Here is a 144,179-nt window from a genome sequence, read left to right on the forward strand (position 1 = left end):
TGCTCCATGGCTAACAGATCAGCATGAGAGCACGCTATGGGCACGAGGAGCTAATCCTCCATGGCTAGCAGATCAGCATGAGACATTGCTACAAGCACGAGGCGTGAATCCTCCATGGCTAGCAGATCAGCATGAGAGCTTGCTACAAGTATGATGAGGGAATCCTCCATGGCTAGCAGATCAGCATGGGAACTCGCTACAAGCACGAGGAGGCAATCCGCCATGGCTAGCAGATCAGCATGGGAGCTCACTACGAGCACGAGGAGGGAATCCTCCATGGCTAGCAGATCAGCATGAGAGATTGCTACAAGCACGAGGACCGAATCCTCCATGGCTAGCAGATCAGCATGAGAGCTTGCTACGAGTATGAGGAGGGAATTCCTCCATGGCTAGCAGATCAGCATGATAGCTCACTACGAGATTGAGGAGGGAATCCTCCATGGCTAGCAGATCAGCATGGGAACTCGCTACAAGCACGAGGAGGCAATCCTCCATGGCTAGCAGATCAGCATGGGAGCTCACTACGAGCGCAAGGAGGGAATCCTCCATGGCTAGCAGATCAGCATGAGAGCTCACTACGAGCCCGAGGAGGTAATCCACCATGACTTGCAGATAAGCATGAGAGCTCCACTACATAATAGATGTTAAACATAGCAACTTATTTGAATGAAATGGCTAGCAGATCAACATTAGAGCTTGCTGCGAGCATGAGGAGGGAATCCTCCATGGCTAGCAGATCAGCATGAGAGCTTGCTACAAGCACAAGGAGGGAATCCTTTGTGGTTAATAGATCATCATGGGAGCTTGCTACAAGAACGAGGACGGAATACTCCAGGGATAGCCGATCAGCATAAGAGCTCGCTACGAGCAGAAAGAGGGAATCCTCCATGGCTATCAGATCAGCATGAGAGGTTGCTACGAGGAAGGAATCCTCCATAGTTTGCAGATCAGCATGAGGGCTCCCTATGAGCACGAGGAGGGAATAATTTGAGGCTAGCAGATCAGAATGGGATCTCGCTACGAGCACGAGGGGGGAATACTCCATGGCTAGCAGATCAGCATGAGCGCTCACTACGAGCACGAGGAGGGAATACTCCATGGCTAGCAGATCAGCATGAGAGCTCGCTACAAGCACAAGGTGGGAATCCTCCATGACTAGCAGATCAGCATGAGAGCTTGCTACAAGCATGAGGTGGGAATCCTCCATGGCTAGCAGATCAGCATGATAGCTCGCTATGAGCACGAGGAGGGAATCTTCCATGGTTAGCAGATCATAATGGGATCTCACTACGAGCACAAGGAGAGAATACTCCATGGCTAGCAGATCAGCATGAGCGCTCACTACGAGCACGAGGAGGGAATACTCCATGGCTAGCAGATCAGCAGGAGAGCTTGCTACAAGCATGAGGTGGGAATCCTCCATGGCTAGCAGATCAGCATGATAGCTCGCTATGAGCACGAGGAGGGAATCTTCCATGGTTAGCAGATCAGCATGAGAGCTCGCTACAAGCATGACGGAATTCCCTATAGCTAGCAGATCAGCATGAGAGCTTGCTACAAGCACTAAGAGGGAATCCTCCATGGCTTGGAGATCAGCAAGGGAACTCGCTACGAGCATGAGGAGGGAATCCGCCATGGCTAACAGATCAGCATGGGAGCTCACTATGAGCATGAGGTGGGAATCCTCCATGGCTAGCAGATCAGTATGAGATCTCGCTAAGAGCATGAGGAGGGAATGCTCCACGGCTTCCAGATCAGCATGAGAGCTTGCTACAAGCAGGAAGGAATTTCCCTTGACTAGCAGATCAGCATGAGAGCTGCTACAAGCACAAGGAGGGAATCCTCCATGGCTTGCAGATCAGCATGAGAGCTCGCTACGAGCACCAGGAGGGAATCCTCCACGGCTAGCAGATCAGCATGGGAGCTCGCTACGAGCACGAGGAGGGAATCCATCATGACTAGCAGATCAGTATTGGTGCTCACTACGAGCAAGAGGAGGGAATCCCCCATGGCTAGCAGATCAGTATTGGTGCTCACTATGAGCAAGAGGAGGGAATCCCCCATGGCTAGCAGATCAGTGTTAGGGAGAATTCTCTGTTTAGGCTGAATTTCCCTACCTAGTGAGTCCCCCAGCAGCTTTGCTGGATTTCTGGGTTTATTTTTTCTCCCCTGCCAAGAGTGAGACTCTTTTACCCTCACTCTTGGGCATGTTGAAGTGTGTTTTCTTGGTTAACCCTTGTGTTGAATGGGCTATGGGGTCTTTTACTCCATAGGGCCTCATATATTTTTGTGATGTGGGTTACACAGCACCCTCTGTGCCGTAACCCAGGGGTGTCCTAGGGACTCCCCAACATAGACTCCATACCCTGGGACTGACTACTGTCTCCCAGGACATGTAAAGTCACCAAAGACTTTACTAGTCTTAAATCCTGAACAGAACCAGTACAAACCATCATATTGTGGACGTACTGGCTGGGGCAATTCGATTGCCCCAGGGTCTGTTAGTCGAGGGGGCACGTCTCCGTCCCCCCTGATCGAGTTTTGGCTGGTGGCAGTGGAAACTACGTTTTATATTCGACCGCGAATATTTTCCTATGGGATTTCCCATTGTTTTAGGCTAACACATTTAATTATTTATTTACGGTAGCCTTAAACATACCGCCGGTTTATATATTTATTATTATAACTCCGGTGGGGATTTTTTGCCAAAACTTGATGCTAAAATGGCGTTGGCATTCGCCTCTGTAACTCTGACCCAAAGTGGAGCCCTTTGTCCCACTTTTGGCTGGCTTCTCCACAGAAGCCCTCCAAAGTGGTGCCACTCTGTCTGGGGTACTTAGGAGGGGTGGAGGGGGATTTAGGCACCCTGGACTGCGTTACCTAGGTAACTCAAGTCGCACTCCGTCCTGATTGGCCCAAGTGGTGAGCCGGCCGGCTCACCACTTAGCATGTTTGAGTGACAGCTAGGCTGGGTGAATGGGGGTTTGCTGCATAAAAGCAGGGCTTTGGGGACTGGAACTTCAGAAGTCGCCACAGGACCTAAGAATCCAACGAGGGACGAGCTGAGCTGATCTGCTACGACGACACCGCCGGTGGAGCCCTGCTGGACCATCTCACCACTCTTCCCGACGACCGAGGAGAACTCTTAACGGAGTGGCTCCTTCCCTTGACTGGTGGGGACAACCAGTTTCACCTTCTTTCCGCTCTTCGAGGTATCTCGTGGCCGCCTTGCCAGTGCCAAGCACCCCGGCAACCGGAACCCCACCACTTTTACCCCAACCGCGAAAGTCGGTACAACCCTTTAACCGGAGGACTCCGCGGCTGGTTTCTTCCCGGGCAGTGCATCGACCCTCTTCTTCTGCTCTTCAGCGAGATCTTCTTCTCCCCTGACCGACGCCGAGCCTTGCTGCCACTGCCTGGAACAACTGCCCCCGCTGGAGGATCCTTTCCGTTAAGGTATCGTGTTCCGCCTGGCTTCCCTTGCCACCGACTGTACGGGGTAGTTTTAGCCCCCGGCTTTCGATCCTGGGATTGCCTGGGACACTTTGGCTAAACTTTCTAAGCCTCTCTAACTCTTTTCCGAACTCTTTTGCAAGACTCTGAATCTCTACCAACTGTGTGATCTTGGGCACGTTTTCGCTCTGTCTGCTCTAAGAGTGGGCCCTGCTTAGTGACTTTTGCTCACCTGTGACTTTGTGCTTCTTTGAGCTTACAAAAAGTGTTCTTAACCTTAGAGTGGAGTGTTTATCCTAATTCTGCTCCTTCTCCCTACTTTTTACTTACTAGAGTGTCATCTAACGTTAAGCGCTCACCTCTGTTTGAATTATGTGGTGTTAACTTAGAGTTGTCTAGATAGGAATAAGGATTAGGACTGCTTTCCTTATAACTGTGTTTAGAGTGTTTTACTATATTTTGCTAGAGTGTTTTCAACTTATGTGTTCTTGAAAATAAATAACTATATACTTTTGAAACCAAGCTCTGGTCAGTGTTTGCTTGTGCTATTGTGTATTGGGTACATATTGTGTATACTTTGCATACTGCCTAACTCTTCTTGAGGGAAGTCTGACTGCTCAGCCACAGCTACCAGGTAAATCTGGGTGGTGCAGACTGCTACCAAGTGGGTTTACTGCTATACCTGTAGTCTTAAATCTTTTGCAGTGTTCCCCAAGGGAACTGCACAGGTTTCTGCCTAACACTGGTGTACAGCGGTGGGATTTGTATTGAGTATACATTTTATTGTGCTTTGAATACCTTAGTGCAACTAACCACAAAGCTTAGCACTGTAGAAGTAATCCTCTAACATGTCAGTTATAGAAAGCTATAGTCGAGAGTCCCTTGCAGCCAAAACTGCTGATTGTTTAAGAGTGCTCTGTAAACATAAGGATCTCCTGACTAAGGGCAAGAAAATGGAGCTGATTGAAAGATTGTTAGCTAACCAAAGTCTGGGTGATGGTTCAGAGGAACCTACCACTCCAGCAACTGTAGATGACAGTATTGAAGTTAACATGGAGCAAAATGTTGATGATTCTGAGGAAGAGTCAGAAGAGGAGGGTGAGGCTGTTGTGACTGTCCCCCCTAGGCCTCTGCCTGCTCTACCTGCTGTACCTACTGGACCTTTACCAGGTCCCACATTTAGTCCTCAGTACTTTGAACTGGAAAAAATGAAACTAGAATTGGAGTATAAGAAACTTAATGCTCAAACTGACAAAGAACTAAGGCTAAGGGAAATGGAGCTCAAGTATGACTTAGAAATGAAGAAATTATCTGTTGAGAATGTTTCTCTCTCTGGCTCCTCTAGAAGTTCCAGTCCTAAAAGACCCCGGATGCCTAAAGAATTGGTTGGTATGTATGAGCCTAAGTTGGATGTGTTGGATTGGTTGTCTCTGTTTGAATATAATCATGGGCTCCAGAACATCACAGGAAATGACTTACTCCCCTGGTTGTTCTCTAGGCTTCCCCCTGTTGCAACTGATGTGGTAATGGAGATGGGGGAGGAGGATAAGAAGGACTATGAATGTGTGAAGCTAGCTTTAATAGCTAGATTTGGGAAGACCCCTTCCCAGTACCTTAAGAGGTTTAGGAGCCTCAAAAAGCATGATGGTACCCCTTGGGCTACCTGGGTGAGTGAAGGGTTGAAAAACTTAGAGGGATGGATTAAGGGTTACAAGGTGAACACTTATGAAGGTATGAAGAATTTGTTTATGTTGGAGACTATTTATGATGCCTGCTCTCCTGAGCTCAGACAACACTTGGCTGATTCCAGGGAATTAGATTCCCGGAAACTAGCTAAGGCTGCTGACTTGTGGGTTGCCAATAGGGCCACTCACAAGGATTCTGGGGTAACTCAGAAGAAGGATGGGGAGAAACAGCCTAAAAAGGACTCCAAAGAGAATTCTAATACTACAAATTCCAAAGAGGGCCCCAAACAAAACTATAAGGGTAAGCCACAAGGGAAACCAAATCAGGCTAGTGTACCTTCTGGTCCCAGACCAGAAGGAGGTCAGAACAAGCCTCCATTCCAGCGAGCCTTTGGCTCATGCTTTGTTTGTAAGGCTACTGACCATGGGAAAGGAGATCCCAGATGGAAGGGTAAACCTTCAGGGGTCCAGCTTGCCTCCTTAGCCTTCGCTCCAGAAGAGGAAGTACATATGGCAAGTGGAAACTTTCTATTACTAGCTGATGAACCCACTGGAGTCTCAGCTAGTGTTTCTTTAGTCTCTCTGGGGTTGTGGGAACAACAGAATTTAGATGTCTATAACTCTATCCCAGATAATACTAAAGAGTATTATAAGGACAGTGTCCAGGTGAATGGTCAGGAGACTCCTGCCATTAGGGACACTGGAGCCAGCATAACTGTGGTGGATGAATCATTTTTCAAGGCAGAGGATGTTGCTAAGGCACCCAAATGCCTCACCAAGTTAGCTGGTGGGCCTGTGCAGATGTGTCCCCAGTTACCAGTTCTCATCCAATGTAATGATATGGCTGTAAAAATACCTGTCAGTGTACAATGTGAAGTGCCAGGTAGGGTTCTGTTGGGTAATGACCTCAAAGCTCTTGGAGTTGTGTCACATACCCCCAGACCACCTAGCAAAAGGTTACAGGAGCTCACAAAACCTGCAAGAGAGAAAACCCTGCGAGGGTTATCTCAGGAGATGATGACAGAAATCACTCCTCTCCCACTGGAGCAACTTACTGCAGTAACTACCAGATCAGGAGCAAAGGGGCAACCCAAGACTCCTAGGAAAAAGCCAGCAGCAAGCACTCCAGTGCTTCCAACAAGGACTTCCCCTAGGTTGTCCAAAGTTACACCTGTAACTCCACCTCCAGCTGAGGCTGAGAGGGAGGTACAACCCTGTGTGGTTGAGCTAGACTCTGAGGAAGAGCTAGAAGGAGGCCCCAACCTTATTGAAAATTTGGACCCTGAGGACCATCCTGAGCTGCAGTCTTTACTGGCAGAAGGTGGGCCTAGCAGGGCAGCTTTTCGTAAGGGGCAAAGAGAATGTCCAACTCTGGAAGGTCTCTGCCACCAGGCAGCTTCTCAGGCTGATGGGCAAGAGCCTGGGAAGTATAGGTTACACTGGGAAGATGGCCTCTTCTACAGTGAACCGACTGAGTCTGAACCTGGAGACTACAAACGCCTTGTAGTCCCACAAGAGAACAGACAACAGTTCTTACAACTAGCCCATGAGATACCTTTGGCTGGTCACTTGAGTTTCAAGAAGACCAAGGAAAGGCTCTCTCTCTACTTTTATTGGCCAAAGATGGGGGCTGAAGTAGATAGATATTGTAAGAGCTGCCACACCTGCCAGACTTCTGGTAAGGTTGGTTCCAAGAATGTGGCACCTTTAGTGCCTCTCCCAGTTGTGGGAGTCCCATTTGAGAGGGTAGGGATTGACATTGTTGGTCCCCTTGATCCCCCAACCTCCTCAGGCAACAGGTTTATCCTTGTTGTAGTAGACCATGCTACTAGGTACCCTGAGGCAATTCCTATGAGGACTGTTACAGCTCCGGCTGTGGCTAAGGCCCTCCTTGGTATCTTTACCATGGTTGGGTTTCCTAAGGAGGTAATCTCTGACAGGGGGTCAAACTTTATGTCCCACTACATGAAAGCCATGTGGAAAACCTGTGGAGTTACCTACAAGTTCTCAACCGCATACCACCCTCAGACAAACGGGTTGGTTGAAAGGTTTAACAGAACCATGAAGAGCATGATAGGTGCTTTAGAAGAACCCCTTAAGAAAAAGTGGGACCTTCTACTGCCATGCCTTCTCTTTGCTTATAGAGAAGTCCCTCAGGAGGGAGTAGGCTATTCTCCCTTTGAGCTTCTCTATGGCCATCCAGTCAGAGGTCCATTGGCCCTGATTAAGGAGGGATTGGAAGGTGCTCCTCCCCTCAAGCCAGTCAGACTGACTGACTATGTGATAGGTCTCCGGAGGAGAATGTCACACATGATGGCAGAAGCAAGTGACAGCTTGAAAGCTGGTCAAGCCCTGGTCAAACATTGGCACGACCAGAAGGCTAACATGGTTGAGTTTACTCAAGACCAGCTAGTTCTAGTTATGCTCCCAACAAGGCAGAGGGCCTTGCAAGACAAATGGATGGGACCCTTCAAGATTGTGGGAAAACTTGGAGAGGTCAACTATCTGGTGGATCTGGGCAGACCCAGGGAAGCTCCTAGAGTCTTCCACACCAACCGACTAAAAGCATACATCTCCAGGCCTGATGTAGGAGTCTTGCTTCTAGCTTCAGCTGCAGGGGAAGAAGAGAGTGAATCTCTCCCTGATCTCCTCAGAGGTGTGCCTTTAGATGAAAAAGTTGAAGGAGTCAATCTCTCTTCAGACCTGACACCTGAGCAACAAGAGGAGTGCAAATCTATGTTAAATCAGTTTGCCTCCCTGTTCTCACTGTCACCAGGCTTGACCCCTTGGGGCCAGCATGAGATACTCACTGGTGACTGTCTGCCAGTCAAAAGCAGAGGATACAGAATGTCAGAACATATCAGAACCCACATCAAAGGGGAGGTCAAGAAGATGCTTGATCTCGGGGTAATAGAGCCCTCTACCAGTCCATGGTCTAGCCCAGTTGTGTTAGTACCAAAGGCAGGATCCAAAGACTTGAGATTCTGTGTGGACTATAGAGCTCTAAATGCAGTCACCAAGACTGATGCCCACCCTTTGCCCAGGACAGATGAGTTGGTGGATAAACTTGGTGCAGCCAAGTACCTCAGCACATTTGACCTGACGTCAGGCTATTGGCAAATAGCCCTGACAGACCATGCCAAGGAGAAAACTGCATTTTCAACCCCAGTTGGCTTGTACCAGTTTAAGGTCATGCCTTTTGGACTAAAAAATGCACCTGCCACATTCCAAAGGATGGTGAACCAAGTTCTAGCTGGGATGGAAGACTTCTGCATGGCATACTTGGATGACATTGCAGTCTTCAGCCACTCCTGGGAGGAGCATATGAACCACCTAGGACATGTGTTGCAGGCCCTTGAACAGGCCCATTTGACAATCAAAGCCAGTAAGTGCCAGATCGGTCAAAGTAAGGTGGTCTACCTTGGACATGAGGTAGGAGGTGGAGAAATAAGGCCTTTGCCCAGCAAGATTGAAGCTGTGCAAAATTGGACAACACCAACTACTCAAACCCAAGTGAGAGCTTTTCTAGGCCTCACTGGATATTACAGGAATTTCATTGAGAACTATGGGACCATAGCTTCTCCACTGAATGTAATCTCCTCTCCCAAATTCCCTAAAAAGGTAAAATGGAATGAGGAGTGCAATCAGGCCTTTGAAAAACTGAAGAGAGCTCTTTGCCAAGCTCCAGTGTTAAGAGCCCCTGACTACCACCAACCTTTCATTGTACAAACTGATGCTTCCAATGTAGGTATAGGTGCAGTTCTAAGCCAACTGGATGAGAAGGGTAGGGAGCACCCCATTTGCTTCATCAGTAGGAAACTGAAGGATCCTGAGACAAGGTGGGCAACTATCGAAAGAGAATGCTTTGCTATTGTGTGGGCACTGAAGAAGTTTAGGCCATACTTGTATGGTTCTACTTTTGTTATTCAGACTGACCACCAACCCTTGAGATGGTTAATGCAAATGAAAGGGGAAAATCCAAAACTATTGAGATGGTCAATCTGCCTGCAAGGGTTTGATTTCACCATTGAGCACAGGTCAGGGTGTCACCATCAAAATGCTGATGGACTCTCTAGGATGTATATCATCGACTAGAGGTATGAGGTTCATCCAGGAGTGGATTAAATCCTCCTGTCCCTTAGTCTGGGGGGGGCGAGTGTTAGGGAGAATTCTCTGTTTAGGCTGAATTTCCCTACCTAGTGAGTCCCCCAGCAGCTTTGCTGGATTTCTGGGTTTATTTTTTCTCCCCTGCCAAGAGTGAGACTCTTTTACCCTCACTCTTGGGCATGTTGAAGTGTGTTTTCTTGGTTAACCCTTGTGTTGAATGGGCTATGGGGTCTTTTACTCCATAGGGCCTCATATATTTTTGTGATGTGGGTTACACAGCACCCTCTGTGCCGTAACCCAGGGGTGTCCTAGGGACTCCCCAACATAGACTCCATACCCTGGGACTGACTACTGTCTCCCAGGACATGTAAAGTCACCAAAGACTTTACTAGTCTTAAATCCTGAACAGAACCAGTACAAACCATCATATTGTGGACGTACTGGCTGGGGCAATTCGATTGCCCCAGGGTCTGTTAGTCGAGGGGGCACGTCTCCGTCCCCCCTGATCGAGTTTTGGCTGGTGGCAGTGGAAACTACGTTATATATTCGACCGCGAATATTTTCCTATGGGATTTCCCATTGTTTTAGGCTAACACATTTAATTATTTATTTACGGTAGCCTTAAACATACCGCCGGTTTATATATTTATTATTATAACTCCGGTGGGGATTTTTTGCCAAAACTTGATGCTAAAATGGCGTTGGCATTCGCCTCTGTAACTCTGACCCAAAGTGGAGCCCTTTGTCCCACTTTTGGCGGGCTTCTCCACAGAAGCCCTCCAAAGTGGTGCCACTCTGTCTGGGGTACTTAGGAGGGGTGGAGGGGGATTTAGGCACCCTGGACTGCGTTACCTAGGTAACTCAAGTCGCACTCCGTCCTGATTGGCCCAAGTGGTGAGCCGGCCGGCTCACCACTTAGCATGTTTGAGTGACAGCTAGGCTGGGTGAATGGGGGTTTGCTGCATAAAAGCAGGGCTTTGGGGACTGGAACTTCAGAAGTCGCCACAGGACCTAAGAATCCAACGAGGGACGAGCTGAGCTGATCTGCTACGACGACACCGCCGGTGGAGCCCTGCTGGACCATCTCACCACTCTTCCCGACGACCGAGGAGAACTCTTAACGGAGTGGCTCCTTCCCTTGACTGGTGGGGACAACCAGTTTCACCTTCTTTCCGCTCTTCGAGGTATCTCGTGGCCGCCTTGCCAGTGCCAAGCACCCCGGCAACCGGAACCCCACCACTTTTACCCCAACCGCGAAAGTCGGTACAACCCTTTAACCGGAGGACTCCGCGGCTGGTTTCTTCCCGGGCAGTGCATCAACCCTCTTCTTCTGCTCTTCAGCGAGATCTTCTTCTCCCCTGACCGACGCCGAGCCTTGCTGCCACTGCCTGGAACAACTGCCCCCGCTGGAGGATCCTTTCCGTTAAGGTACCGTGTTCCGCCTGGCTTCCCTTGCCACCGACTGTACGGGGTAGTTTTAGCCCCCGGCTTTCGATCCTGGGATTGCCTGGGACACTTTGGCTAAACTTTCTAAGCCTCTCTAACTCTTTTCCGAACTCTTTTGCAAGACTCTGAATCTCTACCAACTGTGTGATCTTGGGCACTTTTTCGCTCTGTCTGCTCTAAGAGTGGGCCCTGCTTAGTGACTTTTGCTCACCTGTGACTTTGTGCTTCTTTGAGCTTACAAAAAGTGTTCTTAACCTTAGAGTGGAGTGTTTATCCTAATTCTGCTCCTTCTCCCTACTTTTTACTTACTAGAGTGTCATCTAACGTTAAGCGCTCACCTCTGTTTGAATTATGTGGTGTTAACTTAGAGTTGTCTAGATAGGAATAAGGATTAGGACTGCTTTCCTTATAACTGTGTTTAGAGTGTTTTACTATATTTTGCTAGAGTGTTTTCAACTTATGTGTTCTTGAAAATAAATAACTATATACTTTTGAAACCAAGCTCTGGTCAGTGTTTGCTTGTGCTATTGTGTATTGGGTACATATTGTGTATACTTTGCATACTGCCTAACTCTTCTTGAGGGAAGTCTGACTGCTCAGCCACAGCTACCAGGTAAATCTGGGTGGTGCAGACTGCTACCAAGTGGGTTTACTGCTATACCTGTAGTCTTAAACCTTTTGCAGTGTTCCCCAAGGGAACTGCACAGGTTTCTGCCTAACAATCAGCATGAGAGCTCACTACGAGCACCAGGAGGGAATCCTCCATGGCTAGCAGATCAGCATGAGAGCTCACTATGAGCACCAGGAGGGAATCCTCCGTGGCTAGCAGATCAGCATGGGAGCTCACTACGAGCACGAGCAGGGAATCCGTCATGACTAGCAGATCAGTATTGGTGCTCACTACGAGCAAGAGGAGGGAATCCTCCATGGCTAGCAGATCAGCATGAGAGCTAACTACGAGCACCAGGTGGGAATCCCCCATGGCTAGCAGATCAGCATGAGAGCTCACTACGAGCACAAGGAGAGAATACTCCATGGCTAGCAGATCAGCATGAGAGCTTGCTATGAGCATGAGGAGGGAATACTCCATGGCTAGCAGATCAGCATGAGAGCTGCTACGAGTATGATGAGGGAATCCTCCATGGCTCACAGATCAGCATGGGAGCTCGCTACGAGCACAAGGAGGGAATCCGTCATGACTAGCAGATCAGTATTGGTGCTCACTACGAGCAAGAGGAGGGAATCCTCCATGGATAGCAGATCAGCATGAGAGCTAACTACGAGCACCAGGAGGGAATCCTCCATGGCTAGCAGATCAGCATTAGAGCTAACTACGAGCACCAGGAGGGAATCCTCCATGGCTAGCAGATCAGCATGAGAGCTAACTACGAGCACCAGGAGGGAATCCCCCATGGCTAGCAGATCAGCATGAGAGCTCACTACGAGCACAAGGAGAGAATACTCCATGGCTAGCAGATCAGCATGAGAGCTTGCTATGAGCACGAGGTGGGAATACTCCATGGCTAGCAGATCAGCATGAGAGCTTGCTATGAGCATGAGGTGGGAATACTCCATGGCTAGCAGATCAGCATGAGAGCTTGCTATGAGCATGAGGAGGGAATCTTTCAATTTGCAAGGAGGTTGCTTAGTTTGCAGCAGAGGAGAAATAGCAGCAGAGATTAATTGAAAACTAAAAACAAATAGGGGTGTCCAAGTGGAATGATTCACATGGCACCCCAAGTTCAATCATGCTCAAAAGAAAGGAAGTGATGGCCAGTCAGATGGATTGAACGATTTGAAATAGTTTCAGGTTTATTTTTAGGGTGTTCAATCTTGGTCTACAGAAAAGAATATATGGCAGTAAAGATCACTATTTGGTAGATTTTTTGAGATGACGTTTGAAGTGTATTAAAGAAAAGACTGCAAGATAAATGCCCATCATTATTAAGACAAACCGTTCTAAAACTGCAGACAAGTGTCTCTTCCAGCTTCTGTTCTCTCCCTCTCGGTGAACTAAACTGCCTAGTAGAGCATGTGAATTAATATTAAACATTCTAATAAAATGATTGGTCCAAGACACTAGATATATATAGGGTCATTACAACTTTGCTGGTAAACGGTAAAGGTGAGGGTAATACCATTTACCAGCACTCTTACCGGAGCGGCAAAGTATGAGGCACCCAATTGCCAAAGGAACAGGACTAAAGGGCCATATCTCCCCCAAGAACACTTTCCAACACAAGCATGCTGCCACTCATTGCTGCTACCATGGACGTGGCGGTGCCACATGCTGATGTACGCTCCTACCCTTCTGGAATATTCCACTTGCTAGCAGCACGCAAGGTGGTACCCCAGGTGCCAGGAGGGGTCGGCCTGGTCAAGCCTCCCCAACCAATTGGCCCTCAGCCATCATCACTCCTGCCGTCTAACTTCAGTTAAGGCATTGAACTTGGCCTTGAAGAGGCTCACCGTGCCTGAGAATAAAAGGGATTGTGCCATGGTTTTATCTTCTGGTTTCGGTGTAGCTCGACCCAAATTCTATTTTTATCGGACCATGTGACTTAAGACCATGTTTTAGCTCCTGTGTTGCTTTTGAAACTATTAAATGATGAACTCTTGGAACGTTCAGTGTTTTTCTATTACACCTCAAACATGAACTTGCTTCTTTCTCATGTTCAAGTAGCTTCTTGAATAGACAACCAGGCTCACGGCGGCACGAATCTTGCCACTGGGCTTTTCTCGATTTTTTCTTCACCATCAGCTGTTTTATTCAACTGTGCCACTCTTCAAGCCCTTTGTAGTCACAGGGTTTCAAGTTTGCTAAAGTGCATTGTGGAACATCCAGATTCTATATATTCCTATGAATATAAATTGGCACATCACCTGCAGTCTATTTCACTACGTAGCCAGCCTTATAATTACTTCGTCTACTTGCATTACAGCATCTGCACAGTTATAAAATGACTTTATATTTTCTTCAGTGCTTCTTCGCACGAGCAATCTTTATTTCGATCTCAAAGTGTTGCATTACCTTGATACTTCATTATCAGATTCTCCATAATGTCTATATTCTTTCTTGATTGACATCTCTTCTGGGTGCGTCAGTTCTACTTTGCATGACATCTCCAGGCTTCTTTCTCGTTCATATACACACTTCTTCCGGGATCTTTCCAGAAGACCATTATTTCTATGTGCATGCATAGAGGGTTTTCTCAAGGATCCTTTGCGGTATTGTCAACCTCACTGGTACTGAGCATTTCCAAATTTCTGGTTCCCAACATATAGGCAACATAGGGGCAGGACTTCTGGTAGAGGTACTTGGCTCCTCCTCTACACTCTCTCCTCTGGCGATTCATCGACCACTCTCTCGTCAGTCTTCACATCCAGACATCCTCTTTTGAAGTAGTGTTTCTTTGGAGTCCATATCTTTATGACTCCCTTCAAGCATCCTGCTGATTTCATGTGCTCATCAATGCTACAGGTCATGTGACTGCAGTGTCAATTCAGACTGCAGTAGATCCATCTTCCCAGATACTTATTGTGGTTCTTTGGGTATCGGAACCTAGTTCCTTCAGGTGCATGATTACTGGCCTTCAATAAGTCTATGAATCCTTCATCTGTCAGCTCTTTGGGTTTGAAACCAGATTCGACATCGATCAGTATCTTCATTCCTGTTGTTTTCTTTGCAGTCTTCTTGCATTGTGTGATTACTATCCTTATCACACAGAATCCAAACATGATCATCACCAGCAGGGCTCCAAGAAACTTAATATTCGCCATCCATTGTTGAAACCGTGAGAAGATCGATGCAAACCAGCTGTCATCTGCAACGTCTTCTACTTCATCTTCCATCTTGATGGGCAAGTTTGTCAGCATCGTTATGGCCTCTGTCAATGTGCCATTCTCGTCGTCGTGAGAAGGTATGAATGTGCAACATGATTCTCTGATTTTTGTACAAACACCTCCATCCTTTGCTGTGATCATATCCAAAACATATCTGTTCTGGAGAGTCATCCGTCATATGGCTCTCAGTTCTCCTTTGATCGCATTGAATCCCTTAATGGTAGTGTTAATCATTTGAAAAAGCTCCCAGCAAGTGATTTGCAACCACTTCACATTCACAATCGTCTGGATACCTGGCATAAAAATTGTTGTGAACACTGCTGAAGTCTGACTGAACAACCTGTGTTCATATGGAATAGAGTTGAAAGCTTCTATTGATTTTGCTGAGAAATAATTCTCCCTCTTTGTTCCATTGAGAGATTCAAATGATCTCCTCTTCCTCAGATGTGCATCTGGTTTTGTTTTGGAAATCCTCCAATGTTCAGGTCACTTTTTGGAATTACTAATGCTGGAACATGGACAATCACTATAGAACACAGTCCTCCACAATCTCTGGGCAGCTTCATGTAACCTCTGGATCATCAGGCCCAGTAATGATCCATCATCACCACTGTCCCATCCTTCATTCCTGGTACATCGTAGATTCGACAACACTGCTGATTTTCTCCAACTTACCTTGTGCCATTATTTGTGAAGCATAGCTCTGCACTAGCCAAAGGCACTGCAACGGGCCTCCTTTGTCTTAGACCCATGTCAGTAATTTTGTAAGCCTCGGCCAGAGAGGTTTGCATCATTTTCCACTTGTTCGATAACTGGTATGTGATGACCGGTTACTGCCACAGCTCTGCATATGACTATGCCTTCCTCCCAGCCATCTTGAGAAAGTACTTTTCCTCTCTCTTTGCAGCTTCGTATTTCTTCATCAGTCTTTTCCTTGTATCTTATCACATGACACCTGGTGTGTGCTCTTGCTCTTGTCATTAAATCCTGAACATAATCATCTTCTTCTGGCACTGACCATTCCGTCACCCATACCAAGGATGTTGTTCGACCCTAGAATTGGACTCTTGTATGGCAGTGTGCAGGGTGAGTCAGGCAATGGGCTGCCTGAACATCTATCTCTATAGCCATGAATACCTTGAACTTCCCCATAGCATAAGGTAGGAGGGCACATACATAGCAATCCTCCTCAGAAGTCCTCTTTCCCACCTCTTTCATGTGCTGATACCATATGTTGATTCCCAAATATGCAGTACTGTCTAGATAATCATTTAACTCAATCATTTTCCCTTGCACTTCTCTTAGGTCTCTTTCTTGCCTGATGAGCTCATATAAGAAACTCACTAAATACATCAGTATACATCCTTCCTACAGGGGAAATCATAGGAAGACTTGTCAGAGAAATCGTTAACCTTTCATGTGGCACATGCATATAGTATGCACCAATACATTTGACCCCACCATATGTCTTAGGAGCATGAGGTGGTGGTCTGACCTGGGCTGATTCCTTAATGCATATTATGCAAGGGAAAGGCAGTGCTACCACCCCTTCTTCAGTGTCAATGTGTCAATTTAAGCTTGTCTATCCTCTCCTTGAGAAGACTGTTGAGTCCCTCACATATCCTATTTGCTTGTGGTTGATATGCAGAAGAAAGCGTATGTTTAATACTGAGTAAAAGGCTGATCTATTCAAATACTTAATTTACAAAATGGGGACCCTTGTCGAACCTTAGCAGCTCACATACTCCCCACCTAGGGAATACTTCTCGAACTTAAAGCTTTGCAGCATGAGTGGCATCCGGATGTGTGCATGGACCAGCTTTAATCCATCTCAAAAAGGGGCACACTACCACTATCATATACCTATATCCATCACATACTTGCAGCATATCAACATAGTCAATATGTAAATGCTGAAAAGGACTGTTTGGTCAAGGAATTACTCCTCTGATTGTTCGCAGTGCGTGCCGAGCAGTAAACTTTTGACATACGATGCAATTTACTACATAAAGAGCAACGTGTTCTTACAGTTTCGGTACGAACCAGTCCTCTGCAATAGATGCTGCAAGGATCTCCCTGGTTACATGCGCAGGGTAGTGTAGCTGTTCTAATGCCACCCTTAATAAGGCTACAGGCATCACCAGCATTCCAGTGCTGTCCTGCCACCACACTGCCTCAGAGGGCGATAAAGATCACCCCCTCTGCATCCACAGTTATTTCTCTTCTTGTGGAGCACAGCCTTGAACTTCCATCAATTGTGTTCTGGACAAATGGTTAAACCCTTCATTTACAACCATAATCGTGACCATTTTCTCTTTCACATCTGGAGTATCAAAACTCATAATATCAGGTGAATATGCAACCCGTTTGTCCTCTTCGTCTGCTGCTTGGTTACCGCATGAAATAAAGTCAGTTCTCTTATATGTGCTGCACATTTAACTATCGCTATGGCTACTGGGAGTTGTAGTGCCTTAATGAGTCTGTCCAATAATGCAGCGTGTTGCACTGGAGTGCCATCCGCTCTGAGGTAGCCCCTCCTCTTCCAACGTGCTAACCCTGCATGCACGGTCGATGTCACATAGGCGGACTCACTATACACCCTCACTTCCTGCTCTGCATGGTTTTCAAGTGCAACAATAAACCCTACCAATTCTGCAGCCTCTGCCGAAAAGTGAGACGGTAGTCTTACACTTGCCATTGCACCGAATTCCCCATTAACTCTGTACCTTACCACGGCAGCATCTGAATGCCTTTCCCCATCAGTTTGACATTTTTTTGAAGACCTGTCAATAAAGAGAGCCTCCCCCTGCTAGAGCATTCTCCTTCACTTTTGGAATCCCATCATAGAATTCCTCATAGTTTGAGCAATCATGCACTTGCTCATCCGCTGCCAGTGTTTCGGCTACAAGCGTGGCAGGATTCACTATTTTACACCTGACTATTTTGATTGCTGAGTTTGATATGACCACTTCATTTGCGGAAGCCCTCTGAGATGTCAACGTACCTTTATCCAAAACAGCAAACAATGCATGTTCAACAAATAAAGTTATGGAACACCCCATCACTATGCTTGTAGACTTCTCACTAGCGAACACGGCTGCTGCCAGCAATTTTTTGCAAGGAAAGTGGCCTCTCATGACTGGATCTAGAATCCCACTATAGTATGATAGAGGTGTATACCCAAGTGTGGTTCTTTGCATCAGCAACGCTGTCCTAACTGTTCCATTTGTGTGCGAAAATAGGAAGAACTCATCAGAATAATTGGGAATTCCTAAAACTGGAGCTGTACCAATTGCTCTTTTCAGTTCCTCAAATCCCTCCTCGATTTCCTCAGTCCATTGAATTATTTCCTTATTCACCTGTGCTTTCTTAAGAGTCTGCAAAAGGGGTCTTGTATATGAACTATAATCAAATACCCATTCTCTAACATAATTGCACAGTCCCAGAAACTGCTGCATTTGCTTTATTGTGTGCATTTTTGGCGTTTTCATAATTGCCTCAGCACTTTCAGGTGTAGCTTTCTTTCCCTCATGCAAAATTAACTGGCCTATGTATAACATTTCTTCCTGACAATATTGCAGTTTATCCTTGTCCACTTTATATTGTTTGTCTGCAAGGAAAGTCATCAGTTGAATCGAGTCTCGTCTACACTCTTCTTCTGTTGTGCTACAAACTAAAATGTCATCTACCTACTATAATACAACACTTGGCAAATCAATATTGCTCAGGTCCATCTGCAGGACCAGATTAAAGATCAATGGATACTCACAATACCCCTGGGCCAAACGTGTGCTTTTCAGTTTTGTCCGATGAAACGTAAATGACGTGAGATCTTGGGAATCTTTATGCAAAGGGATTGAGAAAAACGCATCAATCACCATGAAATATCATGAAATATCATGCTTCTGCGGGAACACTGCACAGAATCTTCGCAGGATCCAGAACTAGAAGAAACGCTGCTTCTACAATCTGGTTACTTGGCCTCATGTCCTGGATTAAGCGTCATAACACTCCTTTCGATTTCTTCACAGGATACACTGCAGTATTACACAGTGACTCTGACGTTACCAAAATATCTTGTTCCATCATAGCTGATATAGGGCCTCATTACAGGTAGGGCGGTCCGGAATTAACAGTGGCGGTTTGCGATGGGTTTCTAAGATCAGGTGGACAACTAAGCCCATCCCAAGTGCAAGTCATCTTCCGTGTCATACTAATACATGGCATACTATTGGCTTCTTAACATAAGGGGCTCTGCACTTCGTGGCCCTCTACAATTGGTGTGCACGCTGGTACCCTTCTGGAATATTCCACTTGCTAGCATGATGCAAGCCACGCTTCAAGCCCTTTCCATTAACAGGGTTTCAAGTTTGCTAATGTGCGTTGTGGAACATCCAGATTCTACCCATTCCTATGAATATACATTGGCACATCGCCTGCAGTCTATTTCACTACATATCCAGCCTTATGTTGCTTCGTCTACTTGCATTACAGAATCTGTACAGTTATAAAATAGCTTTATATTTTCTTCAGTGCTTCTTCGCACGAGCAATCTTCATTTCGATCCTGAAATGTTGCTACTGCAGTATCAGATTCTCCATAATGTCTATATTCTTTCTTCATTCACACCTCTTCTGGGTGCGTCAGTTCCACTATGCATGATGTCACCCGGCTTCTTTCTCATTCATTTTCACACTTCTTCTGGGTCTTCTTCCAGAAGACCGTTATTTCTTCATGCATGCATAGAGGGTTTTCTCAATGGATATCTTGTCTCAAGGATTCTTTGCAGTATTGGCACTCTCTTTGGTACTGCACATGGATATCTTGTCTCAAGGATTCTTTGCAGTATTGGCACTCTCTTTGGTACTGCACATGTCGCAATTTTCAGTTCCCAACATATAGGCAACCTAGAGGCAGGACTTCTGGTAGAGGTACTTGGCTCCTCCTCTACACCAACTCCTCCGTCACGACCAGCTCCCTACAGGCTCACATATTTCCCACCCCTCCACTGAACCTACTACCACATCATTAACTTTACCCCACCTCATGTCACTACCACTCACTTCAGGTACACCTCTTTCCCACCCCTCCACTAAACCCATTACCACCTCTTCCTGTTTATTCCACCTCCACTGTCACTACCTGCTCCCTCAATTTTCAGCTCTTTCTCTCTCACCAATCCACAAAACCAATTACCACCTCCTCTTTACCCCTTCTCCTGTCAATACCATCTCCCTCCATGTTCAACACTTTCCCATCTCTCCACTGAACCTTTCACCACTGCCATCTGTACCCCCCCTCCTCTCTCTGTCACAGTTTGTTTAATAAACACTCTGACCTGCAGATGTCTTCGGGTTTGTGTGGATGTAGGAGAATCCCTGATTCTGTCTGTCCCCTGATTGGAGACAAGGGGGTTTGCAGAATTGGGGAAAAACCCTTGAAGAGGGAAGAAAAAATAGTAGTTAGTCTGTGCTTTTGTCTGGGGAATGGTGTTGGTTTCAAGGCAAGACGAGAGGAGTAGAGTAATCCGAAGGGTATCCTGATGGAGGCAGGATTTCCAGAGATGTTTATTTGCAGGAAGCTCAAGGGGGGAAGCAGAGTTTCAAGAAAGAAAGAGCAAAAACAGGTGGTTGCTGACAGAATGCGAGGAGCGCAAGTGTCAAAGGCTGTTGTCAAGATAATTCTCCCTGGCATTGGGCAGAAAAAACAAGGTTCAATGCAGAGAGAGAGAGGAGTACCATGCAGGAGAAGTCGCAAGGAGGACCAGAGCAGGTTGGGCGAGGGAAGGAGAATGAGAAAACATCCGGAGCGCGAGAGACAGTGAGCCGAGGAAAGTCAACCCAAGACTAGGAGGCACACCGGGAAAAGCAAAGTGTTACCAGGGTCGGGACCGTAGCTGTAGGTGGTCTCAGGTTTCAGAGGAAAGCTGGACCACAAGCCTGGCTGCTTGCAATGAAGATCACAAGAAAGTAGCAATGCTGCATGCAACTGGTTTCTCCTCGATTAAGTAGGGAAGAGTCTTGATGACCTAGACTGAATACTCCAGGACTGGGTCCAATGCTGGTGGCCATCTTAGGTGTGCTCTTTTGGCAAAGATGTATGGTTTTTGGCCTTCATTTGTTCCATGATTTCCAGGAATTAGGAAGATTCTTGACAGTATGCCCCCTCCGTGCCGGATAAGAACCAGGTTTCCAGGGGTGAGTCTGGTGGTTTTGTTTGAGCAGGAGAAGTGCATGAACTGAGGATGCCGGCTCCCAAGTCCGGTCAGCTGGACCATAGCCCTTCCAATCTAGGAGGTATTGCAGTCTTTCTTGATAGTATCTGGAATCATAGATCCCTGATACTTCATACCCTGGTACATATTTGGTATCGATGGGTAGTGGTTTATTCTGTGGTTGTCTGAGAAATCTATCATGGATGTGCGATCTCAACTGCGATACATGGAATACAGGATGTATCCTGGACCATGAAGGTGGTATGGATAGTTGATAGGCTACAGGTCCTACTTGGGCCTGGATGGAAAAAGGACAAAAGAAGCAAGGGGAACGTTTTGATGTTACTAGCCTTCGAGGTAGGTATCTGGAGAGCAGCCTGACTTCTTCTCCTATGTTGTATGGGGGTTCCTTTCTTCTCTTGAGATCTGCATAATGTTTGACTTTTGCTTGAGAGGCCTTCAGGTCAGACAATGCCTGGGCATGTTCGGATTCTATGTCAGAACAATAGTCTGTTAGTGATAGAAAGGTTCTGGTTGTACTAACTGGGATGGGTATACATGAAGGATGATATCCGTAAGAACAGTGAAACGGACTCATCCAGATGGCATTATGGAAAGAGTTATTCTAAGCATATTCTGCGAAGGGTAACAGGAGAGTCCAATTATCCTGTGTAGAGGAGACACAACATCTTAGGTACTGTTCTAGAGTTTGGTTGAGGTGCTTTGTTTGACTGTTAGTCTGGGGATGAAAGGGTGCAACAGATTCCTAGGATCTGGCAGAGTTCTTTCCAGAAGTGAGAGGTGAACTGGGATTCTCTATCAGATAATATGGTATCTGGTAATCCATGAAATCTGAATATGTCTTTCTGGAAGAGATATGCCATGTGGGTGGCAGAAGGGACTTGGTATAAAGCTAAGAAATGGGCCATTTTCGTCATGGTGTCTATGGCTACCATTATGGCGGTGTTTCTGGTGGAGTTTGGTAGATCTACAATGAAGTCTGTAGATATGTTTTGCCAGCGACGAGAAGGTAATGAGGGTTGAGTTAGATAGCCTGTAAGTACACAGTGCATGCTGCAATGTAGTCACAAATGTCTTGGTTCATTGAAGGCAACCAGAAATGTCTTCCAAAGTCACGCATATGCCTCGATGTTCTGCCACGAACGACTCGTGACACATGCGTAGAATCTCTTTACGTAGTGATGAAGAAGGTACAAAAACCTGGTCACTGTGGAAAAGTAGGTTCTTTTCTTGCAATAGTTGGAAGGTTTGAATATTCTCATGAAGGTTTGGATATAGCTTGGGTGTTTTTTTGAGAGAGTGATTGTATGGAATCCACAACACAGAAGAGAAATATCAAATTGGGTATTACGGATTTGGGTTGAAACTAGTCCTTATTGTCCTTTTGGGCACGGGAAAGAACATCTGCAATGACATTTGCTTTTCTAGGTAAAAAGGTAAAGAGCAGTCTGAAAGATGAAAAGAAGAAGGCTGATCAAGCGTGTCAGCTGTTCTGTGTCTCTGCCGCCTGCAATACTTGAAGGTTGCATTGATCCGTGCGTATAGTGATTGGAAACGGCAAGTCTGATAGAAGATGTCTCCATTCCTTACAGGCTCTTTTTATGGCTAGAAGCTCTTTTCCCTCTTTTTCCAATACTGTATAATTTAGCTCATAGGTAGTCAGAGTTTTAGATAAATAGGGTATCCTCTTTGTTTGTTTGTTTGTTTGTTTGTTAATTCATTTGGTAATGCGCACCAAACCCTTAGGTAGCTGGGCGCAACAGTACAAGCAGACTTAAACATTAGCTACAGTGCATAGCACATGCATATGCATAAATATACATACATACAGGGAATATATAATACTGACACCACCGGTTACAGTAGAGTGGTGGCAAGTGCTTAAATATTAAGTGATGCATAGGCAGATACAATAGGTGCGGTCAAGCGTGTCCGGTAGAAAAGGAAGGTAGCAGTCTGGGAGTAGGTAAGGCAGGTTATGAGTCATTAGTACGAAGCCATTTGAGAACATTGTGTCTAAATTTAGGGTAAGGTTGTTCCAGTGTGAGGTCAGGTGGGAGTGTGTTCCAAGATTGCACTGCTTTAACTGGGAAATTGGTTCCACCAGCCATAGTACGTTTGAATCGGGGGAGCTCAAGCATGAAGGCATTGGCAGATCTCATGGGGCGGGCAGCTGTTCTCCTGTTGATTCTTTACGACAAGTATGGGGGTGCTAGATTATTCAGACACTTAGAAGTGAGAGAAACTGTTTTGAGGAAGATCCTGTCATTTATTTTTAACCAGTGAGCATCTCTTCTAAATTTAGAAATGTGCTCTCTGTTAGGGATATTCAACGCTGCTCTAAGGGCATTGTTTTGCAATCTTTGGATTTTGTCCGTAACATATTTATTGGCTCCTGAGTACAGGGTTTTGCAGTAATCTAATCTGGACATTATGAGAGCATTGGCCAGGGTAATGCAGATGGTGCTAGAGAGAAATAGTCTGCAGGAATGGATGAGTTTGCACGCATAGGCTGTTGTAGAGGCAAGTGAGTTGACTTGCTTCTTAAGGGTGAGAGAGGAGTCCAGGTAGAATCCTAAAGTTTTAACCACGGCATGGCTTCAGAGCCTAGGATCAGTATCTCAGTTTTATCATCATTCAGGCAGAGGCCATGTGATGCCATCCATGCCTGAATGAGGATTTATATCCTGTTTACCAAGGCCGAGTCCTCTACAAGTTGCCCGAAAGGGGTATGAGGATCTGGGTGTCATCTGCATAATTTGTGTAGGTGACACCCAGTCTGTCCAACTTGTCAAACAAGGGCTTAGTAAAAATATTATACATAGTGGGTGAGACACATGATCCTTGTGGTACTAAGCAAGATATTTGAATGGTGTCAGCGGAGGCTGATGGTGAGAAGACTCTCATTGTGCGGTTAGCTAGAAAGGATTGGACCCAGGCTACGGCCTCCCCTGAGAAGTGGGCAGCCCACTTGAGGTGGTTACATAAGACTGCATGATCCACCAGGTCGAAGGCTGCCGATAAGTCCAGGAGAAGTAGCATAGCTCTTTTTCTGTTATCCTTCAGCTCCTCAATTTGTGTCTTAAGGTCTAGCAAGGCTGTTTCTGTGCCATGAAGGGGGCGGAAGCCAGATTACCGTGAACCTAGCAGGTGATTAACTTCCAAATATTCCTGAATTTGTAGGTAGGAAACTCTATCAATGATTTTGAGTAAAAAAGGCACAGTGGTGATAGGTCTATAGTTGGTTGGGATGGTAGGGTCTAAAGTTTGTTTTTTAAGCAGGGGAAGGACCCAAGATTCTTTAAGATTGATGGTACTATATTCGTTTTGAAGGAGGCATTTATGAGCTTTGAGATAAAGGGGGCTAGATCCATAGCTGCATCCTTTATTATTTGTGCTGGGCAACTGGCTCCCTTGCAGTTTGAGGGTTTGAGGGAGAGTATGACTTTCTCTGTTTCAAGGATAGAGATTTTCTTGAAACTGAAGGGTGGGGTTCTGATCCCAGTGTGTTGAGGTAGTTGCTGCTCAGAGGGGAGCAGTGTGGCCTTTTTGTTAACTATTTTGAGTTGGAGAGATGACATTTTATTTGAGAGAGCATGTTGTATGTTGGTGCACCATAGTTTGTCCTTTGAGACATTGGGCCTCATTACGACCCAGGCGGTCCGGAAATAACGGTGGCGGTAAACCCGCCGCCACCGTTGTTTCCGGACCGCCTGATCCCGACCCCTGCAGGCGGGAGGTGATGTTCCCGCCAGGTCTGACCTGGCGGGTTTAACACCTCCCGCATGCAGGCGGACGAGGAAACACCGGCAGCATTACGAGATGCTGCCGGTGTTTCCATGATCCCGATTCCCATTGAGTCCCATAGGACTCAATGGGAATGGGGATTTACACCATTCCGCCTCCGTGATTCCCGGAAAACCGGGCTTGTAATGCCCCGGTAATTCCGGGATACACAGAGGCGGAATGGTAATAGGAGTCCGGCGGTAACCAGGCGGTTTTACCGCCGTGGTTACCGCCGGACTCGTAATGAGGCCCATTGTCTGTCAGTGGGATTGGGGGTTCCATTTCACAAAGGATGGTAAAGAGTTCCTTGGTGTTAGATTTAGCCTTTGCAATTCTGTCATTGAATGTGTTCTTTTTAGTATTAATTATTTCATTTTTGTAGAGTTTGGATAGGTCGGTTAATTTGTCTTTGTTGACGTCAGTAGGGGAGCAACGCCAAATGAATTGGAGCTTTCTTTTTTGTAGTCTTAGATCTTTAAGTTGGGGCATGAACCAGGCAATCAGATGCGATTTCTGTCTACCTTTGCACAGTTTAACAGGTGCAATAGTGTCCAGGGCCTTAGTCATGGTGTTGTTAAAGGCATTCACTAGTATATTAGGGTCGGTATTGCTGTCCAGGTCGTTAATGGAAGGAAGGAGATAGGGGATTAGTTTTTCCGCTGTGATATCCTTGTTACTTCTGGTTGGGAGTGATGGTTTTTGGGCTGAGGAGATCTAGTGTAGCGGAGAAGGTAATTAAGTAGTGGTCAGTCCAGGGTTGCGGGACAATATCAGTAATGGCAATATTGGAATTTAGATCGGCCACCCAATCAAGAGTCCTTCCTTTAATGTGGGTGGCGGAGAAGACTTTTTGTGAGAGTTCATGGTCTTTTAGTAGGGCTGCTATTGATTGGGAGTGTTTGTTGTCAATATCATTAAAGCCAAGATTAAAGTCCCCCATCAAGAAGGATTGTGAGTGGGCTCTTGTATTATTGGCTATGTTGTTAGTTAGGTCATCTTCGAAGGTTCCCAGGGGTCCTGGGGGCCTGTATACCGTGCGGTTATTGGATAACAGAGGTTTAGCTGTGAGTATTGCACAAGATGAGCAGGATGGTGAGGTGGCAAGTCTAATAGGAAGATTGGGTTTAGAAATTATGGCTAGGCCACCGCCTCTAGCGTTAGGCCTGTTTGCTCTAAGTATCTGATGGCTATCAGGTACCGCTATCATAAGGGTTGGTCCTGCTGCCTCATGAAGCCAGGTCTCAGTTATGGCAAGCAGGTCCAAATAGTCATTATTTAAAATGTCCGCTATTTTAGTGGGGTGGGCTACCAGTGATCTGGCATTGATGAGCGAACCGGATAGCGTCAAGGTGCTATTAGGTTTAGGGATGGAGGGAGATTTGGTTGTTGAGGTATTCTGGCTCATGGGATTCTTAGTGGTAGTACAAGCATGAGCAGAGTTTAGGGTGTCCAGTTTGGTTGCCTGTGCTCGCTTAGTCGGGAGATCATTAGGTTGGAAGTAATGTGTCTGGTAGAGCAATATATGTTATTTCTTGTTGGTTCATAGAGACGGGCAGTCTTGACCTGAGTCTCATGTTTCTGTCCTTAGGTGAGCATATTAAAGTAGTAGGAAGGGCCATTATAGTGATGAGACCAAGTGTAAGTAGTAAGGGCTGGGTCTCCTGGTTTTTACTCATATTCAAAGAGTTGGTTAGGTCAGGGTGGACAGCTCAATTTGTCGTAGGATAGGCTAGCTTCACTGTTCAAAGTAAGGGCGGCAGAGTACCCTTTCCACAGTATGGGTAAGTTTTAATTTTCTCAGTATGGGCAAAATTCACTTTCATGGTGTAGGCTAGTTTAAATTTTCACAGTATAGGCAAAAATTACTTTCGTGCTATAGGCTAGTTTCAATTTTCACAGTATAGGGAAAAATTACTTATCATGCTGTGTGATAGTTTCAATTTTCACAGTATAGGTGTAAAGACTGGAGGGGGGTCTGTACTTCTGCTCTCTATTTGGTAGAGGAAAGGCACACAGGACGCCAGCCTAGATTCTCTATTTGGTAGCTATGGTTGAGCAATCAAGGCCTAGCTTCTCAGGAGGTGATGCAGGCTGGTTCTTAAGTACAGTGTAGTCCCCAAGCCCCCCCACAAAGGAATGCCCACACACTGTATTAGTTAAAACACAGTCTTTATATAATTAATATTCAAGGTTATGTACACTATCACAATAACTCACTTTGTGCTCCGAAAATCAGTGGTAAATATATACAGTTCTAAGTAGTACCACAGTTATTAGCAGATCTCATTAAAGTGCATCAACTGAGGAGGAAAGCAGTTGGTTGGAACAATTGGCAGAATACTGGCCCCGACACCTAGACACAGTTCTGTGTGGAGAACCCCCCACCTGGGCAACCTGTAAAGCAAAGATTTATTACAAGCCCAGCCCATATATTGTTCTGCAAGTCTTATTTACTTCTACAATAGTTCTGCAACCCCAATGTACCTGGAATGTAGCGTTTGTCGGGGAATCGACGGCCCTTCTTGCCTGCCCTCTCTTTAAGGCAGGAGTCACGGGCCGTCGAACGTTCGACGGAGAACAGGGTGAACTACGGCGGTGAAGAGGCAGCTTCTTTCCTAGCGGTGCTCGTCGACGATGGAGCGTTTCCGTCCTGCAAGGAAGATGCGTGTGGGGCACCTTGTGACGATAGTTCTGGACTGCAAAGATATGATGAAGAACTGTGGCCCAGTAAGGGCGTCGAGTTGTCGGCGTCTTTGTGGTCTTTAGGTGGCGGGAAACCCAACGGCGGATGCTCCTCGGCGCGTCTACTCTCGGGCCTTCTCCAGTGGGATAAAGTGGGCGGCGATGCAGACGAGAGCGTCCTTGGATCTAATTAAGTTCTTAGGCAAATGGGAGCACAGCGGCTTCAGTCGGCGACGGCGGTCATGGACAGTGCCGGACAACAGTCCGGGCGCTTCTCCTTGGGATTCCGCGGCAGTCCCCGTCTCCGGTCGGCAGCCTGTCGTAGGTCTGTCTACCAGGGAGCTTTGGCAAAGATCAGCTGGTTCACAATGGTCCATCGTAGCTCGGGAAGAGGGCACCTTACCAGGTCCTCTCTGGGTCAGTCCTTGGAGACACAGTAGCTTTCAGATTGTGAAGGAGAGCCACAGCAATTCTTCTCGTCCAGCAGGGCTTCAAGGTTAAGCTTCGGTTTTACTCCAGTTACTCTTCGTAGTGGACTTCAGCTTCTGAACACAAATTCTAGCAGTGAGAGGGCCCCAGATATACTAGTTGATCTCCCATTCATTCTGCTGGGTCACACTCAAGCAACCAATTGGTCAGAAGGGCATTCATGCAGGCAGGCATCCAATCAGGTGCATAGTGCATTCAGGCCATTCACTCCTCACCAGACACTCACAACAAGTTATGTGTATTGGGACAGGTACCCAGCCATTCAACACTCCACACTGCATTCATCCCAGTTTCGGGCAGGGCTGTCTCAGTCATTGTGTCAAACACCAGATACTAGACATCCACAACACAGAATGCGTATTCGTCACACACTTCATTCACCCAGGTCCCACCCACAGGGTGTACCCACAACAAACAGTCACTGGGCTGGCCTGGACTTCACAACAACACCATGGGCCTCATTACACGTTATGCGGTAAGGGATTACCGGCACCGGTAAGGGCGCCGGTGCCGGTAATCCCTTACCGCCCTACTACGAGGTCCCTCAGCGGGTCCCGTCCTTAACGTGTGGTCAGGCCACACGTTAAGGACGGGACCCGCTGAGGGACTTCAGAGCAAAGAACGGTACCGCTAATAGCGGTACCGTTATTTGCTCCTTCCCCATGGGGAATGGTAATTGGCATGGGGATTTACCGGATCCTCCAGGGTCGGAATGACCCAGTAAGTCCCCATACCGCCTACCCGGACCCAGAAGGTGGTAGAGGGTAGCCATGGTGCTAATAGCGCCATAGTTACCTCCTACCGTGTAATGAGGCCCCATATATGGAACTTCCACCCAACAGCCAGTCAGGGGGAAGGGACATAGTCAGTGCTTCCCAGGACTTTTGGAAACAAGGTAACAGGCAATAGAAAGCAAGAGGCCACAGGGGCCATCATGTCTCCTATCAGGAATCCCAAAATGGAGGATACTCAGAGCACCTGTCAAATTCAGCACGGAGCTGCCACCAGCCCATACCCTGCTCTCTGGGCCACACACAGGTGCCCAAAAACATACACTGGGGACACAGGGTTGTACCCCCACCCATGGGTGCCATAAGGGTATCCCATGGGTCTGTTCACCAAATCAAAAGAGAGAGCTGCACCGGCAGGAGTCCCACATGAACTTCTGCGTCGAAAACACGACAGAACAGACGATAAAAAGCAGTAAAGGACAAGGATAAGGAGGCCCTGTCCCTCCGATGAATTTCCAGCATCACAATAGGCAAAAATTACTTTCGTGCTATAGGCGAGTTTCAATTTTCACAGTAAAGGCAACAATTACTTATCGTGCTGTGGGCTAGTTTCAATTTTCACAGTATAGTACTTTCGTGCTATAGGCTACTTTCAATTTTCACAGTATAGGCAGTTTTCAAATAATAGTATAGGCAATGGGGAGGGCATAGCAGTTGCAGTGTGAATACTATACTGTTGCACAGAGGTGAGGGGCCAACCTATGTAGGTACACTCTGTTAGCAGTGGTAGGGGAACCTGCTTAACAGACGTTAACATTGCAAGTGTAATAGCATAGGACATATTGCAATATCAAATAAGCATTCTCACTTCATAGCACGTTGTGAGAGCAACCTGGACATATCATCCAGCAGGTATGGGCCAACAAAGTGTAGTGTAAGTCTAGGCGCATCAAGGAACGCAGTCAAATATATACATATTAGTGTGGAATTGTATATTTTTAGGCAGGCACCGTGGAATGCATATAATAGTGGCAGACGATGTGGGAGTAGCAGGGCTCCAAGCACAACATGACAATAGTCATAAGACAATGCGAGCAATTATGCATATTGGGCGTATGGAACCAGAGGGGCTGGAGCATGTGCCGGATAGGCAAGCTAGTCGCGCATTGTTAGGAGAGCGTAGCAGGGTGGCGGAGTGGTGTATGCCGACTATAGATACATGGGTTAGCTAGGCAGTAAACTGGCAGGACTGGGACGGAGATCCTATCTGTCAGAGGAACGGTATTCGTATTAAACTAGCATCAGGATCATAGGCACAAGTATTGTAGACACGTCACTGGGGCAGTTGCAAGCCTCGAGGAGCTAAGAGGTGCGTAGTGAGTGACATGACATGAGATTGGATGCAATTGAGGGGTATGAGCCGCCGGCCGGCATAGCAGTTGGGAAGTCGAGGAAGCATGACGTCAAGTGAGCTTGCATAGTAATGGTGGCATGAGTAGGGTGACAAACTGGATGCACCAGCGACCGGCAGCAATTAACAGTATAAGCGCCAGAATTGGCGGGCACTATTTAGGCGCACGGCCTTAGTGGCTTGCCTGTATAGGGGATTAAGAGTACCTTTTGTAGTGTTCTCGTGGAGCGTCCGCCTTGCAGAGTTTCTGGCTGACGGCTGGGAAGGCCTGGACAGGCTGGGACAGGAGATTGGCCTTAGTGCAGGCCTTTGTGCTGGAGGCCGGCTTACGCCTGCCAGCTTGTGGTTGGGCAAGAAGAATGCTCAGGCAGCCAATAGTGTGAGCTAGCAGCCTGGGTGGACCCAAACAAAGAAACAGGAAATCTAAAAGTGCCGGGCGGCCATCTTGGAGGGGCGCCAACGGATCCATGCATAAGGGATTGGCGTGTAGAAAAGTAAATGAAGCTATATAGCTTTAATCGAAGGCAGATGATAGTAATTTGTCTGCCAGGAGAGGCAATGCGCATTCAGCAGCGCTTTTGGCAAAGTTCGGTGGATTTCCGGAAAATGAGGGGTGAGCCCACGGGCCTACCTCAGTAAAGGGGGAGAAGCTCCAGCTTCTCTCCCAAGCATTGCACTGCCCCTGCAGTGTTGGAGGGGCTCCTGCTCCTCCGGCGCGGTGAAGGGAATTGTATAAGGACCATGCCTATTGCTGCATGGGCGGCGTCAGTCTCTAAAATAAAAGGTCTAATTTGATCCGTGTGTCTCAAGATGGGTGCAGGGGTGAAGGTTTCCTTAAGTTCCTGAAATGCAGTTTGGGAATTCCCGTCCCAGAAGAATGTCTTCCCTTTCTTCAATAGGGAGGTAATGGGTAGGATGTGATAGGAAAAGTTAGAGATACCTTTCCAATAAAAGTTTCCGAAAATGAGGAATCATTGTACTCCGTTCACGGTGTTAGGAGGGTGCCAATCAATGACAGCTTGAATTTTGGCTGGATCCATCATGGTTCCCTTTGAGGAGATGATATAACCCAAATAAGGGATTTGGGTTTTATGGAAGGCGCATTTGCTCACTTTCGCTTATAGATGATTTTGTCAAGAGTCGAAGAAGGACTTCTTGGACATGCTTTATGTGTTCCTTCAGGGTTTTACAAAATACCAGTATTTCATCTAGATAGAAGATTACTGTATGGATTACTGTATGTAACCGTAAATCAGAAACAAACTTGGTCCTTAAAATGTCGGAAGACCACTGTTTTGTTTAATAGGCCAAAGGACATTACCCGGTATTCAAAGTGGCCAAAGGGGGTACAGAAAGCAGTCTTCCATTCGTCATCCTTCTGTACTCTGATGAGGTTGTAAGCCCCTCTAAAGTTGAGTTTGGTGAAATAAACGGATCCCTGAACTGCTACCAGAATGTCTGCTATTAAAGGCATAGGATATTTGTCAGGAATGGTCATCCGATTCAACCCTCTATAATCAATGCATGGTCAGAATTCTGTTGTATCCTTCTTTGGTATAAAGAATAGCAACGCTCCGGCTGGTGATTTTGATTCTGTAATGAGGCTGTGGTGGAGATTTGTCTGTAGATGTTCGTGGAGGGCCTCTTTTTCTGGAATAGAGAGGGTATACATCCTCCCAAAGGGGAGAGGCTTGTCCGTTTGTATGTCTATACCACAATCGTCCCACCTATGGGGTGGCAACAGGTTATACTCTTTGTCATCAAACACATCATGGTATAATAAGTATGGTTCGAGAAGAACCAATTTAACAGATAAGGTCTGTGTCAAACAAGAATTATTTTTTGGAGAGGAATGCAAACCTACTGAACCTGGAATGAGACAGAGAGAGGTGCAATACCCTGCTCCCAAAAAGATAGTACCTGTCGTACAATTTATATAAGAATTGTGCATTCCTTACCAGGGTAATCCCAGAATGATGGGCCAATGGGCTGCTCGGATCAAATCTAAATGCAGCCTTTCCCGATGGGAAGCTACGGTCATCCGTAAGTCCAGAGTATGCTCTTTGATGGGCCCAGAAGTTAAAGGAGTCCCATCAATGCCTCCAACTGGGGTTGGCACCATTTTCGGTTCTTGGGGGGATGAGATGGGTATCAGTCCATTGATGTCAATGAAATCTCTTGCTGCGCCACAGTCTATCAAAACAGGTATGTTCTCCAGAAGTAGGTTGGGGAGATGTAATGCCATTCAAATCACCACCATGGAGGTATCCTGTGCAGGGCCTGTATCCGCTTGGGAACTGTTCTCTTTCCCTGGTCAATGTTCCCTCTATGAGCTGGAGGTGTGTTTACCTGACGCCTTGGGGGGCCAGTGGGCACTCACGAACCATGTGTTCCTTGGATCCACAGTACATACATAGCCCTAATGTCCTGTGTCAGTTATGCTCTGAAGTGGTAAGAGGACCACACGCTGCCCTGATCTGCATGGGCCATGGGTGGAGAGGACCACATGTTGCCCTGATCTGCATGGGCCGTGGTTGGTTTCGGGCTGAGCATTGGGGTTTCCAAAAAGGCTCTAGGGTTTCTGTTCTTTCTTCTTTCGGCTAATCTTTCCTGGAGGCGATAGTTGACTTGCATCACTAGCATGATCATATCTGCTAGATTGGCTGGTCGTGCTACCCTGGCGATCTCATCCTTGAGGTGTTTGTTATAATGTGCTTGTAACAGTGCAGGTATTTAATGAATACACTGTGGGGAATGCTGCTATGAGCAGAATGTTGGGTTATGAATCCAGCCCCAGGATTCCAGCATTGTCAGTCGAGCCTACGTGATGGGACCCAGTGGTCCACTTAGTTAACTTCTTAATATAACCTTTAATAAAGTTCCTGTATATAAGTTCAGGGTACCCAGAGGTACTCAGCGCAAGGGAAGGAAAGACTAAGTAAAGACTAGTGTACCCTGCGCGAAGATAAGGGGTTCAGAAGTAGAAGAAGTGGTAATTGGGGGAAGCTGTGAAGCCCCATAAACGAAGTGTAACCCCTCAGATGAAGCATGAAGTGGGACTGAATAAGTAGTAGTTGGGGAAAGCTGTGAAGCCCCAGTTCGTAAGTGTAACCCCTCAGATGAAGCATGAAGTAGCAGTTGGGGAAGGCCGTGAAGCTCCAGTGTGGAAGCGTAGCTCCAAAGAAGAAGCATGAAGTAGGATCGAAGTACTGGCTATTGACGTCCATGTGTGCAGTGTGAAGAAGAGCTCAAAAAGGGAGAAGCTGGCTGTTAAGCGCTGCAGGGACAGTGAGCTGAGGGGGGCCCCAGTAAGTCCCAGCACTGTAAGTGAAGTGGTCCCAAGTAGCTAGAAGTAGGTGCCAGAGCAGGCACCAGAGCCCATTTACAAATTGACAAAAAGGGACTCCAGGTCTCCAACGCAAGCATGGACATATGCTTATATGCTTGTTAATTGTCCCAGAAGGAGCTGCATGTGAGTTGGGGTGACCAGTGTGTAATTCAGCCTGGACTTTGAGTGTACGGCATGGTGGTCGGTCAAAAAACCGAAAATAAATTATCGAATTACCAAAATCTCGAATTTAAAATCTCGAAAAAAAAATATCGAATTATTTATTTATTCATTTATATGTATTTGTGGGTTCAGGTAAGTATAAAAAAAAAGGGTAAAATAAAAAAAAAATGAAAAAAGGGGGGTTGGGGGGAACCCCCCCATTTCGAAATAAAAACGTATTAAAAAAAAAAATGTGAGATTTTTTTTTTCGAGATTTTAAATTCGATATTTATTTTTCGAGATTTTTTAATTCGGTTTTTTGACTATAAACGAACGGCGTTTCGTCGATACAGAGATGACCATTGGACCGGAAGAGCTCTATACAGCTCTGATGTTTGGGTGCATCTGATGACGTCACAAGCCCATGGGGGTGAGTCGGTGAAGTGTTTGAATGGAGACACTCACCGTTCCAGGTTATAGCTGGCAGCCGAAGGATTCCTGAGTAGTTTGTTACAAGTTAACCAACATCTGAGCAAAGGACCCTGCGACGTGCATCGGCATGCCCTGGAAGAGGGAAGCGTTAGGTAGTCGCATAGAAAGGAAGTGTTGATGCTCTGACAGTGTGAAGAAGAGTGTCAGGAGGCAAGTTGGACCCTGTAACAGCGTTCAACAGAAGTAGTTCGGATGAATAGTTGAGGATTGGAGCGTTGTAAGTACTCCAATGTAATGGTCACCAGGCGCGGAAGTACTGAGGTGGGAAGAGCGTCCCATTGGAGTAATTGTGGTGACCAGTGACATTAGGAATACACCGAAGTGAAGGGAATGCAGCAATCTTTTCAGGTATCAAGGAGCCGTAACAGCAGAGGACTATTCGAAGTTCTTAGGATTATTTGAAGCCATGGCAGTAATGTCACTTCAATTCAGGTACCACAAACGTTGGACATAGGAGAAGTTCTAGTTCCGAGCAGCGCCGGAAGTTCGAGGTGGCAAAGACATGGTCTAATCAGAGCCACGGTTGTTTGTCTAAGCAGAGTCACGGTCGTTTGGCTCATAGGAGAAGTTAAAGTTTCGAGCAGCGCTGTGTATCCTTTACTATTCCATGATGTAGCTTGCAGTTTTATGCGTGTATTGTAACAGTTTAAGGGTGAATGTGTGCATGGGAATTGCACGAGAAGTTGTGCGTGGGAAGAAGTTGGCAGGAAGTGTGGTTGAGGAATTAAAGTGTATCAGATATAACCCATTTGAGGCTTTTTAGGTTAAAATTGACTCTATGGACTCCCTAGAAAAGAACTCGTAAAGTATTTGTAAGTGTGCGAGTCAGAAGCAAGGAGTGAGAGTCGGTTAGAGTAACCCTTTTGAGGCATTTCAGGGTGCCTTGCAGTTTGCAACATGGACTTATAGGAATTGAAGTGCCTGTGTTCCAATTACTGCAAAAAGGTTGTGCGCAAGTGTCACTGTGAAGTTGTGAAGTTAAACAGTGTACATTCTAAAAGTGTGAGTGTGTGGGAGGTGAAGAGTGGGTAGTGGAAGGGACCCACCTCTTGGCATGTATAAGCCTTTAGGATGAAGTATTAAGAGTGATCCTGAAGAAGTTCACTTCTGCTATTTTCAGCCTTAAAATGGGATGATTTGTATTTTTGTTCTACCTGCTTTGCACATTTTGTTTGGTCACTCTTTCCAGCAGTGCTAATGAGAGTTGGGGCGGTTTAGTTTAGTTTGATGTTTACATTAGCAGCTTTCTACATCCAGTCTGCCAATCAGATTGCAGAGAACAATGGGTAAATCTGCAACAAGTAGCCACTGAACCCTGCTCTGGTATGTTCCAGCATGTGTCCATTTCTCTCACCAGTCACTTCCACCTCACTTATTACGCTTTCTGTCATTCCTTCAGGAGTGCTGTAATTTTACAGGTGGGCAGAAGGTGCCCAGACACCTGGGAGTTGTCAGAGTGTCGGCCACTGTTCATACGTGCCGGAATCATCACAAATCATACTCTAACCATGGTACAGCCTGCACTTTTTTGAGATTGATATGGACTGATATGTTGTATGAAACAAGTTGACTGAATTCAATAAAATAGGATCCTACGCATATAGCATTACTCCTGTTGTGGTCATAATTGTGTACCTTCAAGGAAAATTCAAAGAAATACAAAGATTTTGACAAGACAGTTTAAAAAGTGTATAACAACATTCATTCCAGAATAACACTGGAATAGAGGTGTTCACCCCACTAATTAAAACAAAATAATCTTCTCAGTTTCAGGAAGGAGTTTACACACAAGTGAAGCCAGATAAAAGAAATGTAACACACAAATGGAGTTACTACTAACAATGTATTTTTTTATGTTGACACAGTGACATATTGGCTGAAGCTCAATATTCATTTAATCAGCCTTTATTTCAATGTATGAACACAGGTGGGGGACTTTTACATTAGACATGTCAGTTTATCCAAGATCAACTTTATTTTGTAAACATTTATTCCACTATTCCTTCTTGGAATTTAGAGAACAGCTGTGATATTACACCCACAGCTCTTCCATGTCAGGCAGAAAGGCACCATTTCATTTCCAAATTTGCAAACATTTCTATTCCATTTGCCCTTTTCACTCTATTCACAAAATGTCACTTTTCTGGAATACATGTCCACATAATTTAATGGAACACTTGACATCTTCTCCGGGCCCTTTGCACCAAACCAATTTCAAATAGTGGGCATGCTCCCTCCCTTGTGTAATTGCACCTCCATATGTTGATCCCATGCTAGGAAACTATCTAATATTAAAGGCTCCAATAGAGATAGGCAATAGTGTAATACAGTACAGGGGATCCCGAGGAGAAAAGGAAACTGTAGTGCTGTAGAACTTGCTACACAGAGTGGAATCTGTGCAGCATTCAGCATCACTGACACTCCAGGGGAGGCATGGATTTCTTGCAAACTGACTTCTGGAGCAATATTGCAGATTCAAGTTTTATGGATTCCATTCTCCATGTTTTCCCTTTGAAAAACTGTTTTTTCACATGTGTTGTGCCAAGTTTAGTTTAATCAGCCATGTGAGACTACAGCTTTCTTCAATTGTATTATTAAGGAGGGCTTCAGATAATTTAAATATGGGTTATTGTAATCTCCATGTGTTGATGTTGAAAGTAGAATTACTTTATGAGGGTGTAAATATGTAATTTCTAGTAGAGGCATTTCTAATGGATTCCTTCCTGCCACGGATTCCTCATCTATGAAATCCATATCCCAGCGTAGCTGTTCTCCAGAAACATTTCTGCCGCCAGGGGGCACAACACGCCTCTGTCGGGTGCGTCCAATGCCTCTATGCACCTTGCACTAGAAATGACATTGAGGACAGTATAAGTAGCCGTGCCACACCCAATGACCTCTGTTCCTTTTTTCCACGCACTGTGCTTGCTTATCAGGAATGCCCTCATTGAGCTTTTCTAAATGTGATTCGCCATGTAGACAACGTCAAAGGCCATGTGCAGACTGCGGTAGGCAGCTGTCTGTCTCCGATCCGCACCGCGTTTGCTTGTACTGTCTGGCCAAAGACCACGGCACCCAAGATTGTGGGTCGTGTAAGTCGATGCACCCAACGGCCTTTAGGGAGTGGGAAGCCTAATCGTTCACCTTCAAGACGGTTCTGCAGTCCCGGTCGAGGGCGCATGGCACGGATCGTTGTTCCGAAAGATCGAACAGCTCTGCAAATGAAGAAGAAACACTGTAAGAGGTTGTGCTCTCTGAGTGACCTCAACGGCACTCTTATTCTTCCTCGATGAAAAAGAGCCACCTTTCTAAGGGTTCTCTGGAGCAGTTGGCCCAGGTACCCTTCACAAAGCAATCCTCCATGAAGGAGGAATGGGAAAGGTTTTCACCTGCAGATGCTTGACATCCTTGCCAAGTAACTGGCGGCTTCAGCCCCGGCACCTGTGGCACAGGCAGGGGTGCCATTGGCTTCGGACATGGCAGCAATGGATTCTACCACGTCTTTTGTGACCGGCAGGGTACTCTAGGACAACCACTCTCGCACGCCGACAGGCCCAAGCCTGTTTCAAACAGTGCAAGCACGCTAGGCGCCGGCAGGCTGTGGGCGCGACATCTTCGATGACATCGTGCCATGGACTACCTGGCTCTTTGGGAAGATGGTTTAAGTTAGTTAACTGTAACTATTGTTCTCCAGCATGGATTCACATAGTCATGAATATTCCCTGTAGTTAGGTTGGGAATACTCGGTAAAAGAAGAAAATGTTTCACTTTCACTTAAAACTATATTTCTCCTTTAAACAAATCACTGTCTCCTGGGTCATACTGCCCCCATCCAATGACAGTCTGTTCCCTAAGCCCCTCCTCTGGCAGCAATCTTCAGATTTGGTCATACTGCCACTTTCAGGACAGAAAGTGGCAGTATGACCAAGAAGAGCCACAGAGGGGACAGAGGAAGGGTTTGCATGTGAATCCAAGCCAGATCCATGCTGGAGACCAATAGTTACAGGTAAGTAACTTAAACCTTCTCCAGCATGGGGTCTGGCATGGATTCACATGCTCATGGATAATGAATACATAGCAGTACAACATTACACAACTACGGAAGGTGGCACGGCTCAACAGACGCAATTAACTCTTATCTCTGGAATAAGCTCACCTCAAGCAAATAGGTTGCACAACACTGTTTGGCCCACTGTGGACTCATCCCTGGAATCCCTGTGGATGCAGAAGAACTTTGTGAAGGTGTGCCTGGACCTTCACGTAGTAGCCCTGCAGATGTCCAGCAGGGGCACACCAGACTCGAACGCCCTCGTTACAGTGATCGCTCTGGTGGAGTAGGCTCTCAGACAGCTGGGCAACAGTCAGTTCATCAACCGATGACAGTGCGTGATGCAGCCGGAGTGCCACCTTGAAATGGTTCACAGGACAAAATTTCACGAACAGTTGTGAAGTCTTCCAAAAATCCTTTGTGTCTGCTATGTAGAACTTCAGGGCACGAGTAACATCCAGTGAGTGCCGGAGAGGAAGGTTTCAGGAAAAAAGCAGGTAACACCAAAGGCTTGATGAGGTGGATTTCCGATGGAACCTTTGGCATGAAAGAGGGGTGCGTACGCAGCACCACCCTCGATTCATGGAAAGTCAGGTACGGTCGCTTGCTTGCAGGATAGGGCATGGATCTCACCTACCCTCCTGACAGAGGTGATGGCCATAAAGAAAGCCGTTTTAGACGAAAGGAACTTCAGTGGGGCCTGATGCAAAGGCTTCAAGGGGTCCACCATGAGCCTCGTCAAAACCATGTTGATTTCCCACACTGAGGCAGGAGTCTTCGCCGGCGAGAAATATCTGAAATGTCGTTTGAGAAACTCCTTGACGAGTCAGTGAGACCTGACTGGTGACCTAGTGTAGCGGGAGATAGCTGCCAAAAGTACCTTGATGGCACAATCCCTGCCTTGGCCAAGGATAGCAAGTACGTAAGGATCTGTTGGGGCCGTGACCCTCAGAGGAGTAATCTTCTGTGACCGGAACCACGTAGCAAAATGCTTCCACTTGTGACCGCACCACTTCAAGGTCGATGATGCCCTGGTCTTGGCAAGGACCTCCCAGCAGTCTGCTGGCAATGCATACCCACCAAACACTAGGGCTGCAGGAGCCAAGCCCTCAGGTTCAGCAATCCTGGGTCGTGATGAAGGATCGCACCTCCTTCCGGAAACACTGGCAGCTTGACCAGAGGTGATGCTGACATGCTAAGAAGGTCCGGGTAGCAAACCTGGCTCGGCCACGCCAGGGTGATGAGTATCATCCTGCATTGACACTGAGTGTGTTGATGACTCGTAGCAGGAGAGAGAACGGAGGAAACACGTACAGAAACAGCCCTACCCATGGGTGGTGGAATCTACTGGCAAAATTCTGGCACTTGGAGTTTGCTGCTGTCTCAAACAGATCGATCTGGGGCCTGCCCTACTTGACGAATAGGCGGTCCACTTGATCCTGACGAAGCTCCCACTTATGGCAGGAGCACAGTTCCATGCTGAGGTAGTCTGCAATGGTGTTCTTGACTTCCGCCAGCTGGAGAGGGATGAGGAACATCCCCTGTCCGATGGTCCAGCTCCACAAGTCCTGCGCTTCCTTGGAGAGGGCTGGGGATCGAGTGCCCCCCCGCTTCCTGATGTAAAACATGGCGGTGGTGTTGTCAGTGAAGATCCTCACCACCTTGCCTTTCAGAGATGGGAGGAAAGACTTGAGGGCCCAGAACACTGCCCGTAGCTCCAGGATGTTGATATGAAGATCCTTCACCTCCAGCAGCCACAGGCCTATGGCGTGCAGTCGTCCGGTGTGCACTCCCCATCCCTCTATGGAGGCGTCCGTGGTGACCGTCTCCCGGTACGGCAGGCTTTGAAATCCGGTGCCTTCGGCAATGTTGGCACGAACACCCCACCATACTACTGCCGACAGAACTCGTCATTGAGCGATATCTTGCCCGTGAAACTTCAGACACCTGTATCCAACGGGCATCCAGTAATTCCTGAAGGGGTCGCATTTGCAACCTGCAGAGATGGACGAGGCAGATGCAGGATGACATCATGACCAGTAACGACTTGATGCCCCGCACCGTGGCCGTCTTCGTAGACGACAGCTGTTGCACCTTCCCTACAATGGCTGGTATCCTCTTCTGTGAGGGTGACATCAGGCAAGACACCATATTGAGTTTGGCGCCCAGGAACATTGCGTTCTCTGATGGCGTCAAGCATGGCTTTGGATAGTTAAGAGAGAATCCCAGATCCGTTAGAAGCCGGACGGTCACCAATGTGTGTCCATCAGCTAGCTCCCGTGAGTGGCCGTGGATCAGTGAGTCGTCCAGGTACAGGTATATGTGTATGCCCTTTAGATGTATATGGGCTGCCACTGAGCCAGACATTTCGTGAACACTCTGAGGGCCGACTTCAAGCAGAAAGATAGTGCCTTGAACTGGTAGTGCTGTCCCTGACCATGAATCCTAGAAAATGTCGATGCTGCCTGTGAATGGCAACGTGGAAGTAGGTGTCTTCCAGTCCAATGACGTTAAGAAGTCTCCTCTTTCGAGTTGGCCGAGCACGTGTTGCAACGTGACAATCTGAATTTTTGATACTTTAGGAATTTGTTCAGATGTCGTAGGTCTAGAATGGGCCTCCAGCCCCCTGTCTTCTTTCTGACTATAAAGTATCTGGATTAGACTCTGGAGCCTAGGAGCCATTGGAGAACTAGCTCTATCACCCCTTTTCGCGTCATGACCCGTACCTCCTCCAGGAGCTGAGAGATGTGCTGTGCTGCTCCTGATGGGTAACCGGCTGGATCAGCGGACACCTGCATTGAAACTCCAGTGTGTGTTCTTGGGCGAGAGTGTCCAGCACCCATCTGTCGGTGGTGATCTTTCCTCACTCGCTGATGAACTTCATCAGCCAGCCTCCAAACGAGGTGCACGAGTGGCGGCCCGATGTCCCGGCCAGTTAAGGCTTGCTACGGCACCTGCGTCCTGCCCTGTGGGCGAAGGCGAAGCTGTCCTCTGCTACTATAGGCCTGGGATCGGCCTCTGTAGGCTTCTTGGGTTGTGCATCTGGAATGCTGTCGGTATGAAGTTGAGAAAGCGTTGGAGGACCTGCTCGACTTTCCCCTGGAGGAGGGAAAAGAAGAGCAGTGGTGCAGGGAACGGGCAATCTCTATCCACTTTGATGGCCTGGAGGGACTTGTCAATGACTTTTCCAAGCAGGTTCTCACGATCGAAAAGGGCATGTCCAGCACTTTTGTCTAGACCTCCTGACCGAAATTCATGACTTTCATCCAACCTTGGCAACAAAGGCAGACACTGTTCCTCATTTGCCAGAATCCTGTGTCTGCGATGTCCAATGCCACTGTGATGGCATGATCAGGTGCCACTTCTCCTTCCTGGAAGAGAGCGATTGCCTCCATCTTATCATCGGGGAGGAACTCCATAATCGGCTGCAGCTTGTACCGCAACTCCCTATAGTACCTGGCCTGGATAACCAGTGCATTGGCTGTTGGATAGTAGACGCTCCAATGTAAATCACCTTCTTTCCCATGACGTCCATCCTTTTCCCTCTCGCTGTCCGAAGGGACCAAAGATGGCCAAGAGGGTTTGGCTGACCGTTTCCTCATTGCCGCTGATACCACCGAATCAGGTAACAGCTGCGATTTCAGGCACTTGGGTGCGGAGTCTGGCACCCTATATTTCTTTTCCAGCCTGTCATGTTTGGCTGGAGCCATGCAAGTGTTCTTCATGAGGTCCGTACCTTCATCCCAAATAGGGGGACGCCATGATCGTCTTCCTCTTTGCCTTGCACCTCTGGTACAAGAAGCCTTCCTTCTTGGTTTCCTCAGGCACCAGCTGCAATAGCTTGGTGTCTCGGGACATCATAGAGTGGAACGATCCCACCTCACCCGGTGGTGACACCCTATGTAGAGCATCCAAATGTGGGGATTCACTGTCTGCTGAAATTATATCCTTGTCATCATCCGTCCCGTACCCGTGTCTGGGTCGGCTGGTGGAGAAGGGACCCAATGTGGTGGCAGAGGTTGAAATGGGGCATCAGGTGATGCTTTCTCTTGGCCCCCACTTTTTCCCCCCTGAGGGTCTTGAACCGGGGCCTGAGCTGGTTTCCCCCCTTCTGGCGTGCCCATAGACTTTACCAAAGTCACTGCCTCAGTGTCGCGTCTTGGAGGTAGGGTCACCTTCTGAGCTGTGGGGGCCTCCCTCGCAGGATCAGCACCTTTAGTTGTCGTGGTAGTAGCAGTCATCGGCGCAGTCACTGACGAGGTCTTCGCCTGTACCAGTTGAGCCTGCTTGGGCTGTTTGCCCTTTTTCTCCGCCATCCGAGGCTTCTCAGATTTCTCTCGCAGTTTAGCCAGGCTACATGCCTTCCTGTTCAAAGAGGAGCATGATTGCCTTCTGGCAATGGAGGCAGAAGGGGATGACATGCCATGACATGATAGGTTATATATAACATGATTAATGTCCAGCGGTTTCTTAGCGCAGACCCGGGGATCGAACATGTGTTGCTCTATGTCGTCTTGCTTCCAAGGCAAGCACGTTGCCCCTAAACTATCCTCCCGCGACCTTAAGATAGCCTCCTGCGACAATGTTGATCGCGCCCTATCAACCTTGGGACTCGGTTCTGCAGAGAACCCAGTGGACTCAGACTTGAGGCTCTTGGCACCCCACAGATTAGGTGCCCTCAAAGGACTTAGAAGACCGCTCCTTAGACCGACCAGTCCCAAGTGAGGCATGATACTGCTTGGAGCACGGGTCAAAGGCCTTGACATTGAGCCACGCCGCCAATCTACTATGCCTGTCCTTCGTCATCTTCTTGGGGAAACCAAGGCATATATCGCACTCGACCTGCCTGTGGTCTGGGTGCAGTCCGTAGAGGCATTGCAGGTGCTTGTCCTCCACAAACATATTCCGTAGCCCACATTTGGTGCAGGGCATGAAGAGGGACCTTCCCTCCTTCTCCCCCATCATGGTCGGAGGGGATGAAGTAGGCCCAAACCCTTCTCAAATCTTTGCCGATCATTTTCCTTAAAGGGAGTGGAACTTCACCGACAATGGGTCCCAGCTGTCAGCAGATGATGCAAAGAGGATGCAGGCTTCGTTGAAACAAAGATCGAACTTTTTCTGTCAAAAACACAAAAAAATATACAAATAGATCAGACAGCAAACTCGAGGACTCCCAACACTTAATCGTGTGGTGAAAATCTGAAGATGGCTGCCAGAGGAGATGCTTAGGGAGAGGACTGGCATTGAATGGGGGCAGTATGACCCAGAGCACAGTGATTGGTTTAGAGGCGAAGAGAAAGTGAAACTGTTTTTTTCTTTTACCGAGGATTCCCAGCCTGGCGACGGGGAATATTCATGAGTATGTGAATCCATGCCAGACCCCATGCTTCCCATCAATGCTTTTACGTTAAAAAGGTATGAAATTTACGACAAGGAAGGTGAGCAGATCCCATTTGGGCTGGAGCCTGTGGGTTTTAGGGAGGAGATGGACTTTACTGAGGAGTTCTGTGGGAGTGGCGACAAGCTGGACCTGGCAGCTAACACGTCAGGGGCCAGCTGTCTGGACACTTCCCCAGAGTTGGACATTCTGCCAGCATCAACACCAGGTAAACCATATGCCGCTTTTTAGTGCCTGATGGCAAAGTTGCCCAATAGCCTGGGTTTCTCAGAGCTGCACAGGTCAATAGTGCAATACAAACTCTGCGATATTCTGGACGATACACCAAAGAAAGAGTCGCTTCTGCCCTTCAAAGTGATGATAGAGGCCCCATTGTTGGAAGCATGGAAGAACCCTGCCTCTGTTGCCCCAGTGGACAGGGATCTGTTATGGAAGCACTGCCCTGAACCTTCGGACCCAGCTTTCCTCACCAACCAAGCATCACCCGAAAGCCTGGTGGTATAGCTGGCTATGGCGAGCCTGAAAACCTCTACCTTTCCGTCCCTTCCACCAGACAGGTAAAGCAAAAGGCTGGATGCATGGGGCAAGAAAGTGTTTGCACGGCGCAGTCTAGCTCTGCGAGGTGTGAATGCATCTTGTTCCATGGCAAAGTTCTCCTTTGCCCTCTATTCGGCTCTAGTCAGTGCGGCAGAGCATATTCCAGAGGGTGAGGTGAGGGATGGGTTTCTGTTCCCGGTCTCAGATGACAAGGAGGCAGCGTGGCAGATGCTGCAATCAGGCCTAGCTGCAGCAAACTGCATGGGCAGGTCCATGACCACTAGCACAGCGGTCAGGCACCATGCATGGCGAAGGATGTCCGGGTTTGCGGCGACATCCGGTCAAGGCTGCTAGATATGCCTTTTAATCGACAGCACTTATTTGGAGTCAAGGATGACAACGCCCTCTAGAAAGTCCAATCATCTAAGTGACCACCAAGACCTTTGGAATCGCAGTCCAGCAGCCCACCATGCTATTCTCATCACGGAGCAGGGGTTTTCACCCTTTTCCTGTGTTTGCCCAGAGGGGCCATGGACAGCCTACCCTGAAAATGAGCCGAGGCAGTCACTTCCAAAAAAGGGAGAGGAAGAGGTTTGCAGCAATGAGGTATTGCAGCAGCCTCTGGCCCCTCAGCTCCCTAAGGCACCACATCTCATTGATGGGCTCCAGCACCAGTCACTGGTGGAGTGGAAGGCTGTCCCTGATCAACAGGGAGAGGTTGGAGCCCATGTCTAATGCTTGGGCACTACACATCATCAATCAGGGATATTGCCTTCCTTTTCTCTAATGCCCACCGGACCACAGTCCATGGGCCATCCCTTGCTCTCTGGTCTGCATCCTTCTGGAGGAGGTCCATCAGCTTCTGGCAAATAACGCTATTGAACTAGTTCCACCTTCAGAACAAGGGGGCTGGTACTCCACCTATTTTCTGGTGTAAAAGTAGGACAAAGGCTTGCTCATCATTATGGATTTGTGGCTAATGAACTTGTTTGTTCGCAAGGACAAGTTGAAGATGGTCATTCTAGCCTAGATCCTGCAAGCCCTGCAGGACTGGTTGGTTTCTTTGGATCTTCAGGATACCTACTTCCATTTGAAGATTCATCTCAAGCACAGAAAGTACCTGAGGTTTGTCAACAACATTACCAATTCAAGGTCCTGTCAGTAGGTCTTTCGTCAGCACCCACGGTTTTCACCAAGCTGCTGGCAGTGGCTCGACTCAGGAGGGATGGCATCCATGTCTTTCGCTACCTGGGCAGCTGGCTCATCTGAGCTCACTCACCAGCGCTAGTGTCGTAACATATACTCTGTACATGGACGCTCTTGCACAGTTTGAGCTTTTCCCTGAACTTCCAAATGTCTCAGGTTCTGCCATTCCAGTCTCCGATTTATGGGGGCTGTCTTGGACACTCACCTAGGCAGGGCTTTCCTGCCCAAGGATTAAGTGGCAATCATTTTCCGGATGGACAATGTTTTTCTATTACAGACATAAGTCTGAGCCTCGGCCTTCCTGAAACTTCTGGGCCTCATGGACTGCTGCATCCTATCCTAGTTTTGCTGGAGTCAAGACTGAGCATGAGATCGCTTCAGTGGCTTCTTTATTGCCAATGGTCACAGTTCCAGAGCCACACATCGTACATGGAGCTTTAGAGTCAATGGCTCAGGACCAAGCAAGGTGGGCCAGGCGAGACAGTGTGCTGAAAAGCGCATTCTTTTGGGAAACTTGCCCCAGGTGACAGTGGTCATGGACGCATCTCTGACTGGTTTGGGTGCTCACTTGTCAGATCTTACAGTGAGCAGACTTTGGTCTCCCGCGTAGTCTCCACTTTCTGCCCCTCTATAAAAAGCAAGGCTGTGTTGATCCTGATGGACAACACAGTGGCCATGCACTACCTGAACGAGGTGGCTTCAGCAGCGCTTGGTAATCCCGACCCCATGCCAGTGCTGATCTGAACACCATCAGCGTCAGGAGAGCCTTCAGGCTTAGTGCCGAAGAAGGCAGCCCAGTCTTAAAAACCAAGACCTTCCTGTGATCCACAGGCCTAGAGCCTTCGCAACGTGCCCTCAGCGCTCACGGGTCAGCCGGCCATGACAGCCACTCCTTCGACGTCAAAGGATAAGCCACCTGTTGTGATTGACTTTCCTCTTGTTCCTGCTTGCATGAGGTGTATGAAAGGTGTGATGTCATGTGTGGAATGTTAGTAGAATGATTGGAATGTTTGTGTGTGAATGTAGTTCCACCCAAGGCAGTTGAAAGATGTAGCCTGGGTGGTGGGAGCCAGTGGGTTCTTGTCTGTACTTCCTTATCTCCTAATGTACCTGATGAGATCTGATGAATTAAGCTACCTGAATAAAGTAACCTGAAGAATACCGACAGCCTGACAGCGTATCCTTTATGTGTAATCCTGTGAGATCCTGTCGTAATGTTTTGTTGATGAGGCCTGGTCTTGGCGAGGACCTTGGAGAAGGATGCTGGAGAGGACAGGTACCTGTGTTTGAGATCCAGGGAGAGGAGAGAGGAGACTGCTGCGGTGGGAACAGAGCAGGAGGAAGTTGAGAGACCAAAGTAAAGGAGCGCGAACACACTGCCCCCATGATGAGTCCCACCACCCAGGGAGAAGAGACTAAAGGAAGCTGCTCTGGTAGGCACCCAGGGAGAAGCATGAAAGAATGTCTGGCAGGCACCCAGGGAGGCACCCAGGGGAGTAGAGTGCCATAGCTTGACGAAGTAGTGCCAGCGACCGTTCTGGTTGGCACCCTGGGGAAGCACACACCAAAGTTTGTTGGCCTTTCAGCAGCTCAGCAAAACTCCAGCGAGACTCACGCTGAATTCTTGATTCCTCAGGGACAGAGTCATGTCTCCTGTTCTCAGAGTGACCAGTACTGGAGTGAATATCAATGGACGTTTTAAAATGTGTCTTTCAAAGTCACCAGTGAAGACACGTTTCATCCACTGTGAGTTGCGTTAAGATGCCTTTTACGGTGGCGTGATGACATGGGAATCGTGTGAAGTTTCCCTTTCTGCTGCAAAGTGAGCAAATGTACCGGTATTGAAAGAGGACAGCCCGGCTGATGCCTGTAACAGTAGTCATCCTTGTGTGGTTTGTTTGGGGCGCTGTCTGGCTCAAATGAGCCAGTGCTCTAGGTTTGAAACTATGTTTGTTTTGGGACCACCCGCTGCAGTGGTTGGTGCTGCGGAGTCCTGCGCAACTCCACTTTCAGGATGCAAATGGTGATGTAGGCGGGTCAACTGTGGGAGTTGGTGACAGTGTTGGAACATGGACACGTCACCTGGTGAGCGTTGTGGCCGTTGGTATTACACAAGGCACCAACGATACATAGAGTAAAGCACCCACCAGCGTGCTACACTGTCACCAGGAAGCAAGTTTTTTCTTCATCCAGTCTGACGACAGCCCCGCACGAGATAATGTTTCCAGCTGCAAGGTGCTTCGGGTGCCGAGTGAGACGGCACTGTGTTCTTTTTGGAGTGAGGACTGCCGTGTGGATTAACCATGAATCCAAGTGTCAGGGAAAGAAAAGGGTCGACAGTCGTGCTGGAGGTGTGCAATATAGGTGGCCTGAGGATTGAAGCACAGAGGTCAGCTAACTTTGTTTGACCCTGCCATGGGAAGGAATGGGATCTATGTGATCACTGCGACGGCCAAAAATGGTGACTTTTTTTTAACCCTTTACACCTCATATATATGCAGGGGAGACCCACGCAGACCCCCTCATATTAATATTATAGTCTAAACTCCCTCACATATATATATATATATATATATATATGTTACATCGTCCAGGGGGGGCAAAGTTATAGGGGGGGTGCCAAAACTTTTTTTTTCCCATAGACATAATGTGAAAAAACTTTGCGCACGGCTACAGCCCGAACCGCTGGCCGTATTTACATCAAATTTGCGGCAGGAGCGGCGGCCTGGTCCCAAAAGCGTGCTTTTGTAAATTTGGTGTAAATCCGTCCAGTAGTTTTTTTAAAAATGACCAAAATGTAAGGCAAAAAAATTAGTGATATCTGCGTCCGCTTCGTGGACGGACTTCCCTGTTCGCTCCGCGGACAGCACCCCGATTGGCCCGTGGGCTTGCGTCATGTCCGCGGACATGCGACGTGTTCGCTGATTGGACGGCGAGGGGCGTGGAGCGCGTCAGATTTTCTGTGGCGCCCACCATCTTGTATTCGCAGTCGACCGCGTACAGCGCAGTGAAACGTGGATAAAAAATTGTATTTAGTGCCGTGTGTTGGTGTGTAAGAGTGTTTGGGGAGGGTGGGGGAGTACGAGATAGGTTCAATGCTTTGTTTTTTTATGTGCTAGACCTTTTTGTTGCATTCGATTTGTCCGCGGAGAACACGGCTGTTCTGACATTTTGTAAATAAACTAAATGGTGGGGGGTTTAGAGGACGGAGTATGTGTCATTTTTGTTCACAAGGAAGGTAAAAATGAGCTATGAACACTCGCGGTGCACTTAATTGTTCGTAAATACACAAACTGGGGGTGTCCTCCGGACGCTGTCCGTATTGTAATCTGTCTAGTTGAATGTGTTCTAAGAACACTCGCAGTGTCCCGAAATGGTTGCAATTACACAAAATGGGGGTGTTCTGAGAACGTTTTTTGTATTGTTCGTTGTCAGGGTGAAAGTGTTTTAAGAGCACTCCTTTTGTCCGCTAATAGTACAATTTCCTAGGGGTGTCAAGCGACTTTTTGTCCACTAAAGAAACGATAAATCCGGCTGGTGTGCGTCGACAAACGTATGACTGGCGCTATTGACCTGGCTGACTTGCTTTTGCGACACTAAATCATATCTCCCGCCACTAAGCCTGATATTATCAAAGCATTCATATTCCCTGCCTCTCTCCGTGACGTTACAGGGTGCGTCATGAAACGCGCCCAGTCGTCTGCAGTAGTACGCGACTTTACACAGAACCCGGAAGACAACACACATTATGTCACAACACAGCGCGCTGCAATTCAGAATATGAAACTGTGATTTAAAAGCAAAGAGCAAGATTGTAAATGTTGTAAAGTACATTTATTTGACATCAAATGTTTAGAGAATATTGAGCAATTTGCATTTGTCTTTGTTGTCGATCCGCAAAAGTTCATGTTGAGACACGCGATGTTCCTTTGCGGTACAGAGAGTGTTAGATCAGGTTACAACTCAGTGCGTCACAATTCGGAATATGAAACTGTGGTTTAAAAGTAAACAGCAGGATTGTACACTTGGAAAAGTACATTTATTTCACATGAAATGTTTATTGAATATTCAGCGATTTGCTATTGTCTGTGCTGTCGATCAGCAAAAGTTTATTTGGAGCCGCGTGTTGTTCCTTTGCGGTAGACAGGCTGTTGGTTTATGATAAAAGCAGTAAATGGTCTCTCTGATAATCGGAAGGTTGCTCCAACAACGAGCCATTAGACCACCATATTGGTTGGAATGTTGTTTGTAGCCGCTAGTACTGCGTAAGGGCATATTGGTCCTTGGCGATTGTCCCATAAAATGGTGAGGGTCATGAAGTTGCATATTTGGACTTGTACCTGGCAGTTGAAGACCCCATCCACTGGAGTCTGTAAATCGTGACACAGACAAAACGGGTCCACATACCTGTTTTAAAAAACATAAATTAGTCTCACCAGCCGATCTTCATTAAAAATCATCATTTCATTTATTAGGGCGTGAAACTATTTGCTATCGAGGATAGTGCAACAGAGGTATGTTAATAATAAAAAAATAATATGTTCCCATTCATATAGCGCTAAGAAATGTGAGGTATCTAGGCGGTGCTTATTATTAACCACGGTGTGTGGTCCTCATTTATCGACCACGGAAGGATGAAAGGCTGAGTTTGGGCTTGCCTGGATTCGAACTTGCGTTAGAAAGCTGTGCACGGATGTCAAAGCGAGCGCTGTACTCGCTGTGCCACTTGACAGGCTACAGTAAAGTGGCACAGCGAGTAGAGCATTTGACCGCCTATAGACCGGTTAAATTATTTCTATTAACCCACCCTGTGTCGTCTGCCTTTTTCAGAGCTCTCTAAACGACAGGGGATCAATTCGGCGGTGATAGTACGCAGTAGAAAACATTATACCACTTTCAACTAACAAGTTCAACTTCAGCAGTCTTTAATGCTGCGCTATTGTAATTATATTTGGTATAAAGTAATGTAAAGGGTTACTTACAGTACAATTGCAATTTCCATTGTCTACGAGTGGTGCAGTCCGAAAATACGACTCCGCGTGTGCCAACGATCTTTCGCATAGTGATATAATATGTAAAAGTGGTTTCGTTTCAGAAATGTCATCTTTATCTTCTCTTACGTTTTAGCCACACTCCTTCAAGAGAAGTCTTTCATCACAATCTCTGTCTGTCAAGGTCAAAACACAATACAACCTTATAGTCCGCTTCGTGAGCCTCTCCGGGGCCCGAGCAAAAAATGAAGCAGCTGACCTTCACTGTGAACGAGCATAAATTCTTACTTTGCAACATTCTGTGTAAAGCCATCTGTAGAAGTTGGTTGTTGCAAGCCATGTTTGTGTATTGTTTGTGTGATATTAAAAAAAGTTTGTTTAAAGGATGTTATGGTTCTAAGTACAGCCGAAAACCCCCTGAAAATAAGAAGTTATGCTAAGGTATGTAAAATAACTTGCGCCAACACCATGCACTGCTAAGACTAACACCCAGGACATCGAAGATGACATCGTAAATGTCATTGATGACATAACTGATGACATCACATGTGTATGTACTTTTCATGGAATTAGTGTACTAGGGATTTTCATTATAATGTTCCGAAAAAAGTGTCAAGGATATTGCAATAAATATCATACCGTTATTAGTGCTTTGCACGATGCATTTATATCAATAAATAGCATTGTATTCTGGAATTCTATGTAGTATACTGAGCTGCTAATGGAGAAAGATAGCATTTTGTGCAGAGTACAAGATAAAAGTATAATATTTGTAATGTTAATATGTAGAATAATGAAATGATAATTGTCCTGAAATGTTGGAAAATTCACAAAATGGGGGTGTTTTGAGGACGTTATTCGTATTGTGTGATTGCTTAGCTGTATGCAATGAGGGAATGGTACAGAGAGTAAAGTGGACGCCGTCCGCGGACACCGCGGCTGTTCGTGGACAGGGCGTGGTAAATCCGGGTTTTTCCAGGAAATCCAACATGGCAAGAAGACTGTACGGATCAGTCAATCAGATGTCGAGGTTTTGGATTTGTGTTGAAAGAGACTGTGTGTGGTGAAGATGGCAGAAGTGGAGAAAGTCAGGGTGTTGGTGCTCGGAGATATGTTTGTGTATGGTTTACAGCAGTACGCTGAATGCAGGCATGTTGCAAAGAACTTTGATGTCAAAGGAGTGGAGGTGGTGTGGAGCACTGTGCCTGATTGCAATGTACAGGGAATTGTACAAGTTTGTGCGGATATGGCCACGATGAACAGTCCACATGTGGTAGTTTTGAACTATGGTGCTTTCCATTTGGGCAACGTCAGTGCCCCTACTTTGTTGGCTGATTTGGAATGCTTGGTTCAAGCCGTAGTGAAGATCCTTCCAAATGCGAAAGTAATTTTTTCCAGATTACTACCTAGGGCAATATGGGACAATAGTTCAGTTTTTTGTCCTCAGCAAAACATTGCTAGGAGTGTCATCAACCGAGGCATGTGTGCTTTCATGCTTAGAGCTGGTATGTTCTTCTGTAACAATGAGAATATTGATGCCAGTAATGCTGTTAATTTTAAGGAAGATGGCATTTCTTTATCTTTTACCAGAAATGCCTTTTTATTTTGGAATGTAAGGGTTGCTTTGGAGAAGGTTATGTGAAGATTTTAGGAGTAAAGTAAGAAAAAAAAAACAAGAACAAAATATAAAAAAAACAGGTGTTTGTCAAGCATCTGAAAAAAAAAAGCAGCTCTTTTCAGAGCCAACTTTAAAGGGGAAATGGGGCACACTATTTAAATTTACAATCATCACGCTCAGATTTTCGATGTGTCTGCAGACATGGCGGTAGTCCGCGGACATGAAAATCACTACGAGGGGGTTAGTATGTTCTATGTTACATGTCAGGGATATTATGGTTAAGTTGTGTTAATAAAAACCTATGAAATTCAGTGAAAAAACTTTGTTAAAGGGACGTTATGGTTAAGTTGTGCTACTAAAAACCTATGAAATTCAATGAAAAAAACTTTGTTAAAGGGACGTTATGGTTAAGTTGCGCTACTAAAAACCTATGAAATTCAATGAAAAAAACTTTGTTAAAGGGACGTTATGGTTCCAAATAAAACCGAAAAACCCTTGAAATTCGGCAGTTATGGTAAGCTAAGCAACCATAACTCACGCCACCACCGTGCACTGCTAAGTCTAACACCCAGGACATCAAAGATGACATCACAAATGTCATTGATGACATCACTGATGACATCACATGTCTGCCTACTATTTTTTCTTTTGCTGACATATCTAGGCCACATGGTTGTCTTCAGTAACAGTCAGAAACTAAGAATTATATTTTATTTGTAGACGTGTCCTTCTAATAGGTTCTTACAGTATTTCTCTTAGAGTACAGTCACATCATATAAAACATATACATATGGGAAAACACAAGCTTAAAAGACAGCAATCCTTTTTGTGCATAAAGATAATCACTAGACTTATGAGCACTTTCTGACAGTTCTGTTGTTTTTTTATGGCTGTACTTTCCCTGTATATGGTCATATTTGTATACATTGTACTCACACTAATTTCCTTAGCGTCCAATCACATCAAGTGATACATATACATAGGGTAAATAGCAGCTGTCAAACAGAGCAATCATTTATTTGCATGAAACTAATCAGTTAAGTTATGAATTGTTTCTGCTACTAATTGTGCTTTTTTGCTAACTTCACTTTCCCTGTATATACCCATATTGGTATGTGTTCTTGTGTCTTTGTGTTTTGTCTATAGTAATGCAATTATGTAATACATGGGCTTTATTAGCTACTTATTACATATTTCACAGTACACAAAAATCTATTAAGAAAACAATTATCATTTCATTATTCAACATATTAACATTACGAATATCATACCTTCAGCTTGTACGCTGCACACAATGTTATGTTTCTGTATGAGTAGCTTAGTATACTAGATAGAACCCCATAATAGGATGCTATTTATATCAATGCATCGTTCAATGTACTTATTAGGGTATATTTCTTGCAATGATTCTTGACACTTTTTTTGCAACATAATAAGAATCCCTTCTACACATATTCCATGAGAAGTACATACACATGTGATGTCATCAGTGATGTCATCAATGACATTTGTGATGTCATCTTTGATGTCCTGGGTGTTAGTCATAGCAGTGCACGATGGTGGCGCGAGTTATGGTTGCTTAGCTTACCATAACTGACGAATTCAAGGGTTTTTCCGTTTTACTTGGAACCATAACGTCCCTTTAACAAAGTTTTTTTCACTGAATATATATATATATATATATATATATATATATATATATATATATATATATATATAGTGTAAGGGAGGGGTTAAAAAGAAAAATAAAGTTGGTATTTTCGGCCGTTGCAGTTCCCAGGTCGAGATTTTTGTACGATTCCGAAGGAATGTTGTCCGAGGGAAAAGTCCAAGTCCATTGATACAGGGCATGATGGTGTTTACTTTTCCAGATGGGTCTACCATTCTTAAAGGTGGTGTTGGATATGGTGAAGGGATTTCAAGTTTAACACTGTGTTTCATTATAAGTAAAGTGGCGTTTAATTGTTGGTTACATACTAAGGTAGTGTTGGGCCAAGTGCTGTTGGGATAATGTTTTAGAACTAGCTATTTTGAGGCATTTCAGGTGCAACCAATATATGCAACAAGATATCAGTGCTTTCAATAGAGTGTGCGGTGCGCGTGTTTAGATGAGGTGTGGTGTTTAGTTTAATCAGCATGTATATTCACAAGGATAATCAGCGTGTGCATTGCAAGGAGGCAGAAGTGTGACTAATGATGGGAAGAGCTGGATGTTGAGTTGATGATGGGAAGTGCTGGTTGTTGAGTTGATCATCCCACATAATGTTAAGTGGTCGGTTAGAGCTAACCTTTCTTGAGGATTTGCAGGATGTTCAGGCTACAAGCAAGCAACATGGACTCTTAGATTTGATGTTACAATCTTACCAAGCTGAGTTCATCCTGTTTGAGGTTTTGCAGCAAGGTTTAGGTGGGGACAATTCCCGCATGGACTTTTAGAACAGTATCTGTTATTACTGTGTATTACGCTTTGGTAATGGGGAGTTGAATTTGCCATACTTTATGATGATATTAATTTTACTGTGCAAGTATGGATGAGGTGTGGGTAGGGCCATGCCCACACCACGTGGTTCTATATGACTATGTGTTATGTTGTTGCACTGTGTGAGTGTTCAAGTATCCAGTTTAAGTAACTGCAGCCCTTGAATGGATGGTGAGAGACTCTGGTGCAGAGTCTGTGGTGATGCATGGTATGTATGCAGCCACGGTAGTTGTGGTGTGTAGTGACCAGTGGTGGGCTGGTCAAGAGACCATGTTGCAGGGTTTTGTGGTGATGCACGGTGTGTATGCAGCCACGGGAGCTCATGTGTGTAGTGGCCAGTGGTGGGCTGTGTTAGGGAGAATTCTCCAAATGTGCTAATTCCTCTTAACTTTTGAGACCCCCAGCAACTTTGCTGGATTTCTAGGATTTAATTTGTTACCTGGGAAGAGTGTGAGCCTTTATTTCCCACTCTTCCATGTATTTTGTGTGTGTTTTACTTTTGTGTTCTTTGGTTATGGAGTTTTAAAACAACTCCAATGGCATCATCTTTTTCTGTGTGTCACACAGCACCTTCAGTGCAGTTGCACAGGGGTGTCTTTCAGACTCCCCCAAGGTTTAAATAACTTCCCAGAGAATGACTACTGTCTCTCAGTGCAAGTAAAGTCAAATTGACTTTACTAGTCTCTTTAAATTTACTGACCCAACACACCCTATCTTACAATAGAGTGCTGGAGCGGTTGCTTAGCTTCCCGAGTCTAAACACTCATGTAACGGTAAAATGTTACCTTTTCCTCTTTTAAATGGCTGGTGGCAGTGGTTTAGATCAACTAGCGTGATTTTTCTCGACCGCTAAAAACAGTATTCCAAAATCAGGGGTAGCCATATTTTTCAATATGGCGCCCAAGTCCTATCTGTAAAAACAGACTCTGGTCATCTTTTTGTGTGTAACTCTGCGCACCAAACCAGGTTTTGTCCCTTTGTTCGTGCCCTTTGGCAGGCTTCTGTGCTGAAGCCCTCCTCTGTTGCCAGAGTATCTGGGGTGGACAGGATGTGAGGGAGGTGCCCGAAACTCCCTGTGCTTAGTCTCCTAGGAGACCGGAATGCACTCTGGTGTGATTGGCTGGCTGACTGTCCGCCAAGGACAGCCACCCTGCTGGGTGAGTGACAGCCAGGCTGAATGAATGGGGGGAAAACTGTTTTAAAGCTGGTCTCTGGGACTTGGAAAGGAGAGTTGACCACTGGAACGAAAGAACCGAAGAGGAGAGGAAGGAAGAGGACTGCTGCAACTCCTGGACGACCAGTGAAGCCCTGATGCAGGTCCGAATTGTCTGAAACTCTGATAACAGAGAAGCCCTTCAAGGTTAACTTCTTCCCTTCAGTTTGGTGGGAACAACCAACTCGCAAGCCACCTGGACACCGTCCTATCCTGGTCGAATTTTCTTCAGAGTGCTGTTAAAAACCAGATAGCCAGATGGAAGAAAACCAGGGGGACTTTAAGGCACCCCCACTTTAAAACCAACGTCTTGCTACAGATTTTGGCCTCTTCCCTGGGCAGTGCAGGTACCTTCCGATGTCCTCCTTCTTGTCCCCACGACTGAAGCACAGGAACAGCGAGACCTGCTCGAACAGCCAGGAACAACTGCCTCAGCTACAGTTTTCGTTAATTAATAAGGTACTGTGCAAACGCGGTCCGGAAATCTTTTCAGCCATCGAGAAAGTGCATGAAACTTTCTTCAACTATGAAGGCTTGTCCTTCCCTAAACATTCGTCAAACTTTTGGCCTAGCCAAATTCTTTAAAAATCTGTGGCAAAGACTTAACCGTTATGTACCAGACCTGTGCTATCCTATACAATAGACTCTGAACCACTGACTCTGGCCCAGGCCTGTTGACAAGAATTGCTGGTTGTATTTACCTTGAACCCTTTGCCCTGCCTATGAATGCATTTGGGCTGTATATTCTTATAACGTTGTCTTTTCCCTCCTTTTCTAAGTATCTAAAGTGCCATTTTGCTCACACTTCATTTTTTAGCAAAACTTGTTTAGTTACTTACCAGTTGGATTTCTGTGGTGTATCTTTGTGTGATATTGAGCTGCTATGCTAGTGTAATGTTTTATAACTGATTGAGTAAATAAATGTATATTCTTTTACCAGGAAATCTTGAGAAAGTGTTTACTTGAATCACTGTATTGGTTGGTCCTTTGTGTAACTTGTTCTACTGCTCACTTAAACTCTTAAGATAAGTCTGGCTGCTCAGCCATCTCTACCACTTTACTGAGTAGTACAGGCTTGTATCAAAGGTGAAATTGTGCTTACACTTGTAGTCCTAATAGCCTGTAGTGTTCCCAAAGGGTACTGCAGGTGATTCTGCCTAATGCTTGTGTACAGCAGTGAGGATAAAGTATACTTGTTACTTGCTACTTTTACTTTTGTTCAAATAATCCTCCCAAGGCAAAGCAACACTACTAAAGCAATTGTTTTATCGTGACTGATATGGAAATCTACAAACAGGAGACCCTAGTGGCTTTAACTGTTGATCAATTGAGAGATCTGTGTAAAGCTAGGAATCTCACTGTAAAAGGCAAAAAGGTTAAATTGATAGAAAAGTTGTTAGAATACCAAAGTCTGAGGAGTGGGTCTGAATCCCCCCACACCTGCAGCAAATGTGGAAAATGTTGATGAGGATGATAATGTTTCTGAGAGTAACTCAAATGTTATGGATGAGTTAGATGAGGAAGAAGAGTCTTCAAATGATGGCCCTGTTTTACCTCGACCTGCTCATAGGCCTCAACCTCTGACCACAGGGACCCCACCAGGTCAACATTAAGTCCTGAATTTGTCTCATTAGAAAGAATGAGACTTGAGTTAGAGTTTAAAAGAATACACGCTCAAACTGAATGCAAACATCAAGAACTTAAACTCAGAGAGATGGAATTGAACCATGCACTAGAGATGAAAAAGTTGTCTTTTGAAACTAGTTCTCTCTCAGAGGCTTCTAGGTCTTCCAGTCCTAAGAGACCTTGCATGCCCAACGATGCAGTAAGTATGTACAAGGTTAAGCTTGATAGTTTGGATTGGTTGGCTGCTTTTGAATATAACCATGGGATTCAAGACATTACAGGGAATCAGTTGATTCCTTGGCTTTTTTCTAGGCTACCCCCTGTTGCAACTGAAATGGTAATGGAGTTGGGGGATATAGACAGAAAAGAGTATGAAACTGTGAAGCTAGCTTTGATAGCTAGATTTGGGAAGACGCCTTCTCAGTATCTTAAGAAGGTTAGAACCCTCAAAAAGCATGATGGTACCCCTTGGGCTACCTGGGTAACTGAATGTTTGAAAAACCTAGATGGTTGGGTTAAGGGTTACAGTATGAACACTTATGAAGGTTTGAGACATCTGTTCATGTTGGAGTGTATTTATGATGCCTGCTCTCCTGAGCTGAGACAGCACTTGGCTGACTCTATGGAAATTGATCCCAAGAAGTTAGCTAGGGCTGCTGACTTGTGGATTGCCAACAGGACTACTCACAAGGATTCTGGAGCAACTCAGAAGAAGGATGAGGGGAAACAGCACAAGAAAGACAACAAGGAGAATTGTAATACTTCCAATCCAAAAGAGGGCCACAAACATAACAAGGACCCGCCACAAGGAAAACCGAATCAGGCTAGTGTACCTTCTGAGGACAAACCAGAAGGAGGTTAGAACAAACCCCCATTCATCAAAACATTTGGTAAATGTTATGCTTGTGGGTCAACTGACCATATGAAAGGGGATCCCAGATGCAAGGGTACACCATCAGGGGTCCACACTGTCTCCTTAGCCTTCTCCCCAGTGGATGAAGTACCAATAGCAAGTGGAAACTTTCACTTACTGGCTGAGGAACCCATGAAAGTCTCAGCCAGTGTCTCTTTAGTGTCACTGGGTCTGTGGGAACAACAGAATTTAGATGTGTATAACTCCATCCCAGATAATACTAAAGAGTATTACAAAGACAGTGGGCATCATTACAAATCGCCCGGTATGGAAACAACGGTGGCAGTAAACCCGCCGCCACCGTTGTTTCCATGCCGGGCGATCACAACTCCTGCAGGCGGGAGGTGATGTTCCCGCCAGGTCTGACCTGGCGGGTTTAACACCGCCCGCCTGCAGGCAGACGAGGAAACACCGGCAGCATTATGAGATGCTGCCGGTGTTTCCATGATCCCCATTCCCATCGAGTCCCATAGGACTAAATGGGAATGGGGATTAACACCATTCCGCCTCCGTGATTCCCGGAAAACCTGGGTTGTAATGCCCCGGTAATTCCAGGAATCACAGAGGCGGAATGGTAATACGAGTCCGGCGGTAACCAGGCAGTTCTACCGCCTCGGTTACCGCCGGACTCGTAATGAGGCCCAGTGTTCTTGTCAATGGTCAGGAGACCCCTGCCATTCGAGACACTGGGGCCAGCATAACTGTAGTTGATGAATCATTTTTCAAAGTTGAGGATGTTGCTAAGGCACCCAAAATCTTAACTAAGCTTGCTAGAGGCCCTGTCCAAATGCTTCCACAGTTACCAGCTCTCATCCAGTGTAATGATCTGACTGTCAAAATACCTGTAAGTGTGCAGAGTGATGTACCTGGGAGATTCCTGTTGGGGAATGACTTAAAAACTCTTCGAGTTGTATCAAGCACCCCCAGGCCTCCCAGCAAAGGGAAAGAGGAGCAGACTAGGAAGGCCAGAGAGAGTGCCTTAAGGGGTTCTCCAGAGGAGATTATAGAGGAAACTATAACTGCTAGTCCATAGGACTTACTGACTGGAATTTCTAGGAGGAAGAAGGAAAAGGGGCAACCTAAAACCTACAGGAAGAAACCAGCCAGCACTCCTGTGCTACCAACAAGGACATCCCCAAGAGGACTGTCCAAAGCCACACCTGTGACTCCTACACCAGCTGAGGCTGAGTGTGTGTAACAACCTTGTGTGGTTGAATCAGCTGCTGAGGAATCAGAGCTGGAAGAGGACCTTGCTCTTGTTGGAGATCTGGATCCTGCAGACCATCCTGAGCTGCAGTCATTACTGGCAGAAGGTGGACCCTGTAGGGCAGACTTCAGCAGAGATCAAAGAGAGTGTCCTAATCTTGAAGGTCTTCGCCAACAGGCAGCTTCCCAGCTGGACGGGCAAGAGCCAGGGAAGCATAGGTTGTACTGGGAAGATGGCTTCTTCTACAGTGAACCGACTGAGTCTATCCCAAGACTTGCCTCTTGAAAGCAGACTCCAGTTCCTACAGTTAGGCCATAAGATACCTTTGGCCGGTCACTTAGGCTTTAAGAAGACCAAGGAAAGGCTCTCTTTATATTTCTACTGGCCTAAGTTGGGGTATGATGTAGATAAATTCTGTAGGAGCTGCCCTACTTGCCAAACCTCTGGTAAGAGTGGAGCCAAGAATGTGGCACCCTTGGTGCCTCTCCCAGTGGTGGGAGTTCCTTTTGAGAGGGTATGAATCGACATTGTTGGTCCCTTAGGCCCTCCCACATCTTCAGGAAACAGGTTTATCCTGGTTGACCATACTACTAGGTATCCTGAAGCTATATCTATGAGGACTGTTACAGCTCAGGCTGTTGCTAAGGCCCTACTTGGTATTTCTACCAGAGTAGGTTTTCCTAAGGAAGTTATCTCTGAGAGGGCATCCAACTTTATGTCCCACTACATGCAGGCCATGTGGAAAAACTGTGGAGTAATTTACAAGTTCTCAACTGCCTACCATCCTCAGACAAATGGATTGGTAGAGAGGTTCAACCGTACAATGAAGAGCATTATAGGTGCTTTAGAGGAACCCCTTAGAAGAAAGTGGGTCCTACTACTGCCATGCCTTCTCTTTGCATATAGAGAAGTCCCTCAGGAGGGAGTTGGATTTAGTCCCTTTGAACTTCTTTATGGCCATCCAGTTAGAGGCCCTTTGGCCCTAATTAAGGAGGGGTTGGAGAGTGTTCCTTCCCCCAAGCCAGTGAGGCTCACTGACTATGTGATCGGTCCAACTATCTGGTGGACTTATGCAATCCTAAGGAGGCTCCCAGAGTCATTCACACCAACCGTTTGAAGGCATATGTGCCAAGACCAGATGTGGTAGCTTTGCTTCTAGCTTCAACCCAAGAGGAGGAGGAGAGTGAACCTCTACCTGACCTACTCAGAGGCCAGTCTTTAGATGAGAAAGTAGAAGGAGTTAATCTCTCTTCTAACTTGACACCTGAACAACAGGAGGAGTGCAAGTTTCTGTTAAATCAGTTTGCCTCCTGGTTTTCACTATCACCAGGCTTGACCCCTTGTGGGCAGCATGATATTCAAACTGGTGACTGTTTACCTGTCAAAAACAGAGGTTACAGGATGCCAGATCATGCAAGATCCCACATAATGGAGGAGGTCAACAAGATGCTTGATCTCGGGTTAATAGAGCTCTCTACCAGTCCATGGTCTAGTCTAGTTGTTCTAGTACTAAAGGCAGGATCCAAGGAGTTGAGATTCTGTGTGGATTATAGAGCTCTTAATGCAGTCACCAAGACTGATGCCCACCCTTTACCAAGGACAGATGAACTGGTGGATAATTTTGGTTCGACCAAGTACCTCAGTAAATTTGATCTAACTTCAGGCTTTGGCAAATAGCACTGACAGACCATGTCAAGGGGAAAAATGCATTCTCAACCCCAGCAGGCCTCTACCAGTTTAAGGTAATGCCTTTTGTATTAAAGAATGCATATTCCAAAGTATGGTTAATCAGGTTCTGAATGTGATGGAGGACTTCTGCATGGCATACTTGGATGACATTGCAGTGTTCAACCCTACTTGGAAAGAACATGTTGACCACTTAGGATATGTTTTGTAGGCTCTTGAGCAGGCCCATCTGACCATAAAGTCTAGTAATTGTCAAATTGGTCAAAGTAAAGTGGTCTACCTTGGACATGAGGTAGGAGGAGGTGAAATAAGGCCATTGCCTAGCAAAGTACAAGCTGTACAAAACTGGGCCACCCCTACTACTCAAACCCAAGTGAGAGCCTTCCTAGGCCTCACTGGATACCATAGGAACTTCACAGAGAACTATGGGTCCATAGCTTCTCCCTTGAATGTGATATCCTCTTCCAAATTCCCTAAAAAGGTCAGGTGGAATGAGGAGTGCACTCAAGCATTTGATGGTCTAAAGAAAGCCCTTTGTCAAGCTCCAGTCCTAAGAGTTACTGACCATAACCAAACCTTCATTGTGGAAACTGATGTTTCAAACACAGGTATAGGTGCAGTCCTTAGTCAACTGGATCAGAAAGTAGGGAGAACCCCATTTGCCTCCTCAGCAGGAAGCTGAAGGAACTGGAAACAAGGTGGGCAACCATTGAGCGGGAATGCTTTGTTATTGTGTGGACATTGAAGAAGTTTAGACCATACTTGTATGGATCTACTTTTGTGATTCAAACTGACCACCAACCCTTGAGATGGTTGATGCAAATGAAAGGGGAGAACCCAAAACTACTGAGTTGGTCAATCATCCTGCAAGGGTTTGATTTCACCATTGAACACAGGTCAGGGTGTCACCACCAAAATGCTGATGGTCTCGCCAGGATGTTTGACCGACTGGAGTAAGGAGATTCATCCAGGATTGGATTAAACCCTCCTGTCCCTCAGTCTGGGAGGGGCGAGTGTTAGGGAGAATTCTCCAAATGTGCTAATTTCCCTTACTTTTTGAGACCCCCAGCAACTTTGCTGGATTTCTAGGATTTAAGTTTTTACCTGGGAAGAGTGTGAGCCTTTTTTTCCCACTCTTCCATGTATTTTATGTGTGTTTTACTTTTGTGTTCTTTGGTTATGGAGTTTTAAAACAACTCCAGTAGCATCATCTTTTTTCTGTGTGTCACACAGCACCTTCAGTGCAGTGGCACAGGGGTGTCTTTCAGACTCCCCCCAAGGTTTAAATACCTTCCCTGAGAATGACTACTGTCTCTCAGGGCAAGTAAAGTTAAATTGGCTTTACTAGTCTCTTTAAATTTACTGACCCAGCACACCCTACCTTACTATAAAGTGCTGCAGGGTTGCTTAGCTTCCCCTGAGTCTAAACACTCATGTAACAGTAAAATGTTACCTTTTCCTATTTTAAATGGCTGATGGCAGTGGTTTAGATCAATTACCGTGATTTTTCACGACCGCTAACAATGGTAGCCCAAAATCAGGGGTAGCCATGTTTTTCAATATGGTGCCCCAGGACTATCTGTAAAAACAAGACTCCAGTCACCTGTTTTCACCATTTCTATTAGGAAAAGTCCTTCTTGTGTGTAACTCTGCGTGCCAAACCAGGTTTGGTCCCTTTGTTTGTGCCCTTTGGTGGGCTTCTGTGCTGAAGCCCTACTATGGTGCCAGAGTGTCTGGCGTGGACAGGATGTGAGGGAGGTGCCGAAAATCCCTGTGCTTAGTCTCCTAGTAGACCTGAATGCACTCTGGTGTGATTGACTGGCTGACTGTCCAGCAAGGACAGCCACCCTGCAGGGTGGGTGACAGCCAGGCGGAATGAATGGGGGAAAACTGTTTTAAAGCGTGTCTCTGGGACTTGGAAAGGAGAGTCAACCACTGGAATGAAAGAACCGAGGAGGAGAAAAAGGAAGAGGACTGCTGCAACTCCTGGATGACCGGTGAAGCCCTGCTGCAGGTCCGAATTGCCTGAAACCCCGACGACAGAGAAGTCCTTCAAGGATAACTTCTTCCCTTGAGTTTGGTGGGAACAACCAACTCGCAAGCCACCTGGACACCACCCTATCCTGGTCGAATTTTCTTCAAAGTGCTGTTGAAAACCGGATAGACAGAGGGAAGGAATCCAGGGGGTCTTTAAGGCACTCCCACCTTAAAACCGATGTCTTGCTACAGCTTTTGGCCTCTTCCCTGGGCAGTGCAGGAACCTCCTGAAGGTCCTCCTTCTTGTCCCCACGACTGAAGCACAGGAACAGCAAAACCTGCTCGAACTGCCAGGAACAACTGCCTCAGCTACAGCTTTCTTCATTTAAAAAGGTACTGTGCAAACGTGGTCCGGAAATCTTTTCAGCCATCGTGAAACTTTGCTCAACTACGAAGGCTTGTCCTTCCTAAACATTCGTCAAACTTTTCACCTAGCCAAATTCTTTAAAAATCTGTGGCAAATACCTAACCGTTATATACCAGAACTGTGCTATCCTATACAAAAGACTCTGAACCATTGTCTTTGGCCCAGGCCTGTTGAGAAGAATTGCTGGTTGTATTTAACTTGAACTCTTTGCCCTGCCTATGAATGTATTTGGGCTGTCTATTTGTATAGCCTTTTCCCTCCTTTTCTAAGTATCTAAAGTGCCTTTTTGCTCACACTTCATTTATGAGCTAAACTTGTTTAGTTACTTACCGGTTAGATTTTTGTGGTCTATCTTTGAGTGATACTGAGCTGCTTATGCTAGTGTAATGTTGTATAAATGATTGAGTAAATACATTTATATTCTTTTACCAAGAAACCTTGAGAAAGTTTTTACCTGAATCACTGTATTTGTTGGTCCTTTGTGTAACTTCTTCTACTGCTCACTTAAACTCTTGAGATAAGATTGGCTGCTCAGCCATCGCTACCACTTTATTGTGTAGTGCAGGCTTGTACCAAAAGTTAAATTGTGCTTACACTTGTAGCCCTAATTGCCTCTAGTGTTGCCAAAGGGCACTGCAGGTGATTCTGCCTAACACACTGGTCAAGAGACTCTGGTGCAGAGTCTGTGGTGATGCATGGTGTTTATGCAGCCACAGGAGTTGATGGTTTTTTATTGACCAGTGGTGGGCTGATCAAGAAACTCTGGTGAAGAGTTTGTGGTGATGCATGGTGTGTATGCAGCCATGGGAGTTGATGTGTAGTGACCCTTTGTCATACATACAGTGGTTTGTGTGCCAGTATTCCATCTAGGATTTGTTTTTGTTGTTGCTTATTCATTGTAGAGTTTCTTCTGGAATCATCCTGGGTTAACTTTTGGGTGGTTCTGGAAGGCTGGGCAACGTCCACATCTTTGTGGCAGTGCCTAGCCGGTCTGGGTTAGTGCTTCATTTTGAGGGCTCAGGGTTTCTGGCCAACAGTTTTGGGCTGCTGTTTTGTGAGTTGGTTGACAGTTGTGTTTTTTCGCCACGCAAGTTGTTTGCTGGTGCGTGTGTGTTGAGAATTGGTCATGTGAGATTGTGCATTTTAGGTCTTGTGAAAAGCATGTGTCTGATCTTTCTTAGCCTTGGTCTTTTGGTCTGTCTCAGTGGGTTAGAGATGTTCGCTTGCAGTGGTTTAGCGGGCCACATGCTAGCCCATATAGGTGGCCTTTTATGCTCAAGTGTGGCAGCTCTGAGGTTTGGCAGTGGTGGACGGGAGGTGTTTAGCTTTCCAGGATGGTTTGGGTTTTGTGATTTGGTAGCCCAGAGGGGCACGTGGCGCTCCAGTGTGGCAGGCTGGTGACCAGTCAGTGGCAGTGGTAGGTGAAGTTGTTTGAGTGTTGCTGAGATGTTAGTGTTTGGTTGCAATGTTGGTGTGGTGCCGTTACATGGAGGTTAGTTATGCCCGGTTGGTCAGCCATTCCCTTGGTTTAACTATTTGTTCTGGTGCTAGAGGTTCCACAGTTCAGGGGTTGAGTGTGGTGCTGTCTGATTTTGAGGGGTGTGCCTGTTTTGTGGTAACGGAAGGAGGTGTTGAGGTGTTCTATGATTGTGTGCTTGTAGTAACGGAAGGTGTTGTGATCGACTTTCCTCTCCTCTTGTTACTGCATCCTGCTTGCATGAGGTTATGCAAGTGGTGATGTCATGCGTGGAATACTAGTAGAATCATTGGAATGTTTGTGTGTGAATGTAGTTCCACCCAAGGCAGTTGAAAGATGTAGCCTGGGTGGTGTGAGCCAGTGTAATAAATCCATGCGAGGCATATTTAAGTGGACAGTTAGATTTATTCATAGAGCCCCCAGAGCGTATGGCTGTCGGGGCACCTTCACATTCCAATGGTTCTGGAATGGCTACATTCCACAACCATACCACGCATACTTGATGTAATATGTAGATTACATAGAAGACCCACTATAACATCCCCCTTCCTTATATTATGAAGAGGAAAGATAAACGGAAAAATAAGAATGAAATACAACAGAAATGGAGAGATGGGAGACACAAAACAAACAAACACAACTGGAACAAGAGAAAAGGATACATCTGTGTTCTCTAGGTGTGCAACACCACTCAGTAGTAAATATAGTCATTGTTGAAATTCTGGATCATCCTGCGGTTTCTTTTGGATAACGAACCTCACTCTTACTTCCCACCGCATTGTCTCTTCTGTCAGAGTCGCTGTCCTGTACCCTCCTGCTAGTGTGGTCTGTCCTCACTTGGGTACTAGGCTTGCTGGTACTTGGCATATTGAAAAAAGTGGTACTAGGATTGCTGGTACTTGACATATTGAAATCCTTTTCCACCATCACAATATCATCGCATGACAACTTCTTGCCATCCTCCAACACAACTGATTTACCAGAACAACTTTGCACTCTTTGTTGCGATCTGAATCTGGTTTCACCTTTCAACATTTTCTTGGGCTCTTTGATACAAACCCAGTCTCCTCTTTTGATTATATTGTCCTTCACTCCGTTTCTCTGATCATAGTACTCTGTACTTTGCTTGTTTCTCTCTCACTCCTCTTATGATTTGCTCAATGTCTAAATTAACTTTAGCTGTATCCATGAACATCCTTGCAGGTCTCAAACGATTAGAAGCCAGTCTGCCACACATCATGGTAAATGGCTCTACATCTGTGGTGGAATGTGGAGTTGTTCTATATGTACAAAAAGCCTCTTTAAGAGCATCTCTCCATGGAGGTTTTTGTTCATTCTCTCCAAAAGTCCATTGGCCATGGGATGATATAGTGATGTAGTTATATGCTCAATCGCTCTGTCTTTTAAAAACAATTGTAATTCTAAAGAAGTAAACAGAGCTCCATTTTAGAAAATATCTCTTTGGGGTCACCTTCTCTATTGAAGATCTCATTAAAAAAAACGTAACATTTTCTCAGTGGTGACATTCCCTTCCACAACTCCCCACTGAACCCACTTTGAGGCGTAGTCTATTGGGACCACAATATATATTTTGACAGTATCCAGATTTTCATATGGTCCCTTGATCTCAATTGCCAACTTCGACCACACTCTACTGGGAATCTCCACTTGTTGTAAAGGTGTTTTCCTCACAGTTTTTACTTTATCACTTGCTGCATATGCAGTACAGTTCCTGACACTTTCTCCATATCCCTCCACATTCCTAGATACCAGTAATTACTCCTCACCCTTCTCTTGGTTAAACTTCTGCCCAAATGTCCCTCATGGGCCAATGTGAATATCTTTTCCCTCAGCTTCGTGGGAGGAATGATACAATCTCCTCTATAAATGTGTGTCGAGTCCACAGATATCTCATCTTTTATCTGAGCATAGACTCCTAAGCTTTGTTCATGATCACTCCAATCGCTGTTAATAGCCTTGCCACCAAAGATTTGTCAGCATCCTATCTCCCTTCCTCTTGGACCATCTTAATTTCTTTGTCTTCACTTTTGTCAAATCTTTCCTTCATACAACGATCGCCCAGCTCCATAGTTCTGATGATCTCTAACGCTTGCTCTAGCAATGGGTCTTTAGCTTGCCACACTCTCTGTTGTACATGTGAATCAGCCACGTTCAGCACCAATTGATCTATTAAATACTCCACATCAACAACGGTGAACTTACAAGCGGACAGGAGGCCCCTCAGAGCTGCAATGTAGGTGTCTATTGATTCACCCTTTAACTGACGACTTGAAAAAAACTCGTACCTTTCTAGCACTACATTGGTTTTGTTACCAAAGTGTTTGGCTAACTTTCCTAGTACACACTCAAACTTACAATTGTTGTCACCTGAACCTCCTAAAGCACCATCCAGGTCAGGGAGCGCACTGAAAATCCTTAAAGCCTCTGCTCCAAGGCAGTTTAGCAAAGTGGCTTCCTTGAGGTCGTCATTATATGTGCTCCCACCAACTGCCCTTAAGTACCTGGAATCTGTCAATCCACTGTTCCCATGGGCATGTGGGATTCCCAAGAAGCGGAAGGAACTGCATAGGTGCTGTAACATGCTGCATGATGGCAGGCAAACAGTCTTACTCTGTGAATGAAATCTGTATGCTTTTGCTTTTACTTGCCTCTTTACTTTTCTTATTGTTTTTTGTATATATATATATATCTGTATTAAATGTAAAATGCAGATGTTGGTTCCAATTTCCAAAACCTCTTTAAAACATGCCGTCCTGTGTTTTGAACTGTCCATGCAGTATCTAGAGTTGACTCAATTACATGTATTGTGATTTACTTTGTTGTTTGTGTGCACGTTATGCCAATCAACCAATCCATCTGCTTTCAACGTTCCTCCGTGCTCCATCACTTAGTTGCCCAGGCAAACCACTCACAGTAATGTTTTTTACAACATGGCCACCACGTTTCGGCACGCCTTTGGGTCCTCTTTTCTAATGTCTCTATTGCCATTGTGGGAGTATGTTGTATGATGTGGCGTGCTCGCGCTGTGCTGGACCTTTGCAAACCCCCTTATTTTGATAATGAAGGGGAGGCTCACCCAAAGTCTCTTCGTCGCGGGAACGTTGGGGCATGCAGTCTTAGACAGAGGGTGTTCCAGATAAAGGGAGCAAATCCCCCCCCCAGAAAAGGTATACCACATACTCATCTAGCGGAATGGAATTAAAGGTACAGGGAGGACACGGATGGAAGGATCCAGTGCAGAAAGTGGGGACACTTAACATAAAAGGCACAATGAGCCATACAAAGCACCTTAAACCCAATGTGAGAGATCACAGGGAGCGAGTGTGGATTGTAACAGAATATGGCCACATTTCTCAATTGTGCCATGAGAAGTTAGTCACATACACCAGGCAGCACAGAAAATAAATGGCATTGCCAGAGGCAAGTCTGGAAATAATTAGGGTTATAGCAACTGACATCAGAGTATAAACGTTAAGAAAAGGAAGGTTATTCTACAACTTAATGTGGAAATAAACTACTAGCAAACTGGGGCATCTGAGAGGCAAGCAAGAGCTCAGTCAGTGTTGACACCCAGGTAAATGGCATGAGCACCAAGCCCAGAGGAAAGACAGGGAAGCATGTCAAGTGCCTGGAGCAAACCCAACTACCAATATACAGTTTTGGAAGAGCTCAGCTTTAGTCAGTGAGAAACCATTCACCAGTTCACAGTTATCAGACAGCTCTGCAAGTTAGTGATGCCTCTGTAAGTGTAAGAGGATCAGAGGGTTGTAACTCTAGAATGAGAATGAGAATGAGTAGGAGTAAATTAGCCAGGCCAGATGCAGAATAGCACATGTTAAGGAGAGGGGGGTAAGGCCGAACCCTAGGACACACCACATCCTGTTAATCAGGGATTCTGATATCAAATGAGGCATCATACCTGCTTATGTTCGATCAGCCTGGAAGGATTGTAAAAAGGAGAAGGTAGAGTCCCTGAGGCAGGCATCTCCTCAACTAAGTAGGGTCTAATGGGCAATTGCCGAGTCCCTGATGCAGGAATCTCTTAGACCAAGGAAGAAATAATGGTCAAAGGCTGAGGGCCCGATGCAGCCATATCTTGGACCAAGGAGGATATAATTGTCAATGGCCGAGTCCCTGATGCAGGAAGAAATAATGGTGAATGGCTGAGGGCCCGATGCAGCCATATCTTGGACCAAGGAGGATATAATGGTCAATGGCCGAGTCCCTGATGCAGGCATCTCTTAGACTAAGTAGGATCTAATGGTCAATGGCCGAGTCCCTGATGCAGGAAGTAATAATGGTCAATGGCTGAGGGCCCGATGCAGCCATATCTTGGACCAAGGAGGATATAATGGTCAATGGCCGAGTCCCTGATGCAGGCATCTCTTAGGCTAAGTAGGATCTAATGGTCAATTTTGTCACAGGCAACCAAGGGGTCCAAGAGAATACGAAAAGCTTCCTGCATTTACTGTGCTAATGCAGTTTCACATCTGTATATGTTCTCTGGCACCACATACACACAGGATTACTCATAAGTGGTAGCCAGTGTCTTGGCAAATAATTCATAGAACAGTGCCCCCTGTCATGGGACTTCACCCATTCTGCCCTGCGGGATAGGAGCAACACATGAGATGCCATTTCATGTCAGAACTCCCCTCATAATAGTATAACAACATTATCTTGACAAGGCTAAGTAAAAGGTAATGCCTTGAAGGACAGTATATATTATAGTAGCGTTGTAAAGCAGCAGAGAGTATACATAACATGCTTTATGCTGCTAGAGGCCTATAATAGCCTTGTTTTGCAAAAGTAGCTATGCAGCAAGATGGGAGCTTTGATGTGTAGGCAGGTATTCAAGGAGCATCATGAGTATGCTAACAAGTGTATCGATTGGAGTGCTCAAACTCAAACACGAAAAAAAGGGGGCCACCCGTCTCGGCGTACCTAGCCCTAAGGAAGAACACCCTAGCCCTGGCAGGGGTGCCTATCCCTGGGTAGCGCATGGTGTATCGCATCAGCACCAATTGAGTCCTGCAATTTGCCGGACCATTGGTAGCCCGAGCGCGCTCTCCTGTGTTTTTGAGAGGCACTCGGGCTCTCTTTTCCGCTACCTCCACACGCCCGAGGCGTTCCTATGGAGCCAGCTGCATCATTACGTCGCTTACGCGAGCCCGTTTGACCGCGTTTCTGCGCTCTTTTTATAGGCGATGGGCCTTACTTTGCCAGTATCGCCAGTCCGGTGCTGTACAGCTAGATACAGCACACGGACCACCCAGAGGCGAGCAGCAGCCCCCTTGCAGGTACGGCCCACACCCAGGCCCCACAGATTTGTCTCCACATAGCCTCTGCCATGTTTGTTTGGAGCCTAATTTATCATCACTTGTGTTCTTAACAGGTACACTTGACCTGTGGTTTGGATTGCCGCTTTTTTTGCATCAAATTGTGGTGCTTTGAACGACCCTTGATCTCCTATCGCCTCCTGCCTCCTACTTTGGACGCTGGCCCAGAGGTAAGGGTTTTCAAGCTCTTCACATTGGCACACAAAATACTGCACCTGCCTGGGTGTTTTACCACATAGGGGCTCACACATTTTTTGCCCCCTTGGCACTCCGTCCACCATTAGTGTGCATGGCGCATTCACCCCTTTGTTCCGCCCACCAGTCCTTCCCCCCGTGACCCATTCACGCACTCCCCCTCCTCTCTCCGGCGGTGAGACCCCTCACAGGTGCCCAGGCACCCTCACCTCTCCTGTAATAAGTGACCTTCACAGTTCCTGCTCCACATGCTCACCCAAATGCATTAAGAGCTCCATCCCTATGCTTGCACTGAATAGTTAGTTGCCAGTGTCCTTTACATGCCCTGATCACTTTTCCCTCTCTACCCCCCCCTCTTCTTTTGCCTCCCTACAGCACCAGCAATTTCCCGATCACGTTCAGCTTTTCTCTGAACCCTGGCAACCCAGTTTGCATGTACAATCATGGTCCTGATGAAGATGGCTCGAATCCCCTACGCCATTGAAACCGGTCGACACATTTCAGTCATGAGGGCTCTCATGACCCACCTCTGATCTCTCTTATACCAACAGAGAGACTTTCTTCTAAATAATACTTGCTGTAGCACACTCATCACCATTGAGTGAGCTAACATTTTTTTATAAGAGCCAATTTTTTGTCATCCAGCCCTTCGGCTTTGTTTTACTGCTCTACCCACCAGTGGTTTCTCCAGTTGAACTGTTTTCCCATCCCAACCTCAGTGACCCACGGGCACCATTACAGTTATACACTTTGGAAGGTATACAAACAGTTGACCTGCCCCGCAGGTTGTACCCACACTCCAGACAGAGCAGCCCTAAGATCTAATCCACAGCTTTGTTGAATATTGCTCAACCTTCTGGAGAACACCATTTTTTATTATTTTTCTTTTTGGACGATCTGTGCCTGCCAACAGACACTACCACCAGTATAGAATGTTGAGGGACAGTACTCTCCTCTATATCTATTTAGTAGACGATACACCACGCGCTACCCAGGGATAGGCAACCCCGCCAGGGCTAGGGTGTTCTTCCTTAGGGATAGGTACGCCGAGACGGGTGACCCCCTTTTTTTCGTGTTTGAGTGTGAGCACTCCAATCAATCCACTTGTTAGCATACTCATGATGCTCCTTGAATACCTGCCTGCCTAGAAAAAACGTTGTTGTTGTACGTTTTCCTTGTTAACGGTTAAAAGGACGATCACGGTTGTACCGTGCACTCTAGCTTTCTAAGCTTTCCCTGTTGTTTTCAAGCTTTGATGTGTAACCATTTATTATAGCAACGGGCTTAGCAATTTAAAAACAGCTTATTCATACATGCATGCATGCAAACATGTTTATACATGTAGTTTTGATCAGGGCAGTGCGTGAACCTCAAATGCATACCTCCCACAGGCTGTAAAGTCAATTTCATTTTATTTTCTGTGTTAAGGGAATAAGCAGCAGGCTGCTTCGGCCAGGACAAAAGCAAGTGTGAAGCAGAGTCTTTGACTTAGGACCTACATAGATATTTCACCAAGCGGCTTCGAAGCATCTACCTAAGAACTGATAGGTTAGCATTGTGCGAAGAGCTGATAATTAAGCGACTTACTAAGGACTGATAAATCATTCTGCAGAGAAGGTACCCCTCAGATTGCTTCCGTACATCACAGAGGAAAGGAGGAACTTCCAATGTTATACAGGTCAGGGAGAAAATCTCAAATTCTGTCCACAGAATGACAGCATTTTCATGGTAAGGGGATCTCCAAGATAGAGGTTCTTCTCAGTGTTAGTCAACAGCCATGCCAAACTCAGTAGCATTGTAGAAGCACCTCCGTCTCTCTGAAGCACCTTCAATTGCAGAAGGGATTTCACCACCTACATGTCCTCTCTCATGGCAGATAAGAACATCCAGTGTACTGAAGTATTCGCCACATTCACTACGCTGAAATGGACCCAGGCATGCATGTTTTGTCTGGTGCGTAATAAGGAGACTGTTCTGACTATAGCATTTTCCACATTCAGTGCACCGATAAGGTTTACCACCTGTATGTCTTCTCTGGTGGTTAGTAAGGTATTGTTTCCGAGCAAAACCTTCACCACATTCAGTACACTCATATGGTTTTCACCTGTATGTGTTCTCTGGTGGATAGTAAGATCTCCCTTTTGAGCAAACCCTTTCTCACATTCAGTGCACTCATAAGGTTTCTCACCTGTATGTGTTCTCTGGTGGATAGTAAGCACTCCCTTTGTTCCAAATCCTTTTCCACATTCACTGCAGACATGTAATTTTTCACCTGTATGTGCTCTCTGGTGGCGAATAAGAGGTCCCTTCTGAGCAAACCCTTTCCCACATTCAATGCATTCATAAGCATTCTCACCTGTATGTGTTCTCTGGTGGTTAAGCAGGAGTTGTTTCCGAGCAAAACCTTTCCCACATTCAGTGCACTCATAAGGTTTCACACCTGTATGTGTTCTATGGTGGGTAATATCCAAGCAAAACCTTTTCCACATTCAGTGCACGCATAAGGTTTCTCACCTGTATGTCTACTCTGGTGATCGTAAGCTCTCCCTTTGCAGCAAACCCTTTCCCACATTCAGTGCACTCATGATGTTTCTCATCTGTATGTCTACTCTGGTGTCTAATAAGATGCATCTTCTTAGTACACCCTTTCCCACATTGAATGCACTCATAAGGTTTTACACCTGTATGGATTCTCCGGTGGTTAATAAGGAGTTGTTTCCGAGCAAAACCTTTTCCACATTCAGTGCACTCATAAGGTTTCCCACCTGTATGTGTTCTCTGGTGGCTAATAAGATGTCCCTTATGAGTAAAACCTTTTCCACATTCAGTGCACTCATAAGGTTTCTCACCTGTATGTGTTCTCTGGTGGCTAATAAGCTCTCCCTTTTGAGCAAACCGTTTCCCACATGCAGGGCACTCATGAGGTTTCTCACCTGTATGTGTTCTGTGGTGGCTAATAAGATGTCCCTTATGAGTAAATCCTTTCCCACATTCTTTGCACTCATAAGGTTTCCCACCTGTATGTGTTCTCTGGTGGATAGTAAGATCTCCCTTTTGAGCAAACCCTTTCCCACATTCAGTGCACCCATAAGGTTTCTCACCTGTATGTGTTCTCTGGTGAATAGTAAGCTCTCCCTTTGTAGCAAATCCTTTTCCACATTCACTGCAGACATGTAATTTCATGCCTGTATGTGTTGTCTGGTGGCGAATAAGATGTTCCTTCTGAGCAAACCCTTTCCCACATTCAGTGCACTCATAAGGTTTCACACCTGTATGTGTTCTCTGGTGGATAGTAAGCTCACCCTTTGCAGCAAGCCCTTTACCACATTCAGTGCACTAATGTGGTGTCTCGCCTGTATGTCTACTCTGGTGGTTAATAAGGTACTGTTTCCGAGCAAAACCTTTCCCACATTCAATGCACTCATAAGGTTTCACACCTGTATGTGTTCTCTGGTGGCTAATAAGATCTGCCTTCTCAGCAAACCATTTTCCACATTCAGTGCATTAATGAGGTTTCTCATCTGTATGCATTTGTTGGTGGCACATAAGTGTACCATGCAAATGGATGCTGTTCTTAAATTCAGTGCACTGATAAGGGTTTTCACCTATGTCCTCAAGTGGGCAATAAATATGTTCTTGAGATGGCAATTGTTCCCACATTCTGTGGGTGTGTAAAGTTTCCTGCCAGTTTAATGAGAGGACCCTTTTCACTGAACCTTTTCCAAATTCAGAGCACAAATGAGAAATACTTTTCTTACTGCACATAACACATTGTCATGTTCATGCTAGATATCCCTCTCCCCCAGGATTGACAGAATGAACATGCTTGGTTACTGGATGTTACCACGAAGGGGTTGCATGGACGGCAGCCATCATGTATCCAACTGGCCTTTCAATCCCAGTTCCTGAATACTCTGAAAAGGCAACTGGACCCCAAACGTGCACACTTCTAAGATGCTTGGAAATTGCATATTCTAACAATGAAGCTTTTCACTGCGATAGTCCAGAGAATGGAACAATCACTGTTGCATTTCTTGGGCATCAGTCACCTATTAACATAAAAGGAGATGCATATTATTAATTTCAACACGTTCACAATCGCAGGCATCACATGTAACAAGAAGAGTCTACTCAGTAACAGTGATGTGAATCCTCACGTAGTAACTTATACGACTTTGAAGTGCCATCTATTGGGGAAAGGCGCCCTAATAGGTGGCAGAGTAGTGATGCTCCAATGGGAACATTTAAATGGGACAGAGGATTCATACTGCATGAATAGTGGGATTCATTTTTATTTAGAACATTTTAGCATCCAAAACATTAGGAAAAAAACACAGCCTGGGTGAGAAAAACATTTTAAATGGATATTTTAATCATCAGGAACATGTATATATGTTCTACCATTTTAATTATTCAGAAATGATTACATTATTACATGGAAGCTCCCTATTTCCATATACAAATGATAAAGGCAGGGGTTTAACACTAGCTCAGCAGCTTGTCACCAATCAGACACATGTTTGACCAGTCTATTATGTAATCACTGATGACTCCTTTACATTTGGGCTAATGTGTTTTGGCCCAAACATGAATAATATATCCAACAGCCATTACTTTATAAACGTGACCAGAGTATTCCGAGAGCACTCTTTAGTAACCCTTACTTCTAGTGGTGTATTAGGAAAACAAATAGACCTTCAGACACTTGGAAATTGCTAAAACAAACTATACATTGCTAAAATAAATGCAACAAATATATAAATCCATCAAATGGCAAAACATAACATGTCCATCTCATTAACCAAATGATAAATCACATTAATGTAACAATCATAAGACAATTCACCTCTCAGTGTGAAACCTAGCACCATTGTAAGAAAGCAGATCACTGTGAAATGATAGAATCCAAAATGAATGAGGGAGAAAAAAACGAAAGCAATTTTTTCGGAAATAATTTTTGGTTTTGTTTCCCATGGACATTTCTGACCACCCGCTCCTCTCCACTGCCTTACGTACCTTCTGGCGGTAAACGGCGAAGTGTGCCATTGCCTACGCAATCCCTGTGCAACTCCAATTCCCTTCACGCACATGGAAGGGAGACTGTGTCGCAGGGTCCTTTCCTTTTGTTTTTAAGTTTGCCTTCCCCCGTTTTCCTTTTTGTGGAAGCAGGGGACACCCCAGAACCCACAAAGTCCAGGAATGTCGATCAAAGGGAGCGGGGAACACCCCTGCAACCCCTGCTCCCTTTGATTACATTTTTGGAATTAGGTTACTTTTCCAATTCCCTTCTCCCATTCGTTTTTTTTTCTGTTTGTGTTTAGTTCTTCGGATTCCTAAGAAAGCACAATACATAATCACAGAAAAACATTATCAACAATATATAAAAAAGGAACTGTGGTATTCTTCTCCATTATTGGTGTATCATATTGCAATTCCTATGACACTGCTCAACATGTTTCAATCCCCAATCTGGTTGATGTGATTTTCTTCAGGGGCTAGACAAAGTTTTAAAGTGCATGGTGCCTCACAAGGCTGTCTTTAGAAGGATTACTTATAAGTTGATCTGGTGAAGTGTAAATCTAAGAATTATTTCACCAACAGCCTTTATTTCTCATTAGCGGGACCCTTTTATATATGTGGCAGAGATTCTACATATTACTACTGCAAGGTGAATAATAATGTTGCTGTCAAGTCTAGGCAAGCCAAACCCCTACAATGTGTAGGTGTGCTCCAATCATTGAAGTGGTGTGCAATACTGCAGAGCCTCTGATATCTTGTGAGAACACTGTCTGTTTTTTCACACAAACATGTTCCCAACAGCATCATTGAGGAAACAAGAACTCAATTGTGAGTTAAAGGAAAAGCGCCAATCTCTTCCCACAGCGAGAACGGCATAGGCTATTCTGGCGCTAAATTCAAACATTGGGCCTCATTAGAAGGTTGGAGGTAACCATGCTGCTTTTAGCGGCATGATTGCCTCCATACCGCAATCCGGGCCCGGGTTCCTCGAATGAGGAATTACCGGGTCATCGCAACCTTGGCTGACCCGGTAATTCCCCATCCAAGGAACCCGGAGCCGGTCCATCACCATTCCCATTCGAGCCCCCATAGGGCTCAATGGGAATGGGGATGGAGCTAACAACGGGCCCATTAATGACGGGCCCGTTGTTAGCTCCCTGGACCCCTCGCGGGACCCGGTAAGGACGCCTGGTTTTTCCAGGCACCCATTGCGGGTCCCATGAGGAGACCTCGTAATAGGGTGGAACGGGTTTACTGGCACCGGCACCTTTACCGGTGCCGGTAAACCCATTCCGCCAACCTTATAGTGAGGCCCAATTGACTTTAAACCTAGATAAACTCCAAACCCATCCCTCTCCCCCAGAATTGACAGTAAGAGCAAGCATGTGTCAGAGACCAATAGAATGATATTTCTGGCAATGAGGTTAAGTGTATAAGAGACTCCCAAACTCCCCAATATCACCCTATTTGCCTACCTGATTGTTTATACAAATGCCCCATTGCCAGGTACTGAATTTTATTGGCCAGAGGGGTCCCACTTCTGTTTCCCTGTTCATAATACTCAGGAGTTTTCTGTGTTGTTGTTAAGGAGTGTGTGTTACTCACCAGGCTCCCATAATCTGATCCAGATCCATTTTTGTGGATTCTGATAATTGCACCCTAGGTTGTATCTCAGCATGCCCCTGTACCCTCTGTGCTGCGACATCTCTAGTAACCAATGGGGATGTTGCCCCATCACTGCTAATGTTCACAAATTGATTGCCACCATTTAGTGATTACACACATGATTCCAGTTGATCCACAGTGCAGATTCTACTCATCCTACTCCAGAGGAATCTGCACAACATAATCCCACAGATCCATGATCTGAACGGGCGAGAATTCCATTGCCAGCATCTCTTGCAACCCATATGGCAGCGACCCTTGTGTGGCATGTATCAATCTTGAGTCTCATTTGAATCCATTTTCCGTGCTCCCCGAATGGTGACCATTTATCTGGCCACAATGTACTATAAAAAGAGATTGCAATAAAAAGTAGAATGACCTGCTGTACCTCAACACCTGCCATCCTCGTCTCTACATGTGTGCTTCTGAACTTGCTGAGTGAAAAATAATTACAACCTCCATCATTGAGGTTCTTTACTAAAAAGCAGAAGGAGCCAGATTCCAGCCCTTCACCCAGTACCCTCCCATCATAGCTAAGTCCATTGGTTTATTCAAGAGATACTAATATCTTTGCCATTATCTTCCTCTACCAAAATGTAATGCATATGTTCTCCCAGATCCTTGCATTGTTCCACAAGTTGGTGAACTGCTCTCAGCTGGGCTGTCAGGAATCTACAGTGGAACACTACGACAAGTTGGCAATGTAATTCTAGCAGGATTGGTAACCCTAGGTCTCCTGGGGGCAACCAGACGTGGTCTCCCTCTCACTGTGCTTAGAGAGGCATCAGCTTCACCTCACTGATGATCCCCAACAAGGGTGAAACACGTGTATGGGGTTGCTGGTGGTACTCTCGTTCAGGTTGGAATTGCCATTGCATTTCGGTGCTGGACTGCCCCTGGGCAGGACAAAGACTGATATGCAAATGGATATTTCCCATCTGTGAAAGGCACAGTGAGTAAAAGCAGTGGCTGCGAACTCTCAAGTGGTTAATAACCACTGAACAGGTTATCAGGCCTTGTTCTGTCGAGAGAGGGACGCCCGCTACCTTTGCAAACTAAATTTCAAGGAACCTGGGATTGGTAACCCTAGGTCTCCTGGGGGCAACCAGACGTGGTCTCCCTCTCACTGTGCTTAGAGAGGCATCAGCTTCACCTCACTGATGATCCCCAACAAGGGTGAAACACGTGTATGGGGTTGCTGGTGGTACTCTCGTTCAGGTTGGAATTGCCATTGCATTTCGGTGCTGGACTGCCCCTGGGCAGGACAAAGACTGATATGCAAATGGATATTTCCCATCTGTGAAAGGCACAGTGAGTAAAAGCAGTGGCTGCGAACTCTCAAGTGGTTAATAACCACTGAACAGGTTATCAGGCCTTGTTCTGTCGAGAGAGGGGCGCCCGCTACCTTTGCAAACTAAATTTCAAGGAACCTGGGATTGGTAACCCTAGGTCTCCTGGGGGCAACCAGACGTGGTCTCCCTCTCACTGTGCTTAGAGAGGCATCAGCTTCACCTCACTGATGATCCCCAACAAGGGTGAAACACGTGTATGGGGTTGCTGGTGGTACTCTCGTTCAGGTTGGAATTGCCATTGCATTTCGGTGCTGGACTGCCCCTGGGCAGGACAAAGACTGATATGCAAATGGATATTTCCCATCTGTGAAAGGCACAGTGAGTAAAAGCAGTGGCTGCGAACTCTCAAGTGGTTAATAACCACTGAACAGGTTATCAGGCCTTGTTCTGTCGAGAGAGGGGCGCCCGCTACCTTTGCAAACTAAATTTCAAGGAACCTGGGATTGGTAACCCTAGGTCTCCTGGGGGCAACCAGACGTGGTCTCCCTCTCACTGTGCTTAGAGCGGCATCAGCTTCACCTCACTGATGATCCCCAACAAGGGTGAAACACGTGTATGGGGTTGCTGGTGGTACTCTCGTTCAGGTTGGAATTGCCATTGCATTTCGGTGCTGGACTGCCCCTGGGCAGGACAAAGACTGATATGCAAATGGATATTTCCCATCTGTGAAAGGCACAGTGAGTAAAAGCAGTGGCTGCGAACTCTCAAGTGGTTAATAACCACTGAACAGGTTATCAGGCCTTGTTCTGTCGAGAGAGGGGCGCCCGCTACCTTTGCAAACATAATTCTAGCAGGAGTAACGGCTGTGCATGGCCAAGGCCCTCTGCCACCCTGCATCATTAATATCGCATCAGCCTGCCGTGATACTGTGAATGACTTTGCCTGCCAGTGCTTGGTCTATTAAACCACACCTTCCTGCTGCCTTCAGCCATGTCCATCTCTCTGTACGCTAGTACCTGGCTATCATCATCAATGGCGGTCTGCCCAATGGACCACCCTACCATGGTAGGCCTGAACCTGCAGAAAGCCTAAGCAGCTTGTTGGTGGGAGGACTCTGGGAAGCCCAGATATGGATATTGATTGCTCCTTAGTTCTCGCCTCAGCCGCACAGGTGTTGTATTTTGCTGTTGCCTTCCACAGCCCTCCTCCTCTGCATAGGTTATGTGTGAGGAATGAGGCATACTCCTGTCCAGTTCAGATGATCCACGTCCATTTGCCTTTCTGACATTCATCTCCTGGGTAGTGTTGAAAGGTGTTGGAGTCTGTGCAGGCTCACATGAGATCTCCATTTTGGCAAGCATATAGTCTACTTTCAGCATCTAAAGGGTATAAAGCTTTTAAGAGGTGGTGTATATGCAGAACCTATCATAGGATACAATAAGTGGCAAGCACTAACGTTACTTGAGAAACTTTAAGATGTTAAACCAAACTGGGGTGACATATGGAAAGCAAAGCTCATTAATGTTGGTTTCATAATTAATGTATTATTATGCAAATTATATGGATCCCATATATATTGCTAAAAGCAAAACTTTCTCTGTTGGCCCAAATATTTCCTATAACCTAAGAACCCACATTACCTCTGTTTTATGTTTAAAACATCCATTTAAAGTCATATGTACTATAAAAAGTAAACTCAGAACAAAGACAAATGAGGTACCTTGTAACCTGTCTTAACTCCGCTGGCCCTAACCCTTGTAAAACACAAAGGGCCTCATTACGACCCAGGCGGAAAACCATGGTGCTAATAGCACCATGGTCCATGCCGGTAACTTACCGACTCCGCCATGGAGAAAGGGGGAATTACCACCCCATTACGAGGTTGGCGGGGTGATAATTCCCCCTTCCTCTATGGCCCTTCCCCATTCCCATTTTTGCCCCATAGTGCTCAATGGGACTGGGGAAGGCGGTAAGTACGGTACTGCGAATTGCGGTACCATACTTACCTCGAGGGTCCCTTTGCAGGTCCCTACTTTAACGGCTGGTCTTGACCAGTTGTTCAGGTCGGGTCCAGTAAAGGGACCTCGTAGTAAGGCGCTAAGTGGTTAACGGCGCCGCAGCCTTTTACAGCGCCGTTAACCACTTAGCGCCAGGGTCGTAATGAGGCCCAATGACCTTTCTTTAATAGAACGGGTCTGAAAGCCTCCACTAATCCATCATTCTGGAATGAGCTAGAAAAACCTACACCTTTACACACAATAAAACACACTTAAGGATAAGCAAATAGCGCCTAATAGGTCAGCACACCTCCATTACAAAAATATATATTTTATATATTTTTTATTTAGAACAAAACAATGTTAAAATACAACATCTCAACAATTCATATTGTCCAAATACCATAGGAATCTATGTTTGCATCATCGTGCCAATTGTTTAGCATAATCAAGTCGACCACAATTCAATATGGACACATTTTTGGACACTAATGAGATTGTCATATTTAATGTGCCACTGATATCTAATCTGTTGTCTGTCGACACGCTGTTTGTCGGTCCACTTCGTGCTTAGAGTCTTATGGCTCTGACTATGGGACATTTATCAGGACAAAAAATTGAATATGTGACATAACAATGACCTCCCACGCGTTTTGTAAAGAATCACAGATTCCGATCGGAATAATCAACATATATTTTTTTTTTAGAAATTATATTGATTAAAAAAATGAGAATGCACTGGTTGCTCCTCTTGAAAATTTGAAAATACTCACCATTGGTGCTTTTATATGAAAAAAAAAATTGTAGGCATACTTTGTCAGCCATTTTACCTACACGTAAATGTAAATGCTTTTATTAGAGTCCTATCTCATTTTTAATGTGACAATCATTCTAAATGTCACTTAAATACAAACTTTTTACTAACCGTTGCCAAAAAGCTTCACGTCAGGCAATTAGTTCTTGTATTTCGAGTAGGGACATGTGTTCACTGGTGTTATGCTCATGTCTGAAATTCCACGTGTCTGCAACAGATACAGATGTTTTCTGTTGCCCAAGATATCTATATACATCTTTCTATATGCCTCAAATTGATCTTTTTTTTTTTTTATTCTTTATTGGTTATATTACAAACCTTTAAAAAGAAAGAAGCAAGAAGAAAGGAAAGAAGACAAAACCAAGCTATGCATTCTACATTCATCACAAATCGATACCAGACCTCCTCCCATCATCTGGTTCCCATAACTTGTGCTAGATGCGGATCTCAGGATCTCACAACGAGCGGGACCACCGGGCTATCGTGTAAACGTTCCTTTATAGCACGAAGGAAGGAAATCAAAGCATATAACAACGCTCTGTTTGCTCCATCAAACATAGCTTTCCACCAGTCATCACGAGTGAGGCACTGAGAGTTCATTATTAGTGGGTTGAAAATGTTAATTCTCTCAGACTCAAACTCGGAGCACGTTATGATAAGGTGTTTAAGTGATTCCTTTGTGTTAGAACAGAATCGACACACAAGGTCCGAGTCCGAAGATTGGGACCAGTAGCAAAGACGTTCTTTAGTTGGCATAGCGTTCAGCCTAAACTGAAGGTAGGCGGCCCGGGCCCACTGGTCCGGGAAGCAAGCTAGATATGGAGCTACGTTTCCGTAAGCTCTTGCTTCGGCCGGTACTTCACGCATCGATTTAGATTTAGCTCTTTTGTCGCAAGTCTGGATCCAGTCATTTCGCCAAAGTTTCAGTTTTGCGGCATCTGGATTTTCGAGCAGCAATTGCATCGAAATGTCATATAAACTGAGTACATCATAACATGTCTTATTCCATTGGAATGCAATTGTGGGTGCTTTGGCGAACTGTAGGCTGTGAAGAATCTTCATCTGAGGCAGAACGGTGTTAAGGTTTACTTTCCTGAAGATGCTTAGAAGATTCCAAGCGACCCTCGCTTGCATCGATATATAGCCAAGTTCATATCTAATGCAAACAGTGGAGGTGCCTTTGGGTAGGTGGAGAACCCTGGTCCAGAAGATGTTTTCTAGGGAATTCCACATTTCAAACCCACATCCAAAGGCATTTTCGCCAGCATAAATTAGAGAAGGTACCACCTTCTGCTGAAAGAAGGTTAACGTCGGTCTTAAGGTAAATTTCCCAAATTTTTTGTTGATTATGGCTGCTTGGCACGCCAATTGACGGCATTTGTTCTTCACGGAGTTAACCCAGGGAGCGTCATTTCTGCTGGCACTTAGTTGCATTCCTAAGTATCTGGTGTTAAGAACGCGTCCGATGGGTTCTTTGTTCACGTACCAGTTGAATTTTTTCCGGTTTAGATTGGAACCTTGCATTCTTTCAAGGACCATTATTTCGCATTTCCCTCTATTGATAACTAACCCGTTATCTGTTAGGTATTTTTCCACGGCATTTAATTTGCGCTGTAAACCTATGGGGGTTGAGTCTATCAAAATGATATCATCTGCATAGACTAAATAGTCCACATGGGAGCCATGGAGTTTTGGCGGGAACGTGCGTAGGCCACTAAATACGTCCTTGATGTCGGATATGAACAAATTAAATATGGTTGCTGCAAGCGGGCAGCCTTGTTTGACACCTCGGGAGGTGTTGATGGGTACAGATAGATTGCCTTTTTGATCTAGGCGGACTCTGATGGTCGTGTTCGTATGGAGTTCATGAATAGCGGCCAGCAGACTTGCAGGGCAATTCCATTTGGTCAGTTTAGTCCAGAGTAGATCTCTGTTAATACTGTCGAACGCCTGAGACAAGTCTACCAAGGCGAGATAGATCTTGGCATTGGAGCGCAAGGCTTCCATTTTCAATAGGTTTAGTATTAATAGGTTAATGCCGCAGCCCAAGCCTTTGACGAATCCCGTTTGTCTAGGGTCCATCTGATTGCATTTTGTTGACCACTCAGTCAGTTTTTGTTGAAGGAGAGTGGCATACACCTTGCCCAGTACGTCAAGAAGTGCAATGGGTCTGTAGTTCTTAGGATTCCAACGATCGCCTTTTTTAAAGATAGGTATGATCACTGCTGATTACCAAGACAGAGGGGTCTTGCAGTTGTTGACGATTCTTTTGAACAGTAGCTCACAAAAGGTAGTCCATAGTTCAGGTTGGAGCTTGAGCGTAAAGTTTGTTAAGCCATCAGGACCGGGGGCTCTAGAGTTGTGTAAATTCCTAATGACTCTCAATATTTCCTCATAATCAAAGGTCAAGTCCCAAAGTGGCAGCGCTGGTGGGCTCCAATCAGCGACCTCATTATTGTTACAAAAGAGGTTGGTATAAAAAGATACCCACTCAGACTCAGAGACCAGGTTTGCCTGGAGAGCATGTTGAGGAGCAAAGTTGTCCTTTATCAGTCTCCAATAATCAGCAGCGTTAGAGCTCTTCATTTTTGATAGCATCAACTCCGCATCATTCTGTAGCATAATAGATTTATGGGACTTAAGCCAGTTCTTATAGCTTTGTTTGAAATTTTTTATAAGCCCATTTGCAGCACTAGATGTTTGTTTGTGGGTCGATCTTATCTGCCAACGTAGGAGATGTTTCCGTTGTTGCACTTCAAGATCAAATTTATGTTTTGGAAAAAAAAGACTATTGGCCATGTGATTTTTGCGTTCTTGATATTGTGTTAGGAGGTGGCTGTATTCCGTGAGTTCGGAAATCTGGAGACCTTTCAAGATATTACCTGTCTCAGTGTGGTCTAGTTTTAGGCGAATCCTACCGACTCCTGTTCGAGTTGGAAAGGCCCAGCGATCTTGAGGTCTTATGTCAGTTGCCGCAAATGACAGTACCACCATCTCGTGATCGCTGTGTTGCATTGATCGGACGGACAGTCTGGATGTTTTCGTATGAATCCCACTGGAGACAATGATATAATCCAAGGTTGAATTTAGGTCGCCTCTTCTCCACGTGGGGGCAGCAGGAATATCGCCTACCGTTTGACCATTCAATATCATCAAGTCGCGTAGTTCCATTTCCAGAGACCATTGAGTTGCCAATTGAGATTCTAAATTGTTGACAGTCTTCTTGTGACCTGGTGTGTCCTGATGGTCAAGACAATCGATATTAAGGTCTCCACAGACTATTAAGTTAATTAGGGGGCAGGCTTCAATCTGCTCGTCCAACGCCTTGGTGACTTCATCTATGAAGTTTGTAGTTCCACTGGCCGCGTGGTTCCAGTACAGATTAAAGATGCAGATGTTAGTTGTCGCATCAGCAGCCATGCTGCCCACCCCGACCGTGGTCACTTGAATAAATGGAGAAATAACAATTGAGTTTAGGATCCGAAGACCTGAATTAATCCTAACGGCTACCAGAAGGCCTGACATTGGTCTTCCTCTAGTCTGTTTGAAGGCTGGAATATAGGCAATTTCAAATCCTTCCAGAATGGGTTTTTCACGTAGCCATGTCTCCTGTAGGCAAATAAGGTCCAAGTCATCGGCCCAGGTGGTATTAAACAGATGAGTGAAGCCCCTTGTGTTCCATGATCCCAGAGTAAGGGTTTTGTTGCTGGAAGGGTGTTTGAGGACCTGGCGTTAGCGAGGCGTGATATTATTTAAAGATTCGGCAATCCACGCCCATTCCTTCTCTTGACCCCTCGGCAGCATATCAGACCCTTGCAAAACTTCAGTATGATGTGTTTGACTGGCACCTGAGATTGTAATCTTGATGTTTTTTAAGCTAGATGTCTCGTTCACGGACTTGCTGGTATTCTGTGCCGGAGGGAAGGATGCTAAGTGCGGAACTTCAGTGACCCTCTCACAAGAGCGATCAGATGGGTTATTGTGGTCTCTTCCGACCTCCAGCAAGATCGCAGCTTTATTCAGAGCTTCTTCTGGAATCCGTGTAGGGGCTAGGGAAATGTCAAAGCCCAGCGACATTAAAACTGGTCCAGCTTGGAGCAGTGTATCAGCTATCAATTTGGACTGGACATGTAGAATAACTGCATCATTTTTGCTTTCTTCAAGAAATTCTACAATTTTTAGATCACCAGATTCTATTGCTCGCAGGCTCGGTACTAGATGACCAAGCCATAACACATTATGGCGATTCATTATCAAGTCATCAGCAGAGTCGATACGTTCTAGAAGTACTTGGTGGTAAGTAGGCTCATTCTTCCAATATTTGTTCTTGAGGGATTCGTTTGTTGTTTGCTTACTCAATGATAAGTTTCTTTGCGACCCCCCCAGTAGCCTTGGGTTGCAGCATCTTAGGCAGGATACCCCTAGAATTAGAGCCAGCTGAGTCATTTTTAGCAGCTACCGAGGATGACAGGTTGACACATGGAGCAGAGGGAACTAGTGACTCAGGATCTTCCATCTTGGATTGGCCAGTGTTGCGTGGGTCACACGTTTTACGGCGTTTCTCCTCTAAAGTCATGAAGGGTTGCGACCAGATGTCCGTGTCGTCTATGGGAGTTGTGGATTGACCAATTTTTTCACCTAGGGATACAATTCTAGAGGACTTCGAGGCTGGCGCTTGTGGATGAGTGAGATTATGTCCAGATGGATTTACTCCAGTGTCAGGCTGGTTAGTCATGTGAGGACAAGCAGCACTCAAAAGACCGGTTGAATTGCCAGGCTGCTTTTGTACATTGAGGGGGCTCGCCGGTAGAGTGTCAAACTCAGCAGCCTTCTCCACGTCCTCAGCAAAATCCTCTTCGTATACAGACATGTTTAGCAGGTCCTCAGATGTGCCACATAAATTGATTGTAGGATCTGCGATCAGGTCCAGATTGTTAGATGCAGCATTTAACGGAGGGTCTGATGCACCCTTTGTTTCTTTTGAGATTGTTTTATTAACAATTACATTCACCGTTTTTATGCTACGCAAAAATTTCCTGGAATGATTTCCTCGGTTCCTTTTTTTTGTTAGTATGTTTTTTGATTTTTTGGCTTCGTTGCCTCCACAGTTTCCAGTTTTTGGACCTGTAATGGGGCCGTTCGTGGGGTGCTTAAAGATGTCATAGACTTCAACAGCAGCGTCATTTCCGTGATTTTGTGCAATATTGGACCCCTCTTTAGTAGAATCAGGAGCTAGATTTTGATTGGAGGAGGCAGCCAATTGAAAGTCCAGAGGAGGCAAGGTCGCTGCGGCTTGAATTTCCACAATAATGGCCTGAGCATTGGTCAATTGAGGAGGAATTGGATCAATGGCAGAGGGATCAAACTCGTCCGTTTGCGAATCTACAAAGCATGGAGCCGGCAGCGACAAATATAGATCCTGACCGGCTTCTTGCGGCGTTTTTTCATAACAGGCCAGCTTATTTAAACTTCGCTTTGATTCAATAGCAGTGGCCTCTGCTATTTGGGCACATGTGGCTAGTGGGATCCGAGCAGATGAACAGGCTACAGGTTTGTCTGGAGTCTGGGAGCACGGTAATCGTTTATCTTCAGCAATTCCAATATGGCCATGCTTATCGATTTTTTGTTGAAAAAGATGTAGAGCCTGTTTTGCCACTTCAGCCAATAGTTTTCTATCCAAAAAAGCGTTTTTGTTACTGTCTATTAGTGATATGATATGATATGATATGGTATTTGTAACGCGCCTATACACAAGTGTTTCAAGGCGCGACGAGGCAGGGAGGGAGGGAAACAAGGGGAAGACAGACAAACGATCCTACTAGGCCAGGTGTCATTCAGATCGGGCAAGTGCAGAGGTAAGGGGAAAAGGAGAAAGTGCAGGGGGAGGAGGTGGGGGGGAAAGTGCAGTACACGGTAAGTAGCGTAATAATAATAAATAATAAATAAAAGGGCCAGCTGGTGGCAAGTGCGAGGTAAGTGCAGAGCAAGTGCTAGGAAGGGGGCTGTAGGGATACAGTGACAGTCCCAGAGTGCAGGGGGCGCCAGGGAGGCAGTGCAAGTTGAGAGTGGCTGGGCCTTGGACCGAGGTCGCTGAGAGGGCCAAGATGCAGGTTTAGTGCAGAATTTAGTGGGGAGTTAAGCAGGTTTAGCAGGGGAGAGGGAGAGAGAAGGCAGAAGCGAAGAGGAAGGTTTTGAGGTGCTTCCGGAACCGGAGATGGTTCTCCTCAAGTTTCAGGGAGGCAGGAAGGCTGTTCCAGAGGGAGGCCCCTGCTGCGGAGAGAGATCTACCCCCAGCTCGTTGCTTCGAGAAGCGGCTGACCATGAGGGAGTTGGAGACGGATGAGCGAAGGGCTCGTGAAGGAAGATATTTAGGAAGAGAGAGTTGAAGGTATTTAGGCCCCAGGCCCCAGAAGGCCTTGTGGACAATGCAGAGGGTTTTGAACTTAATCCTCGCAGCCACTGGGAGCCAGTGAAGAGATTTCAGCCCTGGAGAGATACGGTCCCTGGGCTTGAGGCCAAGGACAAGTCTCGCAGTTCTGTTCTGGATAAGTTGCAGAGGGCGGAGAGTGGAGGCAGGCAGATTAAGATAGAGGCTGTTACAGTAATCCAGCCTTGAGAGAACCAGGGCTCGGGAGACAGTGAGCTTCTGGGGGAAGGAGAGGAAGGGAAGAATACCTCTGAGGAGGTGCAGCTGGTAGTGTGACTTCTTAGAGACGTCAGATATATGAGGAGAGAAGGAGAGTGTGGAGTCGAAGATGACCCCAAGGTTTTTAGCCTTGCAGGTAGGGGCAGGAAGGGGGCCAAGGGAGGCCGGCCAGAGAGCTGCAGGGAAGGAGGGAGTGGGTGTGCCGATGAGTAGAATCTCAGTCTTACTGGCATTAAGGCAGAGGTCATTGGCGGCACACCATTCCTGGATAGCAGACAGACAGTCGGAGATGAGGGAAGAAGAGGAGGCGGCCGAGGGTAGCCTGAAAATGAGCTGGGTATCGTCCGCATAGCACTGGAAGTGGGGGCAGAGAGCGGCGATGCAGTGGGCAAGGAGTGCCAGATACTGGTTGAAAAGCCAGGGAGAGAGGTTGGATCCCTGGGGGACACCACAGGTGGAGAAATAGATGTCGGAGAGGAAGGAGCCCATTTGGAACTGGGATGGTCGACTAGAAAGGAAAGAGGTCAGCCATGCCAGAGCCTGACCAGTGATACCCAGGTTATCACGGGGACGGTTGAGCAGGATGGAATGGTTGACAGTGTCAAAGGCAGAGGAGAGATCGAGCAGAATGAGAACACAGGGAGTGTTGGAATCGAGGTTCAGGAGCAGGTCCTCACGGATGTTCAGGAGAGCAGTTTCCGTGCTTCTGGCCGCTCTGAAGCCGGATTGATGGTCATGAAGGTTACCAACATATTCAGCATGGAGGTTAAGCTGGGAGATGGCCAGTTTCTCCAGGAGCTTACCCAGGAAGGGAGTAATGGAGATTGGGCGATAGTTGGCCGGGCAGGAGGGGTCGGAAGAGGGTTTCTTGAGGAGGGGGTGCACAAGGGAGTGCTTGAGGGGGGATGGGAAGACTCCAGAGGCGAATGAGTGGTTGCAAAAGTCAGCCAGGGCAGGAGCCAGGGAGTCGATGTGGTCCTTGATGGTTTTGGAGGAACAGGGGTGAACCTGTTTAGACGAGGCTTTCATAGATCGGACTTGTCTGGAAACCTCATCAGCAGAAAAAGGTGGAAAAGCAGAGAAGGAGGGCGGAGGGGCGGCTGCAGGAGAGCAAGAGGAAGAGCCGGGAGGAGAGGGAGGGAGGTGAGAGGAGGAGAGCGAGGACAGGATGTCCTGAGTTTTTGAGATGAAGTGCGAGGCCAGTGCAGTGCAAAGGGCCTGGGAGGGGACAGGAGAGGTAGAGACTGCAGCAGGGTTGGCCAGCTCCTTGCAGATTTTAAAGAGTTCGGCCGAGTTGTTAGATGCCTCAGAGATGCGGGCTTGGATGAGGGCTCTCTTCTTGGTGAGAACGGAGAGCCGGTATTGCCTTTGGAGCAGGCGGCAAGCCAGTTTGTCAGAGGATGAACATGAAGCACGCCATTTCCTCTCTGCCACCCTGCACTTGCGTTTTAGGGTGACGAGATCCGAGTCATACCAGGAGTTACATTTGGCTTTGGGCTTCAGGCGGATTCTCATGACGGGGGCAAGGATATCGAGAGTATCAGATATAGAGGAATAAAGCATGGAGAGGGCTGTGTCAGGGTGTGAGTCAGCCGAGGGGGGAGAAGGGGGCGAGAAGGTAGCAGCGAAAGCCTCAACTGACACGCGCTTCATGGGTCGGATGACCGAGAAGGTGGGAGGCAGTGAAGAGGGTGGCTTTGCCTGTGGGTTAGGGAGGGAGAGGTAGGAGGATAGGAGAAAGTGATCGCTCCAGGAGAGAGGAGTGGAGAGAGGGAGGGAGAGGGGAAGGTCAGAAGAGATCAGAGCATCAAGAGTGTGCCCTGCAGAGTGAGTAGGCCCAGACGGGAGAATAGAGAGTGAGAGAGAGTTGCAGAGTTCGCGAAAGAGACCAGTGGGGGGACAGGAGGCATCGAGGTGGATGTTGAAGTCACCGAGAAAGAGGAGTTGGGTGGTTGAGGACAGGAGTGAGGAGGAGAGGTCAGCCCACTCAGAGAGGAAGGAGGAAATTTGACCAGGTGGCCGATAGATAGTGGCCACGGTAAGGGAATGGCTAGGAGAGAGAGAGAGACGGCAGACAAGACATTCAAAAGAGGAGTAGGTCTGCGTAGGAGTGACAGTGGCAGGAATCCACTCAGGGAAGATAAGGGCAACACCACCCCCTGAACGGTTAGGCCTGGGCATGGAGAGGATCTTGTAGCCATCAGGTAGGAGTGTGTCGAAGCTGGTGGCAGAGCTGGCAGTGAACCAAGTCTCAGTGAGACCGAGGACGTCGAGGTCCAGTTCCTCAAGAAGGCGACAGATATCAGAGGAGTGCTCCTAACGCCAATTCAGCCTGTTTGTCAGTGTGCAGAGAAGTATTTTTTAAGGTCGTCTGAGAGATCTCCAGTTCAGCGATCTTTGTATTCATGCCAGAGATTAAGGCTGTTAGGTCTTTCAAGTTGTCATTAATGTGTTCGTACATTTTCAAATATGGAGCCAAAGCAAGAGTAGTAGATGACATAATAATCGTCTGAATTTCTTGTATGGTTGGTAAGGGGCGATCGTTTCCAGAGCTGACCGTTGGGAGGCCTGTGGATCGCCTTTTATTCAACGGAAGGCGTCTGATTTTTGGAAAAGGACGCTCCATAAATGATGAGTCCGATAAAGATGAATCTGACGTAGCGTCGGAATGGGAACCCATGCTTGAAGAGCAATTTTGCGAAATAGGGGAGTCAGCTCTTTTTGCTGAAACAAGTTTCTTCTGTGAGCACTTGATGTTCGGAGAGAGGCTCGAGCGTCTGTGTTTTCTTTGATTCACCTTGGTCGTAGCTACGCTCTGCGGTGGACTTTTATCCCACAGTACAGGAGGGGGCGCCTCGACTACAGAGATCGTGGATGCCCTGACATGGGCTGTAGCACCCGGCGTAAAGTTTTTTAATGCCGAGTTGTTCAATCTGTTTTTATTCAAATGTTTGAGGTCCATTAACAGCTTATTCACAACTTCCAAGGAATTTCTTCGATTGGTAGAGTCTTTTCCATGCTGGGCCGGCAACCTCTCCCGCTCAGCGGTTGTAAAAGAGCCACGGGAGAATGATTCCGGCTCCAGGTTTTGCTCTGGTTTGTCTGCTTCGTTGAATGTAAAAGCTGTGTCAGGGAGATAAACATCAGGCATTGTGTTCTGTGGCGTCATAGGTGACGGTAACAGCTTTTCATGTGCACTGTAAAATCTTGTACGCGGAGAGCTGCTGCTTATTTCTTTTGGCATTAGAGCGCAAACTGCATCGCATGCACCTGGGCTCTTTGGAAGAGCCTGGTCGTCCGACGTTACGCCAGTAGACTTGCGAGGAGGCATTAGCACAGTGCCACAGACCTGTTGCGTTGTACTACTGTTATGAGGAGCAGCAAAGGATGGAAGTACAGCAGAGCCACATGTTGGAGCCGAGGTGATCATCACTTTCGGAGAAGTCTGAACTTCATATTGTTTATCACATTTATCAGATGGCTCATCATATTTACATTGACACGGGGAGTGGGATGGGGCGTCATGGAGGGTGTCCATTTGAAATGGACTAGGCTGCACAATAGTAGTGTCAGTAATATGCTGTCTTGTCGAAGACTCGACTACTGACTCAGGACACACACTCTCACTGGGCCCTCTCGAGTGGCCAGCATAAACCGGAGAGTCTGAATTTAGTTGCAAGATAGAGGACACACATGCACTTACTGTGGTTTCCTTGTTGTAATGTCGCTCCGCTTCATTCGTCGACTGTATGCCTTCAGCAGCATCAGGCGGTGGGACAGGTATGCGAGATGGTTCCGAGGAGTCCGCCGAGAGCCATGAGCGTTCGGAGTCGTTACAGGCAGACTCACGCGCACGCTTCCTTTGAGCTCGAGTCTTTATGGCAGCACTCGTAGATTTACCTATCACCGAGGGCATTGTAGCGTTAGTGCGCATTGTATCCTCGGCTGCAAGATGGTATGTGCGGGGAGCAGGGGAGGCCACAGGGAGAAAGAAGAGGGATTCAACCGGATTCCGTTGACTTTCGTGAGGCGGCCCCGGCGCGCCAAACAGCCGCACAACAGCTAGTAGACTTTACTCCACCGGGCTTAACGCCGCAAGGGTAGACGGGCCCGATTTTGTGGGCAGGGAATGTCACGTGAGCAGTCACGTGACTTGCACTGAGCTCCGCCCCCTCCTGGGAGCGAGTGTTTGCTGTGCGCGAGTTCAAGGGAACTCCCAGCGCTAATTTCCGAGGCACAAAGTAAAGCGTTCGTTTTCCAACTGGAGATACTTCTCTATGCTGGAGAAGTCTGCGCCTTGCTGCTGGACTGGCCCGGTTTTGTGGGCAGGGAATGTCACGTGAGCAGTCACGTGACTTGCACTGAGCTCCGCCCCCTCCTGGGAGCGAGTGTTTGCTGTGCGCGAGTTCAAGGGAACTCCCAGCGCTAATTTCCGAGGCACAAAGTAAAGCGTTCGTTTTCCAACTGGAGATACTTCTCTATGCTCTATTGATCTGTGAATTGAATACACACCTCCTCTTGATGTGAGGGAAATCGCGCAGCAGCTAAGCATTGCAGTCTACAACCATGGTGTTTGGCGTCTGTTCGGGCTACACATCATATTCAGTGCCTACATTGCAGCAACTAGACCCGTAAAGTAGGGTATTGCAGTGGCCATAATCAAAGTAAAAATGGCTGTAACTCGAGACAAGTGTATTGCAGTAGCCATCTTTAAAATTACCAAATATGTATGGAAATGTACATACTAAAAGAAATGTGCATTATGGGTTAAGTATTAGCAGAAAGCCTAGTATGATGAATTTATAGATTTCTTCCCTTCTCTACAAGGGGGGAACCCCCCTGTGAGGCTAGGAAGGTGAGCCCGATACGCACCGCCCTCTCTAGGGGCAGAGGCAAGCTAGACCTCACTGGGAGAGACTCCTTCTTAGGGGACAATGATTCCCGTTCCTGTGTGGATCTCCCTTCACCAGTAAATATGACTACATATATGAGTCTGTCAAACCCTGTCAACTATCAGGACTGGGCTAAAAAAGATAACCTATGTTATTATGCTGAAGAAAGTGAAACTGTCTCTTTTTCTTAAAGAGACCAATCCAATGAGATGAGTGAACAGAAAGAGGAACACTCATCAAGTAAAAAGCTGAGAGGGAGAGGAGAAGTGACACAGGATGGCAACATGAACCTGTGAAGAGGCAGAGCCGCAAGAGGACACTGAGTCCGCAAAATCCAAATCAGCTGGGAAGCAGCAGAGATAACGCAGAGAAGCCAGCGTAACCGAGAGCTTGAGAAAGGATGAGCCGAATGGAGCTCGAAACTGGGAAGTGCCGTGACCAAAAAAGAATTGTGGTGGGCAGCTGGCCCGGGCAACTACACCAATACCACTGATAAGCTACAAAAAACTGAGTGGCTCCCCTTTGACACTCCGAATAACTGAGAGGGGGAGCGACTAGCGTATGCGAGACACACATAGGAAGTTGGCACAATAGTGCAGCGGAGAAACAAAAACGTTGCTGTACCCATAAAATCCCTGAATAACTTTCCTGGTCAGACCAAAGAATACGGGGGACAGGCTGGCAAGGCAGGGGACGATGACGGATGAGTATTATACAACACAAATAACTAGTATCAGTACTAATGAAAAGACCCTGAAGAAAAACCTACAGAATGTGAACTGTGAAAAGGCAAGAGGCGAGCAATACCGCTCTCTGAAGGAGAGGTGAATGAAAGTAGAATATCCCTGCTGAATCTGAACTGTGGTAAGGCAAGGAGGAGATCAATACCACTCTCTGAAGGAGAGGTGAATGGAAGTAGAATATCCTTGCTGAATGTGAACTGTGATAAGGCAAGGAGGAGTGCAATACCGCTCTCTGGAGGAGAGGTGAATGGAAGTAGAATATCCTTTCTGAATGTGAACTGTGATACGGCAAGGAGGAGTGCAATACCGCTCTCTGGAGGAGAGGTGAATGGAAGTAGAATATCCTTGCTGAATGTGAACTGTGATAAGGCAAGGAGGAGAGCAATACCACTCTGTGAAGGAGAGGTGAATGGAAGTAGAATATCCTTGCTGAATGTGAACTGTGGTAAGGCACGGAGGAGATCAATACCACTCTCTGAAGGAGAGGTGAATGGAAGTAGAATATCCTTGCTGAATGTGAACTGTGATAAGGCAAGGAGGCGAGCAATACCGCTCTCTGAAGGAGAGGTGAATGAAAGTAGAATATCCCTGCTGAATCTGAACTGTGATAAGGAAAGGAGGAGAGCAATACCGCTCTCTGAAGGAGAGTTGAATAGAAGTAGAATATCCTTGCTGAATGTGAACTGTGATAAGGCAAGGAGGAGAGCAATACCGCTCTCTGAAGGAGAGGTGAATGGAAGTAGAATATCCTTGCTGAATGTGAACTGTGATAAGGCAAGGAGGAGAGCAATACCGCTCTCTGAAGGAGAGGTGAATGGAAGTAGAATATCCTTGCTGAATGTGAACTGTGATAAGGCAAGGAGGAGTGCAATACCACTCTCTGGAAGAGAGGTGAATGGAAGCAGAATATCGCTGCTGAATGTGAACTGTGATAAGGCAAGGAGGAGAGCAATACCACTCTGTGAAGGAGGGGTGATTGGAAGTAGAATATCGTTGCTGAAAGTGAACTGTGGTAAGGCAAGGAGGCGAGCAAAACCACTCTCTGAAAAAGAGATGAATAGAAGTAGAATATCATTGCTGAATGTGAACTGTGGTAAGGCAAGGAGGAGAGCAATACCGGTCTCTGGAGGAGAGGTGAATGGAAGTAGAAAATCCTATCTGAATGTGAACTGTGATAAGGCAAGGATGGGAGTAATACCACTCTCTGGAGGAGAGGTGAGTGGAAGTAGAATATCCTTGCTGAATGTGAACTGTGGTAAGGCAAGGAGGAGTGCAATACCACTCTCTGGAGGAGAGGTGAATGGAAGTAGAATATCACTCCTGAATGTGAACTGTGGTAAGGAAAGGAGGAGAGCAATACTGCTCTCTGAAGGAGAGGTGAATGGAAGTATAATATCCTTGCTGAATGTGAACTGTGATAAGGCAAGGAGGAGAGCAATACCGCTCTCTGAAGGAGAGGTGAATGGAGGTGAATGGAAGTAGAATATCCTTGCTGAATGTGAACTGTGATAAGGCAAGGAGGAGTGCAATACCACTCTCTGGAGGAGAGGTGAATGGAAGTAGAATTTCCCTGCTGAATGTGAACTGTTATAAGGCAAGGAGGAGAGCAATACCACTCTCTGAAGGAGAGGTGAATGGAAGTAGAATATCCTTGCTGAATGTGAACTGTGATAAGGCAAGGAGGAGAGCAATACCACTCTCTGAAGGAGAGGTGAATGGAAGTAGAATATCCTTGCTGAATGTGAACTGTGGTAAGACAAGGAGGAGAACAATACCACTCTCTGGAGGAGAGGTGAATGGAAGTAGAATATCCTTGCTGAATGTGAACTGTGATAAGGCCAGGAGTAGAGCAAAACCACTCTCTGGAAGAGAGGTGAATGGAAGTAGAATATCCTTGCTGAATGAGAACTGTGAGAGTCTGAGCTAGATAACAATATTGATCTCTGAAGGAGAAGAGAATTGAAATGTGATATCCTTGTTAAGAACGAACCGAGAACATAAAAGAAAAGGAATAAGAACGATACAGACAAGGGAGGTAAAGGAGAGTGAGAAAAGCTCAACGTCAACATTAATGCACTTAAGTGTTTTGAAGAAAAGATAGAAAGACACAGATACCTGAAGTGGGGAATAATAAAGTGAATAACTCTTTGTCCATCAAAGAAAGGAAAATAAAACCTGTGTCCCAAGCAGAAGAGTGGGACGTAAGAAAGAAAGAGTATGAAGAGCTGAAGACCAGAGCAGTGTTTATGATAAATCAATCTGAACCAAGTAAAGCCACATCCAAAATGAAGAATACATAGAGTAACGCGAGGAAAGAATTCAATGAACTGAAAACTGGAAAAGACTGCCAAGCACTTTAGGTAGTCCTGTAGGTAGGGGATAGCCATAGGGATTTATACTGTATTATTTAATAAACCTTGTTGAAGAATGTCCTAAAAAGAGCCTGTGTCCTTCTTTTGAACCACCACACTTGTCATACACACAATTATCGAATGGAGAGAGAACCATACCAGAATATTGCTATTTAAGAAAATGGCCCTCTTTACAACACTGGCGGTAATACAGCAGTAATTACGGTTACCACTGAGGTGTCGGGCGGAATCACCACTGCATTACAACCTGGCAAATATCTTTTTTCCTCAGGCGCTGCTAAGGTCGGCACTGTAGGCAGACATAGGTGGGCAACTATGCACAGCAGTATGAATGTGCATGGGAGCTCTTGCAACTATGTGCAATACCCATGTGTGCTGAGAAAGGACAAGTGCCAAAGTGGACCTGCAGCACACCCGTATGTACAGGCCACCTCGTCAGCACCAGATGGGAAGAGCACATGCCAACGGGGTGTACACCCTCAGCTGAGACTACCCCCACCTTGCTGTGGCCATATGCATTTGCCTGCAATCGACCATACCCCTCATACCACATGCGTAGGATGTCCTTCCACCATGCAGCAGGTGTGACTAGCAAGCCCACATAAAAGTATGTGTCATGAACCGTCGTCTGCGCCCCTTCAGGACTTCCTGGTCTCCGAACCATAGTGGATTGAATTCAGTGATCCTTCCAAAATGGCTGCTCGAAACGGAACGCTCCTGGTCAGTCTCTACGTTCCACGCTGCACGCTCTACAAGAGAGACACGCCCCCCGCGGCTCTGCGCATCTCAATGCTACCGCTTGCTGTAGTGGGACGTGTGTTGCTGGAGTTTGTTCGGGGCTCCCATTTGATTCCTTTTTCCCGGGTTCCTTGAAACCCCGTCCTTTCTCCCATTCCTTTACCTTATCTTCCTGTAATTCTTATGCGCTGGGGTCACAGCGTTCCGTGCCTCCGAGTGCAACTTCATTGCTTCCTAGTATCCATCCTGGACTTCTGAACGCTCCCGGAAACTGAATAGCGAACCTCGCGCTGGAATCCGAGGACCAGCGTTCGGGTTTGTACAAATCCCGGACCGTGAGAAAAAAAGACATCCCAGAAGGTCGCAAGCAAACAACAAAAGCAGGTGAGAAGGGGAGAGACTTGTGACAGTATGTGTGATGACTAACAGCATGTCATTGTTCACCCTACAGGTTCACAGGCGACGGAGGAGGAAGAGGAGCATTTGTGTTGAAGACTGTTGTCCCAGGTGCACAGGAATGTTTACCTGGTGCCACAAGACTCTGTATTCCAATGGAGGGTATAACTTGCCTTCCTCACTGAGACAATGGGGGTCATTCTGAGGTTGGAGGTAATAGAAAAACGATAATAGTGGAATGGGAATGGGCATGGGCATGCGGCCCTTCATACCGGCAATACCGGCATGTCGCTAATGGGAGGAAATCACAAGTCAGGCGGACAAGCAAATACCGGCATCATGAAGGTGCTGATAGGGGATACCGGCATGCCGGTAATACCTGCATCGTGAACCAACTGTAAAATGCTATGTGAAGTGAACCAACTGTAAAATGCTATGTGCAGTGTTCCCAACTGCCACAGGTGCACACAATCAGCACAGGTGGAGGCAATGGAGTCTGGGCCAGTACAGCCAGTACAAAAGGAGCACACCCACACACCACATCCCTTCCCACAACAAGATGATTCCAATAGTAGTAGCAATACTGGAGCTGGAGGACATGCTTGCATTGCCACACCAGCAACAACAACAGCAACAGCAGGCACCACAGAGGAGACACAGGAGGAGAAGGAGGGTGAGACAGGCCCAGCATGCCCCACCAGTGCAGCCAGTGGTACCACGCAGGCAGCCCCCAATCCCTCGCATCAGAGCCAGTCCTTTCAACCTAACCCCTGAGCAGATCCACACCCTGTACCGTCTGGACCGGGACACCATCACCACCATCGTGGACATGATACAGGATGACATTGTCAGCCTCATTGAAATACGCACCGCCATCCCCCCTCTACTGAAGGTAGTGTTGGTGCTCCACTTCCTTGCCACAGGCACCTACTAGCACATAGTTGAGCACATGCATGGCATATCACAACCCTTATTTTCTCGCATTCTGAACCAAGTGCTGGATGCCCTCCTCAAGCACACAAGGGACTACATATCCCTACCATGGACTCCCCAGGAGTTTGTATTTATTTTATTTTATTTTTTACATTTGCAGAGCACTCTACAGCCCACGGGCATTGAGGTGCTTAAAACGGAGCGTAAGAAGGCTTATTTAAGGGTTACAAGAAGCCGCCCAACAAGTAGTCTTGAAGTTACAGGTTACATACATGTTGGTACATACATTAGCAAAAGTGAACATACAGATTGTTTAGGATGTACACGCAGGGCCTGCAGGTTTACATGAAGAGCTTGGTTTTGATGGCCTTACGAAAGGCACCATGGGATTCAATTTGCCTAAGGTGTGGTGGTAGGGCGTTCCAATGGGTGGCAGCCATGGTGGGGAAGCTGGTGCCACCAGCACGTGCTTTGTTAGTTTTTGGAACAGTAATCATGTTAGCATATGCTGTTCTGGCTGGCCTAGTGGGCCAGGGTTTGGAGATCTTTTGGACAAGGTAGGGTGGAGCCATGTCATGGAGGCACTTGTGCGTCAGGGCAAGGGTTTTGAAAATGATTCTTTCCTTGACTGGGAGCCAGTGGACTTGTCTTCTGAGACCAGAGATGTGGTCCCTGCGTGAGATGCCGGTGGCGGCCCTAAGGGCAGTGTTCTGAACCAGTTGTAGTTTAGCAAGGTTTTTCCCTGATGTTCCTATGAGTAGGGCATTGCAGTAGTCAAGTCCTGAGCCAATTATTGCCCTGGCGATAGTGAGGCAGTTCTGTTGGGAGAGATAGGGCCTCACAGCATTACGTAGTTTAGAGTGGTAGGCTGAGGAGGAAGCTATGGTATTGACCTGCCTGTCCATAGTCAGGTTCGGACCCAGGTAGACACCAAGAGTTTTGACTATTTGAGAGACTAAGATAGGGATGTTGTCAACGGTGAAAGAGCTGTATTGCTTGTCCAGCCTGCCCAGGGTGGACGGGGATCCAATAAGCAGAAGTTCGGTTTTCTCAGTATTGAGGCATAGCCAGTTTTCTGCCATCCAAGATTGGATTGTGGCGTGTATATAGAGTTGAGGGTGTTAAGGTCAGACGTGTAGTCACCCGAGAGGGGGATGAGCACCTGAGTGTCATCAGCATAGTTAGTGTATGAGATGCCCAGGGCATCCAGAATTTTGAAGAGGGGCCTTGTGAAGAGATTCTAGAGGGTGGGGGCAAAGCAGGTGCCCTGTGGGATGCCACATTGGATGAGGCTGGGATTGGCAGAGGCTGTGATGGAGAAAACCTTCATTACTCTTTCTTTCAGAAAGGAGGTTATCCATTTACAGGCCCTGGGGGAGAAATTAGCTGTGGTGACGAGATGGTGGCATAGGGTCTTGTGGTCAACAAGGTCAAAGGCAGCAGATAGGTCCAGAAGGAGAAGTAGTGCCGGTTTGCCTGCATCTCTAAGATCGTCCGTCTGATTTTTAAGGTCAAGGCAGGCTGTTTCGGTACCATGTCGCGGCCGGAAGCCGGATTGCCGAAGCCCAAGGAGGTGGTTGTCCTCCAGGAACTGTTGCACTTGCAGGTAAGCTGCTTTGTCCAAAATTTTTAGTAGGAATGGGACAGTGGAGATAGGTCTGTAATTCCCTGGGACCGATGGGTCTAGGGCGGGTTTTTTAAGGAGTGGTCGGACCGACGCTTCTTTGAGTCCAGCTGGGACATGGCCAGATTGGAAGGAGGCGTTGATGAAGGCGGTGATAAAAGGCGCAAGGGGGATTGCACAGTCCTTGATGACCTGTGCAGGGCAGGCGTCCCCTTTGCAGTTGGACGGTTTGATAGGCCTGAGGAGGGCAATGACTTCAGACTCAGTCATGTCCTTAAATTCAAAAAAGGGGGTTGGTTAGTGTCAGTGGCTGGTGAAGGTGAGCTGTGGCTGTTGGCTGTGATATTGGTAAGAGCCCTTTGGTGGGCCAGGATCTTGGAGTGCAGGGTGTCCAGTTTCTCGAGCATGGCCGATTGAATTGAATTTTGTTTCACCAAGCCTCGGCTTTAACAAGAGCGGGAGGAGGGGAGGTGGGGGTCTCAGGCTCTCTGAAAGTGGCAAAAATGTCTTTAGTGGCGGATTTGGCATTAGCTATCCTTGGGCCTCATTACGATACTGGCGCTAAACCATGGCGCTATTAGCACCATGGTTGGTGCCGGTAACGTAACGAGTCCGCCAATGTTCAATGGGGAATTACCACCCCATTCCAAGGTTGGCGGGGCGGTAATTCCCCATTGAACATTGGCCCTTCCCCGTTCCCATTTTTGCCCCATAGGGCTCAATGGGACTGAGGAACTGAGGAAGGCGCTAAGTACGGTACCGCAAATTGCGGTACCGTACTTAGCACCAAGGTCCCTTTGCGGGTCCCTACTTTAACGGCTGGTCTAGACCAGCCGTTCAGGTCGGATCCCGCAAAGGGACCTCGTAGTAAGGCGCTAATGGGTTAACGGCACTGCAGCCTTTTACGGCGCCGTTAACCCATTAGCGCCAGGGTCGTAATGAGGCCCCTTGTGTTGAAGGATAGGGCTTTGGCCTTGATAATGGCTGTCTTATATTCAGTAGACAGGACCTTGAAAGCAGCTTTAGTGGAATCTTTGGGGTTGTTCTTCCAGGAAGTATGTGCAGCTCTCTTCTTTGAGCGCAACTGTAGGAGCTCCTGGGTAAACCAGGCGTTAACATGTTTGAATTTCTTTGCTTTTTTGAGGGTTAGTGGAGCTACCGTGTCTATGGCTATAGTGATGCTCTTTTTAAAGTCATTAGCAAGAACAGCGGGGTCATTGCTTAAAGGGGGGAGCAGTGCAGGCACCAGAAGGTGTGGAGGGAGTGAATTTATGATACCAAACTTGGCTTCCATGCACTGGCAGGCATGCCAAATTGTATAGGTGCGCTCAACTTCACCCACGTGGAGTTGGTGGTCCTGCATGCCATGGAGGTGGTGTACCGCAACCGCAAGCAATACCACTCCATCAGTGTGCAGATGGTATGCGACGCCAGCAAGATCATCACACATTGTTGTGCCCGATATCCTGGATCAACTCATGACTCCATGGTCCTGCGGAACTCCACGCTACCACGCTTCACGGAGCGACATGCTGGACGTTGTGTCTGGCTGCTTGGTAAATTGCATGACAGGCACATGGCACTGAAATGGGGGGAGATGCACACACCACCATGGTGTCAATGTTGATGTGACAACACGATGTGCACATCACTAAACACTGCCTCTAAGCATCCCAAACAGAACATCACACCCAAATTCCATAGGAATGAAGAAAGGTCACCACCTATCACAACATGACAAACAGTAAACCACCCTACAACACGTGCACCACTCATCAGCGGACCTCACCCTCTGTAACACCATCCAGCAACATGCAGTGTATATGCACTATGTTGCTGTCTCCAGAAAATCACCACACAGGACAAGCATCCATGGGAGTGCATTGAATAGAAACAAAAGAAAACAAGGCAACTTTGCCTTATTATAACTGGCGCTTCTCAGTTGGCCCCTAGAGAGGGCTGCAAGTTCCCAAAGTATTTATATCAAATGTTCTAATAAAATCAAAGCATCAGTTATATCCGTGCAGTTTTGGCCAGGAAAAGTGCATTGAACAGAACCACCAAGGGAATCCACTGTCTGTCACAGGGCCGTCATAAGCACAGGAATGCTGCATGTCACCATGGGATAAATTAGCGCTGAATGCCTAATATTGCAGAGCCTACTGCCCATGCTCCCAGACTGAAAATCATACAGAACACAACACATCACAAATTTGACACGAACACAGCAGTATGCGTACACAATGCATGAGCAACAAGACGGCAGTGCACACCGTGTATCATCTTGTAGATGCAACCCACACCATCATTCCATGGCACAGGACACAGTGAGGGCCTAAAAATGGCGTGCATACAACCAGGGACATGTGCATGTGACCAACGATAATCTGCAGGCATGTGTGACTAGTACAGCTGTCCATCATGAATCGACTGACATATACCTTTTTTGCCTCCCGTGCAGGTGACAGTGGCTATCCCTTGAAGCCGTAGCTCCTCACCCCTGTCCGAAACTCACAGAACAGGCACGAGGAGGACTACAATCGATCCCACACATGTACCCATGTGGTCATTGAGCAGACCTTTGGCCTGTTGAAGGCACGGTTTCGCTGCCTTAGCCGGTCGGGTGGGGCACTCCTCTACAGGCATGAGAAGGTGGCCAAGATCATCATGGCATGTGTCATGCTGCACAACATGTGTATCCGACGGAACGTGCCCCTGCCCCCTGACATTGAACTGCTCCCACCTGGTGATGATGAAGGGGATGAAGAAGATGTGGCTGCACATCATCGCGGTGCCGGTGCACAGGAGGGACGTGCTGTGCGTCAGTCAGTGATTGCACAATATTTCTGACACACATGGCTGCAGAGGGTGACATGATAGTTGGACAGAGGGCACTGGGTGTGGGGGTACATGTACACTATGCACTGTAAATGAATAAATGACACATGCGCAATGATGAATGTCCAGTCAAGTAATTTTTTTAATGCAATGGGTGTATTGAAATGTCCAATTAAGATGAAAGTGCACTAACCCTCCACCACCCTCACCCCCCTTCCGCTCCCGCCACAACTTCCCCACACACCCTCACCCCTTCCCCCTACCCCCACAACTCCCCCACACACCCTCACGCCCCTCCCCCTCCCCCCACAACTCCCCCACACAACCTCACCCCCGTCTCCCTCCCCCCACGACTCCCCCACACATGTCCCAACAAGTGTCTATTGCCTTCATCAGGCTGACCAGTCTACTTCATGCACCTGGTGGCAGCATGTCCGGGCGGCGCAGGGTGCATACCGACCTGCGTAGTGGGCTGGTCTGTGTGGAGCTCGAGGACGATGGGGTGGCCACCTGCTCCATTTGAGGGGCCGGACGCTAGGCCTCCATTGCATCAGCAATGCCTCGCACGGTCTACTTGTGTTTTCGGCAAAGATCTTGCCCAGGGAGGCGGTGTTATCGGCAATGATCTTGCCTAGTGAGGCAGTGTTTTCGCGCCACTCCTGCCTTGCTTAGGCATTGTCATTTACAAATTGTCGCACCAGCGCAGTTAGCTCCTCCTGCCGCTGCACCCCCGCCAGTATACCTGTGGAGGTGGAGGGTGCTTGGGTGTCATGCCCAGCTTCTTTCGGCTCCCCTATGGGACTCATGGCTCCTTGGTTGAACTCCCCCCAAGACTGCTCCGGGGTGATGGCGTGGTCGGAGTCTACCGATGTGAGCTGGGGGGATGGTGCTGGACTTGGTGTGCGAGGCAGTTCGGAGGAGTCATCCTCCATGTGCACCCACACCTCTTCCTGCACCTCCTCCTCAGCCAGGGGTGCTGTAGCTGCTGCCTCCCCGACTGAACTGGACTCTGCTGAGAGTGCAGCTTCAGCTGTGTCCTGTGCCAGTGTGACTGGAGTTACGTGTTCTGTGAGGACAGACCTTGGCGGCACCAGTGCCGTGGCATCCGGAGGTGGTTTCCTCTGTGGTACATGGCGAGGCTTGTGTTGGGCTTTTGAGGTCGAAGGCCTGTTGCCCTCATCCCGGGCCCTCTTCTGGGGTGTGGTTGGCTGTGGGGGTGACTCCCGGGACTCGCTGTCATGGTCTGAGCATTTGGGGATCTAAGAGATGGACGGCATGAGTGATGGTTTGAGAAGCATCATGCATACATTTGTATTATTGCTCATCTCCACAATAGAGGGTAATAGGCAGTTGAGTTTGGATGATCACATTGCTTGCGATATGGGTGGGCTATGCAGGCATACGTCGGGGTCACTCATGTTGGGGCAGACGTATGATATGTGACATGCATATTTGTTGTGGCCTGCATCCAGTGTGATTTATGCCATTGACATCTTAGTGTGGTTTGTGTAAGGTATGGCATTGCCTTGCTGCAGGCATCTGCATGTGTTTGTGCTGCGTACAACAACTATGCTGGGAATGTGTGTGTATTGGGCCATGGCTAGCCTCTTTAGACAGACATATTGGTGGACTATCATCAGACTCTGCATTACAGTCTTTTTCTAGGACACTCACCTCCGTCCGCCGATGACGTGGCACCACACTCCATGTCTTACATGCCTTCAATGGCCAAACCGCCGATCAGGCTTGCACATATGTCCTCCCACCATGACAGCTTTATGGGAGAACTTGCTCCTCCACCAGTTGCCATGGCCTGGCTCCTGTTCGGCGAGAGGATGTTGCGGACTCGCAGCGCAAGTCATCCCACCTCTTCCTGCATTCCTTGGTTGTGCACGGGGTATTGCCAACCGCACTTACTTTTTGCGTCACTAGTGCCCAGATCTCCTTCTTTCTGATTATGGCCTCCCTCTTGAGGCTCTGGGCAAACACGACATCGGCATTTTCTGCCAGGGTCTCCGCAAGCATGGTTAACTCATCTTCATTAAAGCGTTCTTTGCGCTGGCGAGAGGCGCCCTTTTACACAGCCTTGGGCATTGTAGTGTTGTTGTGGATTGGATTTCACACACAGCAATATCCTACAGGTCCTGGCTGCTGAGGATGGCAATGGATTGTGTTTTTAAAGATGGCCGCTGTGCTCTTTCCTATTACTGTGCGATGACGCTACTTCCGGTTCCGCTTATTTACAGTGACCGCTAATAGCGGTGACCTCTAATGCCGTCTTGCTTCATGCCGGTAGTGCAATCTGTGATTTACTTGATGCCGCTAAGGGCCATTTTCGGGACTTTAGCGGCATGCCGGTAATGTCGTTACCGGCATGGTGCAAAGCTCGTGCCCACGAGGTCGTAATAGCCCTCTATTAGCGGGCTCTGACCTACACGGACACAGTATTTGCCCCATGCCGGTAAGGACAGTAGCTTACCTCCAAACTCTGAATGACCCCCAGTGTCAGTTGCCCTGGTTGTTTTGGAGGGGGGGGGGGCTATTATATATTATACTCTATTTTACACATTTATTGCAACGCCAACCATCCTGGTGATGGCGTTGCCTTAACTTTTAAAAAGTCCTAATTTGTTTGATTTTACCTCGGACTCTGGATATAGAATTGTAATCTATGTTAGTGAGAATTTCGGCTACTTCCTATTTTAAACTTCACCTTTTGATTTTATATGCCTACCTACATTAAGCTTTATGAACTTTGAAAAAGGTGTTTTTTCAAATGTATCTGCTTTGGCTCTTTCCCATCTTAACCATCTGTGTATTTTGGAGATTTAGATTTCTGGGCTGAGTCTCCTCATTGAGCCACGGCAGCCTCCTTTTTATCTTGTATGGACAGTTTATCACTGCCTCAATTAGTGGTAGGTTCTACACATACAAAGAGACATGCTCTTGATCTAATTTCTGCTTCTCCAGACTTACGCTGTGTTTCTTCAGGGCCTTTCTTACTATGGACGGATCGTTTGTTAATCCCTTGTAAAATTGCTCTAACTTCACCTACTAAAAGGCCGGCTCAGCCCAAAGTATTGCAGAGAGTTTGGCACCATATTGAACCATCGGTACTTGAACAGATAACCTCAAATGACCACGTGGCAAATAAAGATGGTCTGCCCCTGCCTCTACCATTGTCTCAGCATACTGCTGCTTGCTCAGCAGCTGCAAATGAATTGGCATGTTTAAAATTGGTAAAGAAAGATGCACGTTCATCAGCTCTCTGGTTCTCCCTGGAACTCCGGGCATAGCGGGCAACTGTCCACAGAGCTGAACGGAAATGGACCGCACGCCTGATGGCTTAAAAAAACCTGTTTAACAGTGGTCAGCAGCTGGATGGGCCAAAACTGGCTCAAGCCTAATGGAGGAAAAACAGAGGTGTCAGTGGTTGACCCCCCGGCCTCAACCCAGTCCTGATATCAGACTTTTGGCAGTCTGATCTTGGCCCTCTGCATTCTCCTATGAAAGTCATAAAAAACCTAAGAATGAAGATCACAGACTCCATGTCACTGGAGGCTCAGGTCAGTTCCATTTGCAGCACAGGCTTTCTTAAATTGAAGCAACTGAAAAGGGTTCTGCACTATATTCCCTCACGTTTCCATGCGTCAGTCATTGCTACCATAATTAACAGTAGTCTGACTACTATAATGCTGTCCTTCTAGATCACCCCGCTTATCTACTCAACCAGCTGCAAGATACAGCAGCCCGACTGGCTAAGGGCATTCCTTATGGAATGCTTATTTCTTCTTCTTTACAAAGCCTCCATTGGCTTCTGGTCAGGCCCAGATTCAGTTTAAATCACTGTGTATTTTTCATCGAGCACTTCAGGGCAGAGGATGCCTGGCATTACAGGAGAAAATAACTCTGTATTATCCAAATCACCCATTAAGTTCGGCCTCCCAATGCATTTTGAAAATTCCATCCTATCGGCTGCAAAGATGTGGAGGTCAAGCTTTTTCTGTAGCCGGCCCAAAACTATGGAACTCTATCCCTCTGTCTCTATGAAAGATCCAGGACTTTGATCTTTTTAAAGGCACAATTAAAAACATATCTGTTTAGCTGAGTTTGTTATCATCCTTACTCCAGCACCTTTTTAGCACCCTGATGCCTATGGTGAAGGTTGTTGGCACTATATACGTGTTGGATTGATTGATGGATTGATAACACTTGCGGTATTACAATTTATAAAGATTCTTTGGAATCACGGTGAGTGCTATCGAGTTGCTGCGTGTTGTCTGGATACAGACTGAGCACCTCCTGCATCGCGTTTGGCAGGAAATTTGTCTTGGATTCCACAATTCTTTTTGGTCAGTACAATCTACCCTCGTTCCACGTATGTCATGTACGGCATGATCCACTATGTTACAGATATCTTGCCTCCAATTATCAGTAAAGCGTAGTCTTTCAAAAGTTGCCTTTCCCATGTTCAAAGAGTTTGTTGATTTCTTTTTTAATTGTATTTATCAAGGGTATCTGTATACTGCTGTGATGGAGTAGTGTTGTCTCTCTAGGCATATTTTGGGCTCTCTTTAAGGCCTGCCTACGGATATTCCTAGGATTACCTCGGCGTATCGGTTGTCCTGTCCGGGACTTGGCTTGTTGCGTGTATTCTAGTAAGTTAGAGCATATTCTCCTATATCGCAAAAATACCCAAAAGGTAAGTTGTTGCCCAGTGTCTTCTGATGGTAACTACTGTATAAGAGGAGAGCATTGCGATTGGTAGGTTTTTGGTACAGTGTGGTTGAGAACTGGTCCACTGATGCCCTGATATTCAGGTCTGGAAAGTTGATTTCTTGGTCACTGAATGAATAAGTGAATTTCAGAAACGTGTTTCTTCCATTGAGCCAGAGGCAGAAAGATGAGTTTTCTTGCATCTCCACTGAAGATCAAGAAAACATTGTACATGTATCATCTCCAAATCTCAATCTGCTGTTTGAAGGGATTATTCTCTACATAGATATGTATCAAAATCGGTGACATACATACTTGCCAGACTTGTCGTGAAAGTAGCCCCCATGGCTGTTCCTGAAATCGGTTAAAAAAGTAATCCGGGTAGCCGAAAAAGTTCTTAGTCAGTGCTATTTCTGCCAATTGGAGAATTAATGTGGATGGTAGCTCCACATTCTTAACTCATACTTCGAGGAGTTTCTAACAGGCCAGGAGTGTGGCTTCCCGAGGGATTTAGATGTAAAGGGATTCTATGTCTAAGGTCACTAAAAGTTGTGTCCTTCTTCTAAAGTATAATGTCTTCAGTAGATTGAGCATAAGGTCACTAAAAGTTGTGTCCTTCTTCTAAAGTATAATGTCTTCAGTAGATTGAGCATGACCGTGGGGTGTTTCACGTACAATTTCATTTTTGGAATTTCAAACAGTACAATAAAGTCTACATATTGGGATAAGGGTTCTAGGACTGAACCAATGCCTGATACTTTCGGACATCCTGGTGGTGCTGTTATACCTTTGTGTATTTTAGGTAGCATGTAAAATGCTGGAATTCTTGGGAACTTTGGTGTAAGAAACTCTGCTTCCTTAGGACTGGCCCAGGCTTCTGATACAGCTGCCGGCTATGGCTAGAGTGGACAGCTAGCAATTTCTGTACCATGCTATGGTAGTCTGAGCTGTTCATTTTCACTGTTGCACCTCCCTTATCTGCTGGTTTAATCACAATCATGTTTTATCTCTGAGCCTGCAGGGCATTATTTTCTTCTACTGTGCAATTGTTGTGCACAAAGGGCACCAATTCCTCTAGTTATTCCCGTTTTTTGTAAATCTTTTGTTCAAAAGTTAGTGAGTCGTGTCTATAATCTGGACAGGAGGATAAAACTGAGAGGGTACAAGCAGCCCTGTAGTGTCCAGCTGGTGTGCACCATCCAGTTAGTAGACATTTCTTTGAGAAAGATCTTTCTGATTTGTTGGGTAAATTGCTCCCAGCTCCTGACAATTTCAAACCATGCATCCAGGAGCTACTTATATTCCCCTGTTCCACGAATTGCAATTTCCACCGCTGAAATAGAAATGTGAAGATGACTTGATTTTTGCCAGCTTTAAAGAGGAGCGTATATACCAATATTATTGCAAAAGGTGTTAGAGATTCATTCAATTGAGTAAAACATAAGAAGAAACTGTTCAATTGGTGGCCGATTTGTTCAGATTTATAATTCGTTATCCATGACTCCGCATCATAATCTATAGTTTTTGTAACTCTAGACCTATTTCAAAGTCTGAGAGGTATTGCATCTATAAGTATCGGAAATACCTTGCGCGACACTGACACTCATACCCTCTTATTGCATATTCTGCTTATAGATCCGGTACATGTTCGACAAACTGTTTCATAGGGAAAGGGACATGTTCCAAGGGACCATCCGGTGTCCTTGACTAGATCTGAACTGGCACCAAACCCACGGCAAACAGTGATGGCTTGGAGGCGCAAGGGGGTGTTCCCTTGCAGGTACCCTGCCAGTCCCAGAAGACCCAGTGGGTCATGTCTGTGCAAGAGGTGCCCTTGGTGCAGGTACCCTGCCAGTCCCAGAAGTCCCAGTGGGTCATGTCTGTGCAAGAGGTGCCCTTGGTGCAGGTACCCTGCCAGTCCCAGAAGACCCAGTGGGTCATGTCTGTGCAAGAGGTGCCCTTGGGGCAGGGGGTACTCTGCCAGTCCCAGAAGACCCAGTGGGTCATGTCTGTGCAAGAGGTGCCCTTGGTGCAGGTACCCTGCCAGTCCCATAAGACCCAGTGGGTCATGTCTGTGCAAGAGGTGCCCTTGGTGCAGGTAACCTGCCAGTCCCAGAAGACCCAGGGGGTCATGTCTGTGCAAGAGGTGCCCTTGGTGCAGATACCCTGCCAGTCTCAGAAGATCCAGTGGGTCATGTCTGTGCAAGAGGTGCTCTTGGGGCAGGGGGGTACCCTGCCAGTCCAAGAAGACCCAGTGGGTCATGTCTGTGTAAGAGGTGCCCTTGGTGCAGGTACCCTGCCAGTCCCAGAAGACCCAGTGGGCCATGTCTGTGCAAGAGGTGCCCTTGGTGCAGGTACCCTGCCAGTCCCAGAAGACCCAGTGGGTCATGTCTGTGCAAGAGGCACCCTTGGGGCAGGGGTGTACCCTGCCAGTCCCAGAAGACCCAGTCGGTCATGTCTGTGCAAGAGGCGCCCTTGGGGCAGGGGTGTACCCTGCCAGTCCCAGAAGACCCAGTGGGTCATGTCTGTGCAAGAGGTGCCCTTGGGGCAGGGGGGTACCTTGCCAGTCCCAGAAGACCCAGTGGGTCATGTCTGTCCAAGAGGCGCCCTTGGTACAGGTACCCTGCCAGTCCCAGAAGACCCAGTGGGTCATGTCTGTGCAAGAGGTGCCCTTGGTGCAGGGGTGTACCCTGCCAGTCCCAGAAGACCCAGTGGGTCATGTCTGTGCAAGATGCGCCCTTGGTGCAGGTACCCTGCCAGTCCCAGAAGACCCAGTGGGTCATGTCTGTGAAAGAGGTGCCCTTGGTGCAGGTACCCTGCCAGTCCAAGAAGAACCAGTGGTTCATGTCTGTGCAAGAGGCGCCCTTGTGGCAGGGGGGGTAACCTGCCAGTCCCAGAAGACCCAGTGGGTCATGTCTGTGCAAGAGGCACCCTTGGTGCAGGTACCCTGCCAGTCCCAGAAGACCCAGTGGGTCATGTCTGTGCAATTGGCGCCCTTGGGGCAGGAGGGTACCCTCCCAGTCCCAGAAGACCCAGAAGACCCAGTGGGTCATGTCTGTGCAAGAGGCGCCCTTGGGGCAGGTACCTTGCCAGTCCCAGAAGACCCAGTGGGTCATGTCTGTGCAAGAGGCGCCCTTGGTGCAGGTACCCTGCCAGTCCCAGAAGACCCAGTGGGTCATGTCTGTGCAAGAGGCGCCCTTGGTGGAGGTACCCTGCCAGTCCCAGAAGACCCAGTGGGTCATGTCTGTGCAAGAGGCGCCCTTGGTGCAGGTACCCTGCCAGTCACAGAAGACCCAGTGGGTCATGTCTGTGCAAGAAGCGCCCTTGGTGCAGGTACCCTGCCAGTCCCAGAAGACCCAGTGGGTCATGTCTGTGCAAGAGGCGCCCTTGGTGCAGGAACCCTGCCAGTCCAAGAAGACCCAGTGGGTCATATCTGTGCAAGAGGCACCCTTGGTGCAGGAACCCTGCCAGTCCCAGAAGACCCAGTGGGACATGTCTGTGCAAGAGGCGCCCTTGGTGCAGGGGTGTACCCTGCCAGTCCCAGAAGACTCAGTGGGTCATGTCTGTGCAATCGGTGCCCTTGGTGCAGGTACCCTGCCAGTCCCAGAAGACCCAGTGGGTCATGTCTGTGCAAGAGGCGTCCTTGGTGCAGGTACCCTGCCAGTCCCAGAAGACCCAGTGGGTCATGTCTGTGCAAGAGGCGCCCTTGGTGCAGGTACCCTGCCAGTCACAGAAGACCCAGTGGGTCATGTCTGTGCAAGATGCGCCCTTGGTGCAGGTACCCTGCCAGTCCCAGAAGACCCAGTGGGTCATGTCTGTGCAAGAGGTGCCCTTGGGGCAGGGGGGTACCCTGCCAGTCCCAGAAGACCCAGTGGGTCATTTCTGTGCAAGACCCAGTGGGTCATGTCTGTGCAAGAGGCGCCCTTGGTGCGGGTACCCTGCCAGTCCCAGAAGACCCAGTGGGTCATGTCTGTGCAAGAGGCACCCTTGGTGCGGGTACCCTGCCAGTCCCAGAAAACCACTGGGTCATGTCTGTGCAAGAGGCGCCCTTGGTGCAGGTACCCTGCCAGTCCCAGAAGACCCAGTGGGTCATGTCTGTGCAAGAGGCGACCTTGGTGCAGGTACCCTGCCAGTCCCAGAAGACCCGGTGGGTCATGTCTGTGCAAGAGGCGCCCTTGGTGCAGGTACCCTGCCAGTCCCAGAAGACCCAGTGGGTGATGTCTGTGCAAGAGGTGCCCTTGGGGCAGGGGGATACCCTGCCATTCCCAGAAGACCCAGTGGGTCATGTCTGTGCAAGAGGTGCCCTTGGTGCAGGTACCCTGCCAGTCCCAGAAGACCCAGTGGGTTATGCCTGTGCAAGAGGCGCCCTTGGTGCAGGTACCCTGCCAGTCCCAGAAGACCCAGTGGGTCATGTCTGTGCAAGAGGCACCTTTGGTGCAGGTACCCTGCCAGTCCCAGAAGACCCAGTGGGTCATGTCTGTGCAAGAGGCGCCCTTGGTGCAGGTACCCTGCCAGTCCCAGAAGACCCAGTGAGTCATGTCTGTGCAAGAGGCGCCCTTGGTTCAGGTACCCTGCCAATCCCAGAAGACCCAGTGGGTCATGTCTGTGCAAGAGGTGCCCTTAGGGCTGGGGGGTACCCTGCCAGTGGGTCATGTCTGTGCAAGAGGCGCCCTTGGTGCAGGTACCCTGCCAGTCCCAGAAGACCCAGTGGGTCATGTCTGTGCAAGAGGTGCCCTTGGGGCAGGGGGGTAACCTGCCAGTCCCAGAAGACCCAGTGGGTCATCTCTGTGCAAGAGGCGCCCTTGGGGCAGGTACTCTGCCAGTCCCAGAAGACCCAGTGGGTCATGTCTGTGCAAGAGGCGCCCTTGGGGCAGGTACACTGCCAGTCCCAGAAGACCCAGTGGGTCATGTCTGTGCAAGAGGCGCCCTTGGTGCCGGTACCCTGCCAGTCCCAGAAGACCCAGTGGGTCATGTCTGTGCAAGAGGTGCCCTTGGGGCAGGGGTGTACCCTGCCAGTCCCAGAAGACCCAGTGGGTCATGTCTGTGCAAGAGGCACCCTTGGGGCAGGGGTGTACCGTGCCAGTCCCAGAAGACCCAGTGGGTCATGTCTGTGCAAGAGGTGCCCTTTGGGCAGGGGGTTACCCTGCCAGTCCCAGAAGACCCAGTGGGTCATGTCTGTGCAAGAGGCGCCCTTGGTACACGTACCCTGCCAGTCCCAGAGGATCCAGTGGGTCATGTCTGTGCAGGAGGTGCCCTTGGTGCAGGGGTGTACCCTGCCAGTCCCAGAAGACCCAGTGGGTCATGTCTGTGCAAGAGGTGCCCTTGGTGCAGGGGGGTACCCTGCCAGTCCCAGAAGACCCAGTGGGTCATGTCTGTGCAAGAGGCGCCCTTGGTGCCGGTACCCTGCCAGTCCCAGAAGACCCAGTGGGTCATGTCTGTGCAAGAGGTACCCTTGGGGCAGGGGTGTACCCTGCCAGTCCCAGAAGACCCAGTGGGTCATGTCTGTGCAAGAGGCGCCCTTGGGGCAGGGGTGTACCCTGCAAGTCCCAGAAGACCCAGTGGGTCATGTCTGTGCAAGAGGTGCCCTTTGGGCAGGGGGGTACCCTGCCAGTCCCAGAAGACCCAGTGGGTCATGTCTGTGCAAGAGGTGCCCTTGGTACACGTACCCTGCCAGTCCCAGAAGATCCAGTGGGTCATGTCTGTGCAAGAGGTGCCCTTGGTGCAGGGGTGTACCCTGCCAGTCCCAGAAGACCCAGTGGGTCATGTCTGTGCAAGAGGTGCCCTTGGTGCAGGTACCCTGCCAGTCCCAGAAGACCCAGTGGGTCATGTCTGTGTAAGAGGCGCCCTTGGTGCAGGTACCCGGCCAGTCCCAGAAGACCCAGTGGGTCATGTCTGTGCAAGAGGCACCCTTGGTGCAGGTACCCTGCCAGTCCCAGAAGACCCAGTGGGTCATGTCTGTTCAAGAGGCGCCCTTGGTGCAGGTACCCTGCCAGTCCCAGAAGACCCAGTGGGTCATGTCTGTGCAAGAGGTGCTCTTGGGGCAGGGGGGTACCCTGCCAGTCCCAGATGACCCAGTGAGTCATGTCTGTGCAAGAGGCGCCCTTGGTGCAGGTATCCTGCCAGTCCCAGAAGACCCAGTGGGTCATGTCTGTGCAAGAGGCGCCCTTGGGGCAGGTACCCTGCCAGTCCCAGAAGACCCAGTGGGTCATGTCTGTGCAAGAGGCGCCCTTGGGGCAGGTACACTGCCAGTCCCAGGAGACCCAGTGGGTCATGTCTGTGCAAGAGGCGCCCTTGGTGCTGGTACCCTGCCAGTCCCAGAAGACCCAGTGGGTCATGTCTGTGCAAGAGGTGCCCTTGGGGCAGGGGTGTACCCTGCCAGTCCCAGAAGACCCAGTGGGTCATGTCTGTGCAAGAGGCACCTTTGGGGCAGGGGTGTACCCTGCCAGTCCCAGAAGACCCAGTGGGTCATGTCTGTGCAAGAGGTGCCCTTTGGGCAGGGGGGTACCCTGCCAGTCCCAGAAGACCCAGTGGGTCATGTCTGTGCAAGAGGCGCCCTTGGTACACGTACCCTGCCAGTCCCAGAAGATCCAGTGGGTCTTCTGGGACTGGCAGGGTACACCCCTGCCCCAAAGGTGCCTCTTGCACAGACATGACCCACTGGGTCTTCTGGGACTGGCAGGGTACACCCCTGCACCAAGGGCACCTAATGCTCTGGATATATCTAGGCAAGGTCCCAGGTAGTACAATGCTAGGGTACAGAGAAGGCTGGCTCTAGATATGAACACTCCTCTGCTGAGCTAGTGATTTAGTCTAATGCTCCGGATATATCTAGGCAAGGTCCCAGGTAGTACAATGCTAGGGTAGAGAGAAGGCGGGGCTCTAGATATGAACACTCCTGTGCTGAGCTAGTCATTTAGTCTAATGCTCCGGATATATCTATGCAAGGTCCCAGGTAGTACAATGCTAGGATAGAGAGAAGGCTGGCTCTAGATATGAACACTCCTCTGCTGAGCTAGTCATTTAGTCTAATGCTCCGGATATATCTGGGCAAGGTCCCAGGTAGTACAATGCTAGGGTAGAGAGAAGGCGGGGCTCTAGATATGAACACTCCTGTGCTGAGCTAGTCATTTAGTCTAATGCTCCGGATATATCTATGCAAGGTCCCAGGTAGTACAATGCTAGGGTAGAGAGAGGGCTGGGCTCTAGATATGAACACTCCTGTGCTGAGCTAGTCATTTAGTCTAATGCTCCGGATATATCTATGCAAGGTCCCAGGTAGTACAATGCTAGGGTAGAGAGAAGGCTGGGCTCTAGATATGAACACTCCTGTGCTGAGCTAGTCATTTAGTCTAATGCTCCGGATATATCTATGCAAGGTCCCAGGTAGTACAATGCTAGGGTAGAGAGAAGGCTGGGCTCTAGATATGAACACTCCTGTGCTGAGCTAGTCATTTAGTCTAATGCTCCGGATATATCTAGGCAAGGTCCCAGGTAGTACAATGCTAGGGTAGAGAGAAGGCTGGGCTCTAGATATGAACACTCCTGTGCTGAGCTAGTCATTTAGTCTAATGCTCCGGATATATCTAGGCAAGGTCCCAGGTAGTACAATGCTAGGGTAGAGAGAAGGCGGGGCTCTAGATATGAACACTCCTGTGCTGAGCTAGTCATTTAGTCTAATGCTCCGGATATATCTAGGCAAGGTCCCAGGTAGTACAATGCTAGGGTAGAGAGAAGGCGGGGCTCTAGATATGAACACTCCTGTGCTGAGCTAGTCATGTAGTCTAATGCTCCGGATATATCTAGGCAAGGTCCCAGGTAGTACAATGCTAGGGTAGAGAGAAGGCTGGGCTCTAGATATGAACACTCCTGTGCTGTGCTAGTCATTTAGTCTAATGCTCCGGATATATCTAGGCAAGGTCCCAGGTAGTACAATGCTAGGGTAGAGAGAAGGCTGACTCTAGATATGAACACTCCTGTGCTGAGCTAGTCATTTAGTCTAATGCTCCGGATATATCTATGCAAGGTCCCAGGTAGTACAATGCTAGGGTAGTGAGAATGCTGGGCTCTAGATATGAACACTCCTGTGCTGAGCTAGTCATTTAGTCTAATGCTCCGGATATATCTATGCAAGGTCCCAGGTAGTACAATGCTAGGGTAGAGAGAAGGCGGGGCTCTAGATATGAACACTTCTGTGCTGAGCTAGTCATTTAGTCTAATGCTCTGGATATATCTATGCAAGGTCCCAGGTAGTACAATGCTAGGGTAGAGAGAAGGCGGGGCTCTAGATATGAACATTCCTGTGCTGAGCTAGTCATTTAGTCTAATGCTCCGGATATATCTATGCAAGGTCCCAGGTAGTACAATGCTAGGGTAGAGAGAAGGCTGGGCTCTAGATATGAACACTCCTGTGCTGAGCTAGTCATTTAGTCTAATGCTCCGGATATATCTATGCAAGGTCCCAGGTAGTACAATGCTAGGGTAGAGAGAAGGCGGGGCTCTAGATATGAACACTCCTGTGCTGAGCTAGTCATTTAGTCTAATGCTCCGGATATATCTAGGCAAGGTCCCAGGTAGTACAATGCTAGGGTAGAGAGAAGGCTGGGCTCTAGATATGAACACTCCTGTGCTGAGCTAGTCATTTAGTCTAATGCTCCGGATATATCTAGGCAAGGTCCCAGGTAGTACAATGCTAGGGTAGATAGAAGGCTGGGCTCTAGATATGAACACTCCTGTGCTGAGCTAGTCATTTAGTCTAATGCTCCGGATATATCTATGCAAGGTCCCAGGTAGTACAATGCTAGGGTAGAGAGAAGGCGGGGCTCTAGATATGAACACTCCTGTGCTGAGCTAGTCATTTAGTCTAATGCTCCGGATATATCTATGCAAGGTCCCAGGTAGTACAATGCTAGGGTAGAGAGAAGGCTGGGCTCTAGATATGAACACTCCTGTGCTGAGCTAGTCATTTAGTCTAATGCTCCGGATATATCTATGCAAGGTCCCAGGTAGTACAATGCTAGGGTAGAGAGAAGGCGGGGACCTAGATATGAACACTCCTGTGCTGAGCTAGTGATTTAGTCTAATGCTCCGGATATATCTAGGCAAGGTCCCAGGTAGTACAATGCTAGGGTAGAGAGAAGGCGGGGCTCTAGATATGAACACTCCTGTGCTGAGCTAGTCATTTAGTCTAATGCTCCGGATATATCTAGGCAAGGTCCCAGGTAGTACAATGCTAGGGTAGAGAGAAGGCGGGGCTCTAGATATGAACACTCCTGTGCTGAGCTAGTCATTTAGTCTAATGCTCCGGATATATCTATGCAAGGTCCCAGGTAGTACAATGCTATGGTAGAGAGAAGGCGGGGCTCTAGATACGAACACTCCTGTGCTGAGCTAGTCATTTAGTCTAATGCTCTGGATATATCTATGCAAGGTCCCAGGTAGTACAATGCTAGGGTAGAGAGAAGGCGGGGCTCTAGATATGCACACTCCTGTGCTGAGCTAGTCATTTAGTCTAATGCTCCGGATATATCTATGCAAGGTCCCAGGTAGTACAATGCTAGGGTAGAGAGAAGGCTGGGCTCTAGATATGAACACTCCTGTGCTGAGCTAGTCATTTAGTCTAATGCTCCGGATATATCTAGGCAAGGTCCCAGGTAGTACAATGCTAGGGTAGAGAGAAGGCAGGGCTCTAGATATGAACACTCCTGTGCTGAGCTAGTCATTCAGTCTAATGCTCCGGATATATCTATGCAAAGTCCCAGGTAGTACAATGCTAGGGTAGAGAGAAGGCTGGGCTCTAGATATGAACACTCCTGTGCTGAGCTAGTCATTTAGTCTAATGCTCCGGATATATCTATGCAAGGTCCCAGGTAGTACAATGCTAGGGTAGAGAGAAGGCTGGGCTCTAGATATGAACACTCCTGTGCTGAGCTAGTCATTTAGTCTAATGCTCCGGATAAATCTAGGCAAGGTCCCAGGTAGTACAATGCTAGGGTAGAGAGAAGGCTGGGCTCGAGATACGAACACTCCTGTGCTGAGCTAGTCATTTAGTCTAATGCTCCGGATATATCTAGGCAAGGTCCCAGGTAGTACAATGCTAGGGTAGAGAGAAGGCTGGGCTCTAGATATGAACACTCCTGTGCTGAGCTAGTCATTTAGTCGAATGCTCCGGATATATCTAGGAAAGGTCCCAGGTAGTACAATGCTAGGGTAGAGAGAAGGCTGGGCTCGAGATACGAACACTCCTGTGCTGAGCTAGTCATTTAGTCTAATGCTCCGGATATATCTAGGCAAGGTCCCAGGTAGTACAATGCTAGGGTAGAGAGAAGGCTGGGCTCGAGATACGAACACTCCTGTGCTGAGCTAGTCATTTAGTCTAATGCTCCGGATATATCTAGGCAAGGTCCCAGGTAGTACAATGCTAGGGTAGAGAGAAGGCAGGGCTCTAGATACGCACACTCCTGTGCTGAGCTAGTCATTTAGTCTAATGCTCTGGATATATCTATGCAAGGTCCCAGGTAGTACAATGCTAGGGTAGAGAGAAGGCGGGGCTCTAGATATGCACACTCCTGTGCTGAGCTAGTCATTTAGTCTAATGCTCCGGATATATCTATGCAAGGTTCCAGGTAGTACAATGCTAGGGTAGAGAGAAGGATGGGCTCTAGATATGATCACTCCTGTGCTGAGCTAGTCATTTAGTATAATGCTCCGGATATATCTATGCAAGGTCCCAGGTAGTACAATGCTAGGGTAGAGAGAAGGCGGGGCTCTAGATATGAACACTCCTGTGCTGAGCTAGTCATTCAGTCTAATGCTCCGGATATATCTATGCAAGGTCCCAGGTAGTACAATGCTAGGGTAGAGAGAAGGCTGGGCTCTAGATATGAACACTCCTGTGCTGAGCTAGTCATTTAGTCTAATGCTCCGGATATATCTAGGCAAGGTCCCAGGTAGTACAATGCTAGGGTAGAGAGAAGGCTGGGCTCTAGATATGAACACTCCTGTGCTGAGCTAGTCATTTAGTCTAATGCTCCGGATATATCTAGGCAAGGTCCCAGGTAGTACAATGCTAGGGTAGAGAGAAGGCTGGGCTCTAGATATGAACACTCCTGTGCTGAGCTAGTCATTTAGTCTAATGCTCCGGATATATCTAGGCAAGGTCCCAGGTAGTAGAATGCTAGGGTAGAGAGAAGGCGGGGCTCTAGATATGAACACTCCTGTGCTGAGCTAGTCATTTAGTCTAATGCTCCGGATATATCTATGCAAGGTCCCAGGTAGTACAATGCTAGGGTAGAGAGAAGGCTGGGCTCTAGATATGAACACTCCTGTGCTGAGCTAGTCATTTAGTCTAATGCTCCGGATATATCTAGGCAAGGTCCCAGGTAGTACAATGCTAGGGTAGAGAGAAGGCGGGGCTCTAGATATGAACACTCCTGTGCTGAGCTAGTGATTTAGTCTAATGCTCCGGATATATCTAGGCAAGGTCCCAGGTAGTACAATGCTAGGGTAGAGAGAAGGCGGGGCTCTAGATATGAACACTCCTGTGCTGAGCTAGTCATTTAGTCTAATGCTCCGGATATATCTATGCAAGGTCCCAGGTAGTACAATGCTAGGGTAGAGAGAAGGCGGGGCTCTAGATACGAACACTCCTGTGCTGAGCTAGTCATTTAGTCTAATGCTCTGGATATATCTATGCAGGGTCCCAGGTAGTACAATGCTAGGGTAGAGAGAAGGCGGGGCTCTAGATATGCACACTCCTGTGCTGAGCTAGTCATTTAGTCTAATGCTCCGGATATATCTATGCAAGGTCCCAGGTAGTACAATGCTAGGGTAGAGAGAAGGCTGGGCTCTAGATATGAACACTCCTGTGCTGAGCTAGTCATTTAGTCTAATGCTCCGGATATATCTAGGCAAGGTCCCAGGTAGTACAATGCTAGGGTAGAGAGAAGGCGGGGCTCTAGATATGAACACTCCTGTGCTGAGCTAGTCATTCAGTCTAATGCTCCGGATATATCTATGCAAGGTCCCAGGTAGTACAATGCTAGGGTAGAGAGAAGGCTGGGCTCTAGATATGAACACTCCTGTGCTGAGCTAGTCATTTAGTCTAATGCTCCGGATATATCTAGGCAAGGTCCCAGGTAGTACAATGCTAGGGTAGAGAGAAGGCGGGGCTCTAGATACGAACACTCCTGTGCTGAGCTAGTCATTTAGTCTAATGCTCCGGATATATCTATGCAAGGTCACAGGTAGTACAATGCTCGGGTAGAGAGAAGGCTGGCTCTAGATATGAACACTCCTGTGCTGAGCTAGTCATTTAGTCTAATGCTCCGGATGTATCTAGGCAAGGTCCCAGGTAGTACAATGCTAGGGTAGAGAGAAGGCGGGGCTCTAGATATGAACACTCCTGTGCTGAGCTAGTCATTTAGTCTAATGCTCCGGATATATCTAGGCAAGGTCCCAGGTAGTACAATGCTAGGGTAGAGAGAAGGCTGGGCTCTAGATATGAACACTCCTGTGCTGAGCTAGTCATTTAGTCTAATGCTCCGGATATATCTAGGCAAGGTCCCAGGTAGTAGAATGCTAGGGTAGAGAGAAGGCGGGGCTCTAGATATGAACACTCCTGTGCTGAGCTAGTCATTTAGTCTAATGCTCCGGATATATCTATGCAAGGTCCCAGGTAGTACAATGCTAGGGTAGAGAGAAGGCTGGGCTCTAGATATGAACACTCCTGTGCTGAGCTAGTCATTTAGTCTAATGCTCCGGATATATCTAGGCAAGGTCCCAGGTAGTACAATGCTAGGGTAGAGAGAAGGCGGGGCTCTAGATATGAACACTCCTGTGCTGAGCTAGTGATTTAGTCTAATGCTCCGGATATATCTAGGCAAGGTCCCAGGTAGTACAATGCTAGGGTAGAGAGAAGGCGGGGCTCTAGATATGAACACTCCTGTGCTGAGCTAGTCATTTAGTCTAATGCTCCGGATATATCTATGCAAGGTCCCAGGTAGTACAATGCTAGGGTAGAGAGAAGGCTGGGCTCTAGTTTTGAACACTCCTGTGCTGAGCTAGTCATTTAGTCTAATGCTCCGGATATATCTAGGCAAGGTCCCAGGTAGTACAATGCTAGGGTAGAGAGAAGGCGGGGCTCTAGATATGAACACTCCTGTGCTGAGCTAGTCATTTAGTCTAATGCTCCGGATATATATATGCAAGGTCCCTGGTAGTACAATGCTAGGGTAGAGAGAAGGCGGGGCTCTAGATATGAACACTCCTGTGCTGAGCTAGTCATTTAGTCTAATGCTCCGGATATATATATGCAAGGTCCCTGGTAGTACAATGCTAGGGTAGAGAGAAGGCGGGGCTCTAGATATGAACACTCCTGTGCTGAGCTAGTCATTTAGTCTAATGCTCCGGATATATCTATGCAAGGTCACAGGTAGTACAATGCTCGGGTAGAGAGAAGGCTGGCTCTAGATATGAACACTCCTGTGCTGAGCTAGTCATTTAGTCTAATGCTCCGGATGTATCTAGGCAAGGTCCCAGGTAGTACAATGCTAGGGTAGAGAGAAGGCGGGGCTCTAGATATGAACACTCCTGTGCTGAGCTAGTCATTTAGTCTAATGCTCCGGATGTATCTAGGCAAGGTCCCAGGTAGTACAATGCTAGGGTAGAGAGAAGGCGGGGCTCTAGATATGAACACTCCTGTGCTGAGCTAGTCATTTAGTCTAATGCTCCGGATATATCTATGCAAGGTTCCAGGTAGTACAATGCTAGGGTAGAGAGAAGGCTGGGCTCTAGATATGAACACTCCTGTGCTGAGATAGTCATTTAGTCTAATGCTCCGGATATATCTAGGCAAGGTCCCAGGTAGTACAATGCTAGGGTAGAGAGAAGGCTGGGCTCTAGATATGAACACTCCTGTGCTGAGCTAGTCATTTAGTCTAATGCTCCGGATATATCTATGCAAGGTCCCAGGTAGTACAATTCTAGGGTAGAGAGAAGGCGGGGCTCTAGATATGAACACTCCTGTGCTGAGCTAGTCATTTAGTCTAATGCTCCGGATATATCTATGCAAGGTCCCAGGTAGTACAATTCTAGGGTAGAGAGAAGGCTGGGCTCTAGATATGAACACTCCTGTGCTGAGCTAGTCATTTAGTCTAATGCTCCGGATATATCTAGGCAAGGTCCCAGGTAGTACAATGCTAGGGTAGAGAGAAGGCTGGGCTCTAGATATGAACACTCCTGTGCTGTTCTAGTCATTTAGACTAATGCTCCGGATATATCTATGCAAGGTCCCAGGTAGTACAATGCTAGGGTAGAGAGAAGGCTGGGCTCTAGATATGAACACTCCTGTGCTGAGCTAGTCATTTAGTCTAATGCTCCGGATATATCTAGGCAAGGTCCCAGGTAGTACAATGCTAGGGTAGAGAGAAGGCTGGGCTCTAGATATGAACACTCCTGTGCTGAGCTAGTCATTTAGTCTAATGCTCCGGATATATCTATGCAAGGTCCCAGGTAGTACAATGCTAGGGTAGAGAGAAGGCTGGGCTCTAGATATGAACACTCCTGTGCTGAGCTAGTCATTTAGTCTAATGCTCCGGATATATCTAGGCAAGGTCCCAGGTAGTACAATGCTAGGGTAGAGAGAAGGCGGGGCTCTAGATATGAACACTCCTGTGCTGAGCTAGTGATTTAGTCTAATGCTCCGGATATATCTAGGCAAGGTCCCAGGTAGTACAATGCTAGGGTAGAGAGAAGGCGGGGCTCTAGATATGAACACTCCTGTGCTGAGCTAGTCATTTAGTCTAATGCTCCGGATATATCTATGCAAGGTCCCAGGTAGTACAATGCTAGGGTAGAGAGAAGGCTGGGCTCTAGTTTTGAACACTCCTGTGCTGAGCTAGTCATTTAGTCTAATGCTCCGGATATATCTAGGCAAGGTCCCAGGTAGTACAATGCTAGGGTAGAGAGAAGGCGGGGCTCTAGATATGAACACTCCTGTGCTGAGCTAGTCATTTAGTCTAATGCTCCGGATATATATATGCAAGGTCCCTGGTAGTACAATGCTAGGGTAGAGAGAAGGCGGGGCTCTAGATATGAACACTCCTGTGCTGAGCTAGTCATTTAGTCTAATGCTCCGGATATATATATGCAAGGTCCCTGGTAGTACAATGCTAGGGTAGAGAGAAGGCGGGGCTCTAGATATGAACACTCCTGTGCTGAGCTAGTCATTTAGTCTAATGCTCCGGATATATCTATGCAAGGTCACAGGTAGTACAATGCTCGGGTAGAGAGAAGGCTGGCTCTAGATATGAACACTCCTGTGCTGAGCTAGTCATTTAGTCTAATGCTCCGGATGTATCTAGGCAAGGTCCCAGGTAGTACAATGCTAGGGTAGAGAGAAGGCGGGGCTCTAGATATGAACACTCCTGTGCTGAGCTAGTCATTTAGTCTAATGCTCCGGATGTATCTATGCAAGGTCCCAGGTAGTACAATGCTAGGGTAGAGAGAAGGCGGGGCTCTAGATATGAACACTCCTGTGCTGAGCTAGTCATTTAGTCTAATGCTCCGGATATATCTATGCAAGGTCCCAGGTAGTACAATGCTAGGGTAGAGAGAAGGCTGGGCTCTAGATATGAACACTCCTGTGCTGAGATAGTCATTTAGTCTAATGCTCCGGATATATCTAGGCAAGGTCCCAGGTAGTACAATGCTAGGGTAGAGAGAAGGCTGGGCTCTAGATATGAACACTCCTGTGCTGAGCTAGTCATTTAGTCTAATGTTCCGGATATATCTATGCAAGGTCCCAGGTAGTACAATTCTAGGGTAGAGAGAAGGCGGGGCTCTAGATATGAACACTCCTTTGCTGAGCTAGTCATTTAGTCTAATGCTCCGGATATATCTATGCAAGGTCCCAGGTAGTACAATTCTAGGGTAGAGAGAAGGCTGGGCTCTAGATATGAACACTCCTGTGCTGAGCTAGTCATTTAGTCTAATGCTCCGGATATATCTCGGCAAGGTCCCAGGTAGTACAATGCTAGGGTAGAGAGAAGGCTGGGCTCTAGATATGAACACTCCTGTGCTGAGCTAGTCATTTAGTCTAATGCTCCGGATATATCTCGGCAAGGTCCCAGGTAGTACAATGCTAGGGTAGAGAGAAGGCTGGGCTCTAGATATGAACACTCCTGTGCTGAGCTAGTCATTTAGTCTAATGCTCCGGATATATCTCGGCAAGGTCCCAGGTAGTACAATGCTAGGGTAGAGAGAAGGCTGGGCTCTAGATATGAACACTCCTGTGCTGAGCTAGTCATTTAGTCTAATGCTCCGGATATATCTCGGCAAGGTCCCAGGTAGTACAATGCTAGGGTAGAGAGAAGGCTGGGCTCTAGATATGAACACTCCTATGCTGAGCTAGTCATTTAGTCTAATGCTCCGGATATATCTAGGCAAGGTCCCAGGTAGTACAATGCTAGGGTAGAGAGAAGGCTGGGCTCTAGATATGAACACTCCTGTGCTGAGCTAGTCATTTAGTCTAATGCTCCGGATATATCTAGGCAAGGTCCCAGGTAGTACAATGCTAGGGTAGAGAGAAGGCTGGGCTCTAGATATGAACACTCCTGTGCTGAGCTAGTCATTTAGTCTAATGCTCCGGATATATCTAGGCAAGGTCGCAGGTAGAACAATGCTAGGGTAGAGAGAAGGCTGGGCTCTAGATATGAACACTCCTGTGCTGAGCTAGTCATTTAGTCTAATGCTCCGGATATATCTAGGCAAGGTCCCAGGTAGTACAATGCTAGGGTAGAGAGAAGGCTGGGCTCTAGATATGAACACTCCTGTGCTGAGCTAGTCATTTAGTCTAATGCTCCGGATATATCTAGGCAAGGTCCCAGGTAGTACAATGCTAGGGTAGAGAGAAGGCTGGCTCTAGATATGAACACTCCTGTGCTGAGCTAGTCATTTAGTCTAATGCTCCGGATATATCTATGCAAGGTCCCAGGTAGTACAATGCTAGGGTAGAGAGAAGGCTGGGCTCTAGATATGAACACTCCTGTGCTGTGCTAGTCATTTAGACTAATGCTCCGGATATATCTATGCAAGGTCCCAGGTAGTACAATGCTAGGGTAGAGAGAAGGCTGGGCTCTAGATATGAACACTCCTGTGCTGAGCTAGTCATTTAGTCTAATGCTCCGGATATATCTAGGCAAGGTCCCAGGTAGTACAATGCTAGGGTAGAGAGAAGGCTGGGCTCTAGATATGAACACTCCTGTGCTGAGCTAGTCATTTAGTCTAATGCTCCGGATATATCTAGGCAAGGTCCCAGGTAGTACAATGCTAGGGTAGAGAGAAGGCTGGGCTCTAGATATGAACACTCCTGTGCTGAGCTAGTCATTCAGTCTAATGCTCCGGATATATCTAGGCAAGGTCCCAGGTAGTACAATGCTAGGGTAGAGAGAAGGCGGGGCTCTAGATATGAACACTCCTGTGCTGAGCTAGTCATTCAGTATAATGCTCCGGATATATCTAGGCAAGGTCCCAGGTAGTACAATGCTAGGGTAGAGAGAAGGCTGGGCTCTAGATATGAACACTCCTGTGCTGAGCTAGTCATTTAGTCTAATGCTCCGGATATATCTAGGCAAGGTCCCAGGAAGTACAATGCTAGGGTAGAGAGAAGGCTGACTCTAGATATGAACACTCCTGTGCTGAGCTAGTCATTTAGTCTAATGCTCCGGATATATCTATGCAAGGTCCCAGGTAGTACAATGCTAGGGTAGAGAGAAGGCTGGGCTCTAGATATGAACACTCCTGTGCTGAGCTAGTCATTTAGTCTAATGCTTCGGATATATCTAGGCAAGGTCCCAGGTAGTACAATGCTAGGGTAGAGAGAAGGCTGGGCTCTAGATATGAACACTCCTGTGCTGAGCTAGTCATTTAGTCTAATGCTCCGGATATATCTAGGCAAAGTCCCAGGTAGTACAATGCTAGGGTAGAGAGAAGGCTGGGCTCTAGATATGAACACTCCTGTGCTGAGCTAGTCATTTAGTCTAATGCTCCCGATATATCTAGGCAAGGTCCCAGGTAGTACAATGCTAGGGTAGAGAGAAGGCTGGGCTCTAGATATGAACACTCCTGTGCTGAGCTAGTCATTTAGTCTAATGCTCCGGATATATCTAGGCAAGGTCCCAGGTAGTACAATGCTAGGGTAGAGAGAAGGCGGGGCTCTAGATATGAACACTCCTGTGCTGAGCTAGTCATTTAGTCTAATGCTCCGGATATATCTATGCAAGGTCCCAGGTAGTACAATGCTAGGGTAGAGAGAAGGCGGGGCTCTAGATATGAACACTCCTGTGCTGAGCTAGTCATTTAGTCTAATGCTCCGGATATATCTAGGCAAGGTCCCAGGTAGTACAATGCTAGGGTAGAGAGAAGGCTGGGCTCTAGATATGAACACTCCTGTGCTGAGCTAGTCATTTAGTCTAATGCTCCGGATATATCTAGGCAAGGTCCCAGGTAGTACAATGCTAGGGTAGAGAGAAGGCTGACTCTAGATATGAACACTCCTGTGCTGAGCTAGTCATTTAGTCTAATGCTCCGGATATATCTATGCAAGGTCCCAGGTAGTACAATGCTAGGGTAGTGAGAATGCTGGGCTCTAGATATGAACACTCCTGTGCTGAGCTAGTCATTTAGTCTAATGCTCCGGATATATCTAGGCAAGGTCCCAGGTAGTACAATGCTAGGGTAGAGAGAAGGCTGCGCTCGAGATACGAACACTCCTGTGCTGAGCTAGTCATTTAGTCTAATGCTCCGGATATATCTAGGCAAGGTCCCAGGTAGTACAATGCTAGGGTAGAAAGAAGGCGGGGCTCTAGATACGAACACTCCTGTGCTGAGCTAGTCATTTAGTCTAATGCTCCGGATATATCTATGCAAGGTCCCAGGTAGTACAATGCTAGGGTAGAGAGAAGGCGGGGCTCTAGATACGAACACTCCTGTGCTGAGCTAGTCATTTAGTCTAATGCTCTGGATATATCTATGCAAGGTCCCAGGTAGTACAATGCTAGGGTAGAGAGAAGGCGGGGCTCTAGATATGATCACTCCTGTGCTGAGCTAGTCATTTAGTCTAATGCTCCGGATATATCTATGCAAGGTCCCAGGTAGTACAATGCTAGGGTAGAGAGAAGGCTGGGCTCTAGATATGAACACTCCTGTGCTGAGCTAGTCATTTAGTCTAATGCTCCGGATATATCTATGCAAGGTCCCAGGTAGTACAATGCTAGGGTAGAGAGAAGGCGGGGCTCTAGATATGAACACTCCTGTGCTGAGCTAGTCATTTAGTCTAATGCTCCGGATATATCTAGGCAAGGTCCCAGGTAGTACAATGCTAGGGTAGAGAGAAGGCTGGGCTCTAGATATGAACACTCCTGTGCTGTGCTAGTCATTTAGTCTAATGCTCCGGATATATCTAGGCAAGGTCCCAGGTAGTACAATGCTAGGGTAGAGACAAGGCTGACTCTAGATATGAACACTCCTGTGCTGAGCTAGTCATTTAGTCTAATGCTCCGGATATATCTATGCAAGGTCCCAGGTAGTACAATGCTAGGGTAGTGAGAATGCTGGGCTCTAGATATGAACACTCCTGTGCTGAGCTAGTCATTTAGTCTAATGCTCCGGATATATCTATGCAAGGTCCCAGGTAGTACAATGCTAGGGTAGAGAGAAGGCGGGGCTCTAGATATGAACACTCCTGTGCTGAGCTAGTCATTTAGTCTAATGCTCTGGATATATCTATGCAAGGTCCCAGGTAGTACAATGCTAGGGTAGAGAGAAGGCGGGGCTCTAGATATGAACACTCCTGTGCTGAGCTAGTCATTTAGTCTAATGCTCCGGATATATCTAGGCAAGGTCCCAGGTAGTACAATGCTAGGGTAGATAGAAGGCTGGGCTCTAGATATGAACACTCCTGTGCTGAGCTAGTCATTTAGTCTAATGCTCCGGATAAATCTAGGCAATTCCCAGGTAGTACAATGCTAGGGTAGTTAGAAGGCTGGGCTCGAGATACGAACACTCCTGTGCTGAGCTAGTCATTTAGTCTAATGCTCCGGATATATCTAGGCAAGGTCCCAGGTAGTACAATGCTAGGGTAGAGAGAAGGCTGGGCTCTAGATATGAACACTCCTGTGCTGAGCTAGTCATTTAGTCGAATGCTCCGGATATATCTATGCAAGGTCCCAGGTAGTACAATGCTAGGGTAGAGAGAAGGCTGGGCTCTAGATATGAACACTCCTGTGCTGAGCTAGTCATTCAGTCTAATGCTCCGGATATATCTATGCAATGTCCCAGGTAGTACAATGCTAGGGTAGAGAGAAGGCTGGGCTCTAGATATGATCACTCCTGTGCTGAGCTAGTCATTCAGTCTAATGCTCCGGATATATCTAGGCAAGGTCCCAGGTAGTACAATGCTAGGGTAGAGAGAAGGCTGGGCTCTAGATATGAACACTCCTGTGCTGAGCTAGTCATTTAGTCTAAGGCTCCGGATATATCTATGCAAGGTCCCAGGTAGTACAATGCTAGGGTAGAGATAAGGCGGGGCTCTATATTTGAGCACTCCTGTGCTGAGCTAGTCATTTATTCTAATGCTCCGGATATATCTAGGCAAGGTCCCAGGTAGTACAATGCTAGGGTAGAGAGAAGGCTGGGCTCTAGATATGAACACTCCTGTGCTGAGCTAGTCATTTAGTCTAATGCTCCGGATATATCTATGCAAGGTCCCAGGTAGTACAATGCTAGGGTAGAGAGAAGGCTGGGCTCTAGATATGAACACTCCTGTGCTGAGCTAGTCATTTAGTCTAATGCTCCGGATAAATCTAGGCAAGGTCCCAGGTAGTACAATGCTAGGGTAGAGAGAAGGCTGGGCTCGAGATACGAACACTCCTGTGCTGAGCTAGTCATTTAGTCTAATGCTCCGGATATATCTAGGCAAGGTCCCAGGTAGTACAATGCTAGGGTAGAGAGAAGGCTGGGCTCTAGATATGAACACTCCTGTGCTGAGCTAGTCATTTAGTCGAATGCTCCGGATATATCTATGCAAGGTCCCAGGTAGTACAATGCTAGGGTAGAGAGAAGGCTGGGCTCTAGATATGAACACTCCTGTGCTGAGCTAGTCATTCAGTCTAATGCTCCGGATATATCTATGCAATGTCCCAGGTAGTACAATGCTAGGGTAGAGAGAAGGCTGGGCTCTAGATATGATCACTCCTGTGCTGAGCTAGTCATTCAGTCTAATGCTCCGGATATATCTAGGCAAGGTCCCAGGTAGTACAATGCTAGGGTAGAGAGAAGGCTGGGCTCTAGATATGAACACTCCTGTGCTGAGCTAGTCATTTAGTCTAAGGCTCCGGATATATCTATGCAAGGTCCCAGGTAGTACAATGCTAGGGTAGAGATAAGGCGGGGCTCTATATTTGAGCACTCCTGTGCTGAGCTAGTCATTTATTCTAATGTCCGGATATATCTAGGCAAGGTCCCAGGTAGTACAATGCTAGGGTAGAGAGAAGGCGGGGCTCTAGATATGAACACTCCTGTGCTGAGCTAGTCATTTAGTCTAATGCTCCGGATATATATATGCAAGGTCCCTGGTAGTACAATGCTAGGGTAGAGAGAAGGCGGGGCTCTAGATATGAACACTCCTGTGCTGAGCTAGTCATTTAGTCTAATGCTCCGGATATATCTATGCAAGGTCCCAGGTAGTACAATGCTAGGGTAGAGAGAAGGCTGGGCTCTAGATATGAACACTCCTGTGCTGAGCTAGTCATTTAGTCTAATGCTCCGGATATATCTAGGAAAGGTCCCAGGTAGTACAATGCTAGGGTAGAGAGAAGGCTGGGCTCGAGATACGAACACTCCTGTGCTGAGCTAGTCATTTAGTCTAATGCTCCGGATATATCTAGGCAAGGTCCCAGGTAGTACAATGCTAGGGTAGAGAGAAGGCTGGGCTCGAGATACGAACACTCCTGTGCTGAGCTAGTCATTTAGTCTAATGCTCCGGATATATCTATGCAAGGTCCCAGGTAGTACAATGCTAGGGTAGAGAGAAGGCGGGGCTCTAGATACACACACTCCTGTGCTGAGCTAGTCATTTAGTCTAATGCTCCGGATATATCTATGCAAGGTCCCAGGTAGTACAATGCTAGGGTAGAGAGAAGGATGGGCTTTAGATATGAACACTCCTGTGCTGAGCTAGTCATTTAGTCTAATGCTCCGGATATATCTATGCAAGGTCCCAGGTAGTACAATGCTAGGGTAGAGAGAAGGCGGGGCTCTAGATATGAACACTCCTGTGCTGAGCTAGTCATTCAGTCTAATGCTCCGGATATATCTATGCAAGGTCCCAGGTAGTACAATGCTAGGGTAGAGAGAAGGCTGGGCTCTAGATATGAACACTCCTGTGCTGAGCTAGTCATTCAGTCTAATGCTCCGGATATATCTAGGCAAGGTCCCACGTAGTACAATGCTAGGGTAGAGAGAAGGCTGGGCTCTAGATATGAACACTCCTGTGCTGAGCTAGTCATTTAGTCTAATGCTCCGGATATATCTAGGCAAGGTCCCAGGTAGTACAATGCTAGGGTAGAGAGAAGGCTGGGCTCTAGATATGAGCACTCCTGTGCTGAGCTAGTCATTTAGTCTAATGCTCCGGATATATCTAGGCAAGGTCCCAGGTAGTACAATGCTAGGGTAGAGAGAAGGCTGGGCTCTAGATATGAACACTCCTGTGCTGAGCTAGTCATTTAGTCTAATGCTCCGGATATATCTAGGCAAGGTCCCAGGTAGTACAATGCTAGGGTAGAGAGAAGGCTGGGCTCTAGATATGAACACTCCTGTGCTGAGCTAGTCATTTAGTCTAATGCTCCGGATATATCTAGGCAAGGTCCCAGGTAGTAGAATGCTAGGGTAGAGAGAAGGCGGGGCTCTAGATATGAACACTCCTGTGCTGAGCTAGTCATTTAGTCTAATGCTCCGGATATATCTATGCAAGGTCCCAGGTAGTACAATGCTAGGGTAGAGAGAAGGCTGGGCTCTAGATATGAACACTCCTGTGCTGAGCTAGTCATTTAGTCTAATGCTCCGGATATATCTAGGCAAGGTCCCAGGTAGTACAATGCTAGGGTAGAGAGAAGGCGGGGCTCTAGATATGAACACTCCTGTGCTGAGCTAGTGATTTAGTCTAATGCTCCGGATATATCTAGGCAAGGTCCCAGGTAGTACAATGCTGCTAGGGTAGAGAGAAGGCGGGGCTCTAGATATGAACACTCCTGTGCTGAGCTAGTCATTTAGTCTAATGCTCCGGATATATCTATGCAAGGTCCCAGGTAGTACAATGCTAGGGTAGAGAGAAGGCGGGGCTCTAGATACGAACACTCCTGTGCTGAGCTAGTCATTTAGTCTAATGCTCTGGATATATCTATGCAAGGTCCCAGGTAGTACAATGCTAGGGTAGAGAGAAGGCGGGGCTCTAGATATGCACACTCCTGTGCTGAGCTAGTCATTTAGTCTAATGCTCCGGATATATCTATGCAAGGTCCCAGGTAGTACAATGCTAGGGTAGAGAGAAGGCTGGGCTCTAGATATGAACACTCCTGTGCTGAGCTAGTCATTTAGTCTAATGCTCCGGATATATCTAGGCAAGGTCCCAGGTAGTACAATGCTAGGGTAGAGAGAAGGCGGGGCTCTAGATATGAACACTCCTGTGCTGAGCTAGTCATTCAGTCTAATGCTCCGGATATATCTATGCAAGGTCCCAGGTAGTACAATGCTAGGGTAGAGAGAAGGCTGGGCTCTAGATATGAACACTCCTGTGCTGAGCTAGTCATTTAGTCTAATGCTCCGGATATATCTAGGCAAGGTCCCAGGTAGTACAATGCTAGGGTAGAGAGAAGGCGGGGCTCTAGATACGAACACTCCTGTGCTGAGCTAGTCATTAGTCTAATGCTCCGGATATATCTATGCAAGGTCCCAGGTAGTACAATGCTAGGGTAGAGAGAAGGCGGGGCTCTAGATATGAACACTCCTGTGCTGAGCTAGTCATTCAGTCTAATGCTCCGGATATATCTATGCAAGGTCCCAGGTAGTACAATGCTAGGGTAGAGAGAAGGCTGGGCTCTAGATATGAACACTTCTGTGCTGAGCTAGTCATTTAGTCTAATGCTCCGGATATATCTAGGCAAGGTCCCAGGTAGTACAATGCTAGGGTAGAGAGAAGGCTGGGCTCTAGATATGAACACTCCTGTGCTGAGCTAGTCATTTAGTCTAATGCTCCGGATATATCTAGGCAAGGTCCCAGGTAGTAGAATGCTAGGGTAGAGAGAAGGCGGGGCTCTAGATATGAACACTCCTGTGCTGAGCTAGTCATTTAGTCTAATGCTCCGGATATATCTATGCAAGGTCCCAGGTAGTACAATGCTAGGGTAGAGAGAAGGCTGGGCTCTAGATATGAACACTCCTGTGCTGAGCTAGTCATTTAGTCTAATGCTCCGGATATATCTAGGCAAGGTCCCAGGTAGTACAATGCTAGGGTAGAGAGAAGGCGGGGCTCTAGATATGAACACTCCTGTGCTGAGCTAGTCATTTAGTCTAATGCTCCGGATATATACATATGCAAGGTCCCTGGTAGTACAATGCTAGGGTAGAGAGAAGGCGGGGCTCTAGATATGAACACTCCTGTGCTGAGCTAGTCATTTAGTCTAATGCTCCGGATATATATATGCAAGGTCCCTGGTAGTACAATGCTAGGGTAGAGAGAAGGCGGGGCTCTAGATATGAACACTCCTGTGCTGAGCTAGTCATTTAGTCTAATGCTCCGGATATATCTAGGCAAGGTCACAGGTAGTACAATGCTCGGGTAGAGAGAAGGCTGGCTCTAGATATGAACACTCCTGTGCTGAGCTAGTGATTTAGTCTAATGCTCCGGATATATCTAGGCAAGGTCCCAGGTAGTACAATGCTAGGGTAGAGAGAAGGCGGGGCTCTAGATATGAACACTCTTGTTCTGAGCTAGTCATTTAGTCTAATGCTCCGGATATATCTAGGCAAGGTCCCAGGTAGTACAATGCTAGGGTAGAGAGAAGGCTGGGCTCTAGATATGAACACTCCTGTGCTGAGCTAGTCATTTAGTCTAATGCTCCGGATATATCTATGCAAGGTCCCAGGTAGTACAATTCTAGGGTAGAGAGAAGGCGGGGCTCTAGATATGAACACTCCTGTGCTGAGCTAGTCATTTAGTCTAATGCTCCGGATATATCTATGCAAGGTCCCAGGTAGTACAATTCTAGGGTAGAGAGAAGGCTGGGCTCTAGATATGAACACTCCTGTGCTGAGCTAGTCATTTAGTCTAATGCTCCGGATATATCTCGGCAAGGTCCCAGGTAGTACAATGCTAGGGTAGAGAGAAGGCTGGGCTCTAGATATGAACACTCCTGTGCTGAGCTAGTCATTTAGTCTAATGCTCCGGATATATCTCGGCAAGGTCCCAGGTAGTACAATGCTAGGGTAGAGAGAAGGCTGGGCTCTAGATATGAACACTCCTGTGCTGAGCTAGTCATTTAGTCTAATGCTCCGGATATATCTAGGCAAGGTCCCAGGTAGTACAATGCTAGGGTAGAGAGAAGGCTGGGCTCTAGATATGAACACTCCTGTGCTGAGCTAGTCATTTAGTCTAATGCTCCGGATATATCTAGGCAAGGTCCCAGGTAGTACAATGCTAGGGTAGAGACAAGGCTGAGCTCTAGATATGAACACTCCTGTGCTGAGCTAGTCATTTAGTCTAATGCTCTGGATATATCTAGGCAAGGTCCCAGGTAGTACAATGCTAGGGTAGAGAGAAGGCTGGGCTCTAGATATGAACACTCCTGTGCTGAGCTAGTCATTTAGTCTAATGCTCCGGATATATCTATGCAAGGTCCCAGGTAGTACAATGCTAGGGTAGAGAGAAGGCTGGGCTCTAGATATGAACACTCCTGTGCTGAGCTAGTCATTTAGTCTAATGCTCCGGATATATCTAGGCAAGGTCGCAGGTAGAACAATGCTAGGGTAGAGAGAAGGCTGGGCTCTAGATATGAACACTCCTGTGCTGAGCTAGTCATTTAGTCTAATGCTCCGGATATATCTAGGCAAGGTCCCAGGTAGTACAATGCTAGGGTAGAGAGAAGGCTGGGCTCTAGATATGAACACTCCTGTGCTGAGCTAGTCATTTAGTCTAATGCTCCGGATATATCTATGCAAGGTCCTAGGTAGTACAATGCTAGGGTAGAGAGAAGGCTGGCTCTAGATATGAACACTCCTGTGCTGAGCTAGTCATTTAGTCTAATGCTCCGGATATATCTATGCAAGGTCCCAGGTAGTACAATGCTAGGGTAGAGAGAAGGCTGGGCTCTAGATATGAACACTCCTGTGCTGTGCTAGTCATTTAGACTAATGCTCCGGATATATCTGTGCAAGGTCCCAGGTAGTACAATGCTAGGGTAGAGAGAAGGCTGGGCTCTAGATATGAACACTCCTGTGCTGAGCTAGTCATTTAGTCTAATGCTCCGGATATATCTAGGCAAGGTCCCAGGTAGTACAATGCTAGGGTAGAGAGAAGGCTGGGCTCTAGATATGAACACTCCTGTGCTGAGCTAGTCATTTAGTCTAATGCTCCGGATATATCTAGGCAAGGTCCCAGGTAGTACAATGCTAGGGTAGAGAGAAGGCTGGGCTCTAGATATGAACACTCCTGTGCTGAGCTAGTCATTCAGTCTAATGCTCCGGATATATCTAGGCAAGGTCCCAGGTAGTACAATGCTAGGGTAGAGAGAAGGCGGGGCTCTAGATATGAACACTCCTGTGCTGAGCTAGTCATTTAGTATAATGCTCCGGATATATCTAGGCAAGGTCCCAGGTAGTACAACGCTAGGGTAGAGAGAAGGCTGGGCTCTAGATATGAACACTCCTGTGCTGAGCTAGTCATTTAGTCTAATGCTCCGGATATATCTAGGCAAGGTCCCAGGTAGTACAATGCTAGGGTAGAGAGAAGGCTGGGCTCTAGATATGAACACTCCTGTGCTGAGCTAGTCATTTAGTCTAATGCTCCGGATATATCTAGGCAAGGTCCCAGGTAGTACAATGCTAGGGTAGAGAGAAGGCTGACTCTAGATATGAACACTCCTGTGCTGAGCTAGTCATTTAGTCTAATGCTCCGGATATATCTATGCAAGGTCCCAGGTAGTACAATGCTAGGGTAGAGAGAAGGCTGGGATCTAGATATGAACACTCCTGTGCTGAGCTAGTCATTTAGTCTAATGCTCCCGATATATCTAGGCAAGGTCCCAGGTAGTACAATGCTAGGGTAGAGAGAAGGCTGGGCTCTAGATATGAACACTCCTGTGCTGAGCTAGTCATTTAATCTAATGCTCCCGATATATCTAGGCAAGGTCCCAGGTAGTACAATGCTAGGGTAGAGAGAAGGCTGGGCTCTAGATATGAACACTCCTGTGCTGAGCTAGTCATTTAGTCTAATGCTCCGGATATATCTAGGCAAGGTCCCAGGTAGTACAATGCTAGGGTAGAGAGAAGGCGGGGCTCTAGATATGAACACTCCTGTGCTGAGCTAGTCATTTAGTCTAATGCTCCGGATATATCTAGGCAAGGTCCCAGGTAGTACAATGCTAGGGTAGAGAGAAGGCTGGGCTCTAGATATGAACACTCCTGTGCTGAGCTAGTCATTTAGTCTAATGCTCCGGATATATCTAGGCAAGGTCCCAGGTAGTTCAATGCTAGGGTAGAGAGAAGGCTGACTCTAGATATGAACACTCCTGTGCTGAGCTAGTCATTTAGTCTAATGCTCCGGATATATCTATGCAAGGTCCCAGGTAGTACAATGCTAGGGTAGTGAGAATGCTGGGCTCTAGATATGAACACTCCTGTGCTGAGCTAGTCATTTAGTCTAATGCTCCGGATATATCTAGGCAAGGTCCCAGGTAGTACAATGCTAGGGTAGAGAGAAGGCTGGGCTCGAGATACGAACACTCCTGTGCTGAGCTAGTCATTTAGTCTAATGCTCCGGATATATCTAGGCAAGGTCCCAGGTAGTACAATGCTAGGGTAGAGAGAAGGCGGGGCTCTAGATACGAACACTCCTGTGCTGAGCTAGTCATTTAGTCTAATGCTCCGGATATATCTATGCAAGGTCCCAGGTAGTACAATGCTAGGGTAGAGAGAAGGCGGGGCTCTAGATATGAACACTCCTGTGCTGAGCTAGTCATTTAGTCTAATGCTCTGGATATATCTATGCAAGGTCCCAGGTAGTACAATGCTAGGGTAGAGAGAAGGCGGGGCTCTAGATATGATCACTCCTGTGCTGAGCTAGTCATTTAGTCTAATGCTCCGGATATATCTATGCAAGGTCCCAGGTAGTACAATGCTAGGGTAGAGAGAAGGCTGGGCTCTAGATATGAACACTCCTGTGCTGAGCTAGTCATTTAGTCTAATGCTCCGGATATATCTATGCAAGGTCCCAGGTAGTACAATGCTAGGGTAGAGAGAAGGCGGGGCTCTAGATATGAACACTCCTGTGCTGAGCTAGTCATTTAGTCTAATGCTCCGGATATATCTAGGCAAGGTCCCAGGTAGTACAATGCTAGGGTAGATAGAAGGCTGGGCTCTAGATATGAACACTCCTGTGCTGAGCTAGTCATTTAGTCTAATGCTCCGGATATATCTATGCAAGGTCCCAGGTAGTACAATGCTAGGGTAGAGAGAAGGCGGGGCTCTAGATATGAACACTCCTGTGCTGAGCTAGTCATTTAATCTAAAGCTCCGGATATATATATGCAAGGTCCCAGGTAGTACAATGCTAGGGTAGAGAGAAGGCTGGGCTCTAGATATGAACACTCCTGTGCTGAGCTAGTCATTTAGTCTAATGATCCGGATATATCTATGCAAGGTCCCAGGTAGTACAATGCTAGGGTAGAGAGAAGGCGGGGCTCTAGATATGAACACTCCTGTGCTGAGCTAGTCATTTAGTCTAATGCTCCGGATATATCTATGCAAGGTCCCAGGTAGTACAATGCTAGGGTAGAGAGAAGGCGGGGCTCTATATTTGAGCACTCCTGTGCTGAGCTAGTCATTTATTCTAATGCTCCGGATATATCTAGGCAAGGTCCCAGGTAGTACAATGCTAGGGTAGAGAGAAGGCGGGGCTCTAGATATGAACACTCCTGTGCTGAGCTAGTCATTTAGTCTAATGCTCCGGATATATATATGCAAGGTCCCTGGTAGTACAATGCTAGGGTAGAGAGAAGGCGGGGCTCTAGATATGAACACTCCTGTGCTGAGCTAGTCATTTAGTCTAATGCTCCGGATATATCTAGGCAAGGTCCCAGGTAGTACAATGCTAGGGTAGAGAGAAGGCTGGGCTCGAGATACGAACACTCCTGTGCTGAGCTAGTCATTTAGTCTAATGCTCCGGATATATCTAGGCAAGGTCCCAGGTAGTACAATGCTAGGATAGAGCGAAGTCGGGGCTCTAGATACGAACACTCCTGTGCTGAGCTAGTCATTTAGTCTAATGCTCCGGATATATCTAGGCAAGGTCCCAGGTAGTACAATGCTAGGGTAGAGAGAAGGCGGGGCTCTAGATACGAACACTCCTGTGCTGAGCTAGTCATTTAGTCTAATGCTCCGGATATATCTATGCAAGGTCCCAGGTAGTACAATGCTAGGGTAGAGAGAAGGCGGGGCTCTAGATACGAACACTCCTGTGCTGAGCTAGTCATTTAGTCTAATGCTCCGGATATATCTATGCAAGGTCCCAGGTAGTACAATGCTAGGGTAGAGAGAAGGTGGGGCTCTAGATACGCACACTCCTGTGCTGAGCTAGTCATTTAGTCTAATGCTCCGGATATATCTATGCAAGGTCCCAGGTAGTACAATGCTAGGGTAGAGAGAAGGCTGGGCTCTAGATATGAACACTCCTGTGCTGAGCTAGTCATTTATTCTAATGCTCCGGATATATCTATGCAAGGTCCCAGGTAGTACAATGCTAGGGTAGAGAGAAGGCGGGGCTCTAGATTTGAACACTCCTGTGCTGAGCTAGTCATTCAGTCTAATGCTCCGGATATATCTAGGCAAGGTCCCAGGTAGTACAATGCTAGGGTAGAGAGAAGGCTGGGCTCTAGATATGAACACTCCTGTGCTGAGCTAGTCATTCAGTCTAATGCTCCGGATATATCTAGGCAAGGTCCCAGGTAGTACAATGCTAGGGTAGAGAGAAGGCTGAGCTCTAGATATGAACACTCCTGTGCTGAGCTAGTCATTTAGTCTAATGCTCCGGATATATCTAGGCAAGGTCCCAGGTAGTACAATGCTAGGTTAGAGAGAAGGCGGGGCTCTAGATATGAACACTCCTGTGCTGAGCTAGTCATTTAGTCTAATGCTCCGGATATATCTAGGCAAGGGCCCAGGTAGTACAATGCTAGGGTAGAGAGAAGGCGGGGCTCTAGATACACACACTCCTGTGCTGAGCTAGTCATTTAGTCTAATGCTCCGGATATATCTATGCAAGGTCCCAGGTAGTACAATGCTAGGGTAGAGAGAAGGATGGGCTCTAGATATGAACACTCCTGTGCTGAGCTAGTCATTTAGTCTAATGCTCCGGATATATCTATGCAAGGTCCCAGGTAGTACAATGCTAGGGTAGAGAGAAGGCGGGGCTCTAGATATGAACACTCCTGTGCTGAGCTAGTCATTCAGTCTAATGCTCCGGATATATCTATGCAAGGTCCCAGGTAGTACAATGCTAGGGTAGAGAGAAGGCTGGGCTCTAGATATGAACACTCCTGTGCTGAGCTAGTCATTCAGTCTAATGCTCCGGATATATCTAGGCAAGGTCCCACGTAGTACAATGCTAGGGTAGAGAGAAGGCTGGGCTCTAGATATGAACACTCCTGTGCTGAGCTAGTCATTTAGTCTAATGCTCCGGATATATCTAGGCAAGGTCCCAGGTAGTACAATGCTAGGGTAGAGAGAAGGCTGGGCTCTAGATATGAGCACTCCTGTGCTGAGCTAGTCATTTAGTCTAATGCTCCGGATATATCTAGGCAAGGTCCCAGGTAGTACAATGCTAGGGTAGAGAGAAGGCTGGGCTCTAGATATGAACACTCCTGTGCTGAGCTAGTCATTTAGTCTAATGCTCCGGATATATCTAGGCAAGGTCCCAGGTAGTACAATGCTAGGGTAGAGAGAAGGCTGGGCTCTAGATATGAACACTCCTGTGCTGAGCTAGTCATTTAGTCTAATGCTCCGGATATATCTAGGCAAGGTCCCAGGTAGTAGAATGCTAGGGTAGAGAGAAGGCGGGGCTCTAGATATGAACACTCCTGTGCTGAGCTAGTCATTTAGTCTAATGCTCCGGATATATCTATGCAAGGTCCCAGGTAGTACAATGCTAGGGTAGAGAGAAGGCTGGGCTCTAGATATGAACACTCCTGTGCTGAGCTAGTCATTTAGTCTAATGCTCCGGATATATCTAGGCAAGGTCCCAGGTAGTACAATGCTAGGGTAGAGAGAAGGCGGGGCTCTAGATATGAACACTCCTGTGCTGAGCTAGTGATTTAGTCTAATGCTCCGGATATATCTAGGCAAGGTCCCAGGTAGTACAATGCTGCTAGGGTAGAGAGAAGGCGGGGCTCTAGATATGAACACTCCTGTGCTGAGCTAGTCATTTAGTCTAATGCTCCGGATATATCTATGCAAGGTCCCAGGTAGTACAATGCTAGGGTAGAGAGAAGGCGGGGCTCTAGATACGAACACTCCTGTGCTGAGCTAGTCATTTAGTCTAATGCTCTGGATATATCTATGCAAGGTCCCAGGTAGTACAATGCTAGGGTAGAGAGAAGGCGGGGCTCTAGATATGCACACTCCTGTGCTGAGCTAGTCATTTAGTCTAATGCTCCGGATATATCTATGCAAGGTCCCAGGTAGTACAATGCTAGGGTAGAGAGAAGGCTGGGCTCTAGATATGAACACTCCTGTGCTGAGCTAGTCATTTAGTCTAATGCTCCGGATATATCTAGGCAAGGTCCCAGGTAGTACAATGCTAGGGTAGAGAGAAGGCGGGGCTCTAGATATGAACACTCCTGTGCTGAGCTAGTCATTCAGTCTAATGCTCCGGATATATCTATGCAAGGTCCCAGGTAGTACAATGCTAGGGTAGAGAGAAGGCTGGGCTCTAGATATGAACACTCCTGTGCTGAGCTAGTCATTTAGTCTAATGCTCCGGATATATCTAGGCAAGGTCCCAGGTAGTACAATGCTAGGGTAGAGAGAAGGCGGGGCTCTAGATACGAACACTCCTGTGCTGAGCTAGTCATTAGTCTAATGCTCCGGATATATCTATGCAAGGTCCCAGGTAGTACAATGCTAGGGTAGAGAGAAGGCGGGGCTCTAGATATGAACACTCCTGTGCTGAGCTAGTCATTCAGTCTAATGCTCCGGATATATCTATGCAAGGTCCCAGGTAGTACAATGCTAGGGTAGAGAGAAGGCTGGGCTCTAGATATGAACACTCCTGTGCTGAGCTAGTCATTTAGTCTAATGCTCCGGATATATCTAGGCAAGGTCCCAGGTAGTACAATGCTAGGGTAGAGAGAAGGCTGGGCTCTAGATATGAACACTCCTGTGCTGAGCTAGTCATTTAGTCTAATGCTCCGGATATATCTAGGCAAGGTCCCAGGTAGTAGAATGCTAGGGTAGAGAGAAGGCGGGGCTCTAGATATGAACACTCCTGTGCTGAGCTAGTCATTTAGTCTAATGCCCCGGATATATCTATGCAAGGTCCCAGGTAGTACAATGCTAGGGTAGAGAGAAGGCTGGGCTCTAGATATGAACACTCCTGTGCTGAGCTAGTCATTTAGTCTAATGCTCCGGATATATCTAGGCAAGGTCCCAGGTAGTACAATGCTAGGGTAGAGAGAAGGCGGGGCTCTAGATATGAACACTCCTGTGCTGAGCTAGTCATTTAGTCTAATGCTCCGGATATATATATGCAAGGTCCCTGGTAGTACAATGCTAGGGTAGAGAGAAGGCGGGGCTCTAGATATGAACACTCCTGTGCTGAGCTAGTCATTTAGTCTAATGCTCCGGATATATATATGCAAGGTCCCTGGTAGTACAATGCTAGGGTAGAGAGAAGGCGGGGCTCTAGATATGAACACTCCTGTGCTGAGCTAGTCATTTAGTCTAATGCTCCGGATATATCTAGGCAAGGTCACAGGTAGTACAATGCTCGGGTAGAGAGAAGGCTGGCTCTAGATATGAACACTCCTGTGCTGAGCTAGTGATTTAGTCTAATGCTCCGGATATATCTAGGCAAGGTCCCAGGTAGTACAATGCTAGGGTAGAGAGAAGGCGGGGCTCTAGATATGAACACTCCTGTTCTGAGCTAGTCATTTAGTCTAATGCTCCGGATATATCTAGGCAAGGTCCCAGGTAGTACAATGCTAGGGTAGAGAGAAGGCTGGGCTCTAGATATGAACACTCCTGTGCTGAGCTAGTCATTTAGTCTAATGCTCCGGATATATCTATGCAAGGTCCCAGGTAGTACAATTCTAGGGTAGAGAGAAGGCGGGGCTCTAGATATGAACACTCCTGTGCTGAGCTAGTCATTTAGTCTAATGCTCCGGATATATCTATGCAAGGTCCCAGGTAGTACAATTCTAGGGTAGAGAGAAGGCTGGGCTCTAGATATGAACACTCCTGTGCTGAGCTAGTCATTTAGTCTAATGCTCCGGATATATCTCGGCAAGGTCCCAGGTAGTACAATGCTAGGGTAGAGAGAAGGCTGGGCTCTAGATATGAACACTCCTGTGCTGAGCTAGTCATTTAGTCTAATGCTCCGGATATATCTCGGCAAGGTCCCAGGTAGTACAATGCTAGGGTAGAGAGAAGGCTGGGCTCTAGATATGAACACTCCTGTGCTGAGCTAGTCATTTAGTCTAATGCTCCGGATATATCTAGGCAAGGTCCCAGGTAGTACAATGCTAGGGTAGAGAGAAGGCTGGGCTCTAGATATGAACACTCCTGTGCTGAGCTAGTCATTTAGTCTAATGCTCCGGATATATCTAGGCAAGGTCCCAGGTAGTACAATGCTAGGGTAGAGACAAGGCTGAGCTCTAGATATGAACACTCCTGTGCTGAGCTAGTCATTTAGTCTAATGCTCTGGATATATCTAGGCAAGGTCCCAGGTAGTACAATGCTAGGGTAGAGAGAAGGCTGGGCTCTAGATATGAACACTCCTGTGCTGAGCTAGTCATTTAGTCTAATGCTCCGGATATATCTATGCAAGGTCCCAGGTAGTACAATGCTAGGGTAGAGAGAAGGCTGGGCTCTAGATATGAACACTCCTGTGCTGAGCTAGTCATTTAGTCTAATGCTCCGGATATATCTAGGCAAGGTCGCAGGTAGAACAATGCTAGGGTAGAGAGAAGGCTGGGCTCTAGATATGAACACTCCTGTGCTGAGCTAGTCATTTAGTCTAATGCTCCGGATATATCTAGGCAAGGTCCCAGGTAGTACAATGCTAGGGTAGAGAGAAGGCTGGGCTCTAGATATGAACACTCCTGTGCTGAGCTAGTCATTTAGTCTAATGCTCCGGATATATCTATGCAAGGTCCTAGGTAGTACAATGCTAGGGTAGAGAGAAGGCTGGCTCTAGATATGAACACTCCTGTGCTGAGCTAGTCATTTAGTCTAATGCTCCGGATATATCTATGCAAGGTCCCAGGTAGTACAATGCTAGGGTAGAGAGAAGGCTGGGCTCTAGATATGAACACTCCTGTGCTGTGCTAGTCATTTAGACTAATGCTCCGGATATATCTGTGCAAGGTCCCAGGTAGTACAATGCTAGGGTAGAGAGAAGGCTGGGCTCTAGATATGAACACTCCTGTGCTGAGCTAGTCATTTAGTCTAATGCTCCGGATATATCTAGGCAAGGTCCCAGGTAGTACAATGCTAGGGTAGAGAGAAGGCTGGGCTCTAGATATGAACACTCCTGTGCTGAGCTAGTCATTTAGTCTAATGCTCCGGATATATCTAGGCAAGGTCCCAGGTAGTACAATGCTAGGGTAGAGAGAAGGCTGGGCTCTAGATATGAACACTCCTGTGCTGAGCTAGTCATTTAGTCTAATGCTCCGGATATATCTAGGCAAGGTCCCAGGTAGTACAATGCTAGGGTAGAGAGAAGGCTGACTCTAGATATGAACACTCCTGTGCTGAGCTAGTCATTTAGTCTAATGCTCCGGATATATCTATGCAAGGTCCCAGGTAGTACAATGCTAGGGTAGAGAGAAGGCTGGGATCTAGATATGAACACTCCTGTGCTGAGCTAGTCATTTAGTCTAATGCTCCCGATATATCTAGGCAAGGTCCCAGGTAGTACAATGCTAGGGTAGAGAGAAGGCGGGGCTCTAGATATGAACACTCCTGTGCTGAGCTAGTCATTTAATCTAATGCTCCCGATATATCTAGGCAAGGTCCCAGGTAGTACAATGCTAGGGTAGAGAGAAGGCTGGGCTCTAGATATGAACACTCCTGTGCTGAGCTAGTCATTTAGTCTAATGCTCCGGATATATCTAGGCAAGGTCCCAGGTAGTACAATGCTAGGGTAGAGAGAAGGCGGGGCTCTAGATATGAACACTCCTGTGCTGAGCTAGTCATTTAGTCTAATGCTCCGGATATATCTAGGCAAGGTCCCAGGTAGTACAATGCTAGGGTAGAGAGAAGGCTGGGCTCTAGATATGAACACTCCTGTGCTGAGCTAGTCATTTAGTCTAATGCTCCGGATATATCTAGGCAAGGTCCCAGGTAGTTCAATGCTAGGGTAGAGAGAAGGCTGACTCTAGATATGAACACTCCTGTGCTGAGCTAGTCATTTAGTCTAATGCTCCGGATATATCTATGCAAGGTCCCAGGTAGTACAATGCTAGGGTAGTGAGAATGCTGGGCTCTAGATATGAACACTCCTGTGCTGAGCTAGTCATTTAGTCTAATGCTCCGGATATATCTAGGCAAGGTCCCAGGTAGTACAATGCTAGGGTAGAGAGAAGGCTGGGCTCGAGATACGAACACTCCTGTGCTGAGCTAGTCATTTAGTCTAATGCTCCGGATATATCTAGGCAAGGTCCCAGGTAGTACAATGCTAGGGTAGAGAGAAGGCGGGGCTCTAGATACGAACACTCCTGTGCTGAGCTAGTCATTTAGTCTAATGCTCCGGATATATCTATGCAAGGTCCCAGGTAGTACAATGCTAGTGTAGAGAGAAGGCGGGGCTCTAGATATGAACACTCCTGTGCTGAGCTAGTCATTTAGTCTAATGCTCTGGATATATCTATGCAAGGTCCCAGGTAGTACAATGCTAGGGTAGAGAGAAGGCGGGGCTCTAGATATGATCACTCCTGTGCTGAGCTAGTCATTTAGTCTAATGCTCCGGATATATCTATGCAAGGTCCCAGGTAGTACAATGCTAGGGTAGAGAGAAGGCTGGGCTCTAGATATGAACACTCCTGTGCTGAGCTAGTCATTTAGTCTAATGCTCCGGATATATCTATGCAAGGTCCCAGGTAGTACAATGCTAGGGTAGAGAGAAGGCGGGGCTCTAGATATGAACACTCCTGTGCTGAGCTAGTCATTTAGTCTAATGCTCCGGATATATCTAGGCAAGGTCCCAGGTAGTACAATGCTAGGGTAGATAGAAGGCTGGGCTCTAGATATGAACACTCCTGTGCTGAGCTAGTCATTTAGTCTAATGCTCCGGATATATCTATGCAAGGTCCCAGGTAGTACAATGCTAGGGTAGAGAGAAGGCGGGGCTCTAGATATGAACACTCCTGTGCTGAGCTAGTCATTTAATCTAAAGCTCCGGATATATATATGCAAGGTCCCAGGTAGTACAATGCTAGGGTAGAGAGAAGGCTGGGCTCTAGATATGAACACTCCTGTGCTGAGCTAGTCATTTAGTCTAATGATCCGGATATATCTATGCAAGGTCCCAGGTAGTACAATGCTAGGGTAGAGAGAAGGCGGGGCTCTAGATATGAACACTCCTGTGCTGAGCTAGTCATTTAGTCTAATGCTCCGGATATATCTATGCAAGGTCCCAGGTAGTACAATGCTAGGGTAGAGAGAAGGCGGGGCTCTATATTTGAGCACTCCTGTGCTGAGCTAGTCATTTATTCTAATGCTCCGGATATATCTAGGCAAGGTCCCA

This window comes from Ambystoma mexicanum, chromosome 5q, assembly GCF_040938575.1.
Source record: "Ambystoma mexicanum isolate Mex_15411 chromosome 5q, UKY_AmexF1_1, whole genome shotgun sequence".
NCBI lineage: Eukaryota > Metazoa > Chordata > Amphibia > Caudata > Ambystomatidae > Ambystoma > Ambystoma mexicanum.